The 135,926-nt window shown below is 44.3% G+C and overlaps 1 pseudogene; it reads right to left on the bottom strand.

Annotated features, from left to right (window-relative positions):
• Positions 1 to 53,366: 53,366 nt before the first annotated feature.
• On the bottom strand, positions 53,367 to 134,698 carry LOC119924376 (annotated as a pseudogene).
• Between the last annotated feature and the right edge of the window lie 1,228 nt (positions 134,699 to 135,926).

The following is a 135,926-nucleotide window of genomic DNA, read 5'->3' as shown; positions in this document are numbered from 1 at the left end:
GAGGGAGACGAGGGGGAAAAGAAGGAAGGGGCTCAGTCTGGGAAGGCCTCCTGGAGGAGGTGAGCTCTCAGTAGGGCCTTGAAGGGAGGAAGAGAGCTAGCTTGGTGGATCGGCAGAGGGAGGGCATTCCAGGCCCGGGGGATGACGTGGGTCGGGGGTCGATGGCCAGACAGACGAGAACGAGGCACAGTGAGGAGATTAGCGTCAGAGGAGCAGAGGGTGCGGGGTGGGCTGTAGAAGGAGAGAAGGGAGGTGAGGTAGGAGGGGGCGAGGTGATGGAGAGCCTTGAAGCCCAGGGTAAGGAGTTTCTGCCTGATGCGCAGATTGATTGGTAGCCATTGGAGATTTTTGAGGAGGAGAGTAACATGCCCAGAGCGTTTCTAGACAAAGACAATCCGGGCAGCAGCATGAAGTAAGGATTGAAGTGGAGAGAGGCACGAGGATGGGAGATCAGAGAGAAGGCTGATGCAGTAGTCCAAACGGGATAGGATGAGAGCTTGAATGAGCAGGGTAGCGGTATGGATGGAGAGGAAAGGGCGGATCTTGGCAATGTTGCGGAGCTGAGACCGGCAGGTTTTGGTGACGGCTTGGATGTGAGGGGTGAATGAGAGAGCCGAGTCGAGGATGACACCAAGGTTGCGGGCTTGTGAGACGGGAAGGACGGTAGTGCCGTCAATAGAGATGGGAAAGTCAGGGAGAGGGCAGGGTTTGGGCGGGAAGACAAGGAGTTCAGTCTTGGACATGTTGAGTTTTAGGTGGTGGGCAGACATCCAGATGGAGATGTCCTGAAAGCAGAAGGAGATGCAAGCCTGGAGAGAGGGGCAGAGAGCAGGGGCAGAGATGTAGATCTGGGTGTCATCAACGTAGAGATGATAATTGAAGCCGTGGGAACGAATGAGGTCACCAAGGGAGTGCGTGTAGATCGAGAACAGAAGGGGACCAAGCACTGAACCTCGGGGAACCCCCACAGTAAGGGAATGGGAGGGGGAGGAGGAGCCTGCAAAAGAGACTGAGAATGAACGACCAGAGAGATAAGAGGAGAACCAGGAGAGGACGGAGTTTGTGAAGCCAAAGTCAGATAGCGTGTTGAGGAGAAGGGGGTGGTCCACAGTGTCGAAGGCAGCTGAGAGGTCGAGGAGGATTAGGATAAAGTATAAGCCGTTGGATTTGGCAAGCAGGAGGTCATTGGTGACCTTTGAGAGGGCAGTTTCCGTGGAATGTATGGGACGGAAGTCAGACTGGAGGGGGTCGAGGAGAGAGTTGGTGTTGAGGAATTCGAGGCAGCGCGTGTAGACAACACGTTCAAGGAGTTTGGAAAGGAATGGTAGGAGTGATATGGGGCGATAACTAGAAGGTGAGGTGGGGTCAAGAGAGAGTTTTTTTAGGATGGGAGAGACATGGGCATGTTTGAAGGCAGAGGGGAAGGAACCAGTGGAGAGTGAGCGGTTGAAGATGGAAGTTAAGGAGGGGAGAAGGGAAGGAGCGAGAGATTTCATGAGATGAGAGGGAATGGGGTCAGAAGCACAGGTGGCCAGAGTAGTACTTGAGAGGAGGGATGAGAGCTCCTCTGAGGATACTGCTGGGAAGGATGGGAGAGTAGCAGAGAGTGTTGAGAGCTGGGGGGTTGGAGAAATGGGGGAGTGACTTTGGGGAGGTCGGACCTGATGGATCCCGATCAAGATATATCATTTTCTCTTATTAGATTCTATGATTTCTGATTTGGGGATTATCCTAGTACCTTATTTTTAGCTGTGCCATTTCTGTTTGTGATGTGATTAATGTTCCCAGTCTCTGGATATTTACTTCTTGGCTTTCCACAAATAGCTACCTGGACACTAATAAAAGTTCAGCAGTTTTCAAGGACTCCAACTTCATCGTGAGTAGGAAGAAGGGGAAAAGTGAAGGCATGCATCCAACAAATGACAGGCTGTTTCTATGTCCTTTCGTATTCCTAGATGTCTCTGTTATCCTGTCTATTTGTCTCTGATGATTCTCAGTACTAGAAATTAGTGTAAGTATACTAAATGCTCTTTTCTTTTGAATATTAAATGGTACATTTTTAAAGAAAGATTTCTGGAGTTTTATTGATCAATTTCTGTGGAAAAGACCTTAGTCAAGGTACTACATGCATCTAATTCAGTCTTGTAGATAGAGTTAAAGAAATCTCTAAACTCACAAAAAATATTCTCTGTTAAACCCTTATTTAACACTGTCATTCCCTGTCATTAAGCAGAATTTATGATGTCCCACTCTGTGCAGAGCGTTATGCTGGGCATAGGTCATTCTGATGAAACAATGTCCTGGCCTTAAGAAGATTTTTGCAGATTGTGCCCCATTGAAGAGAAGGGCATAGGAAGGAGAATGTCCCGCCTGTCCCGCCATCGACCCCCGGCCCACGTCATCCCCCGGGCCTGGAATGCCCTCCCTCTGCCCATCCGCCAAGCTAGCTCTCTTCCTCCCTTCAAGGCCCTGCTGAGAGCTCACCTCCTCCAGGAGGCCTTCCCAGACTGAGCCCTTTCTTTCCTCTCCCCCTCGTCCCCCTCTCCATCCCCCCGTCTTACCTCCTTCCCTTCCCCACAGCACCTGTATATATGTATATATGGTTGTACATATTTAATACTCTATTTATTTATTTATTTATTTATTTTACTTGTACATTTCTATCCTACTTATTTTATTTTGTTGGTATGTTTGGTTCTGTTCTCTGTCTCCCCCTTTTAGACTGTGAGCCCACTGTTGGGTAGGGACTGTCTCTATGTGATGCCAATTTGTACTTCCCAAGCGCTTAGTACAGTGCTCTGCACATAGTAAGCGCTCAATAAATACGATTGATTGATTGATTGATTGATTGAGAATGGATTGACCCCAAAAGGTCCCCATGATCTTTGCTTTGCCTCTACCTCTTGCTACCTTCTCAGGGGAGGGCTGCTCACAAGCCTTGCCCCTCTCAACTTCCCCAGGCCAGGTGCCCCTTTCACCCCACTCTGTTAATCCCATTGGAATCATACATCTGATCAGAAGGGGGCAAAGTAACTTATGGATTATTACATCTGGGTTTTGTATTTTCAGTTTTACTTCAATATTTTTCTCTGCCTACAGCCTGGTTCTTTCAGTCCCACTTTAATTTCTTTCCAGCTATGTAGTTGTGAGCTAATTTTCAGGGTTGACCTACTTACTGTAAATGGTAAAATATGTTTATGTGACTTGCTACCCTTTCCCAATTAGGGCTATTAAACATAAAGTTATTAGATCATTTCTGCAAATAAGAGGGTTATGAAAGGGATGCAAGGTACCAAAAGAAGGAAGGGGAAGCATGAATTTATTTGAGAGACTTTATGAAGGGAAAGAATTTATATGTTGTAAACAAAAAAAAGTAGTGAAGAAGGTTGAAAGAAAAAGTATTTGACATAATCTTGACTCAAATTCTCCAGCTCCAGAAAACAATATTTTCAATATATAATTATTTAACCCTCAGCTCTTGCTTCAAGTTTGTGTATTGTCAAACAGTAGCAGAACGGAGCCAATATTCAGTTATTCTGTACTTTTAAAAATGGTATTTGTTAAGCACTTACTATGTGCCAGGCTCTGTTCTTAGTGCTCTGGTAGATAAAAGCTAATCAGGTTGGACACAGTCCATGTCCCACATTCATTCATTCATTCATTCATTCAATCACATTTATGGAGTGCTTACCCTGTGCAGAGCACTATACTAAGCGCTTGGGAGACTACAGCAATAAACAGACACATTCCCTTCCCACACTAGCTTTATAGTTTTGAAGGATGATCCCACATGGGGATCACAGTCTTAATCCCCATTTTACAGGTGAGGCAACTGAGGTACAGATAAGTTAAGTGACTTGCCTAAGGTCACATAGCAGAAAAGTGGTGGAACAGGGACTGGGACCCAAGCCCTTCTGACTCCCAGGCCTGTGCTCTATCCACTAGGCCATGCTCCATGTGGGACTGTGTACGACCTCATTGATTTGTATCTACCCTATTTCTTAGAATAGTGCTGGAAATATAGTAAGCGCTTAACAAATACCATAAAAAAGTGTCAGAGCACGATTAGAACAAAGGTCCTTCTGACTCCCATGCCTGTACTTTATAATAATAATAATGATGGTATTTGTTAAGTGCCACTAGGCAACACTGCTTCTCCCATTTCCCAAACCATTGCTCACCATGACCTGTGACTGTAAGTGCTTAGTACAGTGCTCTGCACACAGTAAGTGCTCAATAAATACGATTGAATGAATGAATGAACTGTAACTCTTTCTTTCCTCAAATAACCCAGATCACAGCCCTCTCAGGCCCTATCTGCAAAATGCTTCAATTAAAGAAAACCACAGACAAGCCCCTTCTCTATGGCTGCACATATTTTAATGGTGGTATTGGTTGGGGGGAGTGGGGTGAGTAACTGCCTGGGCACTCCATGCCCCCATACCTGGGGTCTGGAAGAGGCTGTTCCAATGCAACATGAGGGTGGAAGGTAATGGTGGTGGCAGCAGCACCAAGGGCATGTTAAACAGTGATAGATGGTGGGAAGTGTAGATGGGAGGAGGAGGTATATGTGGTAGTGGCACTACCCACAGTGAGAATTCAACGTGGCCCAGTGGAAAGGGCACGGGCTTTGGAGTCAGAGGTTATGGGTTCAAATCCCAGCTCTGCCAACTGTCAGCTGTGTGACTTTGGGCAAGTCACTTAACTTCTCTGGGACTCAGTTCCCTCATCTGTAAAATGGGGACGAAAACTGTGAGCACCCTGTGGGACAACCTGATCACCTTGTAACCTCTCCAGCACTTACAACAGTGCTTTGCACATAGTAAGAGGTTAATAAATGCCATTATTCATTTTTTAAAATGGGTGGGGCTTCCGAATTCCAGCAGGCCCTCTGGAGCCAGGGGCCTAAACCCCATAGGCCCCTGGGATGATCCAATCCCAACCGGGCACATAGGTTCCACCCATCTATCAATCAATCAGTGAATCATCAAGGTTTACTATATGCAGAGCTCTATACTCTGAACATGGGGGGAACGTGTCTACCACGTTATATTGTTATATTGTGTTATATTGTGCTCTCCCAAGCACTTAGTACAGTGCTCTATACACAATAACTGCTCAGTAAATACGATTGATTGATTGATTTTACTTGGGAGAGTACAATATAGTAGAGTAGGAAAACATGATCCATGTCCACAGGCAGCTCACAGAAAGCAGGGTGGGCAGGGGAATCAACAAGGGGGCAGAATTCTTATTAAGGTATATTTTTAGACCTGGACAAAGGAGGGTGTAGAGGCCACCATGTGTTTTGTAACTAAGTCATTTATAGGTCAATCTGGGAGCTCCTGGACAGGGACAGGGCATCAGCCTTGCCAGTCACCTGCCCCAGGGGTGATAAGGGCCTCATGAAGGAGATTTGGCATGTCAGAGAACACCAGGGTGGCAGCCCGCTAAAACTCTCCCAATCTCCATACACAAGCTGGCCTGGATCTCCCACATGATGGTATGATTCAAAGTCATCAGTTCAGTTGCCAGGCTCAACATCTAAAGCACAGGGTCTGCCACTCTGGAATCCTCGTTTGTTTCTGGACTTTGTCCAGTGTAAATAAGCTCTGGACCCAAGGAGCATAGCAACCACTAAATCTCCCTCCCATCGGTTCATAGTAGAGGCCTGCTCTTGCCTAATATTAAAGCTGTAGCCGTGATACTGAGGGTGTCCTGACTCCTTTTCTGTTTTTCTCTGAGCCAAATGAGTGAAGGATTTTGGATCAAATACTCAACTGCCATGGGGTTCAGTTTCCTCATGGCATGAACCTGTAGGACTCTGTTCTAAAGAGTAACTCATAGGCCTACAGGAGGCAACATGTTAGCTCTGATAAAATAGTAATAATAATAATAATTATGGTATTTGGTAAGTGCTTACTATGTGCCAAGCACTGTGCTATGTGCTGGGGTAGATACAAGGTAATCAGGTTGTCCCACTTGGGGCTCACAGTCTTAATCCCCATTTTACAGATGAGGTTACTGAGGCACCGAGAAGTTAAGTGACTTGTACAAGGTCACATAGCAGACTAGTGGCAGAGTTGGGAATAGAACCCACATCCTCTGACTCCCATGCCTGGGCTCTTTCCACTACGCTATGCTGCTTCTCGATCTACCTTCCTGGCATCTGCTTAGAAATGGGGATAAATTGGCACCAGTATTCAAAGTAAAGAGCATCACTACTTGCCTCAGCAGTTTCCATTTTGTGGGGGATTCTTTACTTCTCATCCACCTCAGGGGCCCCCACAGTTAACTAGGTTGGTCCGATTTTATTCCAGAGAGCCCAGTTTTCATTTATTCAATCTTATTTATTGAGTGCTTACAGTGTGCTGAGCACTGTACTAAGCGCTTGGAAAGTACAATTCGGCAACAAATAGAGACAATCCCTACCCAACAATGGGCTACCCTGCCGGTACTGGTAGAGTTGTCTTTAAATTTGATATTTTTATTTTAAACAGCCAACATCTCTCTTTCTGGGCTTCTATAGCCAAGTTCTGTGACTTGGAAGCAGAGCCCGTGTTTATAGTGCCCGAGGAGGGGAATGCCATAGTCATGTGGAATAAAAACTTCACGAACTCGGCATTGTGTTTAAAAGGTATGTCATTGACAGGTTTATTACTACTAGAGCTTCATCCAGCACTAGTAGGGAGTGGTTGTTGAGCAGTATAGAGTCCCTCTGTTAGTCAAGTCCAGCTCGATTTTGAGTATATTGGAGCTTCTTTTGTACAGTACAACATCTAATTTTAATTAAAGTACAATACAGGGTAAATATGTTAAGATGGGCAGCAACACCCCTTGGGTGGGTTTTTTTATCTTGTTCTCAAGGTGATTAAACACATTCAACCCCACTAAAGGAGTAGTTTCATCTTGTTCTCAGGTATTCCTATAGAAATAAAGCGAAGATATGTTGTGAACCTGATTACCTTGGTAATCAGAGGCAGGTCTGCAGATGAAATGGTTAGGTGAGAAGGGAAGGGGCAAATTATGCTTCCACAGCCCCCAAACAAGGGAGAGGTTCAGAGTCTGCTACCCCACCACCTCCCATCCCCAAATCATTGGCAACATACTCTAAATTCTGCAGATTTCTGGCCAAGAACATTTTGCCTGACCTTATGCTAGGAAATACATGTCTGTTGCTTCCAGGTGGGCAAAGAGGCATCCAGGATTCCCCATTGTCATCAGTGGCAGGAACAGAGAAGTAAAGCAAAATGCCCAGAGGCCATGGAGTGGAGCCCAGGCAGCAGTACTTCAGCAGCCAGCGAGCCAGCCATCCGTCAGTGAGCCGCCATGGGCAAAGCAGCAGGTTGAGAGTGTGCCCTAGGGTGGGGAGAGAAGTAAGCCTGCCCGTGTACCTGCTGCTCCTGTTCTGTGGGCCAGCAGGCTGCAGCATCTGGCCTGGACCAGAGCCTTTCATGTTACCACCACCACAGTTTGAAATGCCTAGTTTCCTCCTCCCTTCATTGCTTCCCTTCTTGCCCACTGCCTACACAAACTGACCAGCCACCTCAGAATGGTCAGTAACCTTTAAATCAATCAATGATATTTACTGAGTGCTTACTGTGTGCGGAGCACTGTTTTGAGCACTTGGAAGAGGATGATAGTACAGAGTTGGTAGGCATGTTCCCTGTCAACAGCCAGCTTATAGCCTTCCTTTGCCCCCCGATGAGCCACCACCCTACAGTGAACACCTCCTGAGAGTCTGGGCAAAGACCAGATCTTCAGAGATGTGCTGCCCTAACAGTCAGTAAATCAATGGTATTTACTGAGCACTTATGGTATACAGACCACAGCTAAGTACTTGGGAGAGTACAATACAACAGAGTTGATAGACCTGTTCCCTGCCCACAGTGAGTAGATTGAGAATGTACTCCGTGGACCCCCTCAGATTGAGAATGTATTTCGTGGCATCTTCAAAGTCTATATACTGAGGAACCATCATGGTGAGTAATAATAATAATAATAATTTTGGTATTTGTTAAGTGCTTACTATGTGTCAAGCACTGTTCTAAGTGCTGGGGTTGGGGGGGGGGGACTACAAGGTCATTAGGTTGTCCCATGTGGGGCTCACAGTCTTAATCCCCATTTTACAGATGAGGTAACTGAGGCACAGAGAAGTTAAGTGACTTGCCTAAAGTCACACAGCTGACAAGGGGCAGAACCGGGATTAGAACCCATGACCTCTGACTCTCAAGCCCGCGCTCTTTCCACTGAGCCACGCTGCTTCTCTATATCTTGTACCAGCAGACAGGCACAGGGTTACATCGAGAAAAAAAGACAAGACAGTGTCCTATTTCCTGGTGAGAAAAACATGCAGAGTATGGTTCCCCTCTTTCCCAGTAGAAACCTAAAATATTCCTGGAGCAACAAAATAATTGTTTTTCCTACTGTGGTTTAAATGAAAATGATTGAGCCTTGTGGTTTGACCCCATATTCCTCTTCCTTTTGAATATTCATCAAGCACCTATTGGGTGAATAGTTAGGCCCTACAGACTGAATCTGGAACACATTTTTACACCCTTATATAGGGTAAGAACCTAGGAAAACAACAAGTAATAGTAATAGTCCAGCTAATATGGCTGTTACACATCTGGTAGGTAGTTCTGCAGTGAAGCAGTGAATAGTGTCAGCTTTTAAGTGGCAATTACTAGGCTTTGTATTTCACACACCCAATTGAGATGGCCCAGGAAGGTCTCTCAGGTGCCATTGCTCCATGCTGTCTGACTTCAGACTCAACCAGGCAAGAGAGAATTGGGTTGCATTGCCGTATTCATTGCTTGAAAGGGAGGAAATTTATTCATTTCCAAATGAAGTCTGGATCCTAGGATACTCAGTATTCCCCAGGGATTCCTATCCCCAATCTGTTCTGTCTCGCGGTGTATGGGTGTTCAGGTTTGGATTGCTTCCCTGCTTGTCATTCAGTTCCAGCAACTGATGTCGGTTCCCTGTGTGTCATTAAAGCCAGAAGCCAGGTATTTCCAGGGGCTGTGGATCCACTTGTGCCCCTATTTCGCTTATATTCTTTGTAAAGTTTTTTGAAGATGGGTATTTTTTTTAGTGAGGAAGCACAGCAACAGCGTAGGATTCCAGCCACTTCTACCAAACTTCTTCCATGCTGCTGGGTTTGGCCCTCATGGACTGTCTGCTCCCCCAATGGCAGTGTTTCCTGCTCACAATCAATCAATCAATCAATCAATCGTATTTATTGAGCGCTTACTGTGTGCAGAGCACTGTACTAAGCGCTTGGGAAGTACAAGTTGGTAACATATAGAGACAGTCCCTACCCAACAGTGGGCTCACAGTCTAGAAGGGGGAGACAGAGAACAAAACAAAACATATTAACAAAATAAAATAAATAGAATAGATATGTACAAGTAAAATAAATAAATAAATAGAGTAATAAATACGTGCAAACATATATACATATATACAGGTGCTGTGGGGAAGGGAAGTAGGTAAGGTGGGGGAGATGGAGAGGGGGAGGAGGGGGAGAGGAAGGAGGGGGCTCAGTCTGGGAAGGCCTCCTGGAGGAGGTGAGCTCTCAGTAGGGCCTTGAAGGGAGGAAAATAGCTAGCTTGGCGGATGTGGGGAGGGAGGGCATTCCAGGCCAGGGGGATGTCGTGGGCCGGGGGTCGATGGCAGGACAGGCGAGAATGAGGCACGGTGAGGAGATTAGCGGCAGAGGAGTGGAGGGTGTGGGCTGGGCTGTAGAAGGAGAGAAGGGAGGTGAGGTAGGAGGAGGCGAGGTGATGGAGAGCCTTGAAGCCGAGGGTGAGGAGTTTCTGCCTGATACGTAGGTTGACTGGTAGCCACTGGAGATTTTTGAGGAGGGGAGTAACATTCCCAGAGTGTTTCTGGACAAAGACAATCCAGGCAGCGGCGTGAAGTATGGATTGAAGTGGGGAGAGACAAGAGGATGGGAGAACAGAGAGGAGGGTGATACAGTAAATAGCATCCAGAGTGAGAGTGGCAACACAAATGGCAAATCCTCCCAATAGTAATGATGATAATAATAATAATATTTATTAAGTGCTTACTATGAATCAAGCACTGTAGTAGATACACAGGACAGACACAGTTCTTGTCCCACATGGGGCTCATAGTCCAAGTAGGAGGGAGAACAGGTATTAAATCCACATTTTACAAATGAAGAAATTGAAGTTAAGTGACTTACCTAAGGTCACACTGCAGACAAGTGGCATGAGGTGGGATTAGAACCAGGGTTCTCTTACCCCCAGGCCCAGGCTCTTTCCACTAGGCCATGAACATGCTCTCTATCATACAGGTTTCATGCACACTGTGTTATGGAAATACTGTCACTCATTATGCTCACACACATGTACAGAAATGTACATCCACACACATTTTCACGCACGTGCTCACACACACATACACATTTTCATTCAAGTCCCTTCTTGTCCTGCTCTGGTTCCCACTTGGCTTGGCCATTCAATCAATCCATCAATCGTATTGAGCACTTACTATGTGCAGAGCACTGTACTAAGTGCATGCGAGAGTACAATACAACAAAATAAGTGGACATGTTCCCTGCCCATAACAAGCTCACTGTGAGCTCTGGTCCAGGAATGGTGGAAGGGTAGAGCAGTTTTGGGGTGCGAGGGTCAGAATAAGAAGACTGATATGAGACACTTGTACAAGAGAAAATAGGAGGAAATTGGGTCACTTGGCAACTGTTTTCTAATTTAGGAGAATATTCTGAGCAATTAACAAGGTTTGTTCATGATGTGTTGCCCAGTGTCATAAATACCAGGTGACGAAGTCATTGGAAAGAACTCTGAACAGAATCCAGTCCAATCTGGTTCCAGACCCTTGGACTGAAACCTGAATTAGACAAGACAGACAAGGATTCTATGAAAAATTCCCTCTGAAAGGAGATGGGCAATATTCTCTGGGGAGAGATGGTGACAAAGAGGCTGAGCAGTCCTGTCCACACATATCTATTTCAGTGGGAAGAGAGAAGTTAACTGCAACCATGAGACTGAAAAATGTTTTTTTTCTCTTTTTTCGTTGTGACTATGTTTGGAGAAGCAGCGTGGTTTAGTGGAAAGATCGCGGGCTTGGGAATCAGAGGTCATGGGTTCTAATCCCGGCTCTGTTGCTTGTCAGCTGTGTGACCTTGGTCAAGTCACTTAACTTCTCTGTGCCTCAGTTACCTCATCTGTAAAATGGGGATGAAGACTGTGAACACCACGTGGGACAACCTGATTACCATGTATCTACCCCAGCGCTTAGAACAGTGCTTGGCACATAGTAAGCGATGAAAAATTACCAACATTATATTATTAAGGCTTAATTTACATGTTTTTCAGGATGTGAATTACATATCAATTGTCTCTGAGGGGAAAGCATATAGTAAACTTCCAGCTTACTGGGTAAATCTTCTGTAGGGAAATTGTTTCATGCCAAAAAGTGACCACCTTTTTCTTTAATTTCATGCATTAAGGCCAGCAACACCCAAGAAATGACCCACCATTCCCTGTAGGTGTCACTTGAAAAATACAAACAGGTATGTGATGTTCATTGCAACCTGGAGTGGAGGAGTTGGTTTGAGTTTGGACAGACAAGGTTCAGAATTCCCCAGTTCCTACGCCTGCTCCTAGTCCCCCCCAATGTTTGTGATCATGACAAACAGTGCTCTTGAACAAAGATCATACTGAATCAAGTCACACTGTGATCCAGAAATGGCTGGTGGCCAAGAGGGCCTCCCCTAGACAATCCAGGCAACACCCAGGAGCCAACCAGCCCTGGGGTGAGGATTAAAATTATCATCAGAAAAGGCTGTTTCTTTAAAAAAAAAACAAAACAAAACTGTGAACTCGATTGCCAGGGAGTAATATCTCCCCTTTTATCTTCATTCTAATGACCAAAAAGCAAATTTCGATTAGTTTTTAATTTACTTGCAAATTTTAATGACTACTTCTGATGTTATTCACTCAATGCAACTTAATTTACTTAATCAGCTAATTGCCAACAATTGAAGTTGTTTCCTTTGCAATATACGTTTTGCTTTCTTCCTTCTCTCTTGGGGAGTACTCATGTCACTGGGATGGTAAAAACGTATGGTTATTTTTTTTCTCAGAAGTATCACCAAGTACTTGCCTAACTGGTCAAAAAAAACTTCCCCATGCTGCCTTTCTTAAAGCTTGTGGTGGAACGGAAGTCATATGTTAGCAGGGCGCAAGCCAGAGTCTCAGATCCAATCTGTGTGTGGTGTGCATGGCCAAAGAGTGGCTGCAATAGTGGAATAAATATCCATTTCATAGCTTGGAACCACAGCAATGATGCCATTAGCTTCATCCCCACAGCTTTTGCTGACAGAGGGGGCAGTCAGTGTTCACACGCTTTGCCCCTGGTATTTGGAAGAGGACTACCAGAGGAGGCAAGATGATAAACCATTCAATCAATCAATCAATTGTATATGTTTGACACTTACTGCATGCAGAGTATGTACCAAGCCCCTGGGAGAGTATGGTATAACATAATTGGCAGATATGTTCCCTCCCATGAGCTTACAGAGGGGATCCAGGTATTAATATAAACAAATAAATTATGGATATGCACATAAGTGCTGTGAGGCTGAGGTGGGGTGAATAAAGGGTGAAAATCCAGGTGTGGGGTGGTGCAGAATGGAGTGGAAGAAGAGGAAATGATGGCTTGGTCAGGGAAACCCTCTTGGAGCAGGTATGCCTTCAGTAAGGCTTCAAAGGTGGGGAGGGTGACCATCAGTTCGCTATGAACAGGGGGAGCCTTCCAGACCAGAGACAGGATAGGGGCAAGAGGTCAGTGGTGAGATTAGATGATATAGAGGTGTGGGGTGTAGGTTGGCAATAGAGGAGTGAAGTGTGTGAGCTGGGTTGTAGTAGGAGAGCAGTGAAGTAAGGTAGGAGGGGTCAAGGTGATTTAGTGCGTTAAGGTTGATATTAAGGAGTTTCTGTTTGATGTGGAGGTGGATGGGCAACCACTGGAGGTTCTTGAGGAGTGGGGAAACATGGACTGAACGTTTTTGTAGAAAAATGATCCTGGCAGCAGTGTGAAATATGGACTGGAGTGAGCAGGGACAGGAGGTAGGGAGGTCAACAGAGAAGGCTGATGCAGTACTTAAGGCAGGATAGGATAAGTGCTTGGCATGGCTTAGTGGAAAGACCAAGGGCTTGGGAGTCAGAGGTCGTGGGTGCCAATCCCAGCTCTGCCACTTATCAACTGTGTGACTTTGGGCAAGTCACTTGACTTCTCTGTGCCTCAGTTCCCTCATCTGTAAAAGGGGGATTAAGACTGTGAGCCCCACTTGGGACAGACTGATTACCGTGTATCTACCCTAGTGTTTAGAACAGTGCTTGGCACATAGTAAGCACTTAACAAAATACCATCATCATTATTATTAACATGGTAGAAATTTGGATGGGAAAAAAGTTAGATTTTGGTGATGTTGTGAAGGTTGAACTGACAGGATTTAGTGACAGATTGAATATGTGGTTCGAATGAGAGAGATGAGTCCAGTCTGGCTTCCGTCCCCTACATTCCACGGAAGCTGCCCTCTCAAAGGTCACCAATGACCTCCTGCTTGCCAAATCCAACGGCTCATACTCTGTCCTAATCCTCCTCGACCTCTCAGCTGCCTTCGACACTGTGGACCACCCCCTTCTCCTCAACACGCTATCTGACCTTGGATTCACAGACTCTTTCCTCTCCGGGTTCTCCTCTTATCTCTCCAGTCATTCGTTCTCAGTCTCATTTGCAGGCTCCTCCTCCCCCTCCCATCCCCTTACTGTGGGGATTCCCCAAGGTTCAGTGCTTGGTCCCCTTCTGTTCTCGATCTGCACGCACTCCCTTGGTGACCTCATTCACTCCCACGGCTTCAACTATCATCTCTATGCTGATGACACCCAGATCTACATCTCTGCCCCTGCTCTCTGCCCCTCTCTCCAGGCTCGCATCTTCTCCTGCCTTCAGGACATCTCCATCTGGATGTCTGCCCACCACCTAAAACTCAACATGTCCAAGACTGAACTCCTTGTCTTCCCGCCCAAAACCTGCCCTCTCCCTGACTTTCCCATCTCTGTTGACGGCACTACCATCCTTCCCATCTCACAAGCCCGCAACCTTGGTGTCATCCTCGACTCCGCTCTCTCATTCACCCCTTACATCCAAGCCATCACCAAAACCTGCTGGTCTCAGCTCCGCAACATTGCCAAGATCTGCCCTTTCCTCTCCATCCAAACCGCTACCCTGTTCATTCAAGCTCTCATCCTATCCCGTCTGGACTACTGCATCAGCCTTCTCTCTGATCGCCCATCCTCGTGTCTCTCCCCACTTCAATCCATACTTCAAGCTGCTGCCCGGATTGTCTTTGTCCAGAAACTCTCTGGGCATGTTACTCCCCTCCTCAAAAACCTCCAGTGGCTACCAATCAATCTGCGCATCAGGCAGAAACTCAAGGCCCCCTCCTACCTCACCTCCCTTCTCTCCTTCTACAGCCCACCCTGCACCCTCCGCTCCTCTGCTGCTAATCTCCTCACCGTACCTCGTTCTCACCTGTCCCGCCATTGACTCCCGGGCCACGTCATTCCCCGGGCCTGGAATGCCCTCCCTCTGCCCATCCGCCAAGCTAGCTCTCTTCCTCCCTTCAAGGCCCTACTGAGAGCTCACCTCCTCCAGGAGGCCTTCCCAGACTGAGCCCCTTCCTTCGTCTCCCCCTTGCCCCCCTCTCCATCCCCCCATCTTACCTCCTTCCCTTCCCCACAGCACCTGTATATATGTTTGTACATATTAATTACTCTATTTATTTATTTATTTATTTATTTTACTTGTACATATCTATTTTATTTATTTTATTTTGTTAATATGTTTGGTTTTGTTCTCTGTCTCCCCCTTTTAGACTGTGAGCCCACTGTTGGGTAGGGACTGTCTCTATGTGTTGCCAACTTGTACTTCCCAAGCGCTTAGTACTGTGTTCTGCACACAGTAAGCACTCAATAAATACGATTGATGATGAGTCGAGGATAACACCAAGGTTACAGGCTTATGAGACAGGAAGGGTGGTGGTGTTCTTTACAGTGATGGAAAAGTCAAGGGGAGGACAGGGTTTGGGTGGGAAGATAAAGGGTTCTGTTTCAGACATGCTATATTTGAGTTACCAGTGAGACATGAAGTAGGAATGTCCTGAAGGCAAGAGGAAATATTAGACTGCAGAGAAGGAGAAAGATCAGGGCTGAAGATGTAGAGTTGGGACTCATTATCATAGAATTGTACTTGAAGCTATGGGGACTAATGAGTGGGTGTGGAGTAGGTGTAGGGAGTGGGTGTATATGGACTTCCAAAATTAGGGAATGGAATGCAAAGAAAGAGGTTGTGAGACTGAGACTGAGAAGCCAGAGAGATAGGAGGAGAACCAGGAGAGGACAGGGTCAGTGAAGTCAAGGTGGGATATTTTTCCAGGAGAAAAAAGGGGTGGTGGGGGTGGGGGTCAATCTTTTCCCCCCTGCTGGCATTCCTGTAGCTGCATTCCTGTTCTGTTAGTGTGTGGGGTTCTGGGCACAAGCAGGGGTCCTCTTTCCCCACTGGAACTCCATGGGGAGTAGTCATGTCCCCACTTTGCCACTGCCACATTGAGTGGCCTGGGACAATTTGGGGTGCAGTGAGTCATGCTCCAGATTTATTGCTGTGCTTGCCCCAAGGAATTAACTATGAAAGTGCTGCCATTGTCAGATGAAGGTCTGCCTGCTAGTGGTGACACAGCAGTAATGGCTGAAAAAGGTCTTTCCCATAACGTTACTCATGACATTATTATGTTGCTTTGCATGCAAACACTGCCTTCCATTTCAGAAGCTCTATGACCTAATGGAAAGAGCACAGACCCTGGGAGTCAGAGGACCTGTTTTCTAGGCTTATCTGTACCTCAGTTTCCTCTCGTGAAGTGGAGAGTCAACACATGTTCTGTATCCAATTAGACTGTGAACCACATGTAGGGTAGGGATTGTGTCCTTCTTATTATCTTGCATCTCCCCCAATGTTTGATAGCAAGTACTTAATTGATTCTACAGTGATTAGTTAATAATAATAATCATCATTATCATATGGAATATGGGGAATGTCAGATTTGCCCTCAGAGTGGCTTTTTGACTGAAGCCGATATAGATCACCTAGAAATGAAAATTCGGGAGGGCAGAGCCAAAGGCTCCTTCCTAATGAAAGAAGAAAGTTTCTTGGAGATGGGGAAGTTCCAGGCACCCCTCCCAATTTTAATTACCCACTGTACATCACCCCTAATCTGTAAGCAAATGGTTCAGGAGGAAAAGCTGCCCTAGAGGAAGAAGAGATTCATGCCTGCTTGTTATGTTCTTTATCAAAAAATACATTATCTTCATCCCCTTCTCTCTTTTTCAACCCCTCCAAATCACACCAAGAAATGCTTGATCTAAGATCACATGAAAATTTTCAATTAAACCCTGGTTGACCTAAAGACCTTCACCGTATACCTCTTATTAAATTCTTGTTTGATGGTAGGACTGCATGTCAGATGGCTATTGATTATACCTTTAAAGATTTCCACTAATGTGACAAAATGCCACGTTTCAAAACCAGGGAAATTCAAGAATTGGCAGATCCTAAAATCAGAATTATCGAACCTTGAACACAAAAACACCTCCAAATCATGATTTTGACACTAACCTTAACCCTAACCCAACCTTCACCTTTCAGTGATGTTTCTCGACAGTTTTCTATAGTCAATTTTTCACCACAGGCTGCTTTCTCTGGCACCTGACTCCTGTTTCTCCATATGTTCTTCAAGACTGTGAGCCCACTGTTGGGTAGGGACTGTCTCTATATGTTGCCAACTTGTACTTCCCAAGCGCTTAGTACAGTGCTCTGCATACAGTAAGTGCTCAATAAATACGATTGATTGATTGATATGTTAGATTCCTTTAGTAGCCTATTGCAGGGTTCAAAAAAGCTGCCCTACCAGGAAATTCTTTCTTATATCTATTCAACTTATCATCCAGACCCATTTCCTCTTGCTCTGTGGTGTTGAGTGTCTCGTTATAACACCCCATTTGATACTCCTTCCAGTATTTGAAAGTTATTATAAAATCAGTCCTCAGGCTTCACTTCTCCACAATAAATAATCCCAAATCTTTCACTCTTTCCTTGTAGGTCCCATTTTTATGATCTATTAATCATCTTTATGGTCCTCCTCTAAATGCCTTCCAAGAGTAGCTGGACCCACAGCTGCCTCTAGATTTATAATCTTCTGCTGGAGAGTCAATGAAGACTTTAGCCCGACGCTTGGGATATCTCAGCCAATGGCCAACCTTCTAGCCCTTCAGTTTGCCCTATTTGTATGAGGAAGAGAACTGGGCTATCTGTAGGAAAATGACTGCTGCAGCAAGTCAGCAAAAGCAACAATCCCATATTCCATCAGTCCTAGGGGAAAGGTAATGTTGATGTAGATGACAGGGTATATTTTCTAGCTGCTTGTGGGGGAATTCTTGTAAACCCTTTCAAAACGTCCTTGCATAAAAAGTTAGTATTTATCAGTAGTAATCATTAATGCTTTTTAAAGTAATAAAATCAATTTTTTTCTCTAATCCTTATTTAACTATCAGTGAGCAAATATATAGACAGTTTATTACTACTTAGGTCTAATCAGACTTCACACAGAGCCAGAAGTGAGTGAGTTTCAATAGCATGAAATTGTTCTTATTAATTAACTCCTCCCTAACCCGTTCTGTAATGATTTGTAAAGGATTTTTTTTCTGTATGGCATTTGATAAGCGCTTACTATGTGTCAAGCACTCCTGTAAGCGCTGGGGTAGATACAAGCTAAGCAGGTCAAACACAGTCCATGTCCCACATGGGCTTCACAATCTAAGTAGGAGGGAGAACAGGTATTCAATAACCATTTTACAGATGAGGAAATTGAAGCTCAGGGAAGTTAAGTGACTTGCCCAAGGCCACACAGCAAGCAAGTGGCACAGCTTGGATGAGAACCTAGGTACTCATACTTTCAGGCACCTGCTTTTTCCATTAGCACCATGCTGATTAAAGCCACTTGGTTCATCTGATCAGGTACCCCTCATCTATGAGGTTGAGTACATACCTCAAATTCTACTTTCCAAGTGCCTAGTAAAGTGCTCTGCCTACAGTAAGTGCTCAATAAATACGATTGAATGAATGAATGAAATGAACAATGAGGTCTTAAGGATTGCAGAAATTCCTGACATAACCCAAATTTACTAGGTTGGTAGTGAGAATAATGATATATGTATCAGATACATTCCTGTATGGCAAGTTAAAATGAAGCAACCATGCACAACTATTCTCTATCTGGCCTGGTGGAAAGAGCGTGGGACTGAAAAGACCTGAGTTCTACTCCTGGCTAGGCCAGCTCTGTGACCTCGAGCAAGTCACTTAGCTACTCTGTGCCTCACAACAGATAAAATACCTACTCTCCCTGTCTCTTAGCTTGCGGGCCTTTTGTGGGATAGGGACTGTGTCCATTTGGATTATCTTGAATTGACCCCCAGAGGTAGCACATAGCTTGTTGTGGGCAGAGAAGTGTCTGCTTATTGTTATATTGTACTCTCCCAAGCGCTTAGTAGAGGGCTTTGCACATTCATTCATTCATTCAATCATATTTATTGAGAGCTTACTGTGTGCAGACCACTGTACTAAGCGCTTGGGAAGTACAAGTTGGCAACAGCTTGTTGTTGCCTTATTGCACACAATTGCTTATTGCACACAATAAGCACACAGTAAGTGCTCAATAAATACAATTGACTAAATGAGTGAACGAATGAAGTGCTTAATAATAATGCCAACATTATGATGAATTTATGCTCATAGCCCCTCTTCCTTTTTGAAGATGACACTCCTGGCAGTTGAGCTCTCATCTACGTGTGCAAATTTGTTGGAAAACAAGGATATGTGATTTCTTTAAATCTTTAAATCTTTTCATTTGCCTTCCCTGGACCTGTGTGGACCTTTTTCAGTTCACCCTAGAGTAGCCACTTGGGAATCCTGCCCTCAATCCTTTCTCTTTCCACAGTCTACCCAGTAAACTGGTGTTGTGATGAGTGGGCCTTACTTCTATGCTGGTGAGCTGGCTGCATTCCAGAACCAACCTCATTGTTGGTGATCCTGTTCTGCCATTTAATGGTGAATATGGTTCCTAGGTAGCCATGTGAAATTGCACTAGTGGCTAAATATGTCTTCTGTGGTAGCTCTCATACTCACAGTAATGAAGAACTTTGGATACAAACCCTGCAGCCTTACAGCCCTTCAATTTGGTGTGAATCTTGATGCCTTATTGTTGCCAAAGTCCATCTTCAATCTCCTAAAAATTATGCTGGCTGTAGTTTTGTTTTCTAATTCTTGGTCTGTCCATACCACATTGCTCTCACTTAGGGAGCAGAATTCAGTGAAAGCAATAAGTTGCTACGTTGCTGGTTTATGCTGCTCTATAACTGCTTTTCCTAAGGTTTACAGCCCATATTTATGTGCTGGCTCTGTGAAATGATTATAATCATCAGCATGCATTTTTATGCTTGGGCCTCAAGAGCATAATCAAATGCATATGGCAATTCCTAGAGCCCACCACTTGTCTGCTGGGTGACCTTGGGCAAGTCACTAAATTCCTCTGTGCCTCAATTACCTCTTCTATAAAATGGAGATTAAGACTGGGAGCCCCACGAGGGACATGGACTGTGTCCAACCTGATTAGCTTGCATCCTTGCATCAACCCCAGAGCTTAGCACAGTGCCTGCCACGTAGTAAGAGCTTAAAAAATAACAAAAAAAAGGAAAAAGGAGGAGGGCGAACAACTATTGAATTGCCATTTTACAGTTGAGGAAGCTGAGGCCCAGAGAAGTTAAGTGACTTACCCCAAGGTCACGCTGAAATCAAGTGGCAGTTAGGATTAGAATTCAGGTCCTTTAACTCCCAGATCTGTGCACATTCCACTCGGCCATGCTGCTTCCCCTGGGAGAGTACTTGAGAGAGTACAGCAGAAGCAAGACACATAGACAAGCAGTGTGGCTCAGTGGAAAAAGCATAAATTTGGGAGAGGTCATGGGTTCTAATCCCAACTCTGCCACTTGTCAGCTGTGTGACTTTGGGCAAGTCACTTAACTTCTCTGTGCCTCAGTTACCTCACCTGTAAAATGGGGAATAAGACTGTGAGCCCCACGTGGGACAACCTGATAACCTTGTATCCTCCCCAGCGCTTAGAACAGTGCTTCGCACATAGTAAGCGCTTAGCAAATGCTATTATTATTATTATTATTATATTCCCTATCCTCAAGAGGCCACAATCTAATTGGGAATACAGACGGGAAACTTGTTTTACAAATTGCATATATAGGAGATCATGACAGGAAATAGCTCAAGTTTATTAGGAGGAAATAGCAGAATAAGTAATTGAATTATGAATGAATATATTATTCTCCCCCGTGGACTCTAAGATCCTTGTGGGAAGATATCATGTTTACCCACTCTACTATGTTGCACTTTCTCAAACATGGAGTACAATGCTTTACACACAGTAAGCAAGCACTTAATACATAGCACTGATTGACTGATTGATCAGAATAGATATATTCATATATGTATATAGATAGGTAATTTACATACATATGTGCGGAGTATAGACAGAAAATGAAATACAGAATTGTTGAAGGTGGCTATTGCATTGATGTTGTAAACTAATTGGGGAGGGTGGGGTGGGGGGTTGAGGAGGACTTTGAAGACAAGGAGAGCTGCCACCTTGTGGATTGGTGTGGATGAGGGTGTTCCAGACTGAATTTAGGACGGCCAAATATGGGACAGGCAGAAATAGAGATGTGAACATATTTTCAGAAGGCTACTGTTCAATCTCCCTAGCTCTGCACCTTCAGGGCCTGCTGCTGGGAATGAGGCTAACCCCACCGAGACCACCAATCTTTTGACCCCCATACAATTTTCTCAAGTCATTATGCTCTCTTCCCTTGAGGACTAAATTGATACCCTCAACACCTCCCTTTCTTCTGAACTCAACTCATATGCTCCCCTGTTCCTTCGTCATTCTCATACCTCTAACCCACAGCCCTGGATCACTTCCACAGTTTGCTTCCTTTGCTCTTGTGCATAAGGCGTAGAGCACTGCTGGTAGAAATCCAGGTATTAGGCTGACCTTGTCCACTTCAAGTTCATCCTTCCTTCCTTCAGCTCCACCCTCTCCTCTGCCTGGAAACATGATTTCTCCATCCTTATCGACTCCCATGACCATTGTCCTCACCAGTTGTTTCAGATGTTTAACTTCCTCCTCAAACGACCTGCTCTCTCAGCTCCCCCAATTCTTGTCCCTAATGACCTGGCCTCAGACTTCATTGAGAAAAGTAAAACTATCAAGCGTGATCTCCCTAAAATCTCCCCTGCTCCTCTCCAGTCCCTCCCTTCTCCGGCTCCTTCTTCAACTCTTCTTCTTCCCAAATAATATCACCTGCTTCATCTCAAAATCTACCCCCTCCACCTTCGACCCTATTCCTCTGCAGTTAGCAAAGTGATTTTCCCTCTCTTATTTCTTCCCTGACCACCATCTTTAAATGTTCACTCTCCAGGAGCTTTTTCCCAACTGCTTTCAAACATTCTCACATCTCCCCTATCCTCCCTCGACCCAATGTCTCTCTCCAGTTATCACATCATCTCCCTCCTACCATTCCCCTCCAAACTGCTTGAGCAAGTTGTCTACTACACACTGCTGTCTCAAGCTTCTCTCCTACCATTCTCTCTTTGACCCCCCTCTAATCTGACTTCTGCTCCCTCCATACAACACACTGCCCTCTCAAAGGTTAACAGTGATCTCCTTCTTGCCAAATCCAACACTCTCTACTCAGTATTAATCCTCCTCAACCTCTCAGCTGCCTTCGTCACTACTGACCACCCCCTTCTCCTGAAAACAATATCTAACCTAGTCTTCACTGACACCATCCTCTCCTGTTTCTCCTCCTATCTCTCTGGCTGTTCATTCTCAGTGTCTCTCACAGGCTCCTCCTTTCTCTCCCTTTAACTGTGGGCGTCCCTCAAGGCTCAGTTCTGGGTCCTCTTCAATTCTCCATCTACACCCACTAAGAGTATAAGGCTAAGATTTTCCAGTTCTGCAGTAGTCCCCTTGGTCCTTTTGATAGGGCACTGTAAGGAGCCCACAGCAAGCTGCCTTGTTAGTGACTGTAGTTAGTAGACTGATGAGCTCTACTTGTGGGAAGATGATTTCTGGCCCATGGGGGTGGAACATGCAAGGAGGTGTGGCTTTCTCTCCCTGTTCTACCCAGTAACAGGCCTGGACCAATCAATGACTGCATGTAGAACCATAGCTGTGCTGTCTACGACAGATAAAAGGCATAGCACAGACAAACAAGAAGTATAGCAGAAGCAAGAACATATAAGAGGGCTGCAGAGGTACAGAAGGAAGCACTTGGAACAGAAGCATGGAACAGAGTAGAAGGAAGGAAGCACTCATAAACAGGAGAAAGCAACAGCACTTAAAAGCAGAAAGAAGAAGCATTGGCAGAACTGACTGCTTTAACCAGCAGACTGGTCTTGGACCCTTGGTGAAGTGAGTGAGTGTATATGTATCATTCCCTTGCACATTGGTAAAACTAAGTAAAAAAAACTTTCCAGGTGCTCAGAGGTGTGGTTTGACTCTGTGTCACCGAGGCTTCCCTGGTCCAGGAAGGTCCTGGTTCATTCATTCATTCAATCGTATTTACTGAGCGCTTACTGTGTGCAGAGCACTGTACTGAGTGCTTGGGAAGTATAAGTTGACAACATATTGAGATGGTCCCTACCCAACAGTGAGCTCACAGTCTAGAAGGAGGAGACAGAGAACAAAGCAAAACGTATTAACAAAATAAAATAGAATAAATATGTACAAATATTTGGGGGAAGGAGGTAAGGCACGGGGGATGGGGAGGCGGAGGAGGGGGAGGGGAAGGAGGGGGCTCAGTCTGGGAAGGCCTCCTAGGGGAGGTGAGCTCTCAGTAGGGTCTTGAAGGGAGGAAGGGAGCAAGCTTGGCGTATGTGCAGAGGGAGGGCATTCCAGGCCAGGGGAATGACGTGGGCCGGGGTTCTACGGCGGGACAGGCGAGAACGAGGCACGGTGAGGAGATTAGCGGCAGAGGAGCGGAGGGTGCGGGCTGGGCTGTAGAAGGAGAGAAGGGAGGTGAGGTAGGAGGGGGCGAGGTGATGGAGAGCCTTGAAGCCGAGGGTGAGGACTTTCTGCCTGATGGTTGGTATGAGCCTTGTCGGGGGGGGAGGGGGGGGGGGAGGGGGCGGGGTTTGTGACAGGCAGCACTCTGATTTTTTTTAATTCAAAAGATAGTCTTACTACTGAATTAACTGCGTTATGCTGGGCCATATGCTATTTGGGTAAATTCAGGATTTGGATCAATCAATGTATTTACTGAGTGCTTACTGTGTGCAGAGTACTATATCAAACACTTGGGAGAGTACAGTATTACAGAGTTGGGAGTTACATTCCCTGCTCACAAGGAGTTCACAGTCTATGGGGGGAGTTCTGGATGTCCTGCACAAAAACAAATTTTCATGGAAATTCCATGAGGAATGGGAAGGACAGACAGTGTAACTAGCCAATCCTTATTTAGCCCTGGAGTTAGTTCAGGACATAAGACAATGCCCTGAGAATCAGGAGATTTGGGTCTAGTTTAATGCCTGCACCTGGCTGATGAGTGAAGACTACACATGTACTTTTTAACAGGACTCACCCCTGTCTACCTTCTTGGTTATTATACTCCAGGCCCCAGGGGGATCATGCCTCCTTAGGAGGAGAGAGTGCAAGAGGCACTGATCAAGTCACTAGTACTATCATCAATTCCTCTGCACAGATTCTTGCTTTTGAAGTCTCAAAACTGAGGCTCATTTGTTGTTCCTGTTGTGAGATTCTATTACCAGCGTGGCTTCTTCTTTTTCTCTGAGAATATTTCTTCCCTGGCCTTTGACAAGGTCTTGAGGACAGGGTAGTTACTTTTCTCACAAACATCACAATATAAAAGTAGCTTTTGTGCTTGGCTTGGCATAGCTGTTCATATGAACATGGGTCCCATAAAACAGTGCCTGACAAATTCAGCTGGCCTTAAATGTAATTGGCCTAGTGTTGTATCTTACTGTTTCTGCACAATCAGCTGGGCTGGCTTTCTGCATTTTCTCCTTCCCTCTCCTTGGCCCAAATAATAATAATAATCATGGCATTTAAGGGATTACTATGTGCCAGACACTTTACTAAGTGCTGGGGTAGAGACAAGTTAATCGGGTTGGATACAGTTCCAAACTCCTTGAACGAGTTGTCTACATGCGCTGCCTAGAATTCCTCAACACCAACTCTCTCCTCGACCCCTTCCAGTCTGGCTTCCGTCCCCTACATTCCACGGAAACTACCCTCTCACAGGTCACCAATGACCTCCTGCTTGCCAAATCCAACGGCTCATACTCTGTCCTAATCCTCCTCGACCTCTCGGCTGCCTTCGACAGTGTGGACCACCCCCTTCTCCTCAACACGCTATCTGACCATGGCTTCACAGACTCCGTCCTCTCCTGGTTCTCCTCTTATCTCTCCGGTCGTTCATTCTTAGTCTCGTTTGCAGGCTCCTCCTCCCCCTCCCATCCCCTTACTGTGGGGGTTCCCCAAGGTTCAGTGCTTGGTCCCCTTCTGTTCTCGATCTACACGCACTCCCTTGGTGACCTCATTCACTACCACGGCTTCAACTATCATCTCTACGCTGATGACACCCAGATCTACATCTCTGCCCCTGCTCTCTCCCACTCTCTCCAGGCTCGCATCTCCTCCTGCCTTCAGGACATCTCCATCTGGATGTCTGCCCGCCACCAAAAGCTCAACACGTCGAAGAGTGAACTCCTTGTCTTCCCTCCCAAACCTTGCCCTCTCCCTGACTTTCCCATCTCTGTTGATGGCACTACCATCCTTCCCGTCTCACAAGCCCACAACTTTGGTGTCATCCTCGACTCTGCTCTCTCATTCACCCCTGACATCCAAGCCGTCACCAAAACCTGCCGGTCTCAGCTCCACAGCATTGCCAAGATCCGCCCTTTCCTCTCCATCCATACCGCTACCCTGCTCATTCAAGCTGTCATCCTATCCCGTCTGGACTACTGCATTAGCCTTCTCTCTGATCTCCCATCCTCGTGCCTCTCTCCACTTCAATCCATATTTCATGCTGCTGCCCGGATTATTTTTGTCCAGAAATGCTCTGGGCATATTACTACTCTCCTCAAAAATCTCCAGTGGCTACCAATCAATCTGCGCATCAGGCAGAAACTCCTCACCCTGGGCTTCAAGGCTCTCCATCACCTCGCCCCCTCCTACCTCACCTCCCTTCTCTCCTTCTACAACCCAGCCTGCACCTTCTGCTCCTCCGCTGCTAATCTCCTCAACGTACCATGTTCTCGCCTGTCCCGCCGTCGACCCCCGGTCCGCGTCATCCCCCGGGCCTGGAATGCCCTCCCTCTGCCCATCCGCCAAGCTAGCTCTCTTCCTCCCTTCAAGGCCCTGCTGAGAACTCACCTCCTCCAGGAGGCCTTCCCAGACTGATCCCCTTCCTTCCTCTCCCCCTCGTTCCCCCTCCATCCTCCCATCTTACCTCCTTCCCTTCCCCACAGCACCTGTATATATGTATATATGTTTGTACATATTTATTACTCTATTTATTTATTTATTTATTTATTTTACTTGTACATATCTAGTCTATTCATTTTATTTTGTTAGCATGTTTGGTTTTGTTCTCTGTCTCCCCCTTTTAGACTGTGAGCCCACTGTTGGGTAGGGACTGTAATTATATGTTGCCAATTTTTACTTCCCAAGCGCTTAGTACAGTCCTCTGCACACAGTAAGCGCTCAATAAATACGATTGATGATGATACAGTCCCTGTCCTGCATAGGGCTCACAGTCTTAATCCCCATTTTACAGATGAGATAAGTGAGGCTCAGGGAAGTTAAGTGACTTGTCCAAGATCACACAGCAGACAAGTGGTAAAGCTGGGATTAGAACCCAGGTCCTTCTGACTCCCAGGTCCATGCTCTATTCACTATGCCATGCTGCCCTAGCCACAACAAAAACACATCCTCAGAGTTCCAGAGTAGAAACCCCATACAACCTCCCTATGACACAAGTACTCCCATTCTTCTCTCATTATTGGATAATCTCCCAGTTCCACCCCTTAGCCCTGGTCTTTTCTGTAAACTGAGGAAGTTTTCACTTGTCAAAAGGGAAATCCTGAAGCTAACTTGAGAGAGGAAGTCAGACTTAAAAACTAGGCAAGCCTGAATTCAATCAATATGCCAATTAATCACTGAGAATTCCCTTTAATTTATAGCGAGCAAGCCCTCAAGGTGATGGCCAGAGGTTTCAGTCATTTTCAGTTCCTTCATGCTATGCACCTATGGCTATCATTACATTTGCTGCTTTTTCAGAAGAACTCTTTATGAAACTATAAACCAAAGACATTTTATATTAAAAAGGGACACTTCACTGAGAGATTTTCAATCAATCAATCGTATTTATTGAGCACTTACTGTGTGCAGAGCACTGTACTAAGCGCTTGGGAAGTACAAGTTGGCAACATATAGAGACAGTCCCTACCCAACAGTGGGCTCACAGTCTAGAAGGGGGAGACAGAGAACAAAACCAAACATACTAACAAAATAAAATAAGTAGAATAGATATGTACAAGTAAAATAAATAAATAAATAGAGTAATAAATATGTACAAACATATATACATATATACAGGTCCTGTGGGGAAGGGAAGGAGGTAAGACTGGGGGATGGAGGGGGGGGGGCGAGGGGGAGAGGAAGGAGGGGGCTCAGTTTGGGAAGGCCTCGTGGAGAAGGTGAGCTCTCAGTAGGGCCTTGAAGGGAGGAAGAGAGCTAGCTTGGTGGATGTGCGGAGGGAAATTCTGTGCACTACCAAGCAACTATTACCAGTGTATTATGTCTCAACAACTTTTGAGAAGCGGAAGGATGAATGGAAATGTAAAAAGTTGGTGAAGATTTTTGTTGTGTGACAGATACTTCTGACATTCTCTGCAGGGCTATTCTAATGCTGGAAAGAAATACTCTTCTGCTTTTTGTGTGAAGGATATACATGTCGAGCTGATGGCTTTCTATTTGCCTCTAAGGTGAAAACAGAGCCTTGGTTTAATGCAACATAACATCATGAAACAACTCTAGAAATAGAAATTCTAATGAAAAATCAGGCAGATACTCTCAAGAACTCCAGTCCTTATCTTGTGCTGTTTGTATCTGCTTTCTTTGTAACTTTTAAATCTTCTCAAACCAGAACTAATCCCTGCAAGTATATCTTACATCTGTTGGGATTCTTTTAAACATTTTTTTTATTGTTGTACCACTGTTGTCCTGTAACCTCAGGCTTACAGGACGTTTTCACCTCTTCATGCCAAATTTCTAAATAAAACCTCACTACATCTCCACAAGGAAGGAAAGGATCATTATCTATTTTACTAGTGGCTAAAAAGAATCAAATAAGTGACTTGCCCAAGGTCACAAGTCGGTCTATGACTGCAACAAAATGGAACCACAGTCCTTCCTTCCTATCCATCCAAACGTTAACGTGTGTGTGTGTGTGTGTGTGTGTGTGTGTGTGTGTGTGTGTGTGTGTGTTATGCACACTCTGGGCTAGAAGATGATGTTTCTAACGGTGAGATCTAGTTAATGTATTTGGGTGTGGCTGATATATACATACATACACACGTGTGTATATATATATATATATATATATATATATATACTATACTATATATACAAACTCCCTTCAAAGCCCTACTGAGAGCTTACCTCCTCCAGGAGGCCTTCCCAGACTGAGCCCTCTCTTTTCCTCTCCTCCTCCTGCCCTACCCCTTCCCCTCCCCACAGCACTTGTGTATATTTGTACATATTTATTACGCTATTTTATTAATGGTGTGTGTGCGTGTATACCTATAATTCTATTTATTCTGATGGTATTGACACATGTCTACTTGTTGTGTTGTCTCTCCCCCTTCTAGACTGTGAGCCCATTGTTGGGTAGGGACTGTCTCTATGTTGCCGATATGTACTTCCCAAGCACTTAGTATAGTGCAGAGCACTAATGCACACAGTAAGCTCTCAGTAAATACGATTGAATGAATGAATATATTCCAAGTATGACTGACCATCCTTTCTGCATCTTGTATGTGAAAGGATTGTTTCGTGGGCTGCATATTTTCCCCCAAAGTACCTGGTGCTGTTTGCATCAAGATCATCCACATATTCAACCCACATATTAAATCCATCACTAAATCCTGTCAGTTCAACCTTCACAATACCACTAAAATCCACCCTTTCCTTTCCATCCAAGCTGCTACCATGTTAAACCAATCACTTATAATAATAATAATAATAATAACAATAATAGTATTTGTTAAGCGCTTACTATGTACCAACCACTGTTCTAAGCACTGGGGTGGGGGATAAAAGGTGATCAGACTTTCCCACGTGGGGCTCACTATCTTAAACCCAATTTTACAGATGAGGTAACTGAGGCACAGAGAAGTTAAGTGACTTGCCCAAAGTCACACAGCCGATAAGTGGCAGAGTGGAGATTAGAACCCATGACCTCTGACTCCCAAGCCTGTGCTCTTTCCACTGAGCCACGCTACTTCCACTTTGATTACTCTATCAGCCTCCATGATGACCTCCTTGCCTCTTGTCCCTTGCCACTCTGCTCTATACTTCACTCTGCTGCCTGGATCATTTTTCTACAAAAAAGTTCAGTCCATGTTTCCTCTCCTCAAGAAACTCCAGTGATTGCCCATCCACTTCTGTATCAAATGAATTCTCACCATTTGCTCTAAAACACTCAATCACCTGGCCCTCTCCTACCTCACCTTGCTAGAACCCACCCTACTACAACCCAGCCCGCACAATTCACTCCTCTAATGCTAACCTTCTCACTGAACCTTGATCTTGTTTATAATAATGTTGGAATTTAAGTGCTTACTATATGCCAGGCACTGTTCTAAGAGCTGGAGTAGATGCAAGGTAATCATATTGTCACACAGGGGGCTCACAGTCTTCTGGATCGGTGGAAAGAGCACGGGCTTTGGAGTCAAAGGTCATGGGTTCGAATCCCAACTCTGGCACATGACTGCTGTGTGACCTTGGGCAAGTCACTTAACTTCTCCGAGCTCAGTTACCTCATCTGTAAAATGGGGATTAAGATTGTGAGCCCCACGTGGGGCAACTTGATCACCTTGTATCCCCCCCCAGCGCTTAGAACAGTGCTCTGCACATAGTAAGCACTTAACAAATGCCATTATTATTATTATTATTATTATGCCATTATTATTATTATTATTATTACAGATGAGGAAACTGAGGAACAGGGAAGTTAAGTGACTTGCCTAAAGTCACACAGCTGATAAACGGCAGAGTCAGGATTCAAACCCGTGAACTCTGACTCCCAAGCTGTTGCCACTAAGCCATGCTTATTTCACCATTGATTTCTCATCCACATCCTTCCTCTGCTCTAGAATGTCCTCCCACCTCATAACTGACAGAAAATTCTTTCCCCCACTTCAAAGTGTTATCAAAGGTGCATTTCCATAGACTGTGTTCAACACTTATTAAAATAATGGGGGATACAGGATTAATCCCCCAAAATGACTGAGGCCCTTCGCTTGCCTCTACCAGGGCTATCTAGCCTTTCTAGGTGGATGGATGCTTTACCTTATTTTAAAAATTTATTGAGGAAGGATTTTTAAGTAACATCACCTCTGGGACTGTAGCACATACCAATGCATTAATAATGTTCCTCAGGACAAGCCATTTAAACAGGCCTTAAGCTACCCCATTAGAAAGGATGAATTAGCCTCAACCCACCCCATTTTTCAAAGAGAGAGAGAGAGAGAGAGAGACCCTATATCAGCACAAAATAGCATTATCCCTCTTCAGGAAACTGCTATATGAGAGTCTGAGTATTTATTCTTCTGAAATATGTAATTCTAGCCCTAGAGAAGTGTTTAATCCTAAACATGCATCATTATCCAAGCACTAACAACTATGGCAGAAGAAGAGAAAAAGCTTCTAGTCTCCTTTTCTTAAAAGTACTGACATTAAACTAATTAGATGCCACAGGGGTTTAGCTAGCACACTGACAGGCAGGTGACAGAGATTAGAATGCTTAACTATTTCATAAATCTCTCCTTATAAGAACCTTAGAGCCTTTTTACAGTCTCATCAATCCTCAGGATGTCCTCCCCCACAGCCTCACGGCAAGGGGTAGATGTTACAAGAAAGAGGGATCTGGAGATACAGAGCCAGTACTGATAACCGCAGGATGGTTTGAGGAGCATGAACAGACTTGTCGGTGTCGTGTCCCTCCACCTGATCAGCCTAAGGATGGGGAGGTGGGACAGAAAAGTTTGGCTCCCAAGGAGATGATGGCAGCTATTGCAGAGATTGTTGTTTCTAATGAAGAAAAGGAAGAGGAAGAGTTCTTTTCCAGTGGCTGTTGTAGCAACCACGACCACTGTTACTGCTGCCCTTGCTGCTGTCACTGGGCCAATTCTTGCATCTGGGAAAAGGCCTTTTTGAAACAGTTGGTTAGGGGTATTTCTGCCAGCATGGGGATTCCTGGTCCTAAGGACCAGCTTTGGCTCAAGCTGGAGTCTGGGTGGCCAGATGCTTCCTACTGTGCCTCACTGGCTATCACTGCTACTAACTGTGGTGTTTGCTATGGGCAAAGTACTGAAGTAAGTTCAATACAGTTAGGTCAGACATCGTCCCTGTCCCACCTGGGGCTTGTCATCTCATCATCTAAAGGGGAGGGAAAACAGGTATTGGATCCCCATTTTACAGATAAAGAAACTGAGGCACAAATTAGTTAAATGACTTGCCCAAGGTCTCACAACAGGCAAGGTTGAATTCAGGATTAAAACTCAGGTATACTAATCCCAGGCCTTTGGTCTTTCCACTAGAACATGCTGTTGCTTCTGCTGGTAAATAATAATAATAATAATAATAGCATTTATTAAGTGTTACATGTGAAGCACTGTTCTAAGCTCTGGGGTGGATACAAGGTGATCAGGTTGTCCTACGTGGGACTCAGTCAATCCCCATTTTACAGATGAGGTAACTGAGGCACAGAGAAATTAAGTGATTTGCCAAAAATCACACAGCTGACAAATGGCGGAGCCGGGATTAGAACCCATGACCTCTGACTCCCAAGCCCATGCTCTTTCCACTGAGCCATGCTGCTTCTCTAAATATGGCCAGCAGTGGCAGGGATCATTGGAAGGCAGAGGTTGGATATAAGTGGCAATGGTATAGGCTCTTTCTTTTTCTCTTTTTACCTCTTACTCTCCCTTTCCCCACTTTCTGTTGATACATGATGGGTTTGCAGCTTGTCAATCTGTGACTCCTCTGACAAATGAAATGCTTCTAGGAAATTTCTGTTGTGCTAATTTTTCCAATTAAATAATTGATTATGATCTTCCCCTTCCATTCCCTCCTCTTATTGAAACCTCCAGGCAGGATTTAATTGGTGAGTTCATTTGCCCGTTGAATGTTCTCCACAATTGATTGGTGGGAAAACTGCCTCTTGAATCCTATTACCAGAGGTAGAATTCCCTCTGGTTAGAGAAGCAGCATGGTATAGTGGATAGAACATGGGCCTGAGAGTCAGAAGGTCATGGCTTCTAATCCTGGCTCTGCCACTTTCTGCTGTGTGAACTTGGGCAAGTTACTTAACTTCTCTGTGCCTGTCACCTCATCTGTTAAAATGGGGATTGAGATTTTGTGCCCCATGTCGGACAAGTGACTGTGTCCAATGCATTTTGCTGGTATCCAGCCCAGCATTTAGTACAGTGCCTGGCACATAGCGCTTTAAATACCATTATCATTATTATTATTTTGAATGTAAGAGATATTGTCCACCATAGCCTATCTTGCTTCTCAAGCCAGCAGACACTCTTTCCTAGGTTTCCTGATTACTAGTCTCATGCTTTTTCCGATATCAGAACAGAAACTACAAGAGGTGGGAAGGGGGACAGAGGAGCAGTTTGGATGTGACCGAGAGGATGTCTGATGTCTATGTTTGCTGCCACTTTTCTCGACCAGCTCTGTCTCCAGCCCCATGGGCAGCAAGAGGAGGAGAGAAGTGGGCCCAGAATTTGGGCGGGGGCTTTCCTCCATTTGAGGGCCCCTATGATGCTCCTCATGTGAAGAGAATAAAATGCCCAGGGAAATGTGTAATAATAACAATTGCATTTGTTAAGCACTTACTATGTGCAAAGCGCTGTTCTAAGCTCTGGGGGGGATACAAAGTGATCAGGTTGTCCCACGTGGGGCTCACAATCTTAATCCCCATTTTACAGATGAGGTAACTGAAGCACAGAGAAGTGAAGTGACTTGCTCAAGGTCACACAGCAGACATGTGGCGGGGGGGAATTAGAACCCACGACCTTGGACTCCCAAGCCCGGGCTCTTTCCACTGAGCAACGCTGCTTCTCTATGGTGCACCGCTCTGAACCCTCAACCACTTAAACCCAGACTGGCTTTGGAGGGTGTCTCACCCTGCCACCTACCCCCTCCCCACATCTTCTTCACTAGCAGTATCAAAACTAAGTCTTAGTCCACTTCTGAGAGAAGTCACTCTGGAAAGCCACATTGAAAATGGTCAATCTTTGCAGAATTAGCCAAACAGGTAACCATAAAGTCGAATTGGTTTTGTAGTACCTTTTCTGTTTTCTCTTTTCCTCTCTCTCCTCTCTCATTCTTACTATATTTCCACAATGTCCCTCCTCTCCTGCTACCCTTTTTGTCCTCCCTTTTAAGCCCCGTCTCTTCTCATTTTGAACTCTCTATCCTTGGGTCCCTTTAAGGTACCTACCCAGTTAGTATCTTTTTCTGGAGGAGAGGTATGATAGGCCGGAAATATTCAGTGGAGAGACCAGCATAGGGTATGGAGTGTGATCGCAGCAGGCTTCGTGGTTTATCACATGGGGATGAAGAGTGTGAGCCCCTCACCCCCGTGGGACAACCTGATCACCTTGTAACCGCCCCCCCCCAGCTCTTGGAACAGTGCTTTACACAAAGTAAGCACCTAATAAATGCCATCATTAAATGCCGTGTTAATTATGTTCATTAATGTGTTCAAATCCCGGCTCTGCCACTTATAATAATAATAATAATAATAATGATGATGATGGCATTTATTAAGCGCTTACTATGTACAACGCTCTGTTCTAAGCGCTGGGGAGGTTGCAGAGTGATCAGATTGTCCCACGGGGGGCTCACAGTCAATCCCCATTTTGCAGATGGGGTAACTGAGGCCCAGAGAAATTGAGTGACTTGCCCAGGGTCACACAGCTGACAATTGGCAGAGCCGGGATTTGAACCCATGACCACTGACTCCAAAGCTCATGCTCTGTCCACTGAGCCACGCTGCTTCACTTGTCAGCTGTGTGACTTTGGGCAAGTCAATTAACTTCTCTGTGCCTCAGTGACTTCATCTGTGGACTGGGGATTAAGACTGTGAGCCCCCATGGGACAACCTTATCACCTTGTGACCTCCCCAGTGCTTAGAACAGTGCTTTGCACATAGTAAGCACTTAATAAATGTCATCATCATCATCATTATCACAACACTGTAATGCCAATGCCTTAAGGGAGAAGAGGAGGCAAGTGCAGCCTGTCTTGGGGTTCGGCAAATATTTTTGAAAGTGATTTTTGTCCAAAGTCCTGCACATAATACAGGAACTATGTCTCTTTCAATTACATTGCATCTCCCCCAGGGCTTAACACAGTACTTGGCACTCAAACTATATTATCATTATAATAATAATAATGACAATGACAATAATAATAAAATATCAGTTCAGCCATTTCTGGGTTACTAAATCTGAGCTTTCAGAGTTGAAGATGAAAGCTCTTCCTAGGTAACCCCAGAGTAAATTTGGAAGTTTACTCTGAGTAATTATCTTTTCTACACTGAATATGCTCTGTGCCTGCTCAGAAATGAAAGACATGCCCACATGGATTTCATTCTCTGTTTTCATTACCTCTTTCTGCTCCACACCTTTGGTGTTTCAGTACTAAAGGGTCTCCCTCTGATTCCACTTTTGGCTTGATCTTGTATCTTGATCAGCACTTGCATATATTTGTACATACTTACTATATTTTATTAATGATGTGCATATAGCTATAATTTGTTTTATTCTGATGGTTTTGACACCTGTCTACGTGTTTTGTTTCCGGTCTCCCCCTTCTAGACTGTGAGCCCGTTGTTGGGTAGGGACCGTTTCTATACGTTACTGAATTGTACTTCACAAGTGCTTAGTACAGTGCTCTGCACACAGTAAGCGCTCAATAAATATGATTGAATGAATGATTTGTTCTTTTTTGCCATCCCTTTCATCCCTTTGCTCCTGGTCTCTCTCCTCTCTCCACTCTCTTCTCTTGGTGTTTATGTGCCTCTGGCTCCATGGATGTTTGTGCTGTCATCTGTCTGAGGTGTCTCTGCCTTAAAATGTCTCTGACTTTCTCACTGTCTGCAACACTCTTTGCCACTATTTTCCCGCTCATCTTTCCAGAAGCCCTATCTCTGGAAATCCCACACTCTGTTCATCTCTTCACAAAAATTGACAAGTAGCTACTCCTATTGGAGACTTTATCTTGGCTCATTAACAGTAAAATTATTTTTCATGGTTTCTTTGGATACTTTCTTCATCATCATCAATCATATTGAGTGCTTACTGTGTGTAGAGCACTCTACTAAGCACTTGGGAGAGTACACTTCAACAGATTTGGTATACACAATCCCAGTCCACAGCGAGCTTTCTTGAAGTGGTCTGATGTGGACATTCCAGGGACTGTCCAAGGGTATCAGCTGTGAATGGAAAGGGTTTCCTCAGCAATTGTTCTCCAGAAGCAATTCCCATTCCAGGTAGGATTAAACCAGTCAACATCTCCTGTCCTGCTTGGCTTGTGATGCAATGCACATGTGGGTGTGTGCACTCAATTGGCAGGGATAGCGTTTGTTGAATCCTTGGCAGCATGTCACTTTTATTGAGTTTTCTCATTTTCATTATTTGTTATTTTTTATTATTTTATGTTATTGTTATTTACTATTGATTATTTATTGTTTCTGCTCACCACTTTGTTTGACCCATTTCAACCCACCATGCCAATCTTCTCTGTTACATACAGGTTGGATAGCTTTGGAAGGCACTGAAGGCCTCAATCTGTGAATAGAAAAGAGTGATGTAATAATACAGTTTCCTGCTTCACAAAAGTTTTATGAGAAAATGTAAATTGTGGTATATTACACTCTAGGATTCACACAATAAGTGCTTAATAAATACTACTGATTGGGAACACACAGTACTTTATTAGCATGCGTGTGTGTGTTCTTTCCATAGGAAGAGGATATTTCTGTTGATGAGACACTCTCTGTGTGTGTCATAGGCTAAGCAGATCTGTGTGTGGCCCACCCACTGTTCCACATTTGCCCACTCCCTTCTTCCCTCCCTGACCATCATCTTCAACTGTTTGCTCTCCAATGGCTTCTTCCCCACTGCTTTCATGTCTCCACTATCCTAAAAAAATAAAACACCCTTGATCCTGTGCCTCCCTTCAGTTATTGCCCCATCTCTCTCCTACCATTCCTCTCCAAACACCTTGAGCAAGTTGTCTACATATACTGTCTCATGTTCCTCTCCTCCAATTCTCTCCTTGACCCCTTCCAATTTGGCTTCTGCTCTTTCCACAACACAAAAACCACCCTCTCAAAGGTCAACAATGGTCTTCTTCTTGCCAAATCCTATGCCCTTTACTCAATACTAATCCTCCTTGACCTCTCAGCTGCCTTCATCACTGCCAACCACCCCCTCCTCCTGGAAACATTAACCAACTTCAGCTTCATTGACACCATCCTCTCCAGTTTCTTCTCCTATCTCTCTGGCTGCTCATTCTCCATCTCTTTCACAGGGTCCTTCCCTGCTTAACTGTGGGAGACCCTCAAGGCTTAGTTCTAGGTCCTCTTCTGTTCTCCATCTACACCCACTCCCTTGGAGAACTCATTTGTCCCTTGGCTTCAATTATCACCTCTTTGGGAATGATTTCTAAATCTTTATCTCCAGCCCTGATCTCTCTCCCTCTCTGCAGTGTCACATTTCCTTCTGCCTTCAAGACATCTCTACTTGAATGTCCTCCTGTAACCTCAAATTGAACATGTCCAAAACAGAACTCCGTATCTTCCTACCCGAACCCTGTCCTCCCCTTGACCTTCCCATCACTGTAGAGAACACCACCATACTTTCTGTACCATAAAACCATAATTTTATCCTTGACTTCTCTCTCATTCCACCCACATATTCAATCTATCACTAAATTATGTTGGTTCAAGCTTCACAACATTGCTAAAATCTGCCCTTTCCTCTCCATCCAAAATGGTACCCCATTAATCAAAGCACTCATCCCATCCTGCCTTGATTACGGTGTCAACCTCCTAGCTGATGTCCCTGCCTCCTGTCTCTCATTCATTCAATCATATTTATTGAACATTTACTGTGTGTCAAGCGTTGTACTAAGTGCTTGGGAGCATACAATATAACAATAAACAGGTACATTCTCTGTCCACAAGGAGCGTACAGTCTAGAGTGGGAGGTAGATATTATACTTCACTCTGCTGCCCAGATCATTTTTTACAAAAACCTTCAGTCCATAATTCCCCTCTCCTCAGGAAACTCCAGTGGATGCCTATCCACCTTTGCATTAAACAGAAACTCCTTGCCATCTGCTTTAAAGCACTCAATCACCTTGCCCCCCTTACCTCATTCCACTACACTCCTACTACAATCCAGCCCACATATTTCACTCTTCTAATGCCAACCTACTCACTAAACCTCTATCTCGTTTATCTCACCATTGACCTCTTTCCCACATCCTACCTCTGATCTGGAATGCCCTCCTTCTTCATAACCGACAATTTCTCTCCCCATCTTCAAAACCTTATCGAAGGCTCATCTCCTCCAAGAGATCTTCCCTGACTCATTATCCTTTCTCTCACTCCTTTCTGTGTCGATCTGACTTGCTTCCTTTATTCACAATGCTTCCCCCCCACCCATAGCACTTATGAACATATCTGTAATCTATTTATTTATATTAATGTCTGTTTCCTTTTCTAGATTGTTAGCTTCCTGTGGGCAAGGAATGTCTGTCATTACAGAAGCAGTGTGGCTCAGTGAAAAGATCATGGGCTTGGGAGTCAGAGGTCATGGGTTCAAATCCCAGCTCTGCCAATTGTCAGTTGTGTGACTTTGGGCAAGTCACTTCACTTCTCTGTGCCTCAGTTCCCTCATCTGTAAAATGGGGATTAAGATTGTGAGCCCCACGTGGGACAATCTGATCACCCTGTATCCTCCCCTGTGCTTAGAACAGTGCTTTGCACATAGTAAATGCTTAAAAAATGCCATTATTATTATTATTATAGTCTTGTAGTGTACTCTCCCAAGTGCTTCATACAGCGCTCTGCATACAGTAAGTGCTCAATAAATACGATTGATTGTATGCATACACGGATTGTCCTCTGCTGTGTTGATGCATGGGTCACTTGAAGGGCTTATCCTTGTGTTCACATTTACCTCTCCTTAACCTGAACTTCCTTGTCTCCACTGGAGAAAGTGAGGTGGGAAGAGATTCACAGAGAGGCAAAGTGGATTGTTGTCACATAATGAGTGAGGAAGGGAATGCAAGACTGCTACCTACTGTGAAATAGGAGAACAGTACTGTGCTTCTTGTTGAAAATGCATTTAGCCAAATGATGTGCTATACATGCTTTTTTACTGTCTTAATTTCAAAGCATTGCTTGACATATAAGCTGTAACTCTTTCCAACTGTAACAAGATCCATGTAGCTAAATCTCTACACGTGGTGTCCATTCTTTAGAGTGGAAAAAAAGCATGACTTGACAATGTGCTGCAGTGAATGTTGAAGAGACATTTGAATGCCTCAAAATGACAGTATCTGCACTCTAGGCTTTATGTTATTGTTCAGTTGATTTTCTCACAATCTAACTGCTGGAGTAGATTTCATCCCTCTAAATGAGCGACTTTAGAGTTTATATCTGCATGAAGCACACCAAAATATCCTCAAGAGATAGCAAAACAGAGGAGATAGAAACACCAAAGCCTATTTAAAACACTGCGATGCCGATTGAAAACAAAAATGTGTCTCTTCTATCGCTCCTGTTTGGATGTGGTGCCTGGGAAACTGAATCATTCAGTTCCACTTTAAAGTTTGTTTTCACTTTTTACTTTGGATAGACCATGATGGCAGGATTGGATAAAATTCTTTTGAATAGAACACTGTATAGTGTTCAGAGAAGCAGTCGTGCACATGCAGGTGATGTCAGACACAGGGAGAATGCTACAATGCAAGATTTCCTAAATGCAGGATTCTGCAAGAATGCATCTCTCATGTTACAGAAAACTGGATGTATTTGTTAGCATTTTAAAAAATGTAGGATGCTTGGATGTGCCAAAAAATAATACCTATTTTTCATGTAACCACTTTTTTCTCTTTAGGGTATAATTTACCTAAAGATTTTATTTCATTTATTTTCACATCTGCAAGATGCACAAGATTATTTGCTCTATGTTCTAATCCTGGATCTGCACATGAGTACTTTGTGACCTTGGGCAAGTCAGTTAACCTATCTAGGCCTCAGTTACCTCATCTGTAAAATGGGGATTAAGACTGTGAGCCACATGTGGAACAGGGACTGTGTCCAACTTGCTTAACAAGTTCTCTGTGACTCTGTCACCTCATCTACTACTTTTTTTTCAAAGCATTTGTGAAGTTCTTACTAAACGCCAGATACTGTATTAAGTGCTGGGGTAGATACAAGCTGATCAGGTTAGACACAGTCTATGTCCCACATAGGACACATAGTCTTAATCCTCAGTTTACAGATGAGGTAACTGAGGAAGAGAAAGGTGAAATGACTTGCTCAAAGTCACCAGCAGACAAGTGACAGTCCTGGGATGAGAACCCAGGTCCTTCTGACTCCTAGGCCTCTGCTCCATCGTCTAGATTGCACTGCTCTGGAGATTGACTGTGAGCCCTAGGTGCGACAGGGACTGTGTCCAACCTGATTATCTTGTACCCAGTGCTTAGTACAGTGCCTGGTATATAGAGAGGACTTAACAAGTACTGTGTATATGGCAGGCTTCCACACCACCTGACAAAAACTAGTGGAGTTTCCAGAGTTCATACTATTTATCTTAATTAAAATCTTAGTGTTCTCCTTCATAACAATGTTACTGATTGGAAAGCAGAAAGACATGATAAAGTCCAGTGAAATTCTCCTATTATTTGTCTTTGCAACCCATGAGGTAACAGCTGTCACCATACTCAGAAAACAAGGGCAGTACTGTTGACAGTGTGCCTGGAAAGATTTCAAAGATCTTCCCTCAGTGAAAACATACCAGCTGTCCCTTGTTCAGTGCTTGCAGTAAACTCAGAACTTTATGACTACTAAAACTTGCCTTCAGGGAGGAATTTTTTTTTCCTCAAGTGAGATGGCCACCCAGTATCTGATTGACATGGCTCATGCACATGCACGCGTATGTGTGTGTGTGTGTGTGTGTGTGCTTGCGTGCATGTGTGTTTGTGTGTGTGTATGCTTTCTGTTTTTTTTTTTTTGGGGGGGGGGGGGTGGGTGGGTGAAACAAGTGACCAGTGAGAGGAATAATTGAGCCGCTGGTCACAGGGATCACAACCAGATGCTCTCTCGACCAAAGTGACACACATTTATAGTTTCCTTTGGCTGGGAGTATTGAAAATGGGTTTCCAAATTTTTAAAAAAGTGCCTTTTTGTGTTACTGAAATGAGAACTGCAGGCACTTTATTGATTTTCATAATGTATGTCAGTGTCTCAGTCAAGATGAACTCTGCATTGCTTCTGAAAATGTGAGGCTGGATTCAATTTAATTTGTATTTGGAATGGAATGCCTGGAATGCCCTCCCTCTGCCCATCCGCCAAGCTAGCTCTCTTCCTCCCTTCAAGGCCCTGCTGAGAGCTCACCTCCTCCAGGAGGCCTTCCCAGACTGAGCCCCTTCCTTCCTCTCCCCCTTGTCCCCCTCTCCATCCCCCCCGTCTTACCTCCTTCCCTCCTTCCCTTCCCCACAGCACCTGTATATATGTATATATGGTTCTACATATTTATTACTCTATTTATTTATTTATTTATTTTACTTGTACATATCTATCCTATTTATTTTATTTTGTTAGTATGTTTGGTTTTGTTCTCTGTCTCCCCCTTTTAGACTGTGAGCCCACTGTTGGGTAGGGACTGTCTCTATATGTTGCCAATTTGTACTTCCCAAGAGCTTAGTACAGTGCTCTGCACATAGTAAGCGCTCAATAAATACGATTGATGATGATGATAATGATGATGATGATGATGATGATGATGACAGATGCACCTGCCACAACAAAAGCAGCAAGATAGAGCACGGGCCTGGGATTCAAAAAGTCATGGGTTCTAATTCCAGCTCTGCCACTCGTCTGCTATGTGACTTTGGGCAAGTCACTTTGCTTTTTTGTGCCTCAGTTACCTCATCTGTAAAATGGTGATTTGAGACTGTGAACCCCATATGGGACAGGGACTGTGTCCAACCCCGTATTCTCGTATCCACCCCAGCACTTGTTACAGTGCCTGGAACAGAGTAAGTGCTTAACAAATAACATAATTATCAATTACTATTATTAACAGTCTTGTTTATGGAAGCTAGTGATTGGTCCCTGATCAAAGTTAGAAAACTGGTATGACGTCTTTTTCCAATACAGTATTTCCTGATATCTCCAAATGTCCCCGACCAATTTCCCTCCCTCTCTTCTGCTTCTTTTTCCCACTTACACTCTGCTATTTCACCTTGATCAATTCACTTAATTCCTCTTCACCTCAGTTTCATCATCTATAAAAAGGGGATGAAATGCTTCATTTCTTCTTGATATTTGACGAGAATTTACTATGTACCAGGCACTGTATTAAGCACCTAGATGGATATAAACTAGGAGCCAAACAGGTAAGACATAGTCCCTGTCCCATATGGGGCTCACAGTTTTCATCCCCATTTTACAGATGAGGTAACTAAGTCCAGAGAGGTTAAGTGACTTGCCCATACAGTAGACAAGTGGCAGAGCCTTCTGACTTGAGGTTAAGTACTCAATGCATTCAGTAAACTCCCTCCTTCTAATTTATTAACTCACTTCTCCTACTATAACCAGCCCTTGCACTCTTCATTCCCCGCAACCCAATCTATTCACTGTGCCTCATTCTTGACCTCTTGAGTGTAGTATGGCGTAGTGGAAAGAGCCTGGGCTTGGGAGTCAGAGGTCATGGGTTCTTATACCGGCTCTGCCACTTGTTTGCTGGGTGATCTGGGGCAAGTCATTTAACTTCTCTGTGTCTCAGTTACCTCATCTGTAAAATGGGGATTAAGACTACGAACCCCATGTGGGACAACCTGGTTACCTTGTATCTACCCCTGTGCTTAGAACAATGCTTGGCACATAGTAAGCACTTAACAAATATCATTATCATTATCATTATTATTATTATTATTATTATTATTATTATTAGAAGTAGTAGTAGTAGTAGTAGTAGTAGTAGTAGTAGTAGTAGTAGTAGTAGTAGTAGTAGTAGTATTGCTCATACCCTCCCCTATCTGCCTGGAACTCCCTCTCCCTTCATATATTTTACATTCCTTATTTCTTAAGCAGTAACTCATGACAAATCTCTCTTCTCTCTTTCTGCCTATCTATAAATTACTGTTTGTCTCCCCTGCTAGATGTAAGATCCTTGAGGAACCCCTTAATGTAGGAGTTCCTCTAGGGTCAGTTCTTGGTCCCCTTCTGTTCTCTATCTACACTCACTCCCTTGGTGAACTCATTCGCTCCCACGGCTTCAACTATCATCTCTATGCTGATGACACCCAAATCTACATCTCTGCCCCTGCTCTCTCTTCCTCCCTCCAGGCTCGTATCTCCTCTTGCCTTCAGGACATTTCCATCTGGATGTCTGCCCGCCATCTAAAAATTCAACATGTCCAAGACTGAACTCCTTATCTTCCCTCCCAAACCCTGCCCTCTCCCTGACTTTCCCATCACTGTTGATGGCACTACCATCCTTCCTGTTTCACAAACCCACAAATTTGGTGTTATCCTTGACTCCGCTCTCTCATTCATTCATTCATTCATTCATTCATTCAATCGTATTTATTGAGCACTTACTGTGTGCAGAGCACTATACTGAGCGCTTGGAAAGTACAAGTTGACAACATATAGACAGTTTGGCAACATATAGACAGTCCCTACCCAACAGCGGGCTCACAGTCTAGAAGGGGGAGACAGACAACAAAACAAAACATGTTAACAAAATAAAATGTGTGGAGGGAGGGCATTCCAGGCCAGGGGGAGGACATGAGACTTCCTGACTCCCAGTTCTGTGTCATCTGCTCTTCATTTTTCATCTTTGCTCTACTTGTAACTCTTGTTCACCCCTCACATCCAATCCATAACCAAAACCTGCCGGTCTCACCTCCACAATATCACTAAGATCCGCCCTTTCTTCTCCATCCAAACAAACTAATGCATCCAAACTGCTACTCTGCTCGTTCAATCTCTCATCCTATCCCGACTGGATTACTGCATCAGCCTCCACTCCGATCTCCCATCCTCCTGTCTCTCCCCACTTCAATCCATACTTCATGCTGCTGCCCGGATCGTCTTTATGCTGAAACGCTCTGGGCATGTTACTCCCCTCCTCAAAAATCTCCAGTGGCTACCAATCAACCTACACATTAGGCAAAAACTCCTCACCACGGGTTCAAGGCTCTCCATCACCTCGCCCCCTCCTATCTCACCTCCCTTCTCTCCTTCTACAGCCCAGCCCGCAACCTCCGCTCCTCTGCCGCTAACCTCCTCACTGTGCCTCGTTCTTGCCTGTCCCGCCATCGACCTCCGGCCCACGTCATCCCCCTGGCCTGGAATGCCCTCCCTCTGCACATCCGCCAAGTAGGTCTCTTCCTCCCTTCAAAACCCTACTGAGAGCTCACCTCCTCCAGTAGGCCTTCCCCTCCTTCCTCACCCCTCCCCATCCCCCGTGCCTTACCTCCTTCCCCTCCCCACAGCACCTGTCCGTATGTAAATATGTTTGTTCCTATTTGTTCGGTCTCTTCTGCTGCTCTCTCCAGTGCAGGCCTCTTCTTCTCCCACTCCCCCAGACTCACCGGAAAAGAAGGAGGTGCCGGTTTCCTTCTTGCCCCCCAATGTCGCTTTCACACTATCCCTCCTCCCCCTTCCCTTTCCTTCCCTTCCTTTGAAGCCCACGTTAATCGCCTTTACCACCCCCTCCAGATTCTTGTAGCTGTCATCTACCGCCCTCCCGGCCCCACTTCCAACTTCTTTAACGACTTTGACCCATTCCTCACCTTCCTTCTCTCCTTCTCCATGCCCACTCTGATCCTCGGAGACTTCAATATCCACATGGATATCCCTGACGACTCCTCTGCGGCCCGCCTTCTATCTCTCCTTGACGCTGCCAACCTCTTCCTCCACCCCACCTCACCCACACACCAACCTGGTCATACCCTCGACCTCATCATCTCCTATCACTGCACTGTGTCCACCCTCACCAACTCTGAAATCCCTCTCTCTGATCATAATCTTCTCACCTGCCTCCTCACTCACACTCCTTTCCCTGTAAATCCGTATTACTCCCTCACAGAGATCTCTGCTCTCTTGACCCCACCCATCTTTCGGAGCGCCTCACACCCCACCTCGCCACCCTCTCCTCTCTACCCAGTCTTGATGCTCAGATTACTGCTCTCAACTCTACTGTTTCTACTCAGCTAGACTCACTCGCTCCCCTTTCCCTTTGCCGCTCTCGTACCACTAACCCACAGCCCTGGATCACTGCCACTGGTCCGCTTCCTTTGCTCTTATGCTCGAGCTGCCAAACGCTGCTGGTGAAAGTCTAAACACCATGACAACCTCGTTCACTTCAGGTTTATCCTTTCCTGACTTAACTCAGCCCTCTCTTCTGCCAGACAAAACTATTTCTCCTCCCTTATTGGCACCCATGCCCATCACCCCCACCAGCTCTTCCGCACATTCAACTCCCTCCTCAGGCCCCCGGTTCCTCCCCCTCCTCCTTCCCGCACCCCCAACGAACTGGCCTCCTACTTCATTAACAAAATCAAAGTCACTTCCCCCCCTTCTCCAACCCCCCGGCTCTCAACACTCTCTGCTACTCTCCCATCTTTCCCAGCAGTATCCTCAGAGGAGCTCTCCTCCCTCCTCTCAAGTGCTACTCCGGTCACCTGTGCCTCTGACCCCATTCCCTCTCATCTCATGAAATCTCTCGCTCCATCCCTTCTCCCCTCCTTAACTTCCATCTTCAACCGCTCACTCTCCACTGGTTCCTTCCCCTCTGCCTTCAAACATGCCCATGTCTCTCCCATCCTAAAAAAACCCTCTCTTGACCCCACCTCACCTTCTAGTTATCGCCCCATATCCCTCCTACCATTCCTTTCCAAGCTCCTTGAACGAGTTGTCTACAAGCGCAGCCTAGAATTCCTCAACAACAACTCTCTCCTCCACCCCCTCCAGTCTGGCTTCCGTCCCCTACATTCCACGGAAGCTGCCCTCTCAAAGGTCACCAATGACCTCCTGCTTGCCAAATCCAACGGCTCATACTCTGTCCTAATCCTCCTCGACCTCTCAGCTGCCTTCGACACTGTGGACCACCCCCTTCTCCTCAACATGCTATCTGACCTTGGCTTCACAGACTCCATCCTCTCCTGGTTCTCCTCTTATCTCTCCGGTCGTTCATTCTCAGTCTCTTTTGCAGGTTCCTCCTCCCCCTCCCAACCTCTTGCTGTGGGGGTTCCCCAAGGTTCAGTGCTTGGTCCCCTTCTGTTCTCGATCTACATGCCCTCCCTTGGTGACCTCATTCGCTCCCACAGCTTCAACTATCATCTCTACGCTGATGACACCCAGATTTACATCTCTGCCCCTGCTCTCTCCCCCTCTCTCCAGGCTTGCATCTCCTCCTGCCTTCAGGACATCTCCATCTGGATGTCTTCCCGCCACCTAAAGCTCAACATGTCGAAGACTGAACTCCTTGTCTTCCCTCCCAAACCTTGCCCTCTCCCTGACTTTCCCGTCTCTGTTGACGGCACTACCATCCTTCCCATCTCACAAGCCCGCAACCTTGGTGTCATCCTCGACTCCACTCTCGCATTCACCCCTCACATCCAAGCTGTCACCAAAACCTGCCGGTCTCAGCTCCGCAACATTGCCAAGATCTGCCCTTTCCTCTCCATCCATACCACTACCCTGCTCTTTCAAGCTCTCATCCTATCCCGTCTGGACTACTGCATCAGCCTTCTCTCTGATCTCCGATCCTTTTGTCGCTCCCCACTTCAATCCATAATTCATGCTGTTGCCCAGATTATCTTTGTCCAGAAACGCTCTGGGCATATTACTCCCCTCCTCAAAAATCTCCAGTGGCCACCAATCAATCCGCGCATCAGGCAGAAACTCCTCACCCTGGGCTTTAAGGCTGTCCATCACCTCGCCCCCTCCTACCTCACCTCCCTTCTCTCCTTCTACAGCCCACCCCGCATCCTCTGCTCCTCTCCTCACTGTACCTCGTTCTCGCCTGTCCCCACCATCGACCCCTGGCCTACGTCATCTCCCGGGCCTGGAATGCCCTTCCGCTGCCCATCCGCCAAGCTAGCTCTCTTCTTCCCTTCAAGGCCCTACTGAGAGCTCACCTCCTCCAGGAGGCCTTCCCAGACTGAGCCCCTTCCTTCCTCTCCCCCTCGTCCCCCTCTCCATCCCCCCCATCTTACCTCCTTCCCTTCCCCACAGCACCTGTACATATGTATATATGTTTGTACATATTTATTACTCTATTTATTTATTCATTTTACTTGTACATATCTATTCTATTTTATTTTGTAGTATGTTTAGTTTTGTTCTCTGTCTCCCCCTTTTAGACTGTGAGCCCACTGTTGGGTAGGGACTGTCTCTATATGTTGCCAATTTGTACTTCCCAAGCGCTTAGTACAGTGCTAAGCACACAGTAAGCGCTCAATAAATACGATTGATGATGATGATGATGATGATTTATTACTGTATTTATTTTACTTGTACATATTTATTCTATTTATTTTATTTTGTTAACATGTTTTGTTTTGTTGTCTGTCTCCCCCTTCTAGACCGTGAGCCTGCTGTTGGGTAGGGACCGCCTCTATATGTTGCCAACTTGTACTTCCCAAGCGCTTAGTACAGTGCTCTGCACACAGTAAGCACTCAATAAATATGATTGAATGAATCCTCACCCTAGGCTTCAAGGCTGTCCATCACCTCGCCCCCTCCTACCTCACCTCCCTCCTCTCCTTCTACAGCCCAGCCCACAATCTCCACTCCTCTGCTGCTAATCTCCTCACTGTGCCTCGTTCTCGCCTGTCCCGCCATCGACCCCCAGCCCATGTCATCCCCCTGGCCTGGAATGCCCTCGCTCTGCACATCCGCCAAGCTAGCTCTCTTCCTCCCTTCAAAGCCCTACTGAGAGCTCACCTCCTCCAGGAGGCCTTCTCCTCCTTCCTCTCCCCTCCTCCCCCGTCCATCCCCCCACCTTACCTCCTTCCCCTCCCCACAGCACCTGTATATATGTATATATGTTTGTATGTATTTATTACTCTATTTTATTTGTACATATTTATTCTATTTATTTTGTTTTGTTAATATGTTTTGTTTTATTCTCTGTCTCCCCCTTCTAGACTGTGAGCCTACTGTTGGGTAGGGACCATCTATATATGTTGCCAACTTGTACTTCCCAAGCGCTTAGTACAGTGCTCTGCACACAGTAAGAGCTCAATAAATACGATTGAATGAATGAATGAATATTTCTCACAGAACACCCCACCTCCATCTGCAATTGTTCTGGGAGATTATCCATAGAATTTTCTTGGTAAAAATATGGAAGTGGTTTACTATTGCTTCCTTCCATGCAGTAAACCTGATTCTCCACCCTTGAGTCTCTCCCATGCTGCTGCTGCCCAGCAAAGGTGAGTTTTGACTTGTAGGGGATTTTCTTTCACTCTCTAGCCACCATCCAAGCTAGAAATGGAATGGGTATGCCACTGCTTGACTCTCCCTCCCATAGTCGAGACTGGTACAGTACTGGAAACTCTCCAGTCATGAGCCTGAGAAAGGCAATAAATGCTATTGATTAATTAATTTATCTCCCCTTCCATTCAGGTAAAACTTCATTTGACTTTTCTCAATTTATAGATTCTTTTTATGGCATTTTAAAAAGTACTCACTATGTGTTCAGCAGTGTTCTAAGCCCTGGGTTAGATACAGGCTAATCAGGTTAGACACAGTCCCTATGAAAGGAGAACAGATATTAAATCCCCATTTTACAGTGGAGATAACTGTGACACAGAGAAGTGAGGTGACTTTCCCAAGGTCATGCAGCAGACAAGTGGTGGAGCCGGGATTAGAACCCAAGTCCTCTGACCCCCAAGACCATGCTCTTTCAATTAGGTAATGCTACTTCTATTCAACCTTGAATGATAGTTTGATGGCTTAATCATCACTTTGTCTTTCTTTTGGGACCATGTTTTCCTTACAGGTCATATAACAAATGGCTGAAATTGGAATATCTTATTGATAAATTAATTGCCTGACCATCAATATGAACCCAGTCATCATCCTCAAGTCCATAACTGATAAAAGTGTTTGGCAATATACTGATTTTTCATTAGAAACTGTATGGAATAACTGACTTCAACTGTCTTTAAAAAATAATTTTCTATGTACACAAAAGGGATTACAATCCTGAACCACTTTTAATAATTCCCTTGGGAACAGATTTTCATAGTTGTGTTGTGCAATTAACACACTTATTGATTTGCCAACTTTGACTTTAAAATATTCCCCAAGTGACTGTTTATACAGGGGAACATTGGTGAGTTGTCAAAGATGGTGTTACACTCTGCTGCATCTGCAAATAAGCCTTGGGAAATGATTTGAGTGTTCATAGGAAAAAACATAAAAATATGATCAGGGTCTTACAAAAAGGAAAATAAATGTCACTAGGATACCGGATATGCAGAAAATAAGCCAGAGAACCTAAACTAAAGCACCCTTACCTCTCCTTATCAATTGATTTCCTTTGTTTTAGGGATAATTTTTAGTAGCAAACTCTTGAAAGAACTTGCAGCAGAGACTTGCCTATGTTTAACCTGGTAATATAGTGAACAATGGAAAGAAAGGATTAGAGAGGAGATGGAGTAGAGGTTTTCCTAGAGGTCAGAGCAGTTTGGGTAGGACAAAGATTTGGTGGGATAAAGACGATTTTTGTGGCCTAATGATTCTGTTTTGGGGACTTAGGAAGGTGCATTAACTATCAGGAGAACATTTAATCAATAATTGCTGCAACACACCTATTTTGTTTCCTAGAAAACACATTTATCAAAGCCTCATTCACACATAGTACTCCTTCCAGAAGACAACGATCTGCATACGGTAAGTGCTCAATAAATATGGTCGAATTTACTTGCTTCCCTGCTAGGAATTAAAATGGTAGGGACTGTCTCTATATGTTGCCGACTTGTATTTCCCAAGTGCTTAGTACAGTGCTCTGCACATAGTAAGCACTCAATAAATATGATTGAAAGAATGAATGAGTGAATGATATGGTGTACGGCATCTAAACAAATGATATGGTGTACGGCATCTGCATGGAAGGAAGCAATAGTAAACACTTCCATATTTTTATCAAGAAAACTCATTGCCAAGATCCACCCTTTCCTCTCCATCCATACCGCTACCCTGCTCATTCAAGCTCTCATCCTATCCCGTCTGGACTACTGCATCAGCCTTCTCTCTGATCTCCCATCCTCGTGCCTCTCTCCACTTCAATCCATACTTCATGCTGCTGCCCGGATTATTTTTGTCCTGAAATGTTCTGGGCATATTACTCCCCTCCTCAGAAATCTCCAGTGGCTACCAATCAATCTGCACATCAGGCAGAAACTCCTCACCCTGGGCTTCAAGGCTCTCCATCACCTCGCCCCCTCCTACCTCACCTCCCTTCTCTCCTTCTACATCCCAGCCCACACCCTCCGCTCCTCCGCCACTAATCTCCTCACCATACCTCGTTCTCGCCGGTCCCGCCATCGACCCCCGGCCCACGTCATCCCCTGGGCCTGGAATGCCCTCCCTCTGCCCATCCGCCAAGCTAGCTCTCTTCCTCCATTCAAGGCCCTACTGAGAGCTCACCTCCTCCAGGAGGCCTTCCCAGACTGAGCCCCTTCCTTCCTCTCCCCCCTCGCCCCCCTCTCCATCCCCCCCATCTTACCTCCTTCCCTTCCCCACAGCACCTGTATATATGTATATATGTTTGTACATATTTATTACTCTATTTATTTATTCATTTATTTTACTTGTACATATCTATTCTATTTATTTTATTTTGTTAGTATGTTTGGTTTTGTTCTCTGTCTCCCCCTTTTAGACTGTGAGCCCACTGTTGGGTAGGGACCATCTCTATATGTTGCCAACTTGTACTTCCCAAGCGCTTAGTACAGTGCTCTACACACAGTAAGCACTCAGTCAAAATGAAGTCTCTTTCACAGTTACAAAAGAATAAAATGTGTCACCTACCCATATAATATTGATTGGTTAACATCCATTTATACAAGTGGGAGAGAGGAGAGAACCAGAGTTCAACTAGATTTAAAAAGCAAAAGTCAACGAGGTATTATAATCTTCTCTCTATTGCCAATTTGAGGAGGCTTTCAGATTTCCCATTCCACTTAAAGCTTGTACAGAATGTTCCAGCACCATCCAAAAGACCTTTCAGATCAGATAATGTATTTCCTAGAGCCACAGAATGGGCACTGCCTTCAGAGGACCATACAGAGGTCCTCTGTTGGATTGTTTCTAACAAATACGTTTATGAATCCAACTTGTAGAATGAAAGCTTCGATGCACCAAGCCCTTCTAGGCATGAATGAAACCTTGCTGGCAAAAGTTAACGTACAGCAAACACGCAATAGCCACAGGAGAGATTTCCCAGAGTCCATGCCTGGAATGTGTTTTCCACCGTAACACTGAGAATTCTTCAATCAGAGAAAAACCAACTTCAGGAATTGGAAGATGGAATTGACAGGGCTGTGTGGAATTGCTAAGAGCAGAAAATTTCCTTGACTTACCCCACTGCATTTGTAAACGTTACTAAAATGTCTTTACACCCCTTAGTTCTTAGTCCTCAGCTCTTTCTTTCAGTGCCATCAAGATGGAATATAATCAGAGGCAAGGCCCGGTGAATAGAGCACAGGCCTGGAAGTCAGAAGGACCTGGATTCTAATTTGGGCTCCACCACTTTTCTGCTGTGTGACCTTGGGCAAGACACTTCATTTCTCTGGGCTTCAGTAACCTCATCTGTGAAGTTGGGATTAAGACTGTGAGTTCTATGTGGCACATGGATTATATCCAATCTGATTAGTTTGTATCTACCCCAGCACTTAGTACAGTGCTTGGCACACAGTAGGCGCCAAACAAAAACGATTAAAAATTTTTTAATGCTTCTATTTTCTGGCAATTGACATCAAATTATTCCTTCTCAATCAAAAGGAATAGCTCATAATTTTATACCATGAATATGAAAGTGCATAATGGGTAGGGACTGTCTCTATATGTTACCAATTTGTACTTCCCAAGTGCTTAGTACAGTGCTCTGCACATAGTAAGCGCTCAATAAATACAATTGATGATGATGATGAGGGGTCACTGCCTTATAGCTTTCAAAATCTGATGGAAGTTTACAATCAATTTGCTCCAAAACCTATAGCACTTGGAAATTTGAAACAGAAATTGGAAGCAATACTGATTTTTTACAGGGCTTAATGTGAATATTTATGGAGTTCAAAGCTGGATAGGGAATAGGGCTTCTCAGGGAGAGGTCAAGAAACTACAAGACATAAATATCCCATGTGGGACAGGGACGTGTTCAACACGATTTGCTTGTACCCACCCCAGTGTTTAGTATAGTGTCTAGCACATAGGCACTTAACAAATACCATTATTATTGTTATTGTTATTATTATTATAAAGACAGAAAGAATCAGAACAGAAGAGAGAATTAATCCATCAACCAATAAATAGAGAGATTGAGGAAGGCAGAGAAATAGAGGTGGATAAAGGAACAGAGTAAATCTATTAATCTGAAAAGCAGCATGGCTCAGTGGAAAAAGCCCGGGCTTGGGAGTCAGAGGTCATGTGTTCTAATCCCAGCTATGCCACTTATCAGCTGTGTGACTTTGGGCAAGTCACTTAACTTCTCTTGCCCACTTAACTTGCCCTCCCTCCCCACATCCGCCAAGTTAGCTCTCTTCCTCCCTTCAAGGCCCTACTGAGAGCTCACCTCCTCGAGGAGGCCTTCCCAGACTGAGCCCCCTCCTTCCTCTCCCCCTCCTCCCCCTCTCCATTCCCCGCCTTACCTCCTTCCCTTCCCCACAGCACCTGTATATATGTATATATGTTTGCACGTATTTATTACTCTATTTATTTATTTATGTATTTTACTTGTACATATTTATTCTATTTATTTAGTTTTGTTAATGTGTTTTGTTTTGTTCTCTGTCTCCCCCTTCTAGACTGTGAGCCCACTGTTGGGTAGGGACCATCTCTATATGTTGCCAACTTGTACTTCCCAAGCGCTTAGTACAGTGCTCTACACACAGTAAGCACTCAATAAATATGATTGATTGATTGATTGATTGATTCTCTGTGCCTAAATTACCTCATCTGTAAAATGGGGATTAAGATTGTGAGCCCCACGTGGGACAACCTGATCACCCTGTATCCCCCAGTGCTTAGAACAGTGCTTTGCATATAGTAAGCACTTAACAAGCACCATCATTATTATTAATCAATCCAAGTATTTATTGAGTGTCTATTACGTGCAAAGTACTCTTCTCGGCACAAGGAAGAATAGAATAGAATTAGTAGACATGATCCTTGCTCTCAAGGATCTTACAGTCTAGATGAGGAGACAGTCACTGGAACACATTAAAGTTAGGCAGGAAGAACTAAAATGAAACAGGAATAGATAAAAAGACTTGGAAACAGTCATTGAGAAAGAGCTAGAAGAAAAAGAAATTGAAAAGTCAGCAGAGAGGGACAGAGAAGGACAGTGCAGTGGTTACTGGCACAGTCACATACATACACAAAGTTGCCTATAAAGGCACACATAGCGATAGTCACCAACTCTCATATAGACACTCTTCAATAGTTGACATCAACCTTCTTCCATTACTGTCATCAGCTGTCTGCCATTTCCATTGCCCCATCGGTCATGGTGATAGTTGCTGGGGCTGCTTGCTCCCTCTAGGTCCCAGGCATGGTTGCTTTGCACACAGAAAATGCAGTTCCAGAAACTTCTAGAAAACAGCTGGCAGATGTGGTCATGATAGATGTGCTTGGGGCACATATAAAGTGTCTATTATATTGTTATTTTGCACTGCCCCAAGTGCCTAGCACAATGCTCTGCACACAGTAAGTGCCCAATAAGTCCAATTGATTGATTGGTTGGGGCAGCTATGGCAGGAACAGGAAAAGAAGAGTAAGGCAATGCAATGACAATGAAAGGAAAGAGGAAAGGTAGGAAGGAGGAGATGAAGTGGGAAAGTAATATTGGCTGTCTCTTCTTCACTTACCTGCTACTGTTGCTGTCTACACTGATGTTGTTTTCATGCCCCCTCTCCTGAGTTTGAGCTGAGAGAGAGGTATCAAGTAGTCTGTACTATCACTTTGGGCTCAGGAGAATAGGACTCAAAAATGTGTGACCATCCCATCTACCATGGGACAAATGGTCACCTTAGTCTTTACTGTTTATGAGACTTTGTTAAGTTCTCACCATGTTGCAGGCACTGCACTAAGTACTAAGCTGGATACAAGGCTATTGGTTTGGACACAGCTCCTGTCCCACATGGGGTTCCAAGTCTGACACAGTAAAGAGAAGGATTTAATCCCCATTTTATGGATGAGGTGACTGAGGCATCAAGAAGTTAAGTGACTTGCCCAAGGCCAAAGAGCATACAGTTTGTGGAGCTGGCATTAGAACCTGGATCTGCTGACTTTCAGGCACAAGCTCTTTCCATTAGGCCACACTTCTTATTTAATGAATTGCACTTGTGGTGTTATACAAATTATTATTCCTATTTTCTTCTTTAAGGCACCTTTCACCTCCTGATTTCTCAAGCTATAGATCAAGGGATAAGCATGGATCACAGTGGTGTAGAACATGGTAGCATTTTTATCAGTGTCCAGTGAATGATTTGATTTGGGCTGTAAATACATGAAGATGATGGTCCCATAAAATATGGTAACAGATGTTAAGTGGGAGGTGCAGGTGGAAAAGGCTTTATGTCTCCCTTCAGAAGAGTGGATCCTTAAGATGGCCAAGAGAACAAAAATGTAAGAGATGAGGACAATCAGAAGTGAGCCGAGCATATTAAAACCAGCAAATGCAAAAATCAGCCTCTCTTTGATGTGGGTGTCAGAGCAAGACAATGCTAACAAGGAGACCTCATCGCAATAGAAATGATTAATGACATTGGAGCCACAGTAGGAGAAACGAAATGTCAGAAATGTGTGAAAAAATCCAACCAAAAATCAGTATAGATATGTACCAGCCTCCAGTTGGGTACCCAGTTTCCAAGACAACACAGTGGTATAAAGAAGAGGTTGGCATATTGCCACATAATGGTGATATGCCATCCATGCCAGGAGAAAAAGTTCTACACCTATAAAAGTGATGAAGCAACATAGCTGAATAGCACAGGCTACGAAGGAAATGCTTTTCAACTCTACAAGCAAATCCACCAGCATGTTGGGAATGATGGACGAGGTATAACAGACGTCAACAAGGGCTAAATGGCTTAGGAAAAAGTACATAGGAGTGTGAAGTTGAGGTGTGAGCCCAGTTAATCCAATGAGTCCTAGATTCCCCATGACACTTAGTGCATAGATCAATAGAAAAAGCACAAAAAGGGTGGCCCCCATCTGTATGCTATCTGTGAGCCCCACCAGAATGAACTGCATCGTAACTTTGCACGTAGTAAGCACTTAAGAAATGCCATTATTATTATTATTATTGTTATTATTGTTATCATTATTATTATTATTACCTTGCCCCATGAGATCCTCCAGATTTCCCAGACTTTAACCCAAGAGGTGGTATTTTATTAATGAAGCAAGAGTAAGGAGGTGTGTGATTCTCTCAGGCCAACGGGATAACATTTAGCATAACATAATGGAATAATGGAATAACATTTAGTTTAAAATAAACTTCCCCCTCCCAATACATTTGTAGACAGTCAACCTCAAAAGCATCTACTTGTAGTAGTAGAAGCAGTAGTACCATTTATTGATACATAGAAGCAGTGTTGCTCAGTGGAAAGAGCATGGGCTTGAGAGTCAGAGGTCATGGGTTCTAATCCTGGCTCCACCACTTGTCTGCTGTGTGACTTTGGACAAGTCACTTAACTTCTCTGTTACCTCATGAATTACCTCACCTGTAAAAATGGGGATTGACTGTGAGCTCACTGTGGACAGGGAATGTGTCTGTTTGTTTTTGTATTGAACTCTCCCAACTACTTAGTAGAGTGCTTTGCACACAGTAGGAACTCAATGATTGAAAGATTGAACAGTCCTTCTTGGATCTTGAACAGTTTGAGGTTCTGCACCTTTTTATTTTCCCAGTTCTTTAGCAGGTTACTGTTAACATAAAACAAGTATAGAAAAAATTACTGAAGAGCTATCCCCACTCTGGCATATGATATGGAAATGATTAGGGACCTGCGGTCAACAAGTATCAGTGGTAGCATTCATTGAGCACCCATTTGGTGTGGTTCAGTGTACTAAGTGCTTGGGAAGTACAGACTATCAAAGTGACATGTTCCCTGCCCACAAAAAGCTTACATCCTACCGGGGGAAACAAACATAGAAATATAAAAATAAGCACAGAATATTTTTTATAATTTTGTCTGCAGTTTAAATTTATTCAAAAGAGAGTGTTTCCTTTCTACTTTGATTAGGGCAGTTACTTCATATGCCTAATAGGTGGTCCTCAAAATAAACAGAAACTTTCTTGGTGAAAAACTTCAACACATCAGATAATCAAGACTCTAAGTAATGACCTTGGTATTGAATAAATGCAAAGTTCATAACACAATGAACATGCTTGTGTGAGTTCCTAGAAGAGAATTCACCAAGAAGCAGAGATTCAACTCCCTTCTCATGTCCAACAGTGACTCTTCCCTGCTTCAAAGCCTCAGAGAAGCAGCGTGGCTCAGTGGAAAGAGCCCGGGTTTGGGAGTCAGAGGTCGTGGGTTCTAATCCTGGCTCTGCCACTTGCCTGCTATGTGACTTTGGGCAAGTCACTTAACTTCTCAATGCCTCAGTTACCTCATCTGTAAAATGGGGATTAAGACTGAGCCCCACGAGGGACAACCTGATTACCTTGTATTTACACCAGCGCTTAGAACAGTGCTTGGCACATAGTAAACACTTAACAAATACCAATATTATTATTATTATTGAAGGCATATCTCCTCCAAGGGGCCTTCCCTAACTAAACCCTCCTTTCCTCTTCTCCCACTCCCTTCTGCATCACCCTTATTCCCTTTATTCATCCCCCTTCCTAGCCCCACAGCACATATGTGCATATCTGCAATTCTGTAGTTGAGAAACGGCCGTGGTTCAGTGGAAAGAGCACCTGTTTAGGAGTCAGAGATTGTGGGTTCTAATCCCGGGTTTGCCACCTATCAGCTGTGTGACTTCGGGGAAGTCACTTAACTTCTCTGTGCCTCAGTTACCTCATCTGTAAAATGGGGACTAAGACTGTGAGACCCACATGGGATAACCTGATTACCTTGTATCTACCCCAGTGCTTAGAACAGTGCTTGGCACATTCATTCAATTGTATTTATTGAGCTCTTACTGTGTGCAGAGCACTGTACTAAGCACTTAACAAATGCCATTATTATTATTATTATTAATTCCCTTATATTAATGTCTGTCTCCCCCTCTAGACTCTAAGCTCACTGTGAGTAGGGGATGTGATAGTTTATCATTAGGTCGTACAATCCTAAGTGCTTAGTACAGTGCTCTGCACAATGTAAGCATTTATCAATACGGTTGACTGACTGACAAACTCAAGTCTCAAGAGAAATTAGATCCTTAGATGAGTGTATATAAAGCACATGCATAGGCCAGTCCATTTAGCTAACATTAGTGTTAATATGTGGGGAGAGCACAGAAGTTTGGTATAGACCTAGTGCTGGCCAACCTATTTGGCAATCAGCTTCCTCATTGGGATACAGACAAGAGTTGCCCTTTAGAGATCCTTGGGGGGATGGAGGGGAGTGGAGTTAGTGACCACATACCTCTTTAAAGAAATAGGTGGCATCAAGAAAGGGGGCAACAGTGGCTGCCCAGGAAAGCTTGCCAGAGATTGTTGAGCCCCAAGAACAGGGTTCTTTTTTATTGTCATGCCCTAGTGGAAAGAGAACGGGCCTGGAAGTCGGAGGATGTGGGTTCTATACCTGGCTCCACGACTTGCATGCGTATGACCTTGGGCAAGTCACTTAACTTCTCTATGCCTCAGTTACCTCATCTGTAAAATGAGGATTTAGAATGTAGGACAGGGACCGTGTCCAACCTGAGTATCTTGTATCTACCCCAGTGTTTAGACCAATTCTTGGAACATTGCAAGCACTTAACACATACCACAATTATTATTATTATTATTATTATTATTATTATTATTATTATTATTATTGTTATTATTATTTATTATCTACCAAACATAGCCTTCATGCTGGCCTATGTTCACCTTCCTCAACCCATACATATCTTGGGCTTCTGGATAAGGAACATGCCTATCAACTCTGTTATACTGAACTCTCCCAAGCACTTAGTACAATGCTGTGCACACAGCAGTCACTCAAGAAAAATACTTAGTTTTCTTAAGCAGTTATGTTCTAGCACTGTGCTAAGCATTGGGGTAGGTACAGTACAGTCAGATCATAAACGATCTCTTTTCCATATGGGGCTCACAGTCTATGAAAGGAGGAGGGAAAATAGGCATTTTATTCCCATTTTATAGATGAGGAAACTGAGACACAGAGAAGGTAAGTGAAGTTAAGCCCATTGTCACACATCCGGTAAGTGGTGGAGCTGGGATTAGAACCCAGGTTTCCTGATTCCCAGCCCTGTGCTCTTGCCATTAAGCCATGCTATTTCCCTGCCGTAGAGCTGACCCTGATCTTAGATATCTTGATTTGCCTTTGCATCATTTCAGTCCCAAATAAAATCAAGGGTTTCCAAGTGACTTTAGGAGCATCTCAATAAAAACCCAGTGAGATTCATACATAGAATAAAATCCACAAGCAGAAAAGCAATTCCACAAGCCACAGGGATTGGGTCTTCTAACTCTGTTGTGCTCTTTCAAGTCATTAGAACAATGCTCTGCACAAAAGGGAGATAAGATTATCCTATCAGGACTGAAGTAAGGGGTGAAAATATGAGGGTCTAATGACAATATTAGAGGAAAAGACTGGGAGAGACAACATATATTAAGGTCAATTAGAACAAGAAGGCAATACGAAGTATTAATAATAATGGTATTTGTTAAGCACTTACTATGTGCTGAGCACTGTTCTAAGCACTGGGTTAGATACAAGGTAATCAGGTTGTCCCACATGGGGCTCACAGTCTTTATCCCCATTTTCCAGATGAGGTAACTGAAGCCCAGAGAGATGATGTGACATGTCCAAGGCCACACAGCAGACTGGTGTTGGAGCCGGGATTAGAATCCATGCCCTCTGACTTCCAAGCCCGCACTCTTTCCTCTGAGCTACGCTGCTACTCAAACATTAATAATTAATAATTAATTTAAAATATTAGTATCAAGCATGCAAATAGCTATGATGATATTATTTGTTGTCATTTATGTTAAATGCTTATTTTAAAGGAGAATTTAGTTGTGTTCACCTTTAAAGAAATTCCTGCAGCAGGAAGTACTGGAGCAGAAGACAAGATGGCAGGAGCAGCAGCAGTAGTAGCAAGTCAGCTCATAAAGACAGAAAACTTACCTGCCCACCACTGATTTGTAATTCTGAAAAACATGAATTACCTCTCATAATTAATGGAAAAGTAATTCAATAGTGATGGCAGCATTTTGTCCTGAATGAAGCAACCCCTAAATATTTTCCTTAAAGTGAGTTAAATAACTTATCCTGTCAAGTAAACATTTGGTTTGGTTCTGAACATTAAAAAAAATGCAGAACGAAACCTGGCAATCTGACTGACCCGGGGAGGAGACGTTGTTTTTCCCCACTCGGTTCTTGCTTGAAGCTGCTGGAGCATCTTATGTGTTTCTGCTTCCCTCTAAGGACCTCAGTCTTGCCCCCTGTTCCCAGGGTACAGTAGAATCGCAAAGGAAATGCCAGCTCCCTGGGAGCAGAAGAATGATGTTGTCTCCTAATTAGACAACACCCTACTCTGCAATCCTTAAATAATCAATGTTCAAGGACTTTCCTCTTTGAGAACCAGGGAATTTATTGCTCTCAGTATCTTAAATGTCCCAGGGCAAAATAAAACAAATATCCAGGATACTTAGACTGTGAGCCCCAAGTGCTCAATCTAATTTTCTTATATCTTATCTTAATGCTTAGTACAGTGCTTGGCACATGGGAAGTGCTTAATAATAAGTTATTATCATTGTCAGCCTATGCAAAGCTAAATTGAGTGAGGATAATTGCTTGACGAATTTGGACAAATAGTGTGATATATTTTGGGCTAGATAGTCCTGGGAAGTAACTCTATACATTACTGGTCCAGGGTGGAAGGAACCTTCAATATTTATATTGATTGAGGGCTAGTCTTCTGTATGTGTCTATCCAGACCCACATTACCTCAAGAAAACTCACCTCAAAATGCATTTGCATTTGAATTATCCCTATAACATTCAGATATTTTGAGTGGATGGATTTATTTGCTCTGGAAGATTCACCTCAAGGTGCCATTTTAGGCTTCTATTATCATGACAATATATACATATATATATATATATATATAATATATATATATATTATATATATATATTATATATATATATATATTAATATAGTCACTCCTGCATGCTTGAAGAAGACCATGTATCTTATTACGTATTGTGATTCTAGGATTGGAGATGACATCCTGTCATGAATGGGAAACTTGGTAAAGATGGGAAAAAAAGAATAGGGGGGATAAATATTCATAATAACAATGATAATTCTGGTATTTGTTAAGTGCTTACTATATGCCAGGCACTGTACTAAGTGCTGGGGTGGATACAAGCAAATCGGGGTGGATGCAGTCTCTGTCCCACGTGTTGATTACAGTCTCAATCCCCATTTTACGAATGATGAAACTGATATTTAGAGGATTTAAGTGATTTGCCTGACGTCACACATTTGCGATTTGACTGCGCATTCACCACTATACCATGCTGCTCTGAATGATCATTTACCTAGACAAAGAGTTACTAGGGATTATTGTTAGGAGTTGTTCAATTTATCAGTTTCATCTGATAAATATGGTATATCTCTTCTACTTAGACTATGAGCCCCATTGTGAGACAGGGACTGTGTCCAATCTGATTAACTGATATATACCCTAGCGCTGCTTAGTACATAGTAAGCAATTAACAAATACCGAAGTTTGTTAACATTATTATTATTATATCATAACTATGATTTCATAAATGATCTGGAATGGAGAATGTATTGTGAAATCTCTGAGTTAGCATGCTATTTTTTAAGACAGACTCTGAGGCAATACTAGTAGTACGTAGCTCCAAAACTTGTTTTACTCCATCCTAGGCCACTGTGACTCATGTGTTTGGCATATAGGGTTAGGCTTACTTTGTGTAGTTGTTATGTTTTGCATTTTCTGCAAAGTATTTCTTCATTAGTTTATATTTTTAATTGAAAGATACAAAAAGAGGCAAACAATCAATAAATCAGTAGTATTTATTGAGCACCTACTGCATGCATATCACTACTCTATGCATTTGGGAGAGTATAATAGAGTAGCAAATATGATCCATGCCCTCAAGTAGTTTATAATGTAGAAGAGAAACAGACACTAAAATGAATATAGGAAGAAAAATATCTATCAATAAATTAATCATATTTATTGAGCACCTGTAGTGTGCTGCAAATTGTACTAAGTGCTAAGTAGACTATACTTAGGAGCGAAGCAGCATGCCTTAGTGGAAAGAGCACAGGCTTGGGAGCCAGAGGTCATGAGTTCTAATCCTGCTCCCCCACTTGTCTGCTGTGACTTTGGGCAAGTCACAACTTCTCTGTGCCTCAGTTACCTCATCTGTAAAATGGAGATTAAAGACTATAAGCCCCACGTGGGGCAACCTGATTACCTTGTATCTACTCCAGTGTTTAGAACAGTGCTTGACACATAGTTAGCACTTAACAAATACTATTATTATTATTATTATTATTATTATTATTATTATTACATATTTCCCCTCTACTCAAAAACCTCACAAAAGTTGCTCATTTCTCTTTGTACCTAGAAGAAACTTCCACTCACTCAACTCTATCTTTCTCATTCACTCTCTTATCTCACTGCATTGGAGCTCTAACTCTTCATTTTTCTCAAGCAACCTCCTCTCTGCACCTCCTTCTTGCTTCTCCTGCTCAGGCCCTTCCTCATGTTTGTAATTCTCTCCCCTCAGATCCAACAGATCAATGTTCTCCCTATCTTGGAAGCCCTTCTGAAATCATATCTCCTCAAGAGGTCTGATGTGATTAATTTCTAGTCTCTCCACCTTTCATCAGATCCACCCTCTCCACATAAACGGTGAAGCAATCACATCTCCCCATGGAATTTATGTATATATTTTTACACTATATAAACTCCTTCTGGGCAAGAAAGGTGTCTACCTATTCTATTATAGTGTGATAATAATAATAATAATAATAATAATAATAATAATAGTAGTAGTAGTAGTAGTAGTAGTAGTAGTAGTAGTAGTAGTAGTAGTAGTATTTGTTAAGCACTTACTATGGGCCAAAACAATGTTTTTAAAAAATGAACAAGGCAGTGAAGAAAAGTATGCACAGGGGAGAGGAGATAATGAAGGCTGGAAAACCAGTGAGGAGTCTGATAATAATAATAATTCTGGTATTTATTAAACACTTACTGTGTTCCAGGCACTGTACTAAACACTGGGGTGGATACAAGCAGAACGGAGTTGGACACAGTCATTGACATGGGGCTCACAGTCTCAATCCCCATTTTACAAATGAGGAAACTGATGCCCAGAGAAGAGAACTGACTTGCCCATGGTGACACAGCAGACAAGTGGTGGAGCTGGGTTAGAATAACCGAGCGTTTCTCAGTGGAAGCAGCGAACCCAGAGAAGCGGTGTGGCTCAGTGGAAACAGCACGGGCTTTGGAGTCAGAGATCATAGGTTTGAATCCCAGCTCCGCCACATGTCTGCTGTGTGACCTTGAGCAAGTCACTTCACTTCTCTGAACCTCAGTTACCTCATTTGGAAAATGGGGATTAAGACTGTGAGCCCCACGTGGTACAACTTGATCACCTTGTATTCCCCCCCAGCGTTTAGAACAGTGCTTTGCACATAGTAAGCTCTTAACAAATGCCATTATTATTATTATTAATAACAAATGTATGAAACGTAAATAATGGAAATTGTGGATAGAACATGTAGATTAATTAATCAATCAGTGATATGGATTGAGCACCCACTGAGTGTGAAGCCATATTTAGCACCTGTGGCAATACAACTAAAGCAAGATACACTGTCTCTGCCCTCAAGGAGCTTTACACTCTGAAAGAGGCAGACAGAATTTATTTACTAGTTCTGTGATAGGAGGATATAACAGGAAGTAGTTCAACAATATCAGGGTGAGATAGCAGAATACATAATTGAATACACACATAGAAACAAACCCACAGCCCTGGATCACTTCCACTGTCCGCCTCCTTCGCTCTTATGCTCGAGCTGCCGAACGCTGCTGGCGAAAGTCTAAACACCATGCCAACCTCGTTCACTTCAAGTTTATCCTTTCCTGCCTTAACTCAGCCCTCTCTTCTGCCAGACAAAACTATTTCTCCTCCCTTATTGACACCCATGCCCATCACCCCCACCAGCTCTTCCGTACATTCAACTCCCTTCTCAGGCCCCCGGTTCCTCCCCCTCCTCCTTCCCTCACCCCCAACGATCTGGCCTCCTACTTCATTAACAAAATTAAATCCATCAGGTCCGACCTCCCCAAAGTCTCTTCCCCCTCTTCTCCAACCCCCCGGCTCTCAACACTCTCTGCTACTCTCCCATCCTTCCCAGCAGTATCCTCAGAGGAGCTCTCCTCCCTCCTCTCAAGTGCTACTCCGGCCACCTGTGCTTCTGACCCCATTCCCTCTCATCTCATGAAATCTCTCGCTCCATCCCTTCTCCCCTCCTTAACTTCCATCTTCAACCGCTCACTCTCCACTTGTTCCTTCCCCTCTGCCTTCAAACATGTCCATGTCTCTCCCATCCTAAAAAAACCCTCTCTTGACCCCACCTCACCTTCTAGTTAACGCCCCATATCCCTCCTACCATTCCTTTCCAAACTCCTTGAATGAGTTGTCTACACGTGCTGCCTAGAATTCCTCAACACCAACTCTCTCCTCGACCCCCTCCAGTCTGGCTTCCCTACATTCCACGGAAACTGCCCTCTCTAAGGTCACCAATGACCTCCTGCTTGCCAAATCCAAAGGCTCATACTCTGTCCTAATCCTCCTCGACCTCTCAGTTGCCTTTGACACTGTGGACCACCCCCTTCTCCTCAACATGCTATCTGACCTTGGCTTCACAGACTCCGTCCTCTCCTGGTTCTCCTCTTATCTCTCCGGTCATTCTTTCTCAGTCTCTTTTGCAGGCTCCTCCTCCTCCTCCCATCCTCTAACTGTGGGGGTTCCCCAAGGTTCAGTGCTTGGTCCCCTTCTGTTCTCAATCTACACGCACTCTCTTGGTGACCTCATTCGCTCCCACGGCTTCAACTATCATCTCTATGCTGATGACACCCAGATCTATATCTCTGCCCCTGCTCTCTTCCCATCTCTCCAGGCTCACATCTCCTCCTGCCTTCAGGGCATCTCCATCTGGATGTCTGCCCGCCACCTAAAGCTCAAAATGTCGAAGACTGAACTCCTTGTCTTCCCTCCCAAACCTTGTCCTCTCCCTGACTTTCCCATCTCTGTTGACGGCACTATCATCCCTCCCATTTCACAAGCCCGCAACCTTGGTGTCATCCTCGACTCCACTCACTCATTCACCCCTCACATCCAAGCCGTCACCAAAACTTGCCCGTCTCAGCTTCGCAACATTGCCAAGATCCGCCCTTTCCTCTCCATCCATACCACTACCCTGCTCATTCAAGCTCTCATCCTATCCCGTCTGGACTACTGCACCTGCCTTCTCTCTGATCTCCCATCCTCGTGTCTCTCTCCACTTCAATCCATACTTCATGCTGCTGCCCGGATTATCTTTGTCCAGAAACGCTCTGGGCATATTACTCCCCTCCTCCAAAATCTCCAGTGGCTACCAATCAATCTGTGCATCAGGCAGAAACTCCTCACCCTGGGTTTCAAGGCTCTCCATCACCTCGCCCCCTCCTACCTCACCTCCCTTCTCTCCTTCTACAGCCCAGCCCACACCCTCCACTCCTCCGCCGCTAATCTCCTCACCATACCTCGTTCTCGCCTGTCCCACCATCGACCCCCGGCCCACGTCATCCCCTGGGCCTGGAATTCCCTCCCTCTGCCCATCCTCCAAGCTAGCTCTCTTCCTCCCTTCAAGGCCCTGCTGAGAACTCACCTCCTTCAGGAGGCCTTCCCAGACTGAGCCCCTTCATTCCTCTCCCCCTCGTCCCCCTCTCCACCCCCCCATCTTACCTCCTTCCCTACCCCACAACACCTGTATATATGTATATATGTTTGTACATATTTATTACTCTATTTATTTATTTATTTTACTTGTACATATCTATTCTATTTATTTTATTTTGTTAGTATGTTTGGTTTTGTTCTCTGTCTCCCCTTTTAGACTGTGAGCCCACTGTTGGGTAGGGACTGTCTCAATATATTGCCAATTTGTACTTCCCAAGCGCTTAATACAGTGCTCTGCACATAGTAAGTGCTCAATAAATACGATTGATGATGATGATGATGATGATGAAACAAATAAAAATATGAATATGATAATAATAGGTATATAAGCTCAGCAAATAGGGATAAAGTTCTTAAGTGTTAATATATAGATGCATTATTTCATTCATGAGTGCTTCCTTGTTTGTGAAACTCTTGTTCTGCTTACTCCACTCATGGGTGCCCCACTTAAATTTTCCATTTAGCAGCTGCTTTGGTCTTCTGATATTGTTTGCTCTCCTCACACTCAGGTGGTTTACAATGTGTGTGAGCTCATTTGAATACAGGACCTCACTGTTGGTCATCTAGTCCTGCCATTTGCTGTTGTGAGTGGCTCACAGGTTGGGCTGATGAAACTCCCTAAGACGCTGAATGAGTCTATTGTAGTAGGTTCAGGTCTTAGAGTTATATGGAAGACTGGATACCCCAACAGTTGTAGAGACCTTCAGGTTTCTAAGCTATATCATCAATCGTATTTATTGAGCACTTACTATGTGTAGAGCACTGTACTAAGCGCTTAGCTATATGATCCACTGCCTCTAAATTCTGTCACTCTCCACCCAACTATGCAACCTTTTGTATTCTGTTCTCTAACTCTTTGTCTAGCTGTGCATCATTGGATTAAGTATTACATGGGTGAGCAATATGTAGTGACCATATTAGGTTTCATGTGGTCATTCAAAATCTTTGTCGTTGTGAAAGATTTTCCAGGGTAGGAGGATACATAATATTGCTTTTTCTCAGTTTTATTGTCAGCCCATAGCTCTTTGCTGAAGTGATCAATAATGACCTGTTTTGCTCTGTATTGCCTCGAGAGCAGTCTCTGTGCAACAGCTGGCATTGTTAAAGATTTTTTAGTTGCGCCAGGAGCAATTTAAGTAATTATGGTGTGTACCCTACCCTACCAGTAATGCCTTGAATTAATATTGGCAATAGTTCAGATCTGCTTTCTCGGTTCAATATAGTGTAGGGGGTCAGGATGGCCATCACTGTGATGATCTCAATGAAAAGGATAGAGTTGAAAAGTAGCAGTTTGGTAAGGGATGTATCTGAACAAGACAGTGACAACAGAGGGGTGATGTCACAGAAGAAATGATTGATTTCATTAGAGCCACAGAAGGTAAATGAAAAAGTTGAAATCTGTATGTAGGGCTGAATGAAGAAAGCCACCTATGTAGGAATCAATGACCAAGGAGACACACGTTTTTGGGGACATTATAATTAGATACATTAATGGATTACAGATGGCCACGAAGAAGTCATAGGACATGGCTGCCAGAAGGAAACATTCAGTAGTTCCCAGAGCTATAAAGAAATACATCTGGGCTGCACATCCAGCAAAAGAAATGATCGTCTTCTCTCCTAAAAGATTTGTTAGCAATTTTGGGCGGGTTCACAGTGGAATAGCAAATGTTTAAGAAGCACAAATTGCTGAGAAAATAGTACATGGGAGTGTAGAGGTGGGTATCAGTCCAGATTAATTACACCATCCCCAGGTTTCCCATGAGAGTAAAAACATAAATCGATAGGAACAGCACCAACAGGACAGCCCAAAGCGATGGGTTCTCAGTCAATCCCACAAGTACGAAGCCTGTCACTGCAGTGTGATTGTCCCTGACCATTTCAGCATTGATTACCTGGAGGAAAATAATTTTAAAAACAGATATATTGGAATGATGGCCGAACAGCAAGAAACCAGCTGCCCAGAGCACCAGGCAAAATGGTAAAGAGCTGATTCTTTTTTTAGGTTTTTTTTTTTGATGGTATTTGTTAAGAACTTACTATGTGCCAGGCCCTGTACTAAGCACTAGGGTAGATACATTCTGATTAGGTTGGACAAGTCCATGTCCCACATGAAGTTGACAGTCTTAATCCCTATTTTACAGATAAGGTAATTGAGTCACCGGGAAGTTAAATAATAATAATAATAATAATAATAATAATAATAATGATAATAATGGCATTTGTTAAGCACTTACTATGTGCCAAGCACTGTTCTAACGTTGAGGTATACACAAAGTAATCAGGTTGTCCCACGTGAGGCTCACATTCTTAATCCCCATTTTACAGATGAGGTAACTGAGGCATAGAGAAGTTAAATGACTTGCCCAAAGTCACACAAATGACAAGTGGCAGAGCCAGGTTTAGAACCCATGACCTCTGACACCCAAATCCATGGTCTTTCCACTAAGCCACACTGCTTCTCGTTGACTTGCCCAAGGTCACACAGTAGACAAGTGACGTAGCTGGGATTAGAACCAAGGTCCTTATGACTCCCTTGCACAAGTCATTTCACTTCTCTGAGCCTCAGTTACCTCATCTATAAAATGGGGATTGAGACTGTGAGCCCCATGTGGGACAGAGACTGTGTCCAACCCAATTACTTTGTATATATCCCAGCGCTTAAAACAGTGCTTGGCAGAAAGTAAGCATTTAACACATACCACAATTATTGTTGTTATTTTGCCAGCTTCTTGCTGATAATTTTGATTTGATCCATGAAATTCTCCTCAGTACTCTTGGTGCCCAGAGTCAGATCCTCACAAGACTTTCTGGCCTTGTCTTCATCGACAGTGCAAAATAGAAGATCAATCCATTATCCAGTGAATTTGTCCCTTATATCTAGAATCTCTCCCGTTGGTGAATTTGCCCTAAAGCATCATGCTCACCAAACTATCCCCAGTGAACTTTACTCATGGAAAAACAGGCTTCCAATCGCTTTCCACTTATCCTACCCATCATGCAACATAAAGTAACAATTCAGGGAGCCCAGATTGACAACATCATACTTTCAATTCCAGTTGAGATTTTGGGTAAGTAGCTATCAATAAGAATAAAAAACTCTTCATATAGAGACATACAGTCAAATATTCTAAAATGCTAATCATCCTTTTCTCCAAATGGAATTCCAAATGAGAAATTTGGTCAGTCATTTAGAAATTATATATCTCACTTCCCACAAAATCTACAAATGCCTAATCTACAGCCTACGTGTAGAAAAGAGGATAGAAAAATCACAGGGCAAGGAAAAACTATGGGTGGTTTGTGTCTACATCACTTATAATAATAATAATGATGACGGCATATGTTAAGCGCTTACTATGTGCAAAGTACTGTTCTAAGCGCTGGGGAGGGTACAAGGTGATCAGGTTATGTTGCCAACTTGTACTTCCCAAGAGCTTAGTACAGTGTTTTGCACACAGTAAGCGCTCAATAAATACGATTGAATGAATGAGTGAATGAATCAGGTTGTCCCACGTGGGGCTCACAGTCAATTTCCATTTTACAGATGAGGTAACTGAGGCACAGAGAAGCTAAGTGACTTGCCCAAGGTCACACAGCTGACAGTTGGCAAAGCCAGAATTTGAACCCATGACTTCTGACTTCCAAGCCCGTGCTTTTTCAATTGAGCCACACGGCTTCTCTAACATATGTACATCACTTATAAGCTCTTAGTACAGTGTTCTGCAAACAGTATGTGCTCAATAAATACGATTGAATGAAGGTATACCTGTGTATATATAAGTATGAATGTATACTTAACTAGCGCCAAGGGGATCCCAATTATCTTTGGGAATAAATACAAATGAGACAGAAGTACAGTGCATTTCTGGATGGTAAATGAAGGTAGAGAGGGAGGATGAGCTAGTGGAAAGCTCATAGACCTGGCAGGGAAGAGAGCTGGGTTCTAATTCCAGCCCTGCCGTTTGCCTTCTTTGTGACCTTGGACAAGTCCCTTAACATCTCTGTGTCTCAGTTACCGCATCTGTAAAATGGGGATTTAATACCTGTTCTCTCTCCCACTTAGACTGAGAGCCTCATGTGGGACAAAGATTTTATCTGATCTGAGTGCATCCAATCTCACCCAGCACTTAGAACAGTGTTTACCACATAGTAAGTGCTTCACAACCACCACAGTTATCATTATTATCAATAAAACATTTTCTCATATCTTATTATAGTACAGTTTCCATTAGATGTGGTTATACTAGGGCAGTGAACACAGGCTTAGAAAGATGGGGCATAAGAGCTACATCTTTACATTGGCCTCTTATCAGCAGGTCTTGCTTCAATCAATCAGTCAATCAATCGATCAAATTTATGGAGCATTTACTATTTGCAGAGCACAGTACTAATGTTTGGGAGAGAACAATACAACAGAATTAGCAAACACATGTTTCGGGTGGTATTTATTTAGTGCCTACAGAGCACTGTACTAAGTGGTTGGAGAAGTATAATACAAAAGAGTATGTATGGATGATCCCTACCCTCAAGGAGCTTATAATAATAATAATGATGATGGTATTTGTTAAGTGCTTACTATATGCAAATCACTGTTCAAAGTGCTGGGGGGATACAAAATGATCAGGTTGTCCCACGTGGGGCTCACAGTCTCAATCCCCATTTTACAGATGAGGGAACTGAGGCATAGAGAAGTTAAGTGACTTGCCCAAAGTCACACAGCTGACAATTGGTGGAGCCGGGATTTGAATCCATGCCCTCTGACTCCAAAACCCGTGCTCTTTCCACTGAGCCACACTGCTTCTTGAACTAGAGTGGGAGGCATGCAATGAAATACATTACTGAAGGATAGGTACCTAAGTACTGTGGGATTGGGAGAGAGTGAATTTCAAAGTCCTTAAGGGACACGAAGGCATTTGTCAAAGGGGTGGTAGCCTGGATGATGAGAGTGGCCTACTCTAAGCTCCTCCTAAAGACTCTAAACTTCTTGGTTTAGGGCAGGGAGCATGTTTAGCAGTCAGTCAGTTAATCCTATTCATTGAGAACTTTCTGTGTACAGAGCACTTTACTAAGTGCTTGGGAGAGTACAAGAGTACAATAAACAGACATTCTCTGCCCACATTGAGCTTACAGTCTAGGAGGGGAGACAGACATTAATATTAATGTAAATGAATAAATTATACGTATGCAGATAAGTTTTGTGGAGCTGTGAGGGGGAATGAACAAAAGGTACAAGTCAGAGTGACATAGAAGGAAGTGGAAAAGAGGAAAGGAAGGCTTAGTCCATTTATTCAATTGTATTTATTGAACGTTTACTGTGCACAGAACACTGTACCGAGTGCTTGGGAGAATACAATATACCAATAAACGGACACAACAACGAGTTTATTGAGTGAACTTTCCCAAGAGCTTTGTAAAATGCTCTGCAAGCAGCAAGGGTTCCTTAAATATCACTGATTAACTGTTTGTACTAGGCCAATAAAAATAAGAGGAGTAGTGGTGAGGGGACAATATCAGGGGAAATGGTGGCAATGGCATGGATGCAGTGGGGTTAAGATTTCAAAAGTGTTCAATCTGAATCGGAAGCAGCACCCAGGTTAATGGGGACCTATGAATGGGGTGGAAGAAACCAGTCCTGCAAATGACATAGAGGCTTCCAAGGACATCACACAATCCCTAAGAGTTTTGGTGAAGGAGGCACATTTACATCTTCTTTGCATTTAAGTCATACAACTGTTTTGGTAGCAAGACAATGCTATAAGAGCAGGGCTTTCTGTAATGGAGGCTTTGAAAATACAGGTTCCTAAGCAAGTGTGTGTTATTGGTGTCATGAGATATAATGTAGTGCTATATATTAGTATACATATTTCCAAAGCTTTTGGCCTATGTAATCCCCAGAAATGAATTTACATGGCTTTCCACCAGGGGTATACTGACCTAAAGATAATAAGAATACTAAATAATGTTGGTATTTGTTAAGCACTTACTATGTGCCAAGCACTGTTCTAAGCACTGGGGTAGATACAGGTCATCAGGGTGATGCACGTGGGGCTCACAGTCTTAATCCCCATTTTACAGATGAGGTAACTGAGGCCCAAAGACTTGCCCAAAGTCACACAGCTGACAAGTGGCAGAGCCGGCATTCTAACTCACGACCTCTGACTCCCAAGCCAGTGCTCTTTCCACTGAGCCACGCTGCTTCCTTACATCTAAAGATGTATATATACCTAGTTAGAAAAATCATGAATTGTACTTTCCAAGCACTTAGTACAGTGTTCTGCACACAGTAAGCCCTCAATAAATACGATTGAATGATTGAATGAATGAATGAATGAATGACGCTGCAGGATACCTCCATGGTTACAACCAAGTACTCTCATTTTGGAATTTTTTACTTGTCAAATCCCTGCAGAATAGTCACTGCTATAACAACTGCATAGCATTGCACTTGACTAAATTCCATTAACTTTAATAGTTTTCCAGTTTCTTTGCTTTGAATCAGCCTGCAGGGGTAAAATGTCACCACAAGACCCCTCTTTCTGTATAGAACTTAATCTTTCTTTGAGGCCGAAGGTTAGTTTTGTCCCATGAAGATAGGAAATACCAGGTATTTCTTCTGAAAATGAAACCTAATTTCAAACTGATCCATTGCAGAAGGCCATTAACTTTTCTTATGTGTTTCACAAAGGGAATGTGACACCCAAAAAATTAATCATTATAGGTTGTGACCATCCTTGAGAAATGGAAAGTTGAATCAATTTCTAGTATAATGAAGAAGGGACAAGCATGGCCTAGTGGAAAGAGTGTCGACCTAGGAGTCAGAGGATCTGTGTTCCTATCCTGACTCCACCATTTCCGGCTGTGAGACTTTGGGCAAGTCATTTAATTTTTCTGTAGGGTAGTTTCCTCATCTATAAATTGAGGATTCAATACCTGTTCCCACTCCTACTTGACTGTGAGCCACACGTGAGACCTCGTTATCTTGAAATTACCCTAGCACTTAATACAGTGCTTGGCACAATTATTGCTACTAATGAAGGAACCAAAATACCAGACTTGTTATTGAGGAAAAGGAGTATTTATTGATCCAAATTATTCAGTTTAGTGGCCCATAATAATCAATTTCTCTGGATCATCATCATTTATTTTCAATTACCATTGAACTTATAAAAACAAAGACATAACACCCATTTGCTTTAAATATTAAACTTACATGTACATTCAAAAATTGAGCATTTGTTGACTGCATTTGTTTGCTGTTAATAGCTATTCAGACTAAGAAACCACTTTTTTCTCACCAGAACAGAATTTGCCTCAACTGTCTACTTCACATTGCCCTTGAATCCCTCTTCTTTCTCCAACTTGGCCTTTATCTTTGAATTTCTTGCAAAAAGCACAAAAAATCCGATTCTCTTGTCCTCAACTTTTAAGTGATTATGAATCTTTATTGGTGGGTTATTACAGGGTAGTGATGTCTAGTTAGGAAACAATTTCCATCCTCCCTCTGGAGATGACACTCATTTGTACGTATTTATTACTCTATTTATTTTACTTGTACATATCTATTCTATTTATTTTATTTTGTTAATATTTTTTTTTGTTCTCTGTCTCCCCCTTCTAGACTGTGAGCCCACTGTTGGGTAGGGACCATCTCTATATGTTGCCAACTTGTACTTCCCAAGTGCTTAGTACAGTGTTCTGCACACAGTAAGTGCTCAATAAATATGATTGATTGATTTAAGGGATTCTTTGCATCCCGAAATCCTTAGCCTTCTGTATATCCCATGGGAAATGGGGGCAAACAAAAACCCCTAGAACATTTCAACGAGAACCACCTTTGTGAAGAAAAGCAGCTTTTCCTCCAGTGGTAGGTTGGACCACTAGGCTTATTTTCCACACTAAACCAACTCACTTAATTCAGCAGAAACCTGTGATAACCAGAAAGTTGTCCAAGTTTCCATTTTGGTTGTTCATTTAGGAAGACACTTTATTCAAGATTAACCAAGAGAATTCTTGATGAAGTTTTGAGTAATTTGTATCTTTGACCCTATAGAGAATGTGGATAACACACCGGCTTGGGAGTCGGAAGGTCTTGGATTTTAATTCCAGCTCTGCCACTTGTCTGCAGGGTGACCTATGATCCAAACTGAGGCACTAAAAAGTGAATTGACTTGCCCCAGGTCACGCAGCAGGGAAGTGAAGGAGCTGGGATTAGAACACAGGTCCTCTGACTCCCCGGCCAGTGCTAATTGTGCTACTCCATGCTGCTGAAAGTCAGTGATCTAAGAACTGACTGGGAGAAATCCAGATGATTTAGGTGCATCTGGCAGTCCATACTTACTAATCAATTGGTCCCTACAACCTGTGTTTTAAGCCATAACAATGTGTCAGAACCAAATGTTTTTTAATGGCATTTATTAAGCACTTACTGTGTGTCAAACACTGTTCTAAGCGGCTGGGATAGATACAAGTTAATCAGGTTGGATACAGCCCATGTCGCACATGGGGCTTGTTTTATTTATATATTTATTTATTTATATATCTATTTATTTATATTAATGTCTGTCTCCCCCTTTAGACTGTGAGCTTGTTGTGGTCAGGAATGTGTCTGTTTGTTGTTATATTGTACTCTCCCAAGTATTTAGTGCAGTGTTTTGCACTCTTCCAACTTCCTGCTTTTCCCCTTTGTTTTCCCATTTGTCTATGATTCCTGTGCATCCCCTCAATCAATCAGGTGGTATATTTTTGAATGGTATTGGATACAGTTCCTGTCCCCAATAGGGCTCAAAGCCATAATCCCCATTTTATAGGTGAGATAACTGAGGAACGGAGAAGTTAAGTAACTTGCCTAAGGTCATACAGCCAACAAGTGGCTGAGCCAGGATTAGAACCCAGGTCCTCTGAATCCCAGGCCCGTCCTCTTTTGAGTGCTTACTGTATGTCCTGTGTGCTAAGTGCTCAAGAATTAAAAAAAATAGTTTAGCCATATGCTCCCCAGAACCAGTGCCATAATAATGCTGGTACTTATTAAGAGCTTTCTATGAACCAAGCCCACACATGGCTCCCAGTATAAGAGGGAGGGAGAACAGACATCTTAATGACGTTTTGCAAAGTAGGAAACTGAGTCCCAAACATGTTAAAGGACTTGACCAACCAAGATCACACACCAGGCAAGTGGCAGAACTGGGACTAGAACACATGTCCTTTGGCTTCTAGCCCTGTGCTCCTTCTACTACACCACCCTGCCTCACAGTGCCTTAAAGCAGGTTAGTGCTGGATATTGAACCTCCTTGGAACCTGAGGTTCTGTGGAAACTCCTTGGAAAAAGAAATTTTGAAACAAATTTACTAATTCTGAAAAAGCTAAATCCTGTTGATGTTAAAGACTGATAAATAATAGAGTAGCATGGTCTAGTGTGAAGAGCACAGACCTGGGGGTCATAGGACCTGGATTCTATTCCTGCTTCTGCCTCTTGTCTGTTGTGTGACCTTGGACAGGTCACTTGACTTATCTGTGACCCAGTGACCTCATTTGTAAAATGGGGATTAAATATCTGTCTTTCCTCCTACATAAATTGAAGTCCCATGGGGGACAGGGTCTGGGTCCGACCTGATTAAGTTGTATCTATCCCTGAGCTTAGAACAATGCTTGGCACACAGAAAGTGTTTAAAAAATATCATCATGACAAATCTCATAATAATTGTTTAGATAGAACTTTATTAACAGGATGATATTTCTTAAGTGATCTAATGTTAATCACGTCTAGTACAGGTAATTGAAAGTTCAGATGGCAACAGCTAATTTTTTAAGTCATTCCAAGCATTGGGTGAATTTTTGTCCACACGCTCTTTAAATTTATCTTAACAGTAATTCACTTTCCTTAAACCTAGGTAACTGGTTATTTATATTTAGATCATCAGCTCTCCAGTTTTGCAGAAATATACACACAAGAAAGGGATTTATGGCTTAGATTTCTGCAGGGGCTTTAACTCCACTTTCCTCTGAAGGAGACGCAAATCAAAGACAAGTTCAGAGCATAACAATGCAAGCTGTCGATGTGACCTTAATGAATTTTTCTTGACCTGATGAAACTGATTCTGCCCCAAGACAGGTGGAGAATGGGTTGCCCCATTTATGGAAGGATGTGCATATGGATTTAAGTTGGGAGGGCTCTGTCACCCGCAATCTCCCAAACCCCTGGTTTCAACACAAGGATTGAGAAGCAGTGTTTTCTAATGGAAAAAGCACAGGCCTGGGAATCAGAGATCATGTATTCTAATCTTGGCTCTCCTACATGTCTGCTGTGTGCCTTGGGCAATTCACTTAACTTCTTTGCACCTCAGTTATTTCATATGTAAAATGGAGATTAAGACTTTGAGCCCCATGTAGGACAGGGACTGTGTCCAACCTGATTACCTGGTATCTACCCTTGTGCTTGTCATACAGTCAGCATTTAAGAAATACTATATTTAAGGATTTTAAGGTTGATTTAGTGAGTAATCAAGTTGTACAGTAACAATAATAAAAATACAATGAATAAATATGGTATTTGTATAGTACTTACTATGTAACAATAACTATACTAAGTGTTGAGGTAGACACAATTTAATCAGGTTGGACACAATCGCTTTCCTGCAAGGGGCTCACAGTCAATGTCGGAGGGAGAACAGGTATTGAATTTCCATTTCACAGTTGAAACAGGCAAAAGAGAAGTGAAGTGACTTGCCCAAGTTCACACAGCAGGCAATTGGTAGAGCTGGGATTAGAACTCTGGTCCTCTGATTCCCAGGCCCCTATTCTTTCTACAAGGCCACATGGCTTCTCTAATAATAATAATAATGATGGTATTTGTTAAGTGCTTACTATATGCAAAGCACAGTTCTGAGCGCTGGGGAGGTTACAAGGTGATCAGGTTGTCCCACATGGAGCTCACAGTTTCAATGCCCATTTTCCAGATGAGGTAACTGAGGCCCAGAGAAGTAAAGTGACTTGCCCAAAGTCACACAGTTGACAGTTGGCAGAGCCGGGCTTTGAACCCATGACCTCTGACTCCAAAGCCCAGGTTCATTCCACTGAGCCACACTGCTTCTCCATGTATGTATGAATGTATGTATATTACATATTCTAATATGTAATATACATACAATACAAAATATGCATATAATATACATGTTAATATAGATGAACATTGGAATATTCACCCTAGGGGAAAATGCAGATATTTCATACAACATTAACATTTAATATTTTATGATAAGCACTTGACCAAAGTATCAGTAAACACTTGGGGAAGTACTTCTTTACTCCATTGCAATTCTTAATTATTTGATGGTAGAACTGTCAAAAAGTACATAGTAAGCACTTACTAAATAGCATTAAAAAACAACAATCGCCATGCTCAGAAGACACTTGCCTACAAAGACACCTCTGTTTTATTTCTCAAACAGCTGATGCAAACAGAATATATGGCAGAGAGAAACCTGACCTATGTGACTGGTTTGTTCTCTCCGGAATCTCAAACCATCTGGAATGGCAGATTCCTCTCTTCCTGGTGTTTCTAATCATCTATGTTATTACAGCAGTAGGAAATCTTGGGATAATCACGATTACCAAAATAGAGTCCCGACTAAAAGCTCCGATGTAATTTTTCCTCCGGCATTTGGCTTTTTTCAATCTAGGTAATTCCACCGCCATTGACCCTAAAATGTTGGTGAACTCCTTAGCAGAGAATAAAACCTTTTCCTATTATAGCTCATGAAAAAAATAAATATAGCCCCAGAGATAACTCTGAGTGGAAATTCTGGTTTCTTCACATCTAACATTTTAGAATTAGATTGATTTGAAGACTGTGAGCATCAAATGTTGTGTTTGACTCAGGGACTGGATCCTGAAATCCCTCATTTCCAGCCATCTGCCAGCTCCCCCCGAACCATGGAGACACCCCCTGCTCCCAAGCACACATATGCTTCTCACCGTGGCCGGGGTGGGTTCTGGATTCTGTGCTAAACTCAGAGACATCAATATGTATAGGTTTGGATCAGCCAAATTCGTTCTGACTCGAGCTTAATAGCCGCGGAGCTGCCTCTTTCACTCTCCCAGATGGGCAGTGCCCAGTGGGGCAGGGGACAGAGGTAGGGGGCTCTGTTGCCACGGGCACCATTGTTCAGGATGAGCTAAGGTAGGGTCAGAGCTTGTCATAAATGGATAGGACATCACCTGAACGAGGGCCCTGAAATGTGGCCAAAGAGCCTGGGCCTGGGAGTCAGAGGGCCTGGACAGGATTTGATTTGCTTGGGAAGAAAAGAAGTTCTGTTTTCGATATGGTAAGTTTAAGGTGATGGGAGGACAGCCCCATGGAGGTGTCTAAAAAACAGGAGTCAGGAGAAACCTGACTGCAGACAGGTAGAGAGATCAGGGCTGGAGAGGGCTATTTGAGAATCATTCGCGTAGAGGTGGCAGTTGAAGCCAGGTGAGCAAATGAGTCCTCCAAGGGAGTGTGTATAGGTAGAGAATAAAAGAGGAGGGCCCCTCACAGTTAGGGGGTGAGAGGAAGAGGAGAAACCCATGAAAGACACTTACAGTGAGCGGCCAGAGAGACAGGAGGAGATCCAGGAGAGGACAGTGTCAGGGAAGTAGAGGTTGGATAATATTTCCAGGAGAAGGGGGTGGTCGATGGTCTTGAAGTCAAGGTCAAGGCCCTGCTGAGAGCTCACCTCCTCCAGGAGGCCTTCCCAGACTGAGTCCCTTCCTTCCTCTCCCCCTCGTCCCCCTCTCCATCCCCCCATCTTACCTCCTTCCCTTCCCCACAGCACCTGTATATATGTATATATGGTTGTACATATTTATTACTCTATTTATTTATTTATTTATTTATTTATTTTACTTGTACATTTCTATCCTATTTATTTTATTTTGTTGGTATGTTTGGTTCTGTTCTCTGTCTCCCCCTTTTAGACTGTGAGCCCACTGTTGGGTAGGGACTGTCTCTACGTGTTGCCAATTTGTACTTCCCAAGGGCTTAGTACAGTGCTCTGCAGATAGTAAGCGCTCAATAAATACGATTGATTGATTGATTGATTGATTGAAGGCAGCTGAGAGGTTAAGCAGGATGAGGATGGAGTAGAGTCCAGCGGGAATGGAAAGAAGGAGATCATTGCTGATCTGTCCTTCCCTCAGAGGTGCCGTGTCCCACCCCTCTCACCTTCCATAACCCCTCTTCTCTGTCTCCAGGAGGGTTGAGGACACAGATAGACTCACCCTCAAGGAGCCAGGGTGTAGCTTTATGTGTCTCGGGCACTTCCTAGCCAGTAGACACCAGACATGAGCTCCCTTCCCTGCTCAGCATCATCTCTTCTGACTGGTAGATGTCAATCTGAGGATGCGGCCCATTAGCAGATTTTAAACCAACCCCTTTGCTAGGTGGGGGTAGATTAGATGGGGCTACTTAGCTACATCTGCTTTGCAAACAATCCTTTCTTTTTCAAAATACCTCTCTGATCCCCAACCCAGTCACCCACTGACCATTCATTCATTCACTTCAATCATATTGATTGAGCACATTCAGTATGTTGAATATTGTACGAAGTGTTTGGGAGTGTACAATATAACAAAAAACGGACACATTCCCTGCCCATAAGAGGTCATCAACTATTGAATTCCCACTTTACAGATGAAGAACCTGAGGTTTAGAGATGTTAAATTCTGTATCTGAGAGCACCCAGCAGGCAAGGGTCAGTGTGGTCATTAGAATCCAGGTGTCTGGTTTTCAAGTTGTGTGCACTGCCCACTAGGTCATGCTGCTTCTCTTCTATTACTACTACTAGAAATCAATTAATCGATCAATTAATGGTACTTTCTGCATGCTTACTGGGTGCAGAGCAGTGCTTGGCTCAGTCCAATATAGAGTTGTAGACATTTTCCCTGCACACAAAAAGCTTACAGTCTAGAGGGGGAGATAGGTACTAATATAAATAAATACATAACAAATTCATTTATTCAATCGTATTTATTGAGCACTTACCGTGTGCAGAGCACTGTACTAAGCGCTTGGGAAGTACAAGTTATATGTTGCCAACTTGTACTTCCCAAGCGCTTAGTAAAGTGCTCTGCACACAGTAAGCACTCAATAAATACGATTGATTGATTGATTGAAGTCGGCAACATATAGTGACGGTTCCTACCTACCCAACAATGGGCTCACAGTCTAGAAGGGGGAGACAGACAACAAAACAAAACATGTAGACAGGTGACAAAATCGTCAGAACAAATATTCATTCATTCATTCATTCAATCGTATTTATTGAGCACTTACTGTGTGCAGAGCACTGTACTAAGCGCTTGGGAAGTACAAGTTGGCAACATATAGAGACGGTCCCTACCCAACAGAGGGCTCACAGTCTAGAAGGGGGAGAAAGACAACAAAACAAAACATATTAACAAAATAAAATAAATAGAATAAATATGTACAAGTAAAATAAATAAATAAATAGAGTAATAAATACGTACAAACATATATACATATATACAGGTGCTTTGGGGAGGGGAAGGTGGTAAAGCAGGGGGATGGGGAGCGGGAGGAGGGGGAGAGGAAAGAGGGGGCTCAGTCTAGCTATGTGCACATCACTAACAAAATAAATAGCGTAGTAAATATGCACAAGTAAAATCAATAGAGCAATAAATCTGTAAAAATGTATATAAATGCTCTGGGGAGGGGAAGGAGGTAGGGCAGAGGGGGGCAATGTGGAGGAGGAGAGGAAAAAGGGGGCTCAGTCTGGAAAGGCCTCCTGGAGGAGCGGAGCTCTCAGAAGGGCTTTAAAGGGAAGAAGAGAGCTAGCTTGGCGGATGTGCGGAGGGAGGGCATTCCAGGCCAGGGGAAGGACATGGGCCAGGGGTCGACTGCAGGACAGGTGAGAACGAGGCACAGTGAGGAGGTTAGCAGCAGAGGAGCAGAGTGTGCGCGCTGGGCTGTAGAAGGAGAGAAGGGAGACGAGGTAGGCGGGTGCGAGGTGATGGAGAGCCTTGAAGCCGGGAGTGAGGAGTTTTTGCTTGATTCGTAAGTTGACAGGCAACCACTGGAGATTTTTGAGGAGGGGAGTGACATGCCCAGAGCATTTCTGTACAAAGAGAATCCGAGCAGTGGAGCGAAGTATAGACTGAAGTGGGGAGAGATAGAAAGATGGGAGATCAGAGAGGAGGATGATACAGTAATCCATCTGATGTTGATTCAGACAGTTATCTATCCCACCTTGACTCCTTCTTCGGCCTCCTCACTACCTCCTTGCCTCCTAAGTCTCCCCATTCTAGTCCATACCTTACTCTGCTGCCCAGATCATTTCCCTACAAAACAGTTCAGTCGACATCTCCCCACTCTTCAAGCCCCTCGAGTGGTTTCCTGTCTCCCCCACACCCCAAAACAATCAAAAACTTCTCACCCTTAGCTTTAAAGCCCTCGGAAAGTGCACTCCCTCCTACCTCACATGGCTGCTCTCCTCCTCCACACTCTGCTCCTCTAATGTCAACCTACTCACTGCACCTTGATCACTTCTATCTCCCTAATGACTTCTCTCCCAAGTCCTGCCTCTGCCCTGGAATGCCCTCCCCCTTCATTTCCGACAATCACTCTCCCCACCTTCAAAGATTTATTGAAAGCACATGTCCCCCAAGAGGCCTTTCCCTGACTAAGTCTTCCTTTGCTCTTCTCCCAATTCCTTCTGTGTCACCCTGATCTGCTCCTATCAGTCACGCCTCTCTCAGCCCCACAGCACTGATGTCCACACCTGTCATTTATTTATATTAATATCTATCTCCCCATCTGGTGGGCAGGGAATGTGTCTACCATCTCTGTTGCATTGTTATATAATTTTTGCCCAACCATTCATTACAATGCTCTGCACACAGTAACCACCCAATAAATAGGACTGATTTATTGATTGATTGATCGATTTGTCTTATTCAAACTATCAGTTGAAAGTAATACACTGGTTTGAGGGAACACAGATCCCATGTGATCTTGGGTTTCTCTTAAAATTCCTCTGGGAAACTGGTAACCTCCATCTCTGAGCAGAGGAAAGAGGAATCATCATCAATGGCAAAGAGAAGTCACCCAAACTGCCCACCTCCATTTCTATTCCCGAGTGTAGGGCATCGGTCAACATGGTGAACTTTAACCCTTTAAGGATCAATTAGAACAGCTTCTAGCCTAGTGGATGGAGTCTGGGCCAGAGAGTCAGAGGCCTAGGTTCTAATTCTGGCTCTGCCATTTCTCTGCTGTATGATCTCTGGGCCTTAGTTCCCTTCTCTGCAAAATGGCAATTCAAATCATATTCTCCCTCCTCCGTACACTCAGATGGTACCTGATGATCTTCTAGCTACCCCAGAGCCTAGTACCTTGCTTGGGATGTGTCAAATAAAAAAAAATCAAATCGCAACAACATAGCACTAGAAGTTTTTCATTGCAATATTTAATAAAAGTCTGTTTGAGTGAGGACAGACATAATATGTTGGCATAAAAGGGGGCTCAACCTCATTCCTGAAAGGTAGAAAAGGTAGCCAGTGATAGTCTGTGGTGGGCATGGTGTTCCTTCACCCCAACAACAGAATCCGGGCCCTCCATCAACTCGCCCCCCAAACCTCACCTCCCTTCTCTCCTTGTACAGCCCAGTCCGCACACTCCACTCTTCTCCCACTAACCTCTCACTGTGCCTCGTTCTCACCTGTCCTGCCATTGACTCTTGACTCACATCCTACCTCTGGTCTGGAATACCCTCCCTCCAACACATCTGTCAAACTAACCCTCTTCCTCCCTTCAAAGCCCTATTGAGAGCTCACCTCCTCCAGGAGGCCTAGGCCTTCCCAGACTGAGCCGCCCCGTATTCCTCTCCTCCTCCTCCTCCCCTCCCCATCACTCCCTCCCTCCCTCTGCCCTACCCCCTTCCCCACATCACTTGTATATGTTTATACATATTTATTACTCTATTTATTACTTGACGTTTTGTCCTAAAAAGAGTCCTGCGAGATACTTGGCAGAGAAAGAGGTTGGGCCTCCTCACTGACCTCCCTGCCTCCGATTTCTCCCCACTCTAGGCCGAACTTTATTCTACCGCCCAGATCATTTGTCTATGAAAACTCCCAACCCATGTACCCCACACTTCAAGAACTACCAGTGGTTTCCCATTCCCAACCATATCAAAGAGAAACTCCTCACCTTCAGGTTTAAACCCCTCTATCAAATTGCTCCCTCCTACCGTACCTCTCTGCTCTCCTATTCATTTATTCTTTCAATTGCACTTATTGAGTGCTTACTATGTGCAGAACACTGTACTAAGCTCTTGCAGGAGCTCATTGTACCCGTAAGCAGACATAATCCCTGCACACAACAAGTTTAAAGTCTAGAGGAGGAGACAGGCATCAATATACATAAATAAATTACAGATATGTACATCAGTGCTGTGGAGTTGAGAGGGAGGAAGAATCAAGGGCCACAACTCAGGGCGAAGCAGGAGGATGTGGGAGAAGAGGAAAGGAGGGCTTAGTCAGGAAAGGCCTCTTGGACATGTTAACTTTCAATAAGGATTTGAAAGGGGGGAAAGTATAGATAAAATGGAGGTACAGTGAGCGTGTTGGCATTAGTGGAGCAGAGTGTGGGGATGGGCTTTAGTAGGAGAGCAGTGTGGTGAGGTAGGAAGGGGCAAAACGATGCAGGGCTTTAAAGCCAATTGACTTTCTCTTTGATGAAGAGGTGGATGGACACCACTGGACTTTCTTGAGGTGTGGGGAAACCTGGCATGAAAGTATTGGTTTAATAAAGATTTACCCCAGTGTATAGTATAGTGATGGCACATTGGCCTGGGCGTCAGAGGACCTGGGATCTAATCCTGGCTCTGCCATTTTTGTGCTGCATGACCTTGAGAAAGTTATTTTACTTCTCTGTGCCTCAGTTACCTCATCGGTACAATGGGGATTAAGACAATGATCCCCAACTTTGATAGGGACTGTGTCCTATGTGATGTTTGCAGCTGACCCAGGCATTAATAAAAACAAAACAAAGCCTTGTGACTTCTGTACTAAGTCCTGGGGTGGATACAATCAGATTAGGTTGGAAACAGTCCCTGTCCCACATGGGGTTCATAGTCTCAATCCCCATTTTACATATGCGGGAACTGAGGCAGAGAGAAAAGTGAAGTGACTTGCCCAAGGTCACACAGCAGACAAGTGGTAGAGTTCAGAGTAGAACCCAGGTCCTTCTCAGTCCCAAGCCTGTGCTCTATCCATTAGACCATTCTGCTTCTCTTAATATAGTTCCTGTTGAATAAAGTGCCTGGCATATACTTAGAATATACCATAAAAAATGACTTCTCAGGACTTCGGGTTCCTCATCTGTACAACCTCGGGATCCTCATCCATAAAATGGGTTTCGATCACTGTTCTTCCTCCAAATAAGACTATACGCCCCACGTTGGACAGGGTCAGTGTCTGACTTGATGATCTTGTTTCTACATCCCTGATTACTGAAGAGCTTAATTCATCAGTGGTATTTATTGAGCACTTACTGTGTGCAGGGCACTGTACTAAGCACCTGGGAGAGTCCAATATGACGGACTTTCCAATCAGTGTAAACAACACCATCATCCTTTCTCTCTCACAGGTTCATAACCTCAGCTTTATCCCTGACCCCACTCATTAAACCCACATATTCAATGTATCAGTAAATCCAATCAGCTCAACCTTCACACAATCGCTAAAACCCGTGCATTCCTGTCCATCTAAACTGCTACCACGTTAATCCAAGCACTTATCTTATTCCTACCCGATTAATTCCTTTATTAGCCTCCTTGCGGACCTCCCTGACTCCTCTGTCTCCCCACTCCAATCCATACTTCATTCTGCTGACCAGATCATTTTTATAATAATGATGGCATTTATTAAGCACTTACTATGTGCAAAGCACTGTTCTAAGCACCGGGGAGGTTTCAAGGTGATCTGGTTGTCCCACGGGGGGCTCACAGTCTTCATCCCCATTTTACAGACGAGGGAACTGAGACACAGAGAAGTGAAGTGACTTGCCCAAAGTCACACAGCTGACAATTGGCGGAGCAGGGATTTGAACCCATGACCTCTGACTCCAAAGCCCGTGCTCTTTCCACTGAGCCACGCTGCTTCTCCAAAGATGTTCAGTCCGTATTTCACTAGTCTTGAAGAATCTCCAGGGGCTGTGCATTCACCTCCATATCAAAGAGAAATTCATTACTATCAGTTTTAAAGCACTCAATCATCTTGCCTGCTCCCACTATAGCTCGATACCCTCCTACTACAACCCAGACCGCACACTTGATCCTCTAATGCCATCCTACTCACTGAACCTCGATTTCACCTATCTCACCACCAACATCTCTCCCAGGCCCTCCCTCTGGCCTGGAACATCCTCTCCTTTCATATCCGACAGACATTTACTCTCCTAGAATTCAAAGTCTTCTTGAATTCTCATCTCCTAAAAGAGGCCTTCCCTGATAAAACCCTTATTTCCTTTTCTCCCACTCTCCTCTATGTTAGCCTGATTAACTCACTAATGTATTTATTTATATCAATGCCTAGAATGTAAATTCAATCTGGGCAGGGAATTTGTCTGTTTTATTGTTGAGTCCTTCTCCCAAAACGCTTAGCATAGTGCCCTGCACATAGTAAGCAATCAATAAACACAACTGATTAATTCTTAATTTCTTTCTTCCTTTCATTCATTCTTCCTTTCTCTTTTATTCATTGTTTCTTTCTATTTATTCCTTCCTTCCTTCCTTCCTTCCTTCCTTCCTTCCTTCCGTCCTTCCTTCCTTCCTTCCTTCCTTCCTTCCTTCCTTCCTTCCTTCCTTCCTTCCTTCCTTCCTTCCTTCCTCCCTCCCTCCCTTCCTTGTTTTCTTGATTCCTTGAGATTTTCTCACATCAATTTAGCCTTTGTTCTGCTTTTCCATGAGTGTTCCTGTTCAACAAAATATGGTACTTGCCTTTTTTTCTTCCCTGTCACTATGTTGTGAGTCCTTGAATCTCACGACAGCCTTAGTTAATAGTGGGTGTTCTTGGTTCAGATGCTCTTTTTCCACTTAGGAGGAACCAGGACTCCCACAGTCGTTGGTACTTCTGGCTAAATTCCTTCTCCTGGGCATAGTAGTCTAAATTCCTTTCACGTTCTACCGCACATGTTCCTAAGATGTACAGCACATGTAAGTGTACAATTCATCAGAATTGGTAGGCACGTTCCCTACCGAGAACCAGTTTAGTGTCTAGAGGGAGAATGCCATAGATTTCATTATGGTTTCTCTTAAGCGCTTACTATGTTCCAGCCACTGTACTACAGCTAGGGCACAGACGACCCGATTAGGTTGGACACAGTCCATGTCCCACAAGACATGAAAAGTTTTAATCCCCGTTTTACAAGTGAGGTTGTTGAGCTGGAAACAATTTAAAAGACTTTGTCCAAGGTCGGAAAACCAATATGTGGTGGAGCCGAAATTACAACCCAGAACCTCTGACTTCTGAGCCGGTGCCCTTCCTTTCTATCTGTCTCGTTTGTATGCTTGTTTGCTTGCCTGCTTGACTGGAACCCGCAAATGATATCAAATGAGCTCCCCTGATGTCCTTGTCTTGCTGGTTGTAAAATTGAAATTCAAATGCAATAATACACAAAATTCTCATGCATATGAGACTCTGGACTGTGAGCCCCCTCTAGACTGTGAGCCCACTGTTGGGTAGGGACCGTCTCTATATGTTGCCAACTTGTACTTCCCAAGCGCTTAGTACAGTGCTCTGCACACAGTAAGTGCTCAATAAATACGATTGATTGATTGATGTATCTGAGGCTTAGAACCATTTTCCGTGGAAAATGATATTGTTGCTCTCCCAGCTACTATACTTGATATTATGTCAAATACAATACCATGGTCCACAGTGTTGAAGGCAGCTGAGAGTCGAGGAGGAGTAGGATGTAGTAGAGGCTATTGGATTTGGCAAGTCAGAGATAACTGGAGGCCTTTGAGAAGGTGGTTTCTGTGGAATGAAGGAGCCAGATCAGAGGTGGCCAAGGAGAGAATTGGAGGAGAGGAATTTGAGAGAGTGGGTGTAGACAACTTGCTCAAGGAGGTTGGAAAGGAATGGTAGAATGGAGCTGGGGCGATAACTGGAAGGAGCACGAGGGTCAAGGGAAGGGTTTTTTTTAGATTAGGGGAGACATCAGCATGTTTGAAAGCAGTAAGGAAGAAGCCACTGGAAAGCATACAGCTGGAGATAGTGGTCAGGGAGGGAAGAAGGGAGGAGTAAGTGTTTTGACAAGCTGCTAAGGGATAGGGTAAGGCTCAGGTGGAGGGGTTGGATTTTGAGAGGAGATCGAACATAAATTTTTGAGATACTGCTAGGATATATGGAAGAGTTAACAAAGGGGCATGAGAAACAAGGAGCCAGGAAGGAGCAGGGGAGATTTTAGGGAGGTCACACCTGGTCACCAAGGATCTACTTCTTGCCAATTCTGCAGGCCTCTACTCCATCCAAATCCTCCTCAGTCACTCAGCTGCGTTTGACACTGTGGACCACCTCCTTCTCCAGGAATCATTATTCAACCTTGATTTCATGGACACTGTCCTCTCCTGGTACTTGACACATACTAGTCGATGGATCACTTACTTTGGGGCGAGCACTGTTTAGGGATCATTTGAGAGTCCAGTAGAGGTAGCCTACACTAATGGCGCCCAGAGCCAACTGTGTTCTGAGCATGGGACCAAGTGAATGGGAAAGTACCACAGGGTAAGTAGTAAGTGTTGTACATGTGTCACCAGTGTCAGTGTGTTCCTCCGGGATCTTTAAATACACACGGTCCCCTCCTTTCCAGATATTTGCTTCTCTCGGGCATAAAACTCCTCCCGGGGTGTGTGCCCTCTCCCTCTGCAGTGAGCCAGCAGGATAAACCAGTTTGGGACCGGGAATGCTCAGGCTGATCTCCTAGTAATCCGGCACCACAAGCCTCTCTGAAAGGAGAGTGTTTTCCTGTATTTGGTTTCCAGGTGCCCCTGGAGTGAGTGTGGTCCTGGTTGTCGCTTTTCCTTTGCAGGCTGTTGAATCCGACCTCACAGATTAGACCTTAAATTTGAATCCAAGAAATCGTCTTTCACTGTCCCTAGTAATGCAGCTATTAGTACATCCATTCTATCTATGGGAAACAGCATGGTCTAGTGGATAGAACAAGGACCTGGGAGGCAGAAGGTCATGTGTTCTTTCCACTAAGCCTACAATGTCTGAAGTCTCATTTTGGGTTTTTTTAATGGTAATTGTTACATGCTTACTATGTTCTGGATATTGGAGTAGATACATGCAAACCAGTTTGGACACAGTACTCGTCCCTCATAGAGCTCACAGTCTTTATCCCCATTTTACAGATGATGTGATTGAGGCCAGGTAAATTAAGTGACTTGTCCAAGGTCACACAGCAGACAAGTGGTGGAGCCCAGACTAGAACCCAACTCCAGATCCTTGTTCTATCCAGTAGGCAACACTGTTTCTCAGTGTAATTGTGGGACTGCAAAATCACCACGGTCTGACCATTGGTTCATAAAACGGCTCCCTTACCTGCTTTGCCTGGAATTTGAATGGAACCATCTGCTTGCCGATCTCCTTCCAAGAGGGAGCTGATAATGATTCGACCACAACATTCTCTGATGTCCATTTTGTCTCACTGAATCATTTTTTTCTGTGCTCTTAGTGTAATATCTTAATATTCAGCTTTAACATAATACTGGACTAGATGAGGTTCTAACTAAAAAAATTGGCTCTTCGCAGTCCAATCCAATAGACTACAGCGAGCTCTGTCTTAACAGTGAAATATACAGATTACTGAAGAAGAATGGTAAATGCCCATTTTGAAAGTCTGAAAGGGTGATTTGATTAGGCATGGAATAAAATAAGTCATCATCTTTTAAATGCACAGGGATGGGGAGGGGATTTACATCTACATACACTTACATAAATGTCTCAAATTGAGAAGCCTCTGTTTCTTCAGCTGTAAAATAGGGATCGAATATTTGTTCTTCCTCAGAATGTGAGTCCCGTGTGCGACAGGGACTTGTGCCTGACCTGATTTTCTTTAATCTATCTCAGTGCTTAGTATAGTACTTGGCACTTAACACTATTATGATCATTATTACTATTATGTGACAGATCCAATTACTAATGGCGATTCATGTTAATTTCTGTCTCCCTTTCTAGACTATAACTTCATGATAAGAAGGGAACGAGCCCCCTATTTCTATTGTATTGTACTCTTCCAAGTGCCTAGTACAGTGCTGTACAAATAGTAAGTGCTTAACAAATTCCACTGATTGATTGACTGATTGGTAACCTAATGGAATGTGTCATGCTTTGGGTAGAGTTAGGTGTCCTAATGAGCACCAGTTGATGTGACACACTTACACATACACAATTAGCTAGGAAAAAATAATTGTGAAAGAAAAGATCTTGTGAGCAGGCAGAAAAAGAAACATATAAATTAAACCCTGAATGTTCTCAGGTATAGGACCTTAGAAATGGCCATGTTGGCAATCTATTGCTTTGAACAACTTTTGGCATGAGGACAAAGGACCAAGGTGGCTGCAATCTGATATACAGCCCCAGAACGTTCAACACTCATGTCCCCACGTGAGTTGTCTTCAGACATGAGGATTGCATTAAATGCCATTTTCAAGAGTTATTGATAAGCTAATAATGATGTTTATTACATGCCTACTATGTGCCAAACACTAGGGAAGATTTAGGATATTAAAAAGCCACAGTCCTTGTCCAACATGAGGCTCCCAACTGAGAAGCAGTGTTGGCTAGTGGAAAGATCAAAGACGTGGGAGTCAGAGGACCTGAGTTCTAATCCAGGCTCTGCCTCTTGTCGGCTGCATGACCTTAGGCAAGTTACATAATTTATCTGCATCTCAGCTACCTCATCTGTAAAATCGGGATTATGACTGTGAGCCCCGTGCTGGACATGAACTGTGGCCAACCTGATAAACTTGTACTCTACCCCAGTACTAGGTACGGTGTCTGACACATAGTAAACACAAAACAAATACCATAAAAAAGTCAAGGAGAACAATAACAATTATTCATTCATTCATTCAATCGTATTTTTTGAGTGCTTACTGTGTGCAGAGCACTGTACTAAGCGCTTGGGAAGTACAATTTGGCAACAACAGGCTCACAGTCTAGAAGGGAGAGAGATACAACAAAGCACAACATTCTGCATATGAGGGAACTGAGGTGCCGAGAAGTTAAGTGACTTGTCCACGATAATGCAGCTGACAAGTGGCAGATCGGGATTAGAACCCAGGTCATCTGACTCCCAGGCCTGTGCCCTTTCTATTGGGCCATGCTGCTCTTCCAGTGTATTTATGTGTGTTCGTGTGTTTGTGTGTATTCAAATATATCTATACACATACACACATTTAAACTCTGTTGCTTCTCCCAACCTGCTCATTATGCTAGTGTCTGTCACTCCCAATACATTGTATGACAGGGCTTGTGTCTATTAACTGTACTAACTCTAAGATACTCTACCAAGAGATCAGTAAGTGTTCTGCACAAAGTGTTCCAAACATACTATTGATTGATTGATTGATTGAGTTAGTTAGTGAGTGACTGGGGGAGAGGGTTCCCTAGACGATTCCGGGGAGGTAGGTTTCAGAGTTCCCTTGCTCTAATGCATGTATCCAGTCACCCAACCTGCAGGACAAGGTTGCATGGAAACAAGCAATGTGCACCACCCCCAGAGGATTTCCTCTTCTGAGAGACCAGCATGGTGGACGGGGGTAGTCAAGGCTGGAGCTGTTCCTGGGCACTAGCACTCCATGCTAGGTCCAGCAGGAAGGTGGGAAAAGCTGTCATAAAAGTGACTTGCCCATGGTCACACAGCACATAAAAGGCAGAGCTGGGATTAGATCCCAAGTCCTCTAACTGCCAGCCCACACTCTTTCTACTAAGCCATGCTGCTTCTCTGTGATGGAAAAGTTAGATAGAGGAGAGGATTTGGAAGAAGAGCAGCATCCTGACTAGATTGTAAGGGCAGGGGCCAATCAATCAATCAATAAGTCAATGGTATTAATGAAGATCTTACTATGTGCAGAACACTATTCTAATAAATTAATACAATTATATTATATGAATACAGTAATATGAATAAAGACAGCATAGAAGAGGAGGAGGGCCGGAATCTTCACATTCTTCTCTTCATGTCTCTCAGCAGACTAGATCTGGCTCTGTCTATACTTCAATCAGTCTTGCCGATGGATGGACAACGGTTTCTTCCTTCTACACCACAATTCATCAGAGGAAATATCTGGATGAGAAGGCTGCTTTTCCAACCATTCAGTCAGTCAGGGCACTGAACTAAGCCCTAGAGAAAGTACAATAGAGTTAATAGATGTGATCCTTGCCCTCGAGGAGTTTACAGTCTAGTTTCCAATTGCAATTAGATCCTTCTCCAATGTGCAGTCCTCCTGCAACAGAGCAAAGGCCTTAAGCACATTCACTCCCACACCTTCAACTACCATCTCTCACACTGTTTACTACCAAATCTATGTTTGTAGGCTAAGACCCTCTCTGCCACTCCCTCTGCATCAATTTCATACTTGTCTGTGTAGCCTTTAAGCTCTCTGATACTCACTCTGGTTCCCCAGCGCTTAGGTCAATATGCTTTTACTCTATTTCCCCTGCAGGGTAATCTATTTTAATGTCTGTTTTCCCCTATAGACTGTAAGCTCCCTGTGGGCAGGGATTGCGTCTACCAAATTGGTTGCATTGCACTTTCCCAAGTGGCTAGCACAGTGCTACACACACACACACACACACACACACACACACACACACACCAGTCAGTAAAATGATGAAGCTATATTTTAGGCATTCAAAGGGATGGGGAAGACTGCAAACAAAATTAGATTTTTCCCATTACTTCATCAAATAGGTCATGAATTTGTAAAACAACTGAGACAAGCCTTGTAAACATGGCTGTGTTTTTACCTTGTTCAGGGAACTTTTCTGGAAACGGACCTTATGTGAACCTGGAAATTGCAAAATTTAGAAAAGACGGTTTTGGTAGTAAACGATTGGTTATTCAAAAAGAGGAAATCATCATCAATGGCATTTATGGAGCACTTACTTTGTGCAGAGCACTGCAGTAAATGCTTGGGAGAGTAGAATACAAGAGAGTTGGTAAGCCTATTTCCTGCCCATAATGACGTTTTTGTTGTATTGTACTCTCCCAAGGACATAATAGATGGCTGTGCACACAAGAGAGTGCTCAATAAATACAACTGCCCTGAAGCCCCCAGCTCTCCCACTTACTTAACCAGCCTGGTCTCTCCCCCTCCTCCCCCTCTCCATCCCCCCCGCCTTACCTCCTTCCCTTCCCCACAGCACCTGTATATATGTATAAATGTTTGTACATATTTATTACTCTATTTATTTATTTTACTTGTACATATCTATTCTATTTATTTTATTTTGTTAATATGTTTTGTTTTGTTCTCTGTCTCCCCCTTCTAGACTGTGAGTCCACTGTTGGGTAGGGACTGTCTCTATATGTTGCCAACTTGTACTTCCCAAGCGCTTAGTACAGTGCTCTGCATACAGTAAGTTCTCAAGAAATACAATTGATTGAATGATTGATTGATTCTTGCATTCCAAAGCCAACTTCAAATTTGGCCCAAGGGCAGAAGGTTGAAGGCCCAGGTGTGGGGTGTTTGGGGACCCCCCACAATTCCTGGAGGCTGGGTGGAAGATGGAGCTCATTAACAGGAAGATCAAGAATCAGTGGTGCCTAATGGAAAGAGAACCTGAGAGTCAGATAACCTGGATTCTAATCCTTGCCCCACCAATTCCTGCTGTGTGACCTTGGACAAGTCACCTAATTTCTCCATGCCTCAGTTTCCTCAAATGCAAAACTGGGATTCAATATCTGTTCTCCTTCCTAATTAGAGATGTGAGACCAGAATACCATCTGGTCTGATTAATTTGTATCCACCGCAGTGCTCTAAACAGTGCTTGGCACATAGAAAGTACTTAACAATTACTATAAAAAGACCCTCTTCTTTGTGAGGACACGAGGGCTTAGGTGGCAAACAAGAGCTGAAGTGGCTTTCCAAGGGGATGCTAGGTAGGGAGATTAGAAATTAATCAGGAAAGCCCTCGTGGTGAAAGTACCACCGTAGTTCAAATATCTTTCAACTATCTTGTGATAGCACTAGGCTTGGTACATAAATAACACTGTTATTGCTGTTGTTATTATTATGAATAGAATTAATAATAACATTTTATATGAGGCTATCGAACAGAGCAGCCAGAAAGCAGCAATGCACCTCAGAGAGAAAGTCCAGAGCCCTCAAGAATTAAATTAGATGTTAAGCATTTACCTATGTGCATGCTTGACTGTAAGCTCTGTGAAGGCAGGGATCGTGTCTACCAACTCTATTGTATTGTTCTCTCCCCAGCACCTTGTAGAGTACTCTGCTTTCAGTATGTGCTCAATAAATATCACTAATTGTTTACATTTGACAAGATGTGCCTTTTAAGCATTGTGGCTTCTTTGTTCATCCCAGTCTGCCTAGATAAAATAATCCTGCCTTTGTTGTTGTGTTTTCCTCAACTGGGAATTTTCCTGGAAGAGGTAGTCACAAACAATTGTAAAACACTTGGATACTTTTAGCCACCAAAAAATTTATACATCTACATATATTATATACACGTAGATATATATGTAGATGTGCATAAGCGTGTACCAGGACTTAGGTACCCATCCGTAATTTATTTTAATGTCTGTCTCCCCCTCCAGATTGTAAGGTCCTTGTGGGTAGGGAGTGTGTCTACTCACTTTACTGCATTGTATTCTCCCAGGTGCTTTGCCCGCACCTACCCCTGGCCTGGAAGGCCCTCCCTCCACACATCTGCCAAACTAGTTCTGTTCCTCCCTTCAAAGCACTACTGAGATCTCACCTCCTTCAGAAGGCCTTCCCAGACTGAGCCCCCTTTTTTCCTATGCTCCACCTCCCTCCCTCTGCCCTTCCCCCTTCCCTCCCCACAGCACTTGGGTATAATTGTACATATTTATTACTCTATTTTAGTAATGATAGTATATAGCTATAATTTTATGTATCTATTTTGATGGTATTGACACCTGTCTACTTCTTTTGTTTTGTTGTCTGTCTCACCCTTTTAGTCTGTGAGCCCGTTATTGGGTAGGGACTGTCTCTATCTGTTGCCAAACTGTACTTTCCAACTGCTTAGTATAGTGCTCTGCACACAGTAAGTGCTCAATAAATACGATTGAATGAATGAATGAATAAATTCACATACTGAGAAGTAGCATGGTTCAGAGGATTGAGAGTATTGTGGCCTAGCAGACTGAGCCCGGACCTGGGAGTCAAAATCACCTGGGTTCTAATCCTGGTTCCTCCATTTGTCTGCTGTGTGAACCTGGGCAAGTCACTTCATTCCTCTGGGCCTCAGGCACTTCATCTGTAAAATGAAGATTAAGACCGTGAGCCCTTCACTTGTATCTACCCCGGGGCTTAGAACAGTGCTTGACACTTAGTAGGCGCTTAACAAACACCATCGTCACCATCATCGTCATTATTATTATTACTATATTAGGTGAAATATGTTCTACTTAAGAAATACTAAACCTTCCAGGACAATGGAGTCCTAGGGTAAGAATTCATCCAAATCTTCTTTTTTCTTCCACAGTATCATTGGAACTTATGTCAAATCATTTTCAAGGGCATGAAGAGCCACTAGAAGGAGTCAGAATATCGCAAAGTAATGTATTGGGAAAAGAAAATATATTCTCTGTTCTGCTTCAGTAACACTTTTCCCTTGGAATCAATTAGTTATCATCAATAATTAATGTTACATTGAATGGATATGGTTAATCTAACATTGTTGATAAGCTTCGAGAATAAATAAAACTTTCAATTTGATAAGACCACTTAGCATAGCAAACACCCTTTTAGAAAGTAGGGCTATGCATTTTGGGTTCAGACAGTACGTCTCAGAATGCTAATCTAACCTGAATTGCCTTGTGTTTAAGTTTAACTTGGAGTTTATAACCTTCTGGGGTTTCATAACGATTGAAAAACGTTCACTTTAAATACTGTCAAGTAAATGGGTTTATAAAAATCTAATCAAAGAGACAGAAATAATGGTATATGTTGAGCGCTTACTATGTGCCAAGCACAGTTGTAAACACTGGGATAGATACAAGGTCATCAAATTGTCACACCTGGGGGCTCACCGTCTTACTCCCCATTTTACAAATGAGGTAACTGAGGGGCAGAGAAGTTAAGCGGCTTGCCCAAGGTCGCACAGCAGCCATATAGTGGAGCAGGGATTAGAACCCACGTCTTCCGGCTCCCAAGCCCGTGCTCTTCCCACTAAACCACACTGCTTCCCAATACATGACCTAAGGACATTCAATTTCATGTATTTCATTTGTAAATTGTTCACTGTAGATTTTACTTATTTTATTATGAAAGCCCCAAATTTGATAAAAATCCATTCTCTGTCATCTAAATGCTAGTCTTGTAGTTCTGAATGGCCTCAATTTATTCCTGGAGTGCTGCTATTAATACAGAGGCATATAACAAACGTCTACCGGAGTCCTAACTTTCACTGCTTATTCAAGAACTAGTTTGTTGAAATTATTCCTTCCATAGTATACTATGATAGTCTTCTCTTGCAGATGGAATTTCACCCTCAGTGACATTATCTTCAAAAACAAAGGAGAGCTATACTCACAGGCATATGAGAAGCAGCATGACCAAGTAGAAAGATCAAGGGCATGGAAATCAGAGGATCTGTGTTCCAACCCTAGGCCTATCAATTGATTGCTGTAAGACCTCGGCCAAGTCACTTACTTTCTTTGTGCCTCAGTTTCCTGAACTTGTCAAATGGGGATTATTATTCTTAATAATAGTAATTATAATAGTACTCATTAAGTACTTACTATGTGTGTTGCTGCCCAGGTCTTCTTACTCCTAGTCCTCTGATATTTCTACTAGGCAACACTGCTACCCTTTTTGATTATCCAAGAAAGAAAGGATGAAGTCTTAACTGAATAGATTTTCCATCTCTTGTAGTAGCCTAAAGAGAACTCAGCAAATGATTTCTTAATTTTGCTGAACCCAAAATGACAGGCACATACTTTAAGAGCACTTATTTGAGCTGGTAGGGAAAGCTGTAGTGACACCAAACAGATATTTCCCCTGCTCTTCTGTCATTTAATTACTGAAAAAAAGTGAAAGAAGCAGGGTTAAATAAAACTTCTGATTGTATTACAGGGGGGCAAGTGCTTTGTTGTCTCAGATTGACCAGGAAAAATCGATACCATGTGGCTCTTCCAAGCTGTTAGTTCTGACGTAGTCAAGATGAGCCTCAATAGCAACAGTGGTGTCATCAAAGTCCACTAACTCACATTTATTTGAAAAATTTAAACACTGAGTGTAGGAGAATGGGCAGGGGGCTTCAAAGGGGAGGGAGAGAGGGGGCAGAGTGGAGGACAGGGTAATGGGAAAGGGGAAGGCCTGAAAGTTCATTAGGGGCAAGCAACATGTCTGCTAATTCTGTTGTGTTGTACTCTCCCAATTGCTTAGTACAGTGCTCTGCATATAGTGAACGCTCAATCAATACGATCATTTGATTGACTGATGGAGATGGGGGTGGGGTAGGGAATGATTCAGTTCGGGTGCTCACGGGTGGGCGGGGGGAAGGGGGATCGGAAGGGGCGGGACTTCACTCTTTCGGAAAGTACCTGGCCCCGCACTGCTCCCCCTGAATTCATTAATTAATTCATTCATTCAATCATATTTGTTGGGGTCTTACTGTATGCAGAGCACTGTACTAAGTGCTTGGGAAGTACAAGTTGGCAACATATAGAGAGGGTCCCTATCCAACAGTGGGCTCCCAGTCTAGAAGGGGGAGACAGACAACAAAACAAAACATATTAACAAAATAAAATAAATAGAATAAATATGTACCAATAAAATGCATAAATAGAGTAATAAATGCGTACAATCAATCAATCAATCAATCGTATTTATTGAGCACTTCCTTTGTGAAGAGCACTGTACTAAGCGCTCGGGAAGTACAAGTTGGCAACATATAGACACAGTCCCTACCCAACAGTGGGCTCACAGTCTAAAAGGGAGAGACAGAGAACAAAACCAAACACACTAACAAAATAAAATAAATAGAATAGATATGTACAAGTAAAATAAATAAATAAATAAATAGAGTAATAAATATGTACAAATATATATACATATATACAGGTGCTGTGGGGAGGGGAAGGAGGTAAGGCAGTGGGGATGGGGAGGGGAGGAGGGGGAGAGGAAGGAGGGGAAGGCCTCCTGGAGGAGGTGTGCTCTCGGTAGGGCTTTGAAGGGAGGAAGAGAGCTAGCTTGGCGGATGTGCAAAGGGAGGGCATTCCAGGCCAGGGGGATGATGTGGGCCGGGGGTCGACGGAGGGACAGGTGAGAACGAGGCACAGTGAGGAGATTAGCGGCAGAGGAGCAGAGGGTGTGGGCTGGGCTGTAGAAGGAGAGAACGGAGGTGAGGTAGAAGGGGGCGAGGTGATGGCGAGCCTTGAAGCCGAGGGTGAGGAGTTTTTGTCTGATGCATAGGTTGATTGGTAGCCACTGGAGATTTTTGAAGAGGGGAGTAACATGCCCAGAGCGTTTCTGCACAAAGACGATCCGGGCAGTGGCATGAAGTATGGATTGAAGCGGGGAGAGACAGTAGGATGGGAGATCGGAGAGGAGGCTGATGCAGTAATCTGGTCGGGATAGGATGAGAGATTGAACGAGCAAGGTAGTGATTTGGATGGAGAAGAAAGGGCGGATCTTGGCAATGTTGCAGAGGTGAGACCGGTAGGTTTTGGTGACGGATTGGATGTGAGAGGTGAACGAGATAGTGTAGTCGAGGCTGACACCATGTTTGCAGGCTTGTGAGACGGGAAGGATGGTAGTGCCATCAACAGTGATGGGAAAGTCAGGGAGAGGGCAGGGTTTGGGAGGGAAGATAAGGAGTTCAGTCTTGGACATGTTGAGTTGTAGATGGCGGGAAGACATCCAGATGGACATGTCCTGAAGGCTGGAAGAGATACGAGCCTGGAGGGAGGGATATAGAGCAGGGGAAGAGTTGTAGATTTGGGTGTCATCAGCGTAGAGATGATAATTGAAGGCGTGGGAGCGAATGAGGTCACCAAGGGAGTGAGTGTAGATCGAGAACAGAAGGGGACAAAAACTGAACCTTGGGGTACCCCCACAGTAAGGGGATGGGAGGGGGAGGAGGAGCCTGCAAAAGAGACTGAGAATGAACGGCCGGAGAGATAATAGGAGAACCAGGAGAGGACAGAGTCTGTGAAGCCAAGGTTGGATAGCATGTTGAGGAGAAGGGGGTGGTTCACAGTGTCGAAGGCAACTGAGAGGTCGAGGAGGATTAGGATAGAGTATGAGCCGTTGGAGTTGGCTAGCAGGAGGTCATTGGTGACCTTTGAGAGTGCAGTTTCCGTGGAATGTAGGGGACGTAACCCAGATTGGAAGGGGTTGAGGAGAGAGTTTGCGTTGAGGAACTCAAGGCAGCACGTGTGGACGACTCGTTCAAAGAGGGTTTAAATATGAGTGTATAGGTGACACAGAAGGGAGAAGGAGTAGGGGAATAGAGGACTTGATTGGAGAAGGCGTCTTGGAGGAGATGTGCCCTCAGTAAGGTTTTGAAAGTGAAGGCTAATTCCGGAGAGACATAGAAGCACATTAAGGAGGCACAAAGATCCTTGACAAGTTGTTTCTCACTCAAAGACTAGGATCATTTTCTGAATTTCTGAAGTGTAAAATCTTGCTTGGATATCATCATGAGATCAGAATTACTTTCTTACTCTGAAGAATGTCATCTGTAATGTTACACCTATCTTCAGCATTCTTTTGACATAGCTAGAGGCCAATGCACAGGCCCGGAAGTCAGAGGACCTGGTTTCTAACCCCGGCTCTGCCACTTGTCTGCTGTGTTACCATGGGCAAGTCACTGCATTTCTCTGTGCCCCAGTTACCTTATCTGTTAAATGGGGATTAAGACAGTGAGTCAGGGACTGTGTCCAACCCGGATATCCTACCGTGTCTCTACCCCAGCACTTGGTGCCGTGCCTGGCACGAAGTAAGTGTTTAACAAATATCTCAATTCTTCTAACCACCATTCTCTCACTCATGTCCTGCCTTTTCCCCGGGAAATGCCCCTCCTATTCATAGCTGAGAGACGATCACTCTCCCTCCATTCAAAACTTCCTGGTAGTCACATTTCCTCCAAGAGGCCTTCCCTGACTAAGCCTGCATTAATTCTTCTCCCACTCCCTTCTGTGTCACCCTGATTTGTTCCCTTCACTCACCTCTCGTGCAACCCCTTTTGTTCCTTCAATAAGGCTTTGAAGGGAGGGAGAGGAATTGTCTGTTGGATTTGAGGAGTGAAAGCATTCCATGGCTGAGGTAGGACATGGGCACGGGGTCTGTGGTGAGATAGACGAGATCGAGGCCCAGTGAGAACGTTGGCACTAGAGGAGCGAAGTGTGTGGCCTGGATTGTAGTAGGAGAGTAGCATGGTGAGGTAGGAGGGGACAAGATCACTGAGTGCTTTAAAGCCAAGAGTGAGCACTTTTTCTTTGCTGTGGAGAAGGTTGAGCAACCACTGGATGGTTTTGAGTGGTGGAGACTAATAATAAGAGTGATGGTACTTGTTAAATGCTTCCTATGTGCTAAGCACTCTTCTGAGCACTGGGGTAGAAACAAGGTAATTAGGTTGGACACAGTCCCTGTCCCACATGGGACTGACAGATGTACACCCCATTTTACAGATTAGGGAACTGAGGCACAGAGAAGTGAAGTGACTGCCCAAGGTCCCACAGCAGATAGGTGGCAGACCTGGGATTAGAACCCATGACCTCGGACCCGAAAACCCTTGGTCTTGCAACTAGGCCATGCTGCTTGTCCTGAATGTTTTTGTAAGAAAAATCATTCGGACAGCAGAATTAATTATGGACTGGAGTGGGGAAAGTCAGGAGGCTGGGAGGTCAGCAAGGAAGCTGATGCCATAATCCAGGTGGGACAGGATGAGTGATTGGATTAGCATGGTAGCAGTTTGGATGGAGAAGAAAGGAGAGATTTCAGCGATGTTTGGAAGGTGGCACCGACAGGATCTAGTGATGGATTGAATAAGTGGATTGAATGAGAGTGAAGAGTCCAGGATAACACTAAGTTTCTAGGCCTTGAAGACAAGAAGGATAATGGTGCCATCTACAGTGAAGGGAATGTCGGAGTGAGAACAGAGTATCGGTAGGAAGATAAGGAACTCTGTTTTGGACATGTTAAGCCTGAGGTGAGGTGATGGGAGGACATCCAAGTAGAGATAGACTGAAGGCCGGAGGAAATGCGAGACTGCAGAGAGGGAAAGGGATCAGGATATGTAGTTTGGGGAATCATCTGCATAGAGGTGATTGCTGAAGTCATGGGAGCAAATGAGTTCTCCAAGGGAGTGGGTGTAGATGGAGAATAGAAGGGGACCCAGAACTGAACCTTTGGAGGGAAAGAAGAAGCCTGAAAAGGAAACTGAGAATGAACAGCCAAATAGATGAGGAGAACCAGGAGAGGACAGTGTTAGTGAAGCCAAGATAGAGGAGGATTAGGATGATTAGGATGAAGCAGAGGCTGTTGGATTTGGCGAGAAGTAGATCAATTCATATTAATGTCTGTCTTCCCTTCTAGACTATAAACTCATTTTGGGCAGGGAATGTGTCTGCCAACTCTGTTACGCTGTTGCAGTGTACTCAGCTAAGTGATCAGTATAGTGCTCTGCACACAGTAACCACTCCATAGATAAAATGTATTTATTGATTGATTAATTGAGCTATCACACACATTGTCATATGAAAAGAATCAGCTGGTTTGAGGGGCAACAGATCCCATTGGACTTCAGGTCTGTCCCTAAATCCCTCTGGGATCATGGAAGTCTCCATCTCTGGGGAAATGAAAGAGGAATCATAATCAGCGACAAAATTGACAAGAGACCATCACTTCTATGGGCCTCAATTACCTCACCTGTAAAATGGGGATTAAGACTGTGAGGCCCTTTTGAAACGGGGATTGTGTCCAACCCGATTTGCTTGTATCCACTCCAGCACCTAGTAAAGTGCCTGGCATATAGTAAGTGCTTAGAAAATACCATTTGCATTATTGTCATTATTATCCACACTGCCCACCATGGTCTATGTTTCTAGGGTAGATCACTGGTCAACATGGTGAACTTTGACCCTTTGAAGGATTCCATTAGATTCGCTTCTGATGGAAGCAGTGTTGCCTAGTGGATCGACCCCAGGCCTGGGAGCCACAGGAAAAGGGTTCTAATTCTGTCTCCACCAATTCTCTGCTGTGTGATCTTGGGCAAGTCACTTCATTTCCCTGCACAGAATGGGGATTCAATCCCTGTTCTCCCTCCTGTGCAGACTGAGACCCTAATGTGGAACCTGATGATCTTCTATCTACCCCAGAGCCTAGTACAGTGCTTGGCACATAATAAGTGCTTAGCAACTACTACAATAATCACCATCATTATTGTAATTAGAAAAGTAATTCCACTTGCTTTTTTTTGAGAAATTTAAAATCTGTAAATTTTTGGAATGTGTACAATACCTTTTTTTTCACAGCATTGATTCATTCATTCACTCATGATGAGTGTTTTGAGCTGGTGAGGGCTCCATTAGAAAATGTTTTATGAAACCTGTCATTTGCAGAGATGGGCTTTTACATTTCTCACCAATGAGAAGTTTAGAGAATGGCCTAGTGGAAATAGAGCACGGTCCTGTGATTTGAAAATTGGGGGACTGGGCTCCCAACAGGGAAGGCAGCAAGTGGGCTGAGAGTGTCCAGGTCCTGAATGGCAAGCTGGTGTCCACGGTCTGGTGAGCTAGTCAGGAGTCTGGGACCTGACATGAGCCTGCTTGGGACAGATGAGCAGGCAGCGGGCTGCCACATACAGTTGCTGCGTTTCAGGTTCAGAGGCTTATGGATGCAGGAGCATTTCATTCATTCATTCATTCATTCAATCGCATTTATTGAGCACTTACTGTTTACAGAGGACTGTACTAAGCACTTGGGAAGTACAAGTTGGCAACATATAGAGACGGTCCCTACTCAACAGCGGGCTCACAGTCTAGAAGGGGGAGACAGACAACAAAACAAAACATATTAACAAAATAAAATGAATAGAATAAATATGTACAAGTTAATAGAGTAATGAATATGTAGAAACACATATATATATATATATATTTATACAGGTGCTGTGGGGAGGAGAAGGAGGTAAAGTGGGAGGGATGGGGAGGGGGAGGAGGGGGAGAGGAAGGGGGGGCTCAGTCTGGGAAGGCCTCCTGGTGGAGGTGAGCTCTCAGTAGGGCTTTGAAAGGAGGAAGAGAGCTAGCTTGGCGGATGTGCAAAGGGAGGGCATTCCAGGCCGTGGGGAGGACGTGGGCCGGAGGTCGATGATGGGACAGGCAAGGACGAGGCACAGTGAGGAGGTTAGCGGCAGAGGAGCGGAGGGTGTGGGCTGAGCTGTAGAAGGAAGGAAGAGAGGTGAGGTAGGAGGGGGTGAGGTGATGGAGAGCCTTGAAGCCGAGAGTGAGGAGCTTTTGCTTGATGCGTAGGTTGATTGGTAGCCACTGGAGATTTTTGAGGATGGGAGTAACATGCCCAGATCATTTCTGCACAAAGACAATCCGGGCAGCAGCGTGAAGTATAGATTGAAGTGGGGAGAGACAGGAGGATGGGAGGCCAGAGAGGAGGCTGATGCAGTAATCCAGTCGGGATAGGATGAGAGATTGAACGAGCAGAGTAGCGGTTTGGATGGAGAGGAAAGGACCGATCTTGGCGATGTTGCAGAGGTGAGACCGGCAGGTTTTGGTGACGGATTGGATGTGAGGGGTGAACGAGAGAGCGGAGTCGAGGATGACACCAAGGTTGCAGGCTTGTGAGACGGGAAGGATGGTAGTGCCGTCAATAGTGATGGGAAAGTCATGGAGAGGGCAGGGTTTGGAAGGGAAGATAAGGAGTTCAGTCTTGGACACATTGAGTTTTAGATGGTGGCCAGACATCCAGATGGAGATGTCCTGAAGGCAGGAGGAGATACGAGCCTGGTGGGAGGGAGAGAGAGCAGTTAGGCTTCATAGCTGCCAAGGAGCATTTCAGGTTCACTGGTGCAGGGAGTCATGAGGGTTTGCAACTGCAGGGAGCATTTGGGGTTCATGGATGCAGGGAGAATTTAGAGTTCATGGCTCCCCTATGGCTGACCTCCCAATGACTCACCCTTCTGACTCTCCCCAGTCACTCTCCCCCATCTGACTCACCCCTCGTCTGACCTTCCCCTTGTCTGACCTACCCAACTCTTACTCTTCTCTTAGCCTGAATCTCCTCTATGTGACTCTCCCTTCTACAGCCCTCCCCAATTGACTCTCACCTGTGTGACTCTTCTCCTGACACTCTCTCCTGTCTAACTCTCCCTTGACGGAAACTGCCCTTGTCTAACCCTCCCCCAACTGTCTCTCCCCACATTCTCCCCTTCCCTTGTTATTCTCCCCTGGGCCTCACCCTCTCCTCAGGTCGACTCTCTCTAGGATCCCTGACAGCTGAGGGTGCCCGAGGAGGCCCGGGAGGCGCTGAGTTCTGGGCTCAGCACGCAATAAGTACTTTTGTATTAGTTGAAGGGGACGGGCCCCGTCCCTCACTTGGTCTTTTCCTCCCTCCCTCTTTCCCTCCCTCCCTCCCTTCTGGTTCCATTTCTGGTGCAGGTCCAGGCCTTGTCTCCTCCTCAGACTCACTGACTTCCCCACCGGCACAAGCAGAATCTCTGCTGGCTGCGGAACTGCCAGTATCGATCCGTGCCGGCTCTGGAAAGAAATAAAACGGTTGGAAAACCTGCCATTAGTGGAGATGAGAGGTGGCTCCTCGCACTCCTGCACTTTTCTCTTTTCCCACCGCATTGGCCCCTACGGGGATTTGACACTGTGCTGTGTTTTATCGTTTCGTCACTCCCGAGGATCTGGCCCAGGTCCCTTCACCTCCTGACACCTTTAAACTGGGAGATGCCAAAGGGAGGGGCCTGGGCCTGATTCCTAGCCAGAAGCACTCTTCCAGCGCTCAGTGCCGTGCTCTGCCCAGAGGAAGTGCTTCCACAGATGCCCTCCCCTCCCTGCCACTCCTGCACAGGAAGCACTGACTTTTATATAGCAGGCCCCAGGACGTCCTGGAATGAGACCTTCCCCAACCTGCTAGCCCGTGGACCTCACTCTGGCCTTGAGTCCCCCATTCCCAGCCTTCTGCCAGGTCTCCCACAGTCTTGGAGATCAACCCGCCCTCAAACAAACCAATGCTTCTCCTCGGGGCCGGGAAGAGTTCTGTACTCTGTGCTAGATGGGAAAACTCAATATACACAGGTTTGGATTAAGCAAATGGGCTGCTCATTTGGCTCGCTCAGAAGGACAGGGCCTGGCGGGGCGGGGCAGGGGAGGGGACAGGGAGTGGGCGGGTCGGAGGGAGCAGTTTCCGTTTCCATGGGCACCATTGTTGAAGGAGGCTCTTGGTGAGGTGGGGGAGGGGCAGAAGGAAGATATTCTGAAGGGGATGGAGTTTGTCATAAGTGGGCGGGGCATCACCTGACCAGAATTGTGGCCAAAAAGCCCAGGCCTGAGAATCAGAGGACCTGAACTCTGATCCCGGATCCACCACTGGTGGACTTTGTGACCTTGGGCAAGTCACCTCACTTATCTAAGCCTCAGTTCCCTCATCTGTAAAATGGAGAATAAGACTGTAAACCCCATGCAGCTTAGGGACTGTGTCTGACCTGATCATCATGCAACTACCCCAGCTCTTGGTGCATAGAAAGTGCTTAATAAATGCCATAATCATTGTTATTATTATTATTATCATCATTTCTTAAATTGATAATAAAGTGATTCGGTACCAGCAGCCAACAGCTAGTGCGGCCTGGGGAGGGGCAACAGGCGTCTCTTGGCCAGAGGCAGCATGGAGAATTTCCCTTTTCCTACCTGGACCCTTCCTCCCCTCCCCACTTCTCGTCTACCCCCTTTGCTCGGGAACCAGACCAGAACAGAGCACCAAGCCACCATTAACAAGGTCATCACAATAATATCTTTGGGACGTGGTAAGTGCTTAGGGTCTGCCAAGCAAGGCACTATGCACTAAGGAAGATAGAAACGAGCTCAATGGCTAACAAGGAGGAAGTACAGGATTTGAAATCCCTCTTGACAGATGTGGAAGCTGAGATACAGAGAAGTTAAGCAACATATTCAAGGTCACTGAGTGGGCAAGTGATAGAGCGTGGATTAGAACCCCAGACTCCTGACTCCCACTTCTGCGTAATGTCCATTTAGCCAAGCAATTACTACTACTTCCTCTACCACACCTCCAGCTGCCAGTCTCAGCTCCGCAACATTGTCAAGATCCACCCTTTCTTCTCCATCCAAACCGCTACCCTGCTCGTTCAAGCTCTCATCCTATCCCGTCTGGACTACTGCATCAGCCTTCTCTCTGATCTCCCATCTTCGTGTCTCTCCCCACTTCAATCCATACTTCATGCCGCTGCCCGGATTGTCTTTGTCCAGAAACGCTCTGGGCATGATACTCCTCTCCTCAAAAATCTCCAGTGGCTACCAATCCATCTGCGCATCAGGCAGAAACTCCTCACCCTCGGCTTCAAGGCTCTCCATCACCTCGCCCCCTCCTACCTCACCTCACTTCTCTCCTTCTACAGCCCAGCCCGCACCCTCCACTCTTCTGCCGCTAATCTCCTCACCGTGCCTCATTCTCGCCTGTCCCGCCATCGACCTCTGGCCCACATCATCCCCCTGGCCTGGAATGCCCTCCCTCTGCCCATCCGCCAAGCTAGCTCTCTTCCTCCCTTCAAGGCCCTACGGAGAGCTCACCTCCTCCAGGAAGCCTTCCCAGACTGAGCCCCCTCCTTTCTCTCCCTCGTCCCCCTCTCCATCCCCCCATCTTACCTCCTTCCCTTCCCCACAGCACCTGCATATATGTATATATGCTCGTACATATTTATTACTCTATTTATTTATTTATTTATTTTACTTGTACATATCTATTCTATTTATTTTATTTTGTTAATATGTTTAGTTTTGTTCTCTGCCTCGCCCTTCTAGACTGGGATCCCACTGTTGGGTAGGGACTGTCTCTATATTTTGCCAACTTGTACTTCCCAAGCGCCTAGTACAGTGCTCTGCACACAGTAAGCACTCAATAAATACGATTGATTGATTGCTACCTCTCCTACTATGGCTATTACTGTTACTGTTATTGGTATGACTATTACCACTACTACTATTATTACTGCTACTGTTACTAGTGTTATTTACACCACTACTGCTCCTATTACTACTACTCTCATTACAACTACTTTTATTAGTATTACTCTCATTACTACTATTCAATCACTGGTATTTATTGTGCGCTTACTATGTGCAGAGCACTGTACCTAAGTGCTTGGGGGTGTATAATAGAACAATATAACTGGCACATTCCCTGCCCAGAACGAGTTTGCCTTCAAGATGGGTATAGAGACATTAGCATAAATAAAAGAAATTACAGATATGGACATAAGTGCTGTGGGTCTGCGGGCGGGAGAGTGAATGAAGGGTCCAGGTCAAGATGATGTGGAAGGCAGTGGGAGAAGGGGAAAGGATGGCTTAGCTGGGGAAGCCCTCTTGGAGGACTTTTGCCTTCAATAAAGCATTGAAGGTGGGAAGAGTCATTGCAGGACATGGGCGAGAGGTCGGCAACAAGATAGACACGATCAAGGTAGGGTCAGAAGTTTAGTATTAGAGAAGTGCAGTGATTGGGCTGGGTTGTAGTAGGAGAGCACCGATGTGAGGTAGGAAGGGGTAAGGTAATTGTGTGCTTTGAAGCCAATGGCAAGGACTTTAAGTTTGATGTGGAGGTAGATGATAACAATATAATAATAATGATGATGTTGGTATTTGTTAAGCGCTTACTATGTGCCAGGCACTATTCTAAGCGCTGAGGTGGATAAAAGGTAATCAGGTTGTCCCACGTAGGGCTCACAGTCTTCATCCTCATTTAACAGATGAGAGAACTGAGGCCCAGATAATTTAAGTGACTTGCCCAAGGTCACACAGCTGACAAGTGGTGGAGGCAGGATTAGAACCCACGAGCTCTGGCTCCCCAGCCTGTGCTCCACTGGAGGGTCTTGAGGAGTTGGGAAACATGGCCTGAATGCTTCTGTAGAAAAATGATGCAGAGAGCAGAATGAAATATGGACTGGAGTGGGAAGAGACAGGAGACTAGGAGGTCAGCAAGGAGACTGTTACCATAATCAAGGTGGAATAGGCTCACCTGTCCCACCGTCGACCCCTGGCCCACTTCCTTCCCGTGACCTGGAATGCCCTCCCTCCACACATCTGCCAAACTAGTTCTCTTCCTCCCTTCAAAGCCCTACTGAGAGCTCACCTCCTCCAGGAGGCCTTCCCTGACTGAGCCCCCTTTTTCCTCTCCTCCTCCACATTGCCCCCCGCCATACATCCTTCCCTTCTCCACAGTACTTGTATATATTTGTACATATATATATTACTCTATTTATTTTGCTTGTACGTATTTGCTACTCTATTTTGTTAATGATGTGCATATAGCTACAATTCTATTTATTCTAACGGTTTTGACACCTGTCCACATGTTTTGTTTTGTTGTCTGCCTACCCTTCTAGACTGTGAGCCCGTTGTTGGGTAGATACAGTCTCTATATGTTGCCGACTTTTACTTTCCAAGCCCTGAGTACAGTGCTCTGCACACAGTAAGTGCTCAATAAATACAATTAAATAAATGAATGAATAAATGCTTGGATTAACATGGTGGCAGTTTGGAAGGAGAGGAAAGGGCAAATTTTAGCAAAGTTGTGAAGGTCGAACCAACAGTATTTATTGATGGATTGGATATGTGAGTTGAATGAGACAGGGTAGTCGAGGATAACACCAAGGTTATAAGCATTTGAAACTGGAAGGACAATGGTGCTGTCTACAGCGATGCAAAAGTCAAGGGCAGGACAGGGTTTGCATGGGAAGATAAGGAATTCTGTTTTAGGCATGTTAAATTTGAGGTGATGGAATGATATCCAAGTGGGAGTGTTTTGAAGGCAACACTGCAGAGGGGGGAGATAGATCAGGGCTGGAGCTGTAAATTTATGAACCAAATACATAGAGGTGGTAGTTGAACCCATGTGAGCAAGTACGTTCCCATGGAAGTTGTTGTAGATTGAGAACCCTTCTCATTACTACTATTACTGCTACTGCCACTTTTACTATTCCTAAAGCTATTGCTACTAGTACTACTACTACTATTTCGACTATCAGGCAATCAATCAATGCTATTTATTGAGTGCTTACTATCTGCAGAGCACTGTATTAAGCACTTGGGAGAGCACGCTACAACTGAAGTAGCAGACACTTGTGCAATTCATTCATTCATTCATTCAATCATATTTATTGAGCGCTTACTGTGTGCAGAGCACTGTACTAAGCGCTTGGGAAGTACAAGTCCGCAACATATAAAGACGGTCCCTACCCAACAACGGGCTAGGCTAGAGAAGTAGACATTAACATGATTAAATAAGTCCTTTGTAATAAAAGATTTATAGATATGTACATATGACCTGTGGGGCTCGAGGGGGGGTGAATATCAAATGTCCAAAGGTCACAGATCCAAGTGCATAGAAGATGCAGATGGTAGAGGGAGCCGGGGAAAGGAGGGCTTAATCAGGGAAAGTCCTTTGGAGGAGATTTGACCTTAATAAGGATTTGAAGGTGGAGAGAGGGGTTGTTTGTGCGTGTGGAGCTGGAGGGAGTTCCAGTCCAGTGGCAGGATGTGGGTGAGGGGTCGGTGGTGAGATAGACGAGATGGAGGAAGATTGAGTAGATTGGCATTAGAGGAGGGAAGTGTGCGGGCTGGGTTTAGTAGGAGAACAATGAGCTGAGTTAGGAGGCAACAAGTTGACAGATGGCTTTAAAACGGATGGTGACAGGTTTCTGTCCATTGTGGAAGGGGACATGCTACCACTGGAGGGTCCGGAGGACTGGGGAAACGTGGATTGAACTTTTTTTAGAAAAAAAAAATGATCAGGGCAGCAGAGTGAAGTCTGAGCTGGAGGGGGGAGATCCAAGAGGCAGAGAGGTGAGGGAGAAGTTCTGCTCCCCGTGAGTCTCCATTCACTCTCACCCCTAGGTGGTTCACTCCCCAAGAAATTCCCTCCCCTGCCACACCAAGTAGTTCATTCCTTCTGGAACTCCATCCCCCTCCCCTAGTGGTACCCTCCGCCTAGAACCTCATTCTCCTCCCTCTAGCATTCACTGTCCATGTACATTTCCCCACCCCTCCATGTGGTTCACTTCTTTTGGAGATTCACTCTATACATCCCCTAGAGGTTTTTCTTTCCCCTCTAAAGCCATCCCATTCTCCAATAGCGGTTCACACTCTCTGGAGCTCCATTCCCCCACCACTACCCCCACGCTCCTCCCACCTCCCACACAAGTGGTTTGTATCCCCTGGAAATCTATCTCCCCCGGCCCCTAGGGGTTCACCCTGGCTAGAGCTCCAACTCCCGCCACCACCACCAGTGGTTCACTCCCCTGTAGCTACACCCCCGCCGTTGTGGTCAACTCTCCCTGAAACATCCACCCCCTCCCCCTAGTAATACCTTCCACTTGGAACTCATTCCCTGCCCTCATTGGTACATTCTACCTTGAACTCCCACCCTGTTCCCACATCCAACTCACCCCTAGTACTTCAGTCCATCCCTCCAGCCCCATGTGGTACATTCTTACTCCAGCCCAGCCAGCAAAATGTCCCTCCTGCAATGCCAACTTGTTCACCACACCTGAATCACACTTATTTTGTCCCCAACCACTTGCTCATATCCTGCCTCTGGCCTAAAACGCCCTTCCTCTTTTCATCCAACAGACAATTAGTTTCCCTACTTGCCAAACCATACCAATGGACATCTACTCAAAGATGCCTTCCCGGCCTAAAGCTCTCAATTCCTCTTCTCCTACTCCCTTCTCTGTCACCTTTGCATCATTTATTCCCCCCTTCCTCACCCCCACAGCATTTATGTCCATAGCCATCATTTATTTATTTACTTATTCATTGATATTAATGTTTTCCCCTCTAGACTGCAAGCTCCTTGTGGGCAGGGAACATATCTACCAATTGTTTTATACTGGACTTTCACAAGCTTTTAGTATAGGCTTCTGCACAGTAAGCATTCAGTAAACATGACCGATTGATTAGAAAACAGACTGAACCGGGGCACTGAGTCATTGTTGTTTTAATAATGAAAATAATATCTATGAGATCTGCTAAGTGCTTAGACCATGTCAGGCACGGTGCTGAGCACTGGGATAGGTACAGTGGGGCTCACATTTCCACAAACAATTCGTGCATTTTGAGCTAAGACCTCTTCATTAGGCTAAGTCTTCGAGATGACCCAATAAGCCCCCACTCTATCTAGGTGCCTCATCCATTGTCTCAGGGGTTAAATTATGGGCCTAGAGCAAGCGGGTAGAGGCAGGAAAAAGAGAAGGTGGATTATTCATGGACATCGCTCCTGCCTCTCAGTGGCATTGTGTTCCCCGTCCCCCATCATTCCCCTGCCCTTCCTCTCTGTCTTCCAGAGGGGTGAGGACACAGACAGACTCACCCCTGGGGATCTAGAATGCAGCATTATGTGTCTCAGTCACTTCCTAGCCACCAGACGTGACCTCAATATCTCTGAGTAGGATTACCTCTTCTGGCTGGTAGTTGTCAATTCCAGGAAACAGCTCATTAATGGATTATCAACCAACCCCTCAGTAGGTGAAGGCAGATGAAACAGGGCCACACAGCCCTTTTGCCAAATAAACACGTTATGCAAGCACCTCTCTGATCCCCAGGCTCAACTACTCACCCACTGTCCATGCAGGAGGGAGTTCAGCTATTGAATTCCCACTTTAAAGGTAAGGAAACTCAGGTTCCGAGAAGTTCCCCTAGGCCCTACCCACCCCACCTCTTCCCTTCCCTGATTAAGCCCTCTTTTCCCCAGATGCACTGTCTATACACCTGGATATGGGAACTCTGGAGAACTAATAGTTGCGCCATCCCCAACTCCACAGTACTATGTCCATATCTTTCAATTATATATTATAAATGACATTCATATTAAAGTCTTGTCTCCCACTCGAGACTGTTAGCCCGTTATGGGCATGGGACGTTTTTGCTAATTCTGTTGTATTGTACTCTCCCAAGCTCTTAGTACAGTGCTCTGAACACAGCGTTCAATAAATATCACTAATCTATCAATCTTGAGCTCGGAATGTGTGTGTTGTATTGTTATATTTTACCCTCCCAAGTTCTAAGTATGGTGCTCAGCACACGGTAAGCACTCAATAAATACAACTGACTGACTGGCTGACTGATTTAGTCCTGCATTCTGAGATTACACAGCAGGCAAGGGTCAGAGTGGATATTAGAACCCAGGTCTCTGGATTCCTAGTCGTGTGCACTCTCCACTAGGTCATGCTTCTTCTCCTCTACTACTACTATCAATCAGTTAATCAATCAATCAATGCTATTTATTGAGTACTTCCTAGGTGCAGAGCAATGTACTGAGCATGTGGGGGACTCTAATGCAACAGCATTGGTAGGCATGTTGCCTTCCCGTAAAAAGTGCACCATCTCTAGGGGGGAGAGACATTCATAAAAATAAAAAAAATTATGACTAGGGACTTATGTTGTATATCAGATTGTGGGGTGGATATCAAGCGTTTAAAGGGTCCAGATATGAGTGCTTAGGTGACATAGAAGGGAGAGGGAATAGCGGAAGAGAAGGTTTAATTAGAGAAGACCTCATGGAGGAGATGTGACCTCAGTAAGGCTTTGAAAGTGTATGGTATTCTGGAGGGACACAGTAGCATAATAAGGAGGTAGAAAGAGCAAGGACAAGTTGGCTCCATCTCAGAAACTCCTATAATATTCCAAATTTCTGATGTGCAAAATATGGCTTGTGTATCACACGATTAGATTATTATGACTTTCTTCCTCTGAAGAATGTGGTCAGTATTATCACATGCACGCTAAATATTCTTGTGAGATGTCTAGAGGCAGATGTATGATCCTGGGAGTCGGAAGACCGGAGTTCTAAGTTCGGCTCTGTATTTGTCTGCTGTGTGACCATGGGCAAGTCACTTCACTTCTCTGTATCTCAGTAACCTTTTCTGTAAAATGGGGATTAAGACTGTGGGACACGGGCTCTTTCCACCCCAGTCATTCTATATCTACCGCAGTACACTGCCTGGCACAAAGTAAGCGCTTAACACATACCATTATTATCATCATCACTATCATTATTATCCTTGCTCTTTTCATTTTAAAAACTGCTAAATCCTATGCACGATATAAAACAATTGAAGATAGCACCCAGGTTTCCAGCTCACTGCTCAGTCCCCTGCCATCCCAATTGACGAATTAAATACCTAAGGAATGCTTGTGCCTGGCAGAGAGTAAGTGCTTCAAAAATACCATAAGCATAATTAAATTTTTTAATGTTTTTTCAAATGAAGATACTCTTACCCCACTTCAAATAATCCAAGACTTAACCAGATCATGTTTTCAGACCCTCAAGATAAAGACCTAGGGGTCTCAAAGGGTTCAAAAGTTTACATTTACAATGCCTTGGAACATCCCCCAGAGGAAAATAGGAACGTGTCACTGATGGTTAGGAGAAATTTTTTTAACAGGTTTGTGGTTTATCCAGACTATGCTGCTTTCCACAAAATTTTGGACAGACACCAAACGGGTATGTTAACGACTCTTTATTGAAAGGAACTAAGTTGTGCTCAAGATAAAGTTCTCCTAATTCCTCTCATAATATGGAAGGGGGGATGAAACCTATTACTTATACCAATCGATTGATCAGTGACATTTGCTACATGCTTACTGTGTGCACAGTAAGTGCTAAGCACTTTGGAATATATAGCATAACAGAGCTGGGAGATTTGATTCTTGCCCACAAGGACTTTACCATCTACTGTATCTAGGGCACTGTACTGAGTGCTTGGGAGAGGACAATAGTATCAGTAGACAAGATCCTTGACCACAGGAAACTTAGAGTCTATCATTTGAAGACCACACATATCATGACTCCCCCATTCTAAAATCCCCTCCCTTGGCCCCACAGCTCCCTCCAGTTATCACCCCATCTCCTTCCTACCATTTCTCTCCAAACTGATTAAGTTGTTTCACCCACTGTCTTTACTTTCTTTCCTCCAATTATCCCCTTATTCCCAACAATCTAGCCTCTGCCTTCTTTTTTCCCCCAGAAACCACCCTATCTAAGGTCCCCAATGAATTCCTTTTGGGTAAATCCAAAGATCTCTCCTCCCATTTTTTTCCCCCTCAACTTCTCAGTGGCTTGGACAATGTTGACCACCCCCTTATCCTGGAAACATTATCCAACCTGACCTTAATGCTCACAGTGTCCTCTCGTGGTTCTCCTCCTATCTCTCTGGCCACTCTTTCTCAGTATTTTTCATGATCTTCTCCTCTTCCTAACTCACCCCCAAACCATGGGAGTCGCTCAAGGTTCATTTCTGGGTCCCCTTCTATTCTCCATCTTCACCCACTCCCATCTACACCCATCGCTCCATGGCTTCAACTACCACTTCTATGCAGAAGATATCTGTAGTGAGCCCACGGGAAGCCATTTTCTTGGCCAAGAAGACATTTTACAAGTTACTATTTTTTTGACCCCATGAACAGCAAATCGAAGAAGGAATTGGAGAAGCAACTAGGCAGTTTTGCTTTAGGTCAGAGAGTTGCTAAAAACCAGTCCCTGGGATGGACACAGAAGGAGAAGTAGTCTTCTCTCCCAGTAATCCAGTAATCCAGTAATGGGCTTGGAGCAACAAAGGACCACCGTGAGGCAGCGAATCAAGAACCTCTGCAATACCCAAGGCAATGAATCAGGAACTACCATGACATCTGAGGCAGAAGCAGATAAAAGGTGGTCATTTTGAGTCATGAGTCAGAGCAGCTAAACGATCCAGCGTGGTCAACCTGAGCTAAGAACGAGACCATGGCATGCCTGCTATGAACCAGCGTGGCCGCCAGGAGCTGAGATAATTAACCAGAACAGCTGAACCACCTAAGACTTGCATCACCTCGCCTATGGCTGGCCACCACCAACCAAGTAAAAGTTGCATCAGGATTCCAGGCAGCCTCCCATAGCCATCACGAACGAGCAAGGTCTGCAAAAGTCAGCCGGACTCTATGAACTACTCCAATGTAAGACCATCTACATGAACACAGGACAAAAAGTCAGACAAATTGTTAATATATGGGGTGGGGTTTTTTGTGCATGTGTGCGTGCGTGCGTGCATGCGTGTGTGTGTGTGTGTGTGTGTGTGTGTGTGTGTGTGTGTATGCACACGTATGCATTTCCCCCTTCAATTTAACCATTAAGAATTGAATAAAATTTTCTGGTATATACAGTGGTGGTTTGATTTCATTTTAAACTAGTCACAGAGTGCTCAGTCTAGGAAATTCTTTGTCATTACATTTGCTTAGGATCCATCTCAGATGCACCGGACCATTTAGGAGACTCCCGACCACTGAGGGTGGTTAGGATAGTGAATTTTCCCAGCTCGGGTGGAGGGGCTGGTTTGGAACAATAAATCAATCAATCGTATTTATTGAGCGCTTACTGTGTGCAGAGCACTGTACTAAGCGCTTGGAACACATAGAGCAGGGCCCCGGACTTATGATAATATCCAAATCTTCTTCTCCAGTCCTCATCACTCTCCCTCTCTGAAATCTCACATCTCCACCTACCTTCAAGACTTTTTCCTTGGGTGTCACCTTGTAACCAATATGTCCAGAACAGTACCCGTCATCTGCTCACCCAAATCCTATCCTCCCCCTGACTTTCCCATCACTAGAGACAGAACAACCATCCTGCCAGATTCCCAAGCCAATAGCCTTGGTGTTCTCCTCGACTCATCTCTCTCATTCAACCCATATATTCAACATGTCATCAAATCCTGTCAGCTCAACCTTCACACCATCGCTAAAATCCACCCTTTCCTCTCCATCCAAATTGCTACCACTCTAATCCAAGCCTTAAACTTGTCTCACCTTGACTACTGCATCAACCTGCATCAACCTCCTCACTGATCTCCCTGCCTCCAGTCCCTACTTCTCTGCTGCCTGGATCATTTATCTACAAAACTGTTCAGTCCAAGTCTCACCACAGTCCAAGTCTCACCACTCTTTCTGCCCCTTAAGGGATTTCCCATCAACCTCTGTATCAGAGAGAAACTCCTCACCATCAGCTTTAAGGACTTCTGTCAGCTCACCTCCTCCTAACTCCTCCTGCTTTTTTTCTCCTATGGCCCAGCCAACAAATGATATTAATGATGATAATAACGGTATTTGTTAAGCACTTACTATGTACCAAGCACTGTCCCAAGTGAGGCTCGCAGGCTTAATCCCCATTATACAAATGAGGTAACTGAGGGCCAGAGAAGTTAACTGCCTTGCCCAAGGTCACACTGCAGGCAAGTGGAGGGACTGGGCTTCGAACCCATGTCTTCTGACTCCCAAGCCCGCGCTTGTGCCATTAGGCCATGCTGCTTCCCCTACAAACTCCTCTCCTTTAATGCCAACCTTCTCACTCTACCGCAATCTCATCTATCTTGCTGCCAACCTCTCACCCACGCCCTGCCACTAGACTGAAATGTCCTCCCCACCTTCAAAGGCTTAGTGAAGGCTTTTCTCCTCCAAGAGGCCTTCCCTGAGCTTTCATTATCTCTGCTCCACTCCCTTATGCATTACCCTGATTTGTTCTGTTTATTCACCCCTCACTCAGCCCCACACCACTTATGTCCACCTCTATAATTCATTTATTTAAATTAATGTCTGTCTCCCCCTCTAGATTATAAATTCATGTTAGGCAGGGAATGTGACTACTAACACTGTAACATTGTTATAATGTATTTACGTAAGTGCTCAATACAGTGCCCTGTACACAATAAGCACTCAATAAATAAGATTTATTAATTGATCAGGTTGAGTCTCATTCCCATTATCATTGGAAAGAAATCAGCTGGTTTGAGGGGCCACAGATTCCATTTGATTTTGGGTTTGTCTCTAAATACCTCTGGGAGCATGGGAGCTTCTGTCTCTGGGAAGATGAAAGAGGAATCATCACAGCGGCAAAATGAAGTCACCCAAATGAAGTCTGAGGGTAGGGCATCGGTCAACATGGTGAAAGTTGGCCCCTCAAGGATTCCATTAGATTGGCTTCTGATGAAAGCAATGTGGCCTAGTGGATAAACCCTGGGCCCGGAACTTGCAGGGCCTCGGTTCTAATCCTGGCTCCACCACTTCTCTGCTGTTTGATCTTGAACAAGTCACTTCACTTCTTTGGGCCCCATTTCCCTCATCTGCAAAATGGGAATTCAAACCCTGTTCTCCTTCCTATGTAGACTGTGGGCTTCATGTGGGACCTGATGATCTTCTATCTACCCCAGAGACAAGTGCAGTGCTTAGCATGTGATAAGTGTTTAGCAACTAGATCCCACAACCTCCTGTGTCTCCCCACTTCAGTCTATACTTCACTCTGCTGCCCAGATTATGTTTCTACAGAAATGCTCTGGGCATGTCACCCAGTTCCTCAAAAATCTCCAATGGTGCCTATCAACGTTCTTTTCAAGCAAAAACTCCTCAGTATTGTTTTCAAAGCTCTCCATCCCCTTTCCCCCTCCTACCTCACCTCCCTTCTCTCCTTCTACAGCCCAGCTGGCACACTCCCCTCCCCTGCTGCTAACCTTCTCACTGTACCTCAATCTTGCCTGCCCCACCGTTGATCCCTGGCACACATCCTACCTCTGGCCTGGAATGCCCTCCCTCGTCACATCTGCCAAACTAGCACACTTCTCCCTTCAAAGCCCTACTGAAAGCTCACTTCCTCCTTCAGTAGGCCTTCCAAGACTAAGACCCACTTCCCCCTGCTTCTCCTCCCTTCCCCATCACCCTGACACCCTCCCTCTGCTTTACCCCCCTCTGCCCCACAGCACTTCTGTATATATGTGCATATTTATTATTCTATTAGTTTTAGTAATGATGTGTATACATCTATAATTCTATTTATTTATATTGGTGCTACTGAGGCCTGTTTAATTGTGCCTGTTTACTTGTATCTGTTTTGTTCTGTTTTGTTGTCTGTCTCCCCGCTTCTACACTGTGAGCCCATTGTTGGATAAGGATTGTCTCTATTTGTTGCTGAATTGTACTTTCCAAGCGCTTAGTACAGTGCTTTGCACACAGTAAGTGCTCAATAAATACGATTGAATGAATGAATAATCACCATCATTATTACGATTGGAAAAGTATTTTCACTGGCTATTTTTTTCTGAAACTTAAAATCTATATTTTTAGAATGTGTACAATACAAAGTTTTCTTCACAGCATTGATTCAATTATTCCTTCATGATGGGTGCTTTCAGGGGATGAAGGCTCTATGAGAAAATATTTTGTGAAACTTGTCATTTCCAGGACTGGACTTTAATGTTTCACACCAATGAGACACTTCAAGCAGGGTCTAGTGGTAAATAGAGCCCAGATCTGGGAGTCTTGGGGGACTGGGCTCCCCTGGGGAAGGCAGGAAGTGGGATCAGAATGTTCAGGTTCTGCGTGGTCTGCTTGCTGCTGGTTTTCAGGTTCTGGCCAGAAGCCCAGGACCTGACCCAATCCTCCCTTGCACAGATGAGTGGGCAGTGAGCTGCCCCACCCAGAGGCGATTGGAGTCTCAGGGGCTCGTGGCTGCAGAGAGCATTTAGGGTTCATGGTTGCAGGGAGTATTTTGTGTCCACGGCTGCAGGGAGCCGACCTCTCTGTGTGTGCTTCCTATGACCCCTCCCGCCTGGAATAGAGGCAGGAAGTTCTACTGGAGTCACTGGGCCAGGCCCCTCTTGACTTGCTCCACCCGCTCATACTGCCCGGGAAAGGGTGGGCTCTTTAAGAGCCCGGGCAGCGTGGAAAGAGCACGGGCTTGGGAGTCAGAGGTCATGAGCTCTAATCCCGCCTCCACCACTTGCCAGCTGTGTGACTTTGTGCAAGTCACTTTACTTCTCTATGCCTCAGTTACCTCATCTGTAAAATGAGGAAGAAGACTGTGAGCCCCATGAGGGAGAACCTGATGACCCAGCGCTTAGAACAGTGTTTGGCATATGGGAGGTGCTTAACAAATGCTATTATTATTATTATTATTATTATTATTATTATTATATTGAACTGTCAAAATGAAGCCTCCCTCCCCCGCCCTGCCCTGCGATGTCACTCAGGAGGAAAGGGGTTGAGGCAGGTAAAGGGCAGGGCCTAGAGGGGCGAGGCCTAGAGAGGGTGGTGCACAAGGGACATGGAAGGGACTGGGACTAACTCCCCCCCTCCTCCTGGATTCTCCCTGTCTCGACTCCTCTGACTCTCCCACTGTCTGTACCTCTCTTCGTCTGATTCTCCCTCCCCCATCTGACTCTCCTCTGCTGTCTCTCCTCTCGAATGACTCTCCCCTTTGGCTGACCTCCCCCGTCTGACCTTCCCCTTCTGACTCTCTCCCTAATGGAGTCTCCCATCTCACACTCCCTATGTCACTCTCCCCCATCTGACCTCCCCTCATCTGACTCTCCCTAGGACTGACTCTCCCAGTTGGCTGACTTGCCCTGTCTGACCTTCTCCAGCCCGACTTTCTCTCCTTGTCTGACTCTCCCCCATCTGACTGTCTCATGTATGGCTCTCCCCTGTCTGACTCTCCCTCGGTACTCTCTCTGCCTGACTATCCCCCCTCAGATCTCCCCAAGTCTCACCCCCTCATCTGACTCTCCTCAGTCTGAACCACCCCCCATCTGACTCTCCCCATATAGTTCCCTCTCCTGAGCCTAACCCTCCTCTCAGGTTGACTCTCCCCAGGATACTGTTGCGGAGTTGGTGGGGGAACAGCGAAGTGCTCAGCACACAGGTGCTCGGTAAATACCTCACTGGCTTTGTTAAAGCGGAAGATGGGGTGGCCATCCTCCCTCATTTGGTCTCTCCCTCCCTCCTTTCCTCCCTCTCAGCTCTCTTCTCAGGGTGGCTCCAGACCTTATATGCCCATTGGCCTCACCATCTTCCTCGCCTAGAAAGAAAGTGACCTTGGTGAAAGCCTGTCATCAGTGGGGATGGGCGGTGGCCCCTCACTCTGTATCACTTTTGTGTCTGCCCATGCTGCACAGGTCTCCACCAGGGCTGACCCTCTGTCTTGCTTTATCGCTTCATTGCTCCCGATGGATCTGCCCCAGGCCTCTCCCCCCATTGACACTGTTAGACTGGCAGACCCTGAGGGTCAAAGACTGAGCCTGATTCTCAGCCTGGAGTGCTCTCCTAGTGCTCAGTACTGTGCTCTCCCCACAGAAAATGCTCCATCGATGCCTGGGTACTCTTGCAGTGGCCTTTGGAAAACTGTCCTGAAAGAGGCCCAGAGCAGGACCCTCCCCTGATCTCCAGCCTGAGGACCTTGCCCCAGTCTTGCAGCCCCCATTTCCAGCCTTCAACCAGGTCTCCCCGAACCATGGAGACACTCTCTGCCCCCAAACACATAGACACTTTTCACCGTGGCCGGGGCAGGTTCTGGACCCTGTGCTAAACTCAGAAAAATAAATATTTGCAGGTTTGGATCAACCAAAGTTGTTCCGACTCCAGCCTAGTAGACTCTTTGACTCTCTCAGATGTACATGGCCCAGGGGGTTAGAGGGAGGGGACTCCATTGTCATAGGCACCATTGTTGGAGGAGAGGCTTGGTGAAGTAGGGGCAAAATGTGCCATGAATGGATGGGACATCACCTGACCTTGGGCCCTGAAATGTGGCTAAAGAGCTTGGGCCTGGGAATCAGAGGGCCAGACCTCTAATTCCAGCTCCCCCACTGGGTCACTTGATTTCAGTCATTCATTCAATCATATTTATTGAGCGCTTACTATATGCAGAGCACTGTACTCTAAGCCTCAGCTCCCTCATCTGTAAAATGGGGATTAAGACAGTGAACACCCTGTGGGACAGGGGCTGTGACCAGCCTGATGATTTTGCATGTACCCCAGTGCTTGGAAAAGTGCTTGGTGTATAGAAAGTGCTTAATGGATAACATACTTTTTATTATTATGATTACTATCATCATCAAAAGTTGTTTGGGCCCAGTAACCCATTGGTTAGTGTGGCCTGGGGAAGTGTGTCTCCTGGCTGGAGTCAGCATTGAGAATTTCCCCTTTTCCATCTGGACCCTTCAGTTTATAAAGGAGTGGGGAATCATGGCCTTAACGTTTCTGTGGAAAAATATTGCAGGCAACAGAGTGGTTGGACTGGTGTGGGGAAACACAGTAGTCAGGGAGGTCTGCAAGGAAACTGATAAACAAGGTGGAATAGAATGAGTGATTGTATTTACATGGTAGCAGTTCGGATGGAGAGCAACGGGCATATTTTAGCTATGTCATGAAGGTTGGACTGACAGGATTTAATGATGGACTGAGTATGTGGGTCGAATGAGAGAAAGAAGTCTTCTGCCTGTCTCTGAGAGTGAAAAAGGAAGGATGGTGGTGCCATCTATAGTAAAAGGAAAGTCAGAGAGAGAACAGGGTTTGGTTTGGGTGGGAAGATAAGAAGTTCTGTTTTTGACATGGTAAGTTTGAGGTGATGGGAGGACATCCCAGTGGAGATGTCTGAAAACAGGTGGTTACACCAGACTGCAGAGGGGGAGAGAGATCAGGACTGGAGAGGGAGATTTGAGATTCATTCGCATAGAGGTGGTAGTTGAAGCCAGGTGAGCAAATGGGTTCTCCAAGGAAGTGGGTATAGGTAGAGAATGAAAGGGGACCCAGAACTGAACCTTGTGGGTCCCTCACAGTTAGGGTGTGAGAGGCAGAGGAGGAGCCTGTGAAAGAGACAGAGTGAGCTCTCAGAGAGATAGGAGGAGAACCAGGAGAAGGCAATGTCGGTGAAACAGAAGTTGGATAATATTTCCAGAAGAAGGGGGTGGTCGACCACGTTAAAGGCAACTGAGAGGTCAAGCAGGATTAGGATGGAGTAGAGGCCGGTGGATTTTGCCAGAAGGAGATCATTGGTGACCTGTCCTTCCCTCGGCAGTGCTGTGTTCTGCCCCTCCCACTTTCCCATGCGCCTCCTCTCTTTCCCCCGGAAGGATGGAGACACAGACAGGTTCAACCCCGAGGAGCCAGGATGCAGCGTTATGTGTCTTGGGCACTTCATAACCACCAGACACGACACATGAGCTCCCTTCCGTGCATAACATCGTGTCTTCTGACTGGCAGATGTCAATTCGAGGACGCTGTCCACCAGCAGATCATAAACCAACCCGTTTGCTAGGTGGAGGCAGATCAAATGGGGCTGCACAGTCACATCTGTGATCCACACAATCCTCTCATTCAAACTCCTCTCTGATCCCCAGCCCACTCACCCACTGACCATTCATTCATTTACTTCTGTTGTATTAATTGAGTGCTTAAGCACTCCAAGCCGTCACCTAAACCTGCCGGTCTCAGCTCTGCAACATTGCCAAGATCCGCCCTTTCCTCTCCATCCATACCGCTACCCTGCTCATTCAAGCTCTCATCCTATCCCGTCTGGACTACTGCACCAGCCTTCTCTCTGATCTCCCATCCTCATGTCTCTCTCCACTTCACTCCATAATTCATGCTGCTGCCCGGATTATCTCTGTCCAGAAACGCTCTGGGCATATTACTCCCCTCCTCAAAAATCTCCAGTGGCTACCAATCAATCTGCACATCAGGCAGAAACTCCTCACCCTGGGCTTCAAGGCTCTCCATCACCTCGCCCCCTCCTACCTCACCTCCCTTCTCTCCTTCTACAGCCCAGCCCGCACCCTCTGCTCCTCCGCCACTAATCTCCTCACCGTACCTCATTCTCGCCTGTCCCGCCATCGACCCCCGGCCCACGTCATCCCCCGGGCCTGGAATGCCCTCCCTCTGCCCATCTGCCAAGCTAGCTCTCTTCCTCCCTTCAAGGCCCTACTGAGGGCTCACCTCCTCCAGGAGGCCTTCCCAGACTGAGCCCGTTCCTTCCTCTCCCCCTCGTCCCCCTCTCCATCTCCCCCATCTTACCTCCTTCCCTTCCCCACAGCACCTGTATATATGTATATATGTTTGTACATATTTATTACTCTATTTATTTATTTATTTATTTTACTTGTACATATCTATTCTATTTATTTTATTTTGTTAGTATGTTTGGTTTTGTTCTCTGTCTCCCCCTTTTAGACTGTGAGCCCACAGGGACTGTCTCTATATGTTGCCAATTTGTACTTCCCAAGCGCTTAGTACAGTGCTCTGCACATACTAAGCGCTCAATAAATACGATTGATGATGATGATGATGATGATGCTTATAGTATGCACAGTATTGTACAGAACACTTGGGAGAGTACAATATAACAATGAACAGATATTCCCTGCCCACAACAAGGTCTTCAGCTGTTGAATTCCCACTTTACAGTTGAGGAAGCTGAGGTTCAGAGATGTTAAATTCTGGATCTGAGGTCACACAGTGGAAGGGGTTAGTGTGGGGATTAGAAATCAGGTGTCTGGACTTCAGGCCGTGTGTGCTGTCCACTAGGTTATGCTGCTTCTTTTCTATTACTACTATTAGAAATCAATTAATCAATCAATGGTACTTATTGCATGCTTACTGGGTGCAAAGCAGTGTTTGGCACAGTCCAATACAGAGTTGGTAGACATTTTCCCTGCCCATATCAAGCTTACAGTCTATAGGGGGAGATAGGTATTAATATAAATAAATAAATGAAGAATATGGACAAAAGTTCTGTGGAGCAGAGGATGGGCTGAATATGAAGCATTCAAAATGTACAGATATAACTGCATAGGTGACACGGAAGAGAGAGGGATTAATTAGTGAAGGCCTCTTGGAGGATAGGTAACCTCAATAAGGCTTTGAAATTGAATGGTATTCTGGAGAGACACAGAAACACAACAAGGATGCAAAAAGAGTAAGGGCTAGTTGACTCTCTTTCCAAGGTTAGGACAATTTTCCAGAATTCCTGAAGTGGACAATTTTGCTTGTATATCATCAGATTATTATGACTCTCTTCCTCTGAAGAATGTCATCATTATTATCACACCCAACCTAAGCATTCCTGTGAGATAGCTAGAGGCAGATGGATTTTATCTTCAAAACCATTTTAAAGCCCATTCATAATTTAAAACATTTGAATATAGCTGCCAGACATCTCCCTCGCTGCTCTGTCCCCCAGAGTTTCAGTCGGTGAACATACGGCTAAGGAATATATTTTTATACATAAAACTATATATATATAGGCACTAAGTGCTTAAAATTACATACAAATAATGAAACTTTTCTGTTTTTAAAAATAGGAAGGTAATCTTATCCCATTTCAAAGAATTAAAAACTAACCAGATCTTGCTTTCTGACCCACAAGATAAAGTCCTAGGAATCCAAAAGAGTCCAAAAGTTTATGCCTCGGACTACACCCCAGAAAAAGACAGGAGCGAGTCATCGGTATTTTGGAAGATATACTTTTATCAGTTCTCAGGTTAATCCAGACTATGCTGCTTTTCATATAATTTTGAACAGGCATCAAAGAGGTATGTGAACCTCTCCTTTATGCATGGAACGCAGTTGTGCTCAAGAGAAGCGTCTCCAAATTCTTCTCAGAAAATGGAAGGGAATGAAGCCTATTACTACTACCATTCAATCAATCAATCAATTGCATTTATCACATGCTCACTGTGCAGAGAACTGTACTAAGCACTTTGGAATATACAATATGAGAGAGACTTTGGAAATGTGATTCCTGTCCACATGGAGCTTACCATCTGTTGTGTGCAGATCACTGTACTGAATGCTTGGGAGGGATCTCTCTTCCTCTCTGCAGTCTCACATTTCCTCCTGCATTCAAGACATCTCTACCTGGAGGTCCTCCTGTCACTTCAAGCTTATCACGTCCAAAATAGAGCTCCTTATCTTCCCACTCAAAACCTACCCTGCTCCTCACTTTCCCATCACAATATATGGCACCATCATCCTTCCTGTCTCACAAGCCCATCACCTTGGCGTTATCCTTGGCTCCTCTCTCTCATCCAACCACATATTCAATCCATCACTAAATTCTGTCAGTCCCACTTTCACACCATCGCTAAAATATACCATTTCCTCTCCATCCAAGCTGCCAGCATGTTTATACAATTATCCTATCCTGCCTGGATTACTGTATCATCTTCCTTTTTGACCTCTCAGCCTCCTGTCTCTCCACATTCCAGTCCCTGCTTCACTCTGCTGCCTGGATTATTTTTCTGTAAAAACGATCAGGACATGTTTCCCCACTCTTCAAGAAACTCCACTGGTTGCTCATCTACCTCTACATTTAACAAAAACTCCTCACTATCGGGTTTAAAGTACTCAATCACCTTGCCTCTTCCTCCCACATCTCACTACTTTCCTATTACAACCAAATCTGCAAACTTCATTCCTCTAATGCTAACACTCTAACTGTGCCTCGATCTTGTCTATCTCATTACTGACTCCTCACTGATGTCCTGCCCCTGCCTGTAACAACCTCTTTCCTCAAATCTGACAGACAATAACTCTCCTGCCTTGAAGGCATTATTAAGGGCACACCTCCTCTAAGAGGCCTTCTCTGATTAAGGCTCCCTTTTCTCTATTCCCACTCCCTTCTGCATCACCCTAACTTACTCCCTTTTATTATCCCTTCTCCTAACTCACAGCGCCTATGTACACATCTGCAATTTATTTGTTTATATTAATGTATGTGTCCATCCACTCTAAACTGTAAACTCGTTGTGGGCGGGGATTGTGTCAGTTTATTGTCCTATTACATTTCCCCATCGGTTATTACAGTGGTCTGCACGCTGTAAGAACTTCAGAAAGAAAATTGAATGAATGAACGAATGACAAAGGAGTCAGTAAAAAAGACCCCTGCCCGCAACGAGCTTAGAGTCTATGTTGGGAAGACCCCACCTGCTATGCCGTGCCTATTCTAAAAAAAACACTCCTTTGACCCCATGGTTTCCTCCAGTTACCACTCCATCACCCTCTCGGCATGCCTCTCCAAACTCCTTGAGGATTGTTTCCCCTAATTCTCTGCTCTGCCCCCTTCAATCTGGCCTTTGCTTTCTACATTCCAGAGAAACCATCCTCTCTAAGGTCACAAATGATCTCCTTCTTGGGAAATCCGAGAGCATTTACCCCATCCTTATCCTCCTCAACATCTCGGATGCTTTGGCACTGTGCACTGCCTCCTTCTCCTGGAAACGTTATCTTATGCTTCACAGACACTGTCCTCTCTTGGTGCTCCTCCCATACTTCTAACCACTCATTCTCAGTCTCTTTTGTGGGCTCCTCCACTTCCTCTCACCACCTAACTGAGGGGGTCCCTCAAGGATCAGTTCTTGATTCCCTTCTTTCTCCATCTACACCCACTCCCTTGAAGAATTCATTCACTCTAACAACTTCATCTCCCATCTCTAGGCAGATGATTCCCAAACCTCCCTCTCCAGCCCTGATTTATCTCCCTCTCTGCCTTCTCTCATTTCTGCTTACCTTCAAGACGTCTCTCCTTAGATGTCCTGCTGTCACTTCAAACTTAACATGTCCAAAACAGAACTCCTTATCTTCCCACCCAGACCCTGTCTTCCTCCTGATTTTCCCATCACTGTAGACATCATCACCATTATCCAAAGCTTTCAAGCCCATGAACTTGGCATTATCCTTGCTTCATCTCTCTCATTCAACCCACATTTAATTCTTAATTGAATACTCATTTAACCTGTCATCAAATCCTAACAGTTCAACTTTCATGATATAAATAATATCAGCCTTTTCATCTTCATCCAAACTGCTCCCAGGCTGATTCAAATACTTATCTATTCCACCTTGATTCATGCATCAACCACCTCATTACCTTAGAACAGTGCTCCAGTGCTTACAACACTTCTTGGCCATAGTAAGCGCTTAAAAAATACCATTATTATTATTATTGTTACTATTATTATTATTAATTTTTACCTCTCTGTCTCCTATGTCCCCCACTACAGTTCATACCTCACTCTACTACCCATATCATTTCTCTACAAAATGGTTCAGTCTGCATTGCCCCACTCCTCAAACTCCTCCAGTGGTTTCTCGTCCCCTGTCTCCCATGCACCCTATATCAGAGGTAAACTTCTCACCTTCAGCTTTAAAGCTCTCAGACAACTCACTCCCTCCTACCTCACTTGGCTGCTCTCCTCCTGCAACCCAGCCAGCACACTCTGCTCTGCTAATGTCAACCTAATCACTGCATCTCGATCACTTCTATCTCGCTGATGACTTCCCTCCCAAGTTCTGTCTCTGCTCTGGAATGCATTCCCTCTTCATACCCAACATACGATCACTTTCCCCACCTTCAAAGACTTACTGAAGTCACATCTCCTCCAAGAGGCCTTTAGGCCTTTCCCTCGCTAAGCCTTCATTTCTTCTTCCCCCAGTCCCTTCTTTGTCTCCCTGATTTGCTCCTTTTATTCACCCCTCTATCAGCCCCACAGCACTTATGTCCACATCTGTCACATTTATGTATATTAATATCTATCTCCCAATCTAGACTACAAGGTCCTTGTGGGCTGGAAATGTGTCTACAAACTCTGCTACATTGTTATATCATGCTTTCCCAACCATTCAGTACAGTGCTCTGCACACAGTAAATAGGAATGATTGATTGATTGATTGACTTGAGTCTCATTCGCATTATCGATTGGAAGTAATCCACTGGTTTGAGAGACCACAGATCCCATTTAATCCTGGGTTTCTCCCTAAATCACTCTGGGAACGTAGGAACTTCCATCTCCGGGCAGTCGAAAGAGGAATCATCATCAATGGCAAAATGAAGTCACCCACCCTGCCAACCTCCATTTTTATGTCTGAGGGTAGGGCATCCATCAACATTGTGAAACGTGACCCTTCAAGAATTCCATTTGAGTGGCTCCTAGACTAATGGAAAGAGTCCGAGCCTGGGAACCAGAGACCTGAGTTCCAATCCTGGGTCTTCCACTTCTCTGCCATACGATCTTGGGCAAGTCACTTGATTTTTCTGGGCCTTCGTTCTCTCATCTGCAAAATGGTGATTCAATCTCTGTTCTCCATCCTCTTTAGACCGTGAGCCTCGTATAGGCCCTGATGATCTTCTATCTACCCCAGGGCTTAGTACCGTGCTTGGCATGTGTCAAATAAAAAAAAATTGCAGCAACACAGCACAAGAGGTTTTTTATTGCAATATTTAATAAATATCTGTATGTGTGAGGACAGACATAGTCTGTTGCTGTAAAAGGGTGCTCAACCTCGCCTCTGAAAGTTGGAAGAGGTAGCTAGTGATAGTGTGTGGTAGGCATAGTGTTCCTTCACCCCAACAACCGAATACAATTTAGTGTGGCTCCAATTTTAACTGAGGACAGTTCGTGGTTAAAATGGACAACTGGGAAAGGGAGTGGCTGACACATGATTTAGGGAAACAAGGTAGATTAAAGCAAAAGGTAGATTGAAAACAAAGTGGAGTAAGGCAGGTTAAGAGTTGTTTCCAAACTGATGAGGGGAAAAAGATCATTTTGATAGCTGTGGCCCAGCGAAGGCAATCAGATTCTATAGGGAAGTTGTAGAATGCCTTCATCTTTGCAAACCACTTTCACATCGACCACCTAATTTTTGTCCTAAAAAAAGCTCTGTGAGATTACTGGGAGGGCCAGAGGGTGGGCACCTTCACTGATCTCCCTGTCTCCATTTTCTCCCCACTCCAGGCTGGTCTTCAGCCTGCAGCACAGATCATTTTTCTACAGAAATGCCCATGCTGTGTTTCCCCACTCAAGAACTACCAGTGGTTGCCCATCCCCCTCCACATCAAAGAGAAACTCCTCACCATCAGGTTTAAACCCCTCCATCAAATTGCTCCCTCCTCCTGCACCTGGCTGCTCTCCTATTCATTTATTCATTCAATTGTACTTATTGAGTGCTTAATATTTGCAGAGCACTGTTCTAGGCTCTTGGGAGAGTACAATGTAACAGTAAACAGACAAATTCCCTGCTCAAAAAAAGCTTAATATCTAGAGGAGGAGACAGAATATTAACGTGAACAAATAAATTACAGATGTGTGCAGAAGTTCTGTGGAACTGGGAGGGAGTATGAATCAAGGGACACAACTCAGGGAAATGCAGAAGGGAGTGTGAGAAGAGGAAAGGAGGGCTTAGTCAAGGAGGTCTTTTGGACATTACATAAATTCAGTAAGGTTTTGAAAGGGGGGAAGTATTGATAAAATGAAGGTACAGTGAGCATGGTGGCATTAGAGGAGCAGAATGTGTCCCCTGAGGCATTTATGTGTATTGAGCCGTTGGTGCTAGTTGTGACATATACACAAGTATACATTCATTCAGTCATATTTATTGAGCGCTTACTGTATGCAGAGCACTGAACTAAGCGTTTATAAGTGATGTACATATGCACATATATGTACATACATATAAGTGATAAAGACACAAACCACCCATAGCTCTTCCTTGCCCTGTGATTTTTGGTTCCTCTTTTCGACAGGTAGGCTGGGCAACTGTAGATTTTGTGGAAAGTGAGATATGTAATATCTAAATGACTGACCAAATTTCTCATTTGGAATTCCATTTGGAGAAAAGAATGGTTAGTATTTTAGAGTATTTGAGTGTATGTCTCTATATGAAGATCTTTCTGTTCTTATTGATAGCTACTCACCCAAAATCTCAACTGGAATTGAAAGCATAATGATGTCAATCTGAGTTCCCTGAATAGTTACTTTATGTTGCATGATGGATAGGATAAGTTGTAAGTAATTGGAAGCCTGTTTTTCCATGAGTAAAGTTCACTGGAGATAGTTTGGGGAACCTGATGTTTCAGGGCAAATTCACTAAAGTGAGAGATTATAGCTATAAGGGACCAATTCATTGGATAATGGATGGATATTCTATTTTGCACTATAGATGAAGACATGGCCAGGAAATTAGGAATATCTTGGGAGGATCTGACTTTGGGCACCAAGAGTACTGAGGAGAACCTTATGGATCAAATCAAAATTATCAATAAGAAACTGGCAAAATAACAATAATAATTGTGGTATGTGTCAAATGCTTACTTTGTGCCAAGCACCATTTTAAGTGCTGGGATAGATACAAAGTAATTGGGTTGGACACAGTCCCTGTACCACATGGGGCTCGCAATCTCAATCCCATTTTATACATGAGGTAACTGAGGCTCAGAGAAGTGAAGTGACTTGCCCAAGATCAAACAGCAGACAAGTGGCGGAGACATGATACTTCTCTATCAATTCAGTAGAATTGTTCCCATGTAGGGGTCAGAGATAACAATGAACCATACTGGCCTAATTATTACAGAATAGGTCTGAGAGTCAGAAGGAACTTGATTCTAATCCCAGCTCCATCACTTGTCTGTCTACTGTGTGTCCTTGGGCAAGTCAATGAGAAGTAGTGTGGCTTAGTGGAAAGAGCACGGGCTTGGGAGTCAGAGGTAATGGCTTCTAAACCCGGCTCTGCCACTTAGCTGTGTAACTTTGGGCAAGTCACTTCACTTCTCTGTGCCTCAGTAACCTCATCTGTAAAATGGGGATTAAGACTGTTAGCCTCATGTAGGACAACCTTGTATCTTGTAATCACCTTGTATCTACCCTAGTGCTTAGAACAGTGCTTGGCACATAGTAAGTGCTTAACAAATGCCATTGTTATTGTTATTATTTAACTTCCCTGTGACTCAGTTACCTCGGAACCTTGTACATTATGCTTAAATTGTAACTACCCCAGTGCTTCATACAATGCTTGGTATATAGTAAGAACTTAATAAATAGTATAATTATTATTAGAGGCTTCTGCTCTCCCTCTCATCTTACTGGACACGAATCCGTCAGTCAATTAATTGTATTTATTGAGCACTTACTGTGTGGGGGGCACTGTACCAAGTATTGGTTAGGGTTGAAACACAAGAATGTAACAATCAATCAATCAATCAATCGTATTTATTGAGCGCTTACTATGTGCAGAGCACTGTACTAAGCGCTTGGGAAGTACAAATTGGCAACACATAGAGACAGTCCCTACCCAACAGTGGGCTCACAGTCTAAAAGGGGGAGACAGAGAACAGAACCAAACATACCAACAAAATAAAATAAATAGGATAGAAATGTACAAGTAAAATAAATAAATAAATAAATAAATAGAGTAATAAATATGTACAACCATATATACATATATACAGGTGCTGTGGGGAAGGGAAGGAGGTAAGATGGGGGGATGGAGAGGGGGACGATGGGGAGAGGAAGGAAGGGGCTCAGTCTGGGAAGGCCTCCTGGAGGAGGTGAGCTCTCAGCAGGGCCTGAACCTTCATCAAGGTTCAGTTTTTGGTCCCCTTCTGTTCTCTACCTACACTCACTCCCTTGGTGACCTAATTCGCTCCCACGGCTTCAACTACCACGTATACACTAATGACACCCAAATCTACATCTCTGCCCCTGCTCTCTCTCCCTCCCTCCAGGCTCGCATCTCCTCCTGCCTTCAGGACATCTCCATCTAGATGTCTGCCCGCGACCTAAAACTCAACATGTCCAAGACTGAACTCCTTCTCTTCCCTCCCAAACGCTGCCCTCTCCCTGACTTTCCCATCACTGTTGATGGCACTGCCATCCTTCCCGTCTCACAAGCCTGCAAACTTGGTGTCATCCTCGATTCCACTCTCTCGTTCATCCCTCACATCCAAGCTGTCACCAAAACCTGCCGGTCTCAGCTCCACAACATTGCTAAGATCCGCCCTTTCCTCTCCATCCAAACTGCTACCCTGCTCGTTCAAGCTCTCATCATATACCATCTGTATTACTGTATCTGCCTCCTCTCTGATCTCCCATCCTCCTGTCTCTCCCTATTTCAATCCATACTTCACACCGCTGCCCGGATTGTCTTTGTCCAGAAACGCTCTGGGCATGTTACTCCCCTCCTCAAAAATCTCCAGTGGCTACCAATCAACCTACGCATCAGGCAAAAACTCCTCACCCTCGGCTTCAAGGCTCTCCATCACCTCGCCCCTTCCTACCTCACCTCCCTTCTCTCCTTCTACTGCCCAGCACATGTAACAGACACATTCCATCCTAAGTCTTCTCTTGTAGAAATGAAGGATGTGTGAAAAGGCAAATATTTCTCCAGTATCTAAGGAGACCTTCCCAACCCTCAGCCTCCAGAGTCCCAGTGGTAAGGGAGTCCAAGTATAACAATAACCAGACACATTTGCTGCGCACATGAGCTTACAATCTAGAGAGGTCAAACAGACATCAATACAGACAAATAAATGTCAGATATGGAAATAAGTGCTGTGGGTCTGGGATGGGGGAAACAACAAAGGGAGCCAGTCAGGGTTCTCAAGCACTTAGTGATTTATATTGTACTTTCCCAAACACTTAGTATGGTATTCTGCAGGTGGAAAATGCTAATGCTCAATAAATATGATTGATTGATTGAATATTTCAAAATCAATAGAAAATTGCCTGATCTCTTGCTGTACATTAAAGTCACCCCATCTCATTATTTAGTGATTATCAGTGAGAACTATTCTTCCTGGACCTTCTCACAACAGATGGGAAGTAGTTGATGGGAATACTAGGCTTGGAAGAATCACAAAAGCAGTAGCAGTAGGGAAGGAAAAGCTCAAACTGTGCAGCACTGGACTCCCTTACCCCTGGGGCTCTGGAGGTTGAGGGTTAGGAAGGTCTCCTTAGATACTGGAGGGATATTTGCCTTTTCATGCATCCTTCATTCACTAAGCAGCATGGCTTAGTAGAAAGAGCATGAGCCTTTGAGTCAGAGGTTGTGGGTTAAAATCCCAGCTCTGCCACTTGCCTGCTGTGTGCCTCCATTACCTCATCTGTAAAATGGGGATTAAGACTGTGAGCTCCACATGGGACAACCTGATTACCTTGTATCTACCCGAATGCTTGTAACAGTGCTTGGCATATAGTAAGTGCTTAACAAGTGTTATTATTATTATTATTATTATTATGTGATTTTCTAACTGTGCCTAGCTCACTCCTCTCTCGCAGCTGCTGTTCAAACCTTCCATTCTTCATCATACTTCTCCTCCTGCCAATCGACTAAACCATGTATTTCCCTCTCAAAAATTCACCTTCTTTAGGAGGGTTTACCAACGAATTCACCATCTAACTGGGCATGTCACCTCACTTCTAATGAATTAACATGACTATTATTATCTATTCATCTAGTTATTTAATGGCTTCTGTTTTCTAAGTTTTCATCAATGTTCTTTACTCTTTGGCTGAATGTAAATTTGACCATATGAGTCTGCTCATCTCCCATGGTTTGTAAGCTTCTCAAGGTCAGGAAATGTCTTTAAGGCCTACTGTATTTTCCCAAACTCTTTGTTCAGTGCCAGTAAATGCTGAAGATATCCTCATACTTCTGCTAGTGATAATGATAATGATGATAATATCAATCTAAAACTCTACTTCACTTAGCCCAAGCGGACATAGTCTTGGCCAGACACTTCCTCAATATACTCCCAAAATACAAATATTGCTGGAATGTGAAGTTTCATAACCTCATCGAATCTGAATAGTAACACATTAACATTAATATTCAAGCACAATCACACTAACTGCTTAATAAATTCTATTATCACTACAACTACTACGACAATAAAAATAGCAGAGAGGAATCATGGGAACGATCACAACTATTAATAAAAATCTCGTTCTCGGCCCACAGTTCAATCAAATACTCCAGACATTTGTTCACCCTTAAAATAAATCCTATTTTCAAATCTTGCAATAGGCAAGTTTCATACTAATAAAGGCACATATTATCAATCTGAAAATCCATAGAGCCACATATAACCATATTAAAGGATGCTTTTCCAGGTAGTCAGGGAGAAACTTTGAGTACACATTGCCAATTTTCCTCTCCTTTGGCCCCTTTTCAGAGCTAGGAGTGGATGGAATAGCCTCATGTAGGAGAGGAGAGGAAAAGGAATTGCTACTTCCCCACTCCTGAGCTGAATAATTATGTATGGGGCCTTTCAGTTCATGTGTAGCCCCTAAAATGTGGGCCTAGTACCGCCTCCACCAAGGACTGTCACCTTAACCTTCCCCACTTATTTCTGTCCTTGATTTTTTCAGGTTCAGTGCTTTGGTGAAAACCCCTCCTCCCTCATCCATCTATTTCCTTCCCCTTTTTCCCCATAGTGAAGTGGAACTAGGAGACATGGTTTGCTTGTTCCACATTCAGGACCAGCAGGTTGCCCCTTTCTCTGCTAACCTACCTCTCAGGATCCTGAAGTCATACTTGGTCTCTCTTTACTATTTCTTTTCCCCGTGTTTGAACAGTGTTATGCCCCACAGCCTTTCAGGATCCAGTCCCTGAGCCAAACACAACATTTGATGCTCACAGTCTTCAAATTAATCTGATTCTAAAATGTTAGATGTGAAGAAACCAGAATTTCCACTCAGAGTTATATTTGGGGCTACATTTATTTTTTCCATGAACTACAATAAGAAATGGTTTTATTCTCTGCTAAGAAGTTCACCAACATTTTGGGGGCAATGGCAGTGGAATTACCTAGATTGATAAAAGCCAAATGCCGGAAGAAAAAATGCATCGGAACTTTGAATTGAGAATCTATATTGGTAATCATGATTATCCTAAGATTCCCTATCGCTGTAATAAGATAGATTATTAGGAACACCAGGAAGAGAGGAATCTGCCATTCTGGATGGTTTGAGATTCCTGAGAGAACAAACTCAGTCACATAGTTTCTCTCTGCCATATATTCTGTTCGCATCAGCTGCTTGAGAAAGAAAACAGAGGTGTTTTAGTAAAGTGTCCTCTGAGCAGGGCAATAGTTGTTTTTTAATGATATTTATTAAGCACTTACTATGTACTATTTGACAGTTCTACCATCAAATAATTAACAGTTGCATTGGATTAAAGTAGTAGTCCCCCAAGTGTTTACTGATACCTTGGTCAAGTGCTTATCATTAAATATTAAATGTTAATATTGTAGGAAATACCTGAATTTTCCCCCAGGGTGAATGTACATTATATGTATATTTTGTATTGTGTTTATTTTACATATTAGAGAATGAGTATGGCCTTGTAGAAAGAATAGGGGCCTGGGAGTCAGAGGACATGAATTCTAATCCCAGCTCTACCAGTTGCCTGCTGTGTGAACTTGGGCAAGTCACTTAACTTCTCTGTGCCTGTGAAATTGAAATTCAATACCCGTTCTCCCTCCTACATAGACTGTGAGCCCCATTCGGGAAAGGGACTGTGTCCAACCTGATTAACTTGTATATACCTCAACACAGTATAATTATTGATGCATACTAAGTACTAAACAAATACCATATTTTTATTGTATTTTTATTATTGTTACTGTACAACTTGATTAATCATTTAATCAACCTTAAAATCCTTAAATGTAATATTTGTTAAATGCTGACTGTGTGTCAAGTGCAAGGGTTGATACCAGGTAACCAGGTTGGACACAGTCCCTGTCCCAGATGGGGGTTGCAGTCTTAATCTCCATTTTACATATGGGATTACTGAGGTGCAAAGAAGTTAAGTGAATTGCCCAAGGCATACAGCAGACATGTAGCAGAGCCAAGATTAGAACACATGTCCTCCGATTCCCAGGCCTGTGCTTTTTCCATTAGAAAACACTGCTTCTCAATCCTTGTGTTGAAACCAGGGGTTTGGGAGGTTGGGGGTAATAAATTATCTTGTATCTACCCCAACGCTTAGAACAGTGCTCAGCACATAGTAAGTGCTTAACAAATACCATTATTATTAATACTTCATATTGTCTTCTTGTTCTAATTGACCTTAATGTATGTTGTCTCTCCCAGTCTTTTCCTCTAATATTGTCATTAGACCCTCATATTTTCACCCCTTACTTCAGTCCAGATAGGGTAATCTTATCTTCCTTTTGAGCAGAGCACTGTTCTAATCACTTGAAAGAGTACAACAAAGTTAGAAGACCCAATCCTTGTGGCCTATGGAATTGCTTTTCTGCTTGTGGATTTTATTTTATCTATGAATCTCACTGGGGATTTTTTTGAGATGCTCCTAAAGTCATTTGAAAATCCTTGATTTTATTTGGGACTGAAATGATGCAAAGGCAAATCAAGATATCTAAGATCAGTGTCAGCTCTAGGGCAGGGAGGTAGCACGGCTTAATGGTAAGAGCACAGGGCTGGGAATCAGGAAAACTGGGTTCTAATCCCAGCTCCACCACTTACCGGATGTGTGACAATGGACTTAATTTCACCTACCTTCTCTGTGTCTCAGTTTCCTCATCTATAAAATGGGAATAAAATGCCTATTTTCCCTCCTCCTTTCATAAACTGTGAGCCCCATATGGAAAAGAAATTGTGTATGATCTGACTGTACTGTGCCAACCCCAATGCTTATCACAGTGCTAGAGCATAATTGCTTAAGAAAAATAATAAGTATTTTTCTTGAGTGACTGCTGTGTGCAGAGCACTGTACTAAGTGCTTGGGAGAGTTCAGTATAACAGAGTTGATAGGCATGTTCCTTGTCCACAAGCCTAAGTTATGTATGGGTTGAGAAAAGGTGGACAGAGGTCAGCATGAGGGCTATGGTTGGTAGATAATAATAACAATAATAATAATAGTGATAATGATAATAATAATATTTGTCGTATGTGTTAAGTGCTTACAATGTTCAACAATTGTTCTAATCACTGGGGTAGATACAAGATAATCAGGTTGGACACAGTCCCTGTCATACATGGGGCTCACAGTCTAAATCCTCATTTTACAGATGAGGTAACTGAGGCTAAAGAAGTTAAGTGACTTGCCCAAGGTCATATGCAGACAAGTGGTGGAGCCAGGTATAGAACCCACATCCTCTGACTTCCAGGCCCATTCTCTTTCCACTAGGGCATGACAATAAAAAGGAACCCTGTTCTTGGGGCTCAACTATTCCTAGCAAGCTTTTTGGGGCAGCCACTGTTGCCCCCTTTCTTGATGCTACCTATTTCTTTAATGAGGCATGTGGTCACTAACTTCACTCCCCTCCATCCCTCAAAGGATCTCTAAAGGGAAATGCTTGTCTGTACCCCAGTGAGGAAATTGATTGCCAAAGAGGCTGACCAGCATGATGCCTACACCAAGCATCTTTGCTCACCCCACATATTAGCACTAATGTTAGCTAAATGGACTGCCCGTTGCATGTGCTTTATATTCACTCATCTAAGGATCTAATTTCTCTTGGGATTTGAGTTAGTCAGTCAGTCCACCATGTTTATAGATGCTTACAGTGTACAGGGCATTTCACTAAGCACTTAGGATAGTACAACCTAATGATAAAACATCACATCCCCCTACCCTCAGTGAGCTTAGAGTCTAGAGGGGGAGATGGACATTAATATAAGGGAACTAATAATAATAATGATGCCATTTGTTAAGTGCATTGTACAGTGCTCTGCACACAGTAAGAGCTCAGTAAATACGGTTGAATGAATGTGCCAAGCACTGTTCTAAGCACTGGGGTAGGTACAAGGTAATCAGGTTATCCCACGCGGGCCTTACAGTCTTAATCCCTATTTTACAGATGAGGTAACTAAGGCACAGAGAAGTTAAGTGACTTGCCCGAAGTCACACAGCTGATAAGTGGCAAACCTGAGATTAGAACCCACAACCTCTGACTCCCAAGCCTGTGCTCTTCCACTGAACCACACTGCTTCTCAATTACAAAATTACAGATATGTACATAAGTGCTGTGGGGCTAGGAATGGGGATGAATAAAGGGAATAAGGGTGATGCAGAAGGGAGTGGGAGAAGAGGAAAGGAGGGTTTAGTCAGGGAAGGCCTCTTGGAGGAGATGTGCCTAGGCTTTGAAGCGGGGGAGAATCATTGTCGGACATGAGAAGGGAGATGAATCTATTCTTATTGGTGAATTCTCATCTAAGAACTCACAAAAGCATGTTCATTCTGTTATGAACTCTGCATTTATTCGATACCAAGGTCAATACTTAGAGTCTTGATTATCTGAGTTGACATTTTTCACGAAGAAATTTCTGTTTATTCTGAGGACCACCTATTAGGCATATAAAGTAACTGCCTTAATCAAAGTAGAAAGGAAATGCTCTCATTAATAAATTTAAATGGCATGCAAAATTATAAAAAATATTCCGGGCCTATTTTTACATTTTTATGTTTGCTTCCCCCAGTAGGATGTAAGCTTTTTTGTGGGCAGGAAACATGTCACTTTGATAGTCTGTATTTCCCAAGCACTTAATACAGTGAACCACACCAAATGGGTGCTCAATGAATGCTACCACTGATACTTGTTGACCGCAGGCCCCTAATTTTTTCCACATCATATACCAGAGTGGGGATAGCT

This window comes from Tachyglossus aculeatus, unplaced genomic scaffold, assembly GCF_015852505.1.
Source record: "Tachyglossus aculeatus isolate mTacAcu1 unplaced genomic scaffold, mTacAcu1.pri scaffold_97_arrow_ctg1, whole genome shotgun sequence".
Taxonomy (NCBI): domain Eukaryota; kingdom Metazoa; phylum Chordata; class Mammalia; order Monotremata; family Tachyglossidae; genus Tachyglossus; species Tachyglossus aculeatus.
The sequence above is the reverse complement of the archived record's forward strand: the minus strand, read 5'-3'. Positions and strand labels throughout refer to the sequence as shown.